Source organism: Paroedura picta, chromosome 5 (assembly GCF_049243985.1).
Source record: "Paroedura picta isolate Pp20150507F chromosome 5, Ppicta_v3.0, whole genome shotgun sequence".
Taxonomy (NCBI): domain Eukaryota; kingdom Metazoa; phylum Chordata; class Lepidosauria; order Squamata; family Gekkonidae; genus Paroedura; species Paroedura picta.
In genome coordinates, this window is record NC_135373.1 from 46,858,733 (window position 1) to 47,002,911 (window position 144,179).

At 43.8% G+C, this 144,179-nt stretch overlaps 1 protein-coding gene, 1 long non-coding RNA gene and 1 pseudogene across 4 annotated transcripts in view; 1 reads left to right on the plus strand and 2 right to left on the minus strand.

Annotated features, from left to right (window-relative positions):
* Window positions 1–11,109: 11,109 nt before the first annotated feature.
* On the minus strand, window positions 11,110–112,432 carry ARID1A (AT-rich interaction domain 1A). 3 transcript variants are annotated; one of them, XM_077337713.1, is made up of 20 exons: window positions 110,630–112,432; window positions 81,823–82,035; window positions 80,955–81,407; window positions 78,568–78,681; window positions 43,472–43,712; window positions 40,485–40,604; window positions 34,014–34,181; window positions 31,727–32,048; window positions 30,204–30,349; window positions 30,005–30,114; window positions 26,858–27,067; window positions 26,134–26,338; window positions 21,551–21,683; window positions 21,240–21,412; window positions 20,917–21,058; window positions 20,161–20,286; window positions 19,938–20,034; window positions 17,604–18,474; window positions 16,495–16,625; window positions 11,110–14,136 (listed from the first exon to the last, which is right to left on the minus strand). In XM_077337713.1, exons 1-20 carry the CDS (start codon window positions 111,815–111,817, stop codon window positions 12,397–12,399), a joined length of 6,903 nt encoding a protein of 2,300 aa, XP_077193828.1. In that variant the 5' UTR covers window positions 111,818–112,432; the 3' UTR covers window positions 11,110–12,396. The 3 variants fall into 3 exon arrangements, with proteins under 3 accessions (XP_077193828.1, XP_077193829.1, XP_077193830.1); XM_077337714.1 differs by having other exon boundaries at window positions 40,515–40,604; window positions 110,630–112,431; XM_077337715.1 differs by lacking the exon at window positions 110,630–112,432 and adding an exon at window positions 95,966–96,107.
* A 2,141-nt stretch (window positions 112,433–114,573) lies between these two features.
* On the plus strand, window positions 114,574–115,967 carry LOC143838872 (tubulin alpha-1B chain pseudogene; annotated as a pseudogene).
* Window positions 115,968–136,839: 20,872 nt separating this feature from the next.
* LOC143839045 (uncharacterized) overlaps window positions 136,840–144,179 on the minus strand; it is a 20,879-nt gene continuing 13,539 nt past the window's right edge. The window contains exons 2-4 of the long non-coding RNA XR_013231555.1: window positions 140,256–140,359; window positions 139,177–139,244; window positions 136,840–136,892 (exon numbers count right to left, since the gene is read on the minus strand). This is a non-coding gene — a long non-coding RNA (uncharacterized LOC143839045). The remainder of the gene's footprint in view (window positions 136,893–139,176; window positions 139,245–140,255; window positions 140,360–144,179) is intronic.

The following is a 144,179-nucleotide window of genomic DNA, read 5'->3' on the forward strand; positions in this document are numbered from 1 at the left end:
CAATGCACAAAACAAATTATCTGGTAAACTATGCTGTAGAGCAGCCCTTCTCAATCTTTTTTGAGCCGTGGCCCTTTTATGAGCTTTTCTCAGGTTCCAGGGCCCCCTGTCAAACACAGAGGCAACACGGTTCGATAGACAGTCATATTGAACGCCAAGAAAACGCGGACATTTTGATACGGGAAAAACTTTTTAAAAGACGGTATGAAATTAAAGTTGACTAAGAGAATCGCATGTGTTTTCCTGAATGCATCCATTCCAGCACAAACAAAGGAACATGAGTTATTTTTCTTTCCCTTGATGAAGGTCAAACTTTCTGGCACTTAATAATGCCATATGTGACAAAAAAATGGTATTTCATCAGTTGTTACCAGCCCAGCCCACCCCCCATAAACCCTTAGGGCTCCCCTTCTCGTATGTTTCATTCTGTTGCCCCTTTTAAATGTGCCAGGGTGTGCTTGGGGGGGGGGGGGGGGAGTATATCATCCCTGTTGAGAATGGCTGCTGTAAAGTTATCAAAGGGAAACAAACAACTAATATGGAAGTAACGCTATACATAATTGATTGATAGACAAAATAAAAGGTCCTCTGGTTGAGTATGTCTCACTCCTATCAAGAAGTAAAAAGCAGTGTGTTGTAGTTTCAGGGGTACTTTTGAAATTGCCTTTCTCAACAGAGCTTTCTCTTCTGTTTGAAAGTGACAGGAAGGGTCTGGTGGGATCAGAGTAGGTGGAGAGTGACCTTGAGTTTTAAGGAACTCTATGGCATAGCCTTTTGACATAGTCAAAACTCAATGGTGCTGACCAATAGTGCAGGAAATATTTTGTACTGGGTGCAGGTTATCAAAAACCCTGCTTGGTAGGGTTAGATGGTTTTGGAAATCGGGGGTCTGGATTTTCCTTTCTGAGAGGGGAATCATCTCTTACAGTGTGCAGCAGGACTATGTGGCTGTTGAGGAGCACTATACAAAGGGCAAACTTAAATGGACTCCGGGGAATGGTAGAGGACAGGAAGGCCTGGAGGATCATTGTCCATGGGGTCGCGATGGGTCGGACACGACTTCGCACGTAACAACAACAACATACAAAGGGCTGGTTTGCAGTATGGTGATGCCCTCTGCTTCTGTAAGAATTAAAAGTATGGCATGGCCTTTGCAGGTTTGGACAGCAGGTATGAGATTTTAGCAATAAATTTATCCCTCCTCATCTTAGTGAAGACTTCGGCGGTTTTGTTACTAAACAGCTGAAGATTTCACTCAGTAGTGATGCAGAACAAAACCAAGTATTATGCTGGAGTGACATCACTGTGACCAGGCTGTGGGCCACACCATTTGCCATGTGGTTGGCCAAGGAGATAGAATCAGATTTGGAAGGGACCTCCAGGATCATCTAGTCCAACCCCCTGCACAATGCAGGAACTCACAACTACCTGCCCACCCACAGTGACCCCAATTTCATTACCTAGTGATCCCCCCCCCCCCCGAAAAAAATATCCAGAATCCAGCCTGGCCTGGAGGAAATTAACCTACCATCACGCATTGGCAATCAGCAATTCCCTGGGTATGCAAGGAAGGGCCACAAGAGACAAACACTGGCACATCCCTTCCTGCCCACCCACTCAGAATCTGCCTAAATTCATACAATCAGCATTTCTGTCAGATTACTACCTAGCCTCTGTTTAAAAACTTCCAAAGGAGAAGTCCTCTAGAACCATGAGTTTGTCAAGTTTGTGCTTTTCCTCTAGCAGGAGTTCCAGATATGGGGTGATACCATAGAACAAATTGATATCTGGCCATTATGCATTGGTAATTAGTAATTTTGAAGGTCAAGGTGGAGGACACATAGATCTTTTAGCCTAACCCTTAAGCTTGCATCCCTCTGTCCACAGAGAGATGCTTTTTTTTAATGCTTTTGTTTATCTCTTGAATCAACAACTGGGGAAGTGGCTGTAGGATGTTGGAATAGAAAAGAACAGCCTTCTAGCTTGGTCCTATATTGGTTTTCAATCCATTACAGAAAAGCTGACTGGGCTCACAGCACTGGGATGCAACACTGGCTCTGTGGCCCTTGTGGGCCTTAAGAGACGTTGATTTCAAATGATTTTGCCATGCAAAATCAACTGTTCATTATAGGACCTAAAGCCCTTACTTGGACAGTTTTGAGGCAAAATCAAAGTAATATTAATTATACACTCATGGGTTGTAGTCATATTGAGACTAAAGTCCAGACCTTGGACTCACTGGAGAATCAGGGTGTTCACCTGGCCCTGTTGGAGGATCCTGGGTGACACTGACTAGATTAGAACTCTCAGGATTGTATGGGTCTTCTGGAAGAGGCCTGAGAGACCGGGGGGGGGGGTGCTGTTAGATCAGACAATTGTGCTGGATCCAACAGACAGAATGATAGAGGTTGACAGAGAAAAAGTGGTCTGAAATTAACAAGTTCACCCTACAATGCTGACAGAGCCGATGTTGGGCCATGGCCTGATGTTGAAAGGTTTGTTGGAATTGGTGGTTTGGCATTCAACTGAGGGCCATGCCAGAACAGTGACTTTAGAAGAAGAAGAGAAAAAGAGTTGGTTCTTATATGCCGCTTTTCCCTACCCGAAGGAGGCTCAAAGCGGCTTACAGTCGCCTTCCCATTCCTCTCCCCACAACAGACACCCTGTGGGGTGGGTGAGGCTGAGAGAGCCCTGATATCACTGCCCGGTCAGAACAGTTTTATCAGTGCCGTGGCGAGCCCAAGGTCACCCAGCTGGCTGCATGTGGGGGAGCGCAGAATCGAACCCGGCATGCCAGATTAGAAGTCTGCACTCCTAACCACTACACCAAACTGGCTCTCACCAAACTGGCTCTCTTTATGATAAAAGGAATACAACTTGGATTGCTTCAACAAGTTTCCCCCCAGCATACTTGTGCCTATTATGAGCCTTTTTAGGAGGCTCTGAAGCACTTCTCCGTGGAAGTTATGGGGAAATAAGCTTTAGGGAAAGGAGCATGGTAGCTGGAACATCTGAAGCTGGTTTCAGATCTGCCTCTCTGGCTTCACTTGCAGCGTCATGATCAGATGATGGTTGGAAGCAGAGCCACACAAGCCTTTCTCCCATAGAGCAGTTTTATACCCTTTTTTCACTACCTAAAGGAATTCTAAAGCAACTTACAAACACCTTTCCTTTCCTCTCCCCACAGCAGACACCCTGTGAGGTAAGTGGGGCTGAGAGAGCTCTGAGATAACCATGACACCCAGCTGGCTGCATGTAGAAGAATGTAGAATCAAATCTGCTGTGGCACTCTATCATGTCCTGCTTGGGATGTAAATTACCTACATACTGGGCACCTTGAGACACCCAGTTCTATTTCCTCATGGACGGCCACCTGGATTCTCCCCCAGAACCATTTGCCAGATGTTTGGAAGCAGTGACAGAATGGTTTGAGCAGAGTCGTCTGAAACTCAACCCCCCCAAGACGGAGGTCCTGTGGTTGGGAGGTAGGGGGCAGGATCAGAAAGTGCACTTACCCACCCTGGCAGGGATGCAACTTACGATCACACCCCAGGCCAGGAATTTGGGTGTGACCATCGACGCCTCATTCACCATGGAGGTACAGCTCAAGAAAGTAGCCGGCCAGGCATTTTTTCCATCTTCACCAGGCTCAACTACTAGCACCCTACCTGTCCCCCAAACACTTGGAGACAGTGATCCATGCGATGGTCACCTCCAAAATAGATTTCTGTAACTTGCTCTATGCAGGCCTACAATTGTCCTTGATCCGGAGACTCCAGCTGGTGCAAAACACAGCTGCTAGGGTCCTCACTGGTACATCTTGGAGGGCCCATATCCAGTCTGTGCTGAAGCAGCGGCATTGGTTGCTAGTTGCTGTTTGGATCCGGTTAAAGGTTTTGGTTTTAACCTTTAAGGCCTTACGCAGGTTGGGACCCATATACCTGAGGGACCGCCTATCGCCCTATACCCCCCACAGGGCTTTACGCTCTGCGGGAGAAACTTACTGGTCATTCCCGGCCCCAGGGAAGTGTGCCTAGCCTCAACCAGGGCCTGGGCCTGTTTGGTCCTGGTCCCAACCTGGTGGAATGAGCTTCTGGGTGAGCTGTGGGCCCTGCAGGAGCTTTCGGTGTTCTGCAGGGCCTGCAAAACGGAGCTCTTCCACCAGGTCTATGGTTGAGGCTGGGGCCAGTGAGGTAAACACCCCCCCCCCCGGGTATGAGCAGTACATAATTTTGACCTCCTTCCTTACCCCTCTAGTAGTGGGGGTTGGGTGGGCGGTTTCTGCCATGTTGGGATTTGTATGTCTTTTAATGGGGGGGGGGGGTTAATGGGGTTTTATGAGACCTGTAACCCACCATGAGCCGGATTCGGAAGTGGCGGAGAATAAATCGAAATAATAATAATAATAATAATAATAATAATAATAATAATAATAATAATAATACTCACTAAGGTATAGAAGAAGAGTTGGTTCTTATATGCACCTTTTTCTCTACCCAAAGGAGTCTCAAAGCGGCTTACAATCACCTTCCTGTTCCTCTCCCCACAACAGACACCCTGTGAGGTGGGTGAGGCTGAGAGAGCCCTGATATTACTGCTCAGTCAGAACGATTTTATCAGTGCTGTGGTGAGCCCAAGGTCACCCAGCTGGCTGCATGTGGAGGAGAAGCAAGAAATTAAACCCAGCTCACCAGATTAGAAGTCCATGCTCCTAAGCACTACACCAAGATGAGACATATGGTTGTTTGTTTGGGTGTCTTTAGCTCCACAAGGTATGCATTTCTTAGGATGAGCTTTTGGAACCATGTTTTTTGATGCCATTCAATCTCAAGTCTTCCTTTAACTATTTTGGCTTTCAACAAAGAAAGGCTTAAAGGTCACAGGCTTTTCCCACATGGAGCTTCAAAGGAAAGGAATTCTTTCCACTGCAGTAGAGAAAGAACTGAGATAAGGGTGCTCCAGTGGAAAAGTAGAGTGTAGAAGAGGAAAGGATTGCCCTCTATAGAACTTCAAAACCTCTCCTAGGCAGGCCTGCACATGTGCAGTAACTTGTGAGGGACTGCTGAGGTACCACGATGACAAAAGATCTCATCCACAAACCTGTTTATCTCCCTCACCTTCTCAAGGCTGGCAACTCTAGCCTTAAGCCAAGAGCTTCATACACTGGATACAAAACCACAATTTCAGCCCAGTGGGCAAGTATCACACATGCAACACTCCCTGCAAAACACTGGATAGCCTCCACACCCCTGCTGGTTTTATAACTGCTTCACGCAATTGTCAACAACCGCCATTCTCATAATATCAGGACTGGCCAGACAGACCACCTGCAATTCTACAGTTATTTCTCTTTTCTTTCCCAGGATTGTATGAGGCTCCCCTGTATTCAAAGTCTCAGGCAGAGCTCTTTCCCTGCTCCGCTTTTTAAAAAACTGGCACTGCCGAGATTTGAACATAGGGCCTTCTGAATGCAAAACATGCACTCTACCACAAAACCTACAGCCCCTCCCAATGTACATACACAGAAATTGCAAAATCTCCATATAACTGATCAGTTCCTGTCAATTCGCAAGCAGCCTCCACAGCTTGGTGCTTCTTAGAGGACATACAAGCAATGGTTTGGAGTAGAGCAGAAGCATCTTCCCTTGCCTCGACCTGTAAGGCACTCTGGATTTGTACCTCGTATATCTCCAAAGAACTGTTTGGACTGCAAACTCTTCTTAAGATTTTTAAGCTTACCAGAAAAACACTTTTGGGGACTTTAACATTTGTTATATCTTACCATTTCTTTGTGTGCCTGTCCCCAGATCTGAGACAATATTGTACTTTGCAAAAGATTAGCCTTTGTTCCTTTCCACTAGGGTTGGTTTTGCAATATGACCCATGGTAGCAACTCCCAAATCAAAGCAGAACATCCCATTCTTCGTACATGATGCTGGTCAAGTTACCTCTGCAAAAAGATTACCTCCAAGTGGGGGGAAAAGTCACGTAGCCATCCCTCTTTTTTAATCTTGCTCTCTCTCCAAGGAACTCAGAGCAGCCTATACGGTACTATACTTCACAACAACCCTTCAAGGTAGATTAGATGAGGAGTGACTGGCCCAAGATTACTCAGTACATTTAACAGCAGGAAGCAGAGATCTAAACCAAGGGCTCAGCAAATCTATGCCAACGTTCAGCTCCCAATTCCATATTGATATGAAATGAGTATCCTATCCACTATGAAAATTCCCTTCTGAATCTTGGCCAGCAAATATATTAAATTGCCTTAAAATCTAGAAGAATATACTATGTTTTTTACATGTTAACCTGGTCCTGTAAAATTGACTGAGCAATCACAGCAACTAATTGACACAAAAACAGTTCAGAACCATTAAAATACCTAGGTGTGTTTATCCTATTATTTATCTGCATAATAGCCACATTTAATGCCACCGGCATTATCTACTTAAGAGTATAGAGACGTTACAGATGTGGGGATATTTGCTTCTACATCGGGCTATCTTTTTGAAGCAAGATCAAAGAAGAGGTTAACACCCGGATAAAAAACTCAATTTTGCTAAGAATCGCATTCATTTCTTTACTATAATGCTTCTTAAAAGATCCACAACATTTCACAAGAGTAGTGTATTCACACCACACCAACAGGCTACTTCAACATAGAGCACTGCAACTGCTAAGGCAGGGGTGGGCAAGCTGTGGCTCTCCAAATGTTCATGGACTACAATTCCCACAAGCCCCAGTTGGCCATCCTTGAAGGGGCTCTTGGGAGCTGTAGTCCACAATACAAAAAGCCACCAGGCATTTGGTTGGGTCAATGACAACATCCATTGAGCCCCCTCCCATTCAGATATGCCCACTCTGGAAGGTTGCAGTCAAAATGCTACCTGCAAATAATGTTCTACAGTTGCTTATGTCATGATAGTTGGTGATGCTTCATTGTTGATGATAGTTATCAATCTATTGTACTTTGTTACAAAATTCATGTTATTTGTGAGCTGCTCTGAGCTGCATGAAATCATCTAGAAAGCCAAAGTTTGGCCACCCCTGAGCTATGGTCTAGGTCAGCCATTTTGGTGCAATCCCAAACTTTGGCTGTTATCTTGTATGCACAGGGTAGGCTGTAATCTTGTATGCTAAGCAAAACATTGTTGCATTAAAAAGGCACCGCACCATTTAGTCCATTATTTATTTCAGTTATCGTTTTTAACATTCATCCCTCAATCCCTTCATTAACAAGATCATACTTTTCCCCAATGGGCATGAAGATTCTGAGCTAGCATGCTAACATGCCATTGCACAAAAAGCCAGTATCATGTAGTATCAGGCTAGGATCTGGGATACCCAGATTTGAATCCTCATGTTGTCATGCAAGCTTGCCAGGTATCCATTCTCCGCTTCCCCTACCACACAGGGTTGTTGGGAGAATAAAATGGAGGAGGGGAGGATAATGGAGTCTCCCTCTGCCCCCTTTGGCAGAAAAGCAGGGCACAAAAGTATAAATACAGCAGCCCTGCTAAAACGAGATGCTGGTTTTGTGTGTCACATAGGTCTGTTTTGCCCGCCAATGACATATTTAAATTGGGCTAGCGATTACAAAGTACATAAACAGGTCCATTCATCAAGGCTTCACTTCTCATGGTATTAATCCTTTTTCTGCCTGAGACCCTGGGAGAGCTACTGCTGATCTAAGTAGCCAATGCTAAACTAGATGGACCCAACATTTGGTTGTGGTCTGAAGCACCTTCATCTGCTAAAGCCCAACACAGTCCCTCTGGCTCTCATGACAACATATACACAAAGGGAAGCAATTCTGAGGAAACTACTAACAAACCAGATCCCAGGCAACAACAAAATAAATGCATTAGTGGGCCTGAAGAAACTGGCTTTGCAGGGCTATACTGAACCTGAACATCAAGAAGTAATCTGTTCACGCCTGAGCTCTCATTTCTAGCCTTCTAGATATTAAAAAAGGAGGGCAAGTAGATTTAAGTGCAGACCAAGGACCAACTTCAACAGACAGTGGTTCAAACTTTAGACCAAAATTATGCAGTGCCAATAAATAAAAAGGCCCACCAGAGTGTAAAACACAAAATTCTTCTCTCCTTCCCATATCTCAAAATTAAGTCTATTCAGAACCCTTTGACCAAATCTTCAATTTAATAATAATAATAAAAAAGGAATTAAAGTGCCACCTAGAGATCAGTGCAGTAGTTTCCATAGCTGATTAGGGATTCATGCTTGGGTTTCCCAGATCCGAAAGCCAGTGCTCTAACTATTTCACCACACTGACAAAAGCCCCTACTCCACTGCAAAGCTAACAGTCTGTCTTGCTAATCCTAACCTCTTTCACAATGTTAGAGAGAAAATGGTGGTGACGGGGTGGGAAAATGGAACCCTACGAGCACTGCCTTGTGCTGACTGAAGGAAAGGTTGCATAAAAATGCAAGGCACAGAGCAATGGGTTTAGCTAGCCTATTGCAGCAAGCTTCCATTCTCCCCTCTTCAAAAGTACCATGTCTTGGCACCAGGCCTCAACTTTGGCACCAGTTTGCTGTAGTTTTTGGCTTCATGAATATACTTGATTTAGGGAGCTGGATGCGGTTTTGATCAAATCAATGCCAGTTCTTTTTTTATTACATTGAATGGCATTTGTGCACATTCTCCTGGCAAGACTTTTTGAACATTTAAAAATTGAGTTTTCCTGTTTTGTGGCCATGCGGTCTAAAGAACTACATTTAATACACGCTGGGACAGGTGCAAACATGGCTAGCTGCTAAGGCTGTGAGTGGAGTGCACTGGAAAGAACCATGATTTGGAAAGCCTTCTAATTCCACGTTTGTTGTGACACTGACCAAATCAGTTTGTTTCCTTTCTACAAACTGGAGTTTTTTTAGAATCCCAGCTTGGGCAGGAGACTTCAAATTTGGCCAGGTGTCTACATTGACATCACAGCAACTTGGAAATGTTATTAAAAGCTTCCCGAACCAGAAAGGTGTCAACTGCACTCCACATGAGGGGAAAAGCTTGATGTCCAAAACATGACAGAACACATGGAAAAATTAAGCGGCACATACCCAGAAGCCAGCATGATACCATAGAGCAGGGGTAGTCAACCTGTGGTCTTCCAGATGTCCATGAACTACAATTCCCATGAGCCCCTGCCAGCAAACACTGGCAGGGGCCCATGGGAATTGTAGTCCATGGACATCTGGAGGACCACAGGTTGACTACCCCTGCCATAGAGCTCTGGGCTACCCAGTGCCTTTTAACTACTGTGCAGGGTTGTTATGGATGGGGGAGCTAATTTTGCTCTTGGAAGAAAAGGCAGTATAGAAATCTGGTAAAGAAAATTAGGCTAAAGGTTTTTAAAAAATGGAACCAGAAGATGACTACAATTTTAGTCTCCACCAAATTGTATTACAAGCCCTCCCCCTCCTTTCTTGGCCTACAAAGTATAACCCTTGAGATTATACTCTTGCTAATGCTGAATCTGTCATGAAGACACAAAAACCAGAGGGTGGACCCAATTTAGTGAGACCTCTTTAAGATGGCTTCCTTAAAAAGAAATGTAAAATCTAGTGTAATTTGGCTGTTTCTTGCTGCTTGCAGTACAAGTTCGATAAAGTCCACACACAGACATTCTACTCATTTTACATACCATCTCACATTCTTGAAACAAGGCTTAAAATCAATATACGGTAGTAAATCTCCAAATAAACAGAAAAGCTAGCTTTGTATTAGGGAAAGAATAGTATCTCTTCTCCCTGTCCCAATTCAGAGGTCTTCATTAAATTGCCATTTCTGTTTCTCATGACTAGTTTACATGTACATGATTTCTCTTCACTTGATGAATTATATCTGAAGGTATGATGCCAATCACAGGAAAAATCCAGGGAACAGCTATTTTTAATTGCAGGTGAGATGTGTACCGTTATGCTTTGGAAGATGCAAACAATTCCAGATGTTGATTATTGATGTTCTAGATTTTGACAGTAATGGGAGGAGGGTAGGGAGTAAAAATTGTTAGATTCAAGGATATCCAGAATTCAGACAGACACTTCAGAGGAAGTGAAATCCTTTTATGGTGAGATTTTGGACAGATATATGGATTTGGAAATACAGTGACAGATGTAGAAATAATTTTCAGCTTCTTCATAAATATGGGAGTTGAGAATATTGTGTTCAACGTTATGTTAATTCTTGTTTGTTGTGTTGTAATTATTAACCATTCTTAATTAAAAGAGGGGAAAACACATTGAGATGAAGCCATAAACATTTTATCTCTGGCAGTGGCTCATTCACACATGCAAATCACTGCAATGCTCCAGTCATTGAGCACATAGATATGTGCCTCAAGCCTTTTTAGAAATATTTCCCTCCAGCTGGTAGTCTTGCCAGGAGAATATTGATTTGGTTTTTATAAACTGTCCTACTTATCAATTCATAAGATTCGTCTACTTCCAACTTTTGCCAGATAAGTACCATTCACTTAAAATAGCATCTCAGCAGTACAAAAGTGTTTTTATGGTACTCCTTGTTGATAGATCACTGCCATTTCCCTATTTGGCCAAAGAAACGGACTCCTTTTTACAGAACTGCTGAGCTGCAGAAAGCCAAAAGAATATAAGGTAAGTCTCTGAACACCCCTAACACACTTTTATATGTACAAACTTAAGCTGAACACCTTTCTAAAAACTGGAAGGCTTTTAGGAACAGAATTTATGTAGAGATTAAAATACCAGACAAGATACTGTAGTCAGCCCATAGGACTGGGGACAAGAGCATAAAGAAAGGTAAGATCAAAGATATCCCAAAACCAAGATAAAATGCTTTTCTCTAATATTCCAAGCAATTTTTTTGTGGATTTAAAAAACAAACAGCACACACCCAGTGAATTACCCCCTTTTGAAATAGGGTCCTCTGTTCCTTCAAAGTGAGTTTTACTGCTCATTGTCAATTTCCTTTTTCCTTCAGAACATGTTACATTTGTCACCCCTGATTACATGACACAGCAGCATGTAGCAGGAACCTGACAAAATAGCGAAGCTCAGCAGCAAGCAAGCAAGCTGTGGCCCGTCAAAATGAAAACCCTCACAAACATCTTACCAAGATTTAATGTACATTTATTCTTAACACGTGGAACATATAGTATAAAGATTTCATACTGAATAAATGATATTCATTAAGCCAAAAAAAGGAAAAAAGGGAGGAATTTACATCAAGTTTTTTTTTTAGCTACATCGTCTGAAATACAAATATGCAGAATTCATCACTGAAAAAATCTCAATTGTGTTTCTTCATCAGGAACTTCAACTGAACCTAGAACTTTTTCACACCTCGATTAGAAAGAAATAAAACAAAAAACCCCAGGAAAAAATAATAAAACTATAAGTTGATTGGCTGCAGAGACAGCAATGACTTTATACACAGAGACCTGTACAGCATCCTCCAGAGAGAGAAAGAGAAAGAGATAGAGATGTCTGGCAAGAGATTAAATAATTGGTGTCTCGTTTTCGCAGGTCATCAACTCGTTTTTTTTTTAACTCGTCATACTATAAAGAGGAGGGGGTGCAAGGAGAAGGGGAACAGAACTGCAAGGAGTTTGAGGGCATGTGCAATGTACAACGTCATATATATATACACACGTGGCAGCGATTCAGCTGCAGCTAAAGGTTAAAACCAGTTCTAAAGAGGTGATCTCAGGGTTATTCATACAATCAAGGAGGAAGAGAGAAAAAGAGGTCAGGGTGTTGTAGGTTCACACATGATACTTTGGGGGAAAAGCCTTTTTTTTCTCCTCAACAATTAAACTAAAAACATTTTTAAAAACTACAGCTTGCTGCTGATCCAGCTTTTTTTCTTCAATGTGAGACATTATTACAGTATGTTTACAGTTTAAGGTGTACAGTACATGAAGTTCTACACTCTACTGCACAGGCCTCCATCTGGACAAGGTCTGTTGAACTGGTAGCTTCTTGGTTCCTGCAAGATTGTGAATGTACAACGATAAACCACACAAGAGTTCAGCAGTCACTTTTTTTGTCCTTCAGAGTTTACCATTAAAAACAGTTATGATACTAGCGCCTGTTGATGCAATAAACAGGACAAAGTTGGTTTTTTTCCCCAAACTCACTGTAAACGACAGTAACTTTGGTTAAAATAAAAAAGTCTTTTTTTTTAAATGTAGGCAGAGCTCTGTCTCCTTGAACAGGGGCTTAGGACAGATCTGAAGGGGAGGGGGGGACATCTTTTCCCCAAGGTAGAAGCAGGACAGCGCAGGGCAGACAGTGGATTCTGAGGTGGTTTTGCATAAATAAAGGGGCAACAATCAGTTTTCTAAAGTCCTCCACTCACACACACACACACAGGGGGGTAATAGGCATCCCACGGCTGTCATGACTGGCCAATTAAAAACAGTACGTCACAAATAACTTGTGAGACCAATGAGTTCATCAAGGGTGACACGGAGATGTCCAAGAGCCGTGACTCATATAACGTGAACTCAGAGTGGTTCTCGTCCACTTTGGCCAAGGCAAGCAGTGCCCGGGCTGCCCGGCGCATCATGTCCACGCTCGTTGGCTCAAAGGGAGGGTTTTGCATGTGCATCAAACTGGCTTGGCTCTGTTGGTACTGAGTAGCTGCCAGGCTGTCCTCCAAAAAGCCTAACAAATTGCCAATGCTGCCCTTCTGCACGGCAATGGCTCTAGCTGCCAAGCTGTCGCCCTGTGCCAAGTTGGCCAGTAGTACCACAGCCATCTCCCGGCAAACCGGGTTCTTTCTGTCACTGAGGAAACGCACCATGGTGCTGTAGAGTTTCTCCAAGCGACTGAAGGGTGGCGTTGCAAGGATCAAATCCACATTGTTGTCCTGGATGCTGAGTTTGCTGAGAGTTTCTAAAACCAGTCTCTGAGGCGAGAGGACAGCATTAGGACCCAGGGTTGGAAAAGGATCTTGGGCTTCTGCAGAAGGACACACAGCCCAGTGGAGGAGTCCATCCAGGATAGGCAAGCAGATGCTCTCTGGGTATGGTGAAAGGTCTAGCTGCCCGGAGATGTTGGCCAGTGTGACCAGCGTGTTCTCACGGAGGATCTCCAAGCAGTCCCACCACCACTCCACTTTGTTGCAGCTCACTCCTTGGTCCTGTTCCTCTTCCTTCTCATAGGTCAGTGGTGCCTGCTTGCGTTCTGGATGCTTATGGTGAAGAAGAATCAGTTTCCCTAGGATCAGCAGCAGACCAGGGTGTTTGGACATCTCAAAGTCATTACCTGGCACAAACGATAAACTCCTGATGATATTAGACACACAGATGCAGCGTTTAGACAGCGAGTCCTGCCAGTCTAGAAGCGTACACAAAGGTGTCTCATCTTTGCTATGAGGCTCATCCTCCAATATTTTTATGTTTCGGTGGCTCTGAGCAGGACTGATGCCAAATGGGAATTTACTGCTCTCCTTGGCCACCTCCACATTCCTGACTTCCTCCTCTTCTGCCAATGCGCCTGGCCGTGCTGAAAGCATGTCATCCATAGTTGCTGTTATCCTTTTCTCCGGAGGACCATCGGATGGAAGGGCCACTCCCTCCTGGGCACCTGGATTGCTCTCAACTACAGAACGTTTTCGCAAAACAGAGCTGCAGGAAGGTCGTTTGTGAGCCAGCGGCAGCTCCATTTTGCTCTCAAAGTGGGTTTGAATGTGTTCAGTGGTGTCTCCCCCACCAATCCGCCAGTGCAGCAGTCCACTTTCAAACTCCTGTACCCGGCCGAGTTTGTCTGAATAATCTACCACAAATGGGTCATTCTTTTGCACTATCTTGACTGGAAGCTTGTCAAACTTACTGACCAGTTTCTCCTCATTGTTCTCTAGAGGTGCTGCAGTTTTATTTGCGAAAGCAGCCTCTTCCTCCCCTTGCTCTTCTTCCTCCTCCTCCTCCTCTTCCTCCTCTTCCTCACGGTTGGGGCTCCGTGACTCCTCTTTCTCCCCGTCTTCAGGTGCAGGAGTTGAAGACTTGCAGAACCTTTCAGGATCCAATAATGTTCTTTGCCCTGGATCGCCCACCTCATACTCTTTCAGGATTCCAAAGATTTCAATCAGGCAACGCCGGAAATATTCCACCAGGAGCTCCAATAATCCTGGCAGCTGCAAGATTTAAGAGGGGAAAAAATACACATGAGAAAGCAGGAAAGAGAGAAAAATAATTCAATGTAGGCAGAAGTACACAGATGTGGATGGGCAGAGTTAGTAGCAAAGTTTCTAAAAAGGTCTATTATGTCATTATTATCAGTGTCTTAGAATACACCTTGCAGTGTTAATTATAAAGGCATTTTTGAAATGTTTCCATCTTTAAGAGAAAAATTCAGTGCCGTTGATTCTATAGACACAGGCATACAAATATTCCTCATTCAATAAAAGACTCACATTGCACTAGTAGCTAGCTGGAGAATGAGAAATGGATTGGCTCTACAGCCGAGCACATTCTCTGCAGGTTCAATCTCCGGCATCTCCACTAACAGGAAATTAGACAGCAGCACTGGGAAAAAACATCTGCCTGAATATCCTGATAGCCATTAATGGTTTCATGGACTGTACTGGGTTAGAGTGACCAATATTCCCACTTAGTACAATGTAATCTTGTTTAAACTTTAAAGTGAACACACAAAACACAACCCAAATAAGAGACAGTTTAATAAACGCCTACTGGTTGAATACCAGCCTAAAGGACATAAAAGTATTTTAAAAGGAAAGGAAAGCAGTTCACCGTTCTGTGACACTCCTCCCCCACCACTGCTGCTACCCAGGTGAAATACAAGAAATTGCAGGTAATTACTCCAGATGACAGCTATGCATGTGATTACCTACATTTTACACACACAATGTATACATGCTCAATGGAAAGTTCTTGAACTTTTGGGCCCAGGGCTACTTCATAGATACTTTAGGCTGATTCTGCATTGAGCAGGGGGTTGGACTAATTTATTTATATATATATTTATATATATTAATGATTCAACTTCTATCCTGCTACTCCCGCAAAACCGAGTCATGGCGGTTAACAGTGTATAAACTCCACATTAAAATTAAAATCCACCATAAAACCATAACCCCATACATCTAAAACACTGCCAATTCCAGACAGCGGTGGCCAACCCTCCCTCTCCCTGCTCAACAGATGGATGATACCATGGAGGGGAGGGGGATGTCAAGGGAGCCACACCAATCAAATTTGCTCAAGGGTGGGAGCCCAGATCTTAGCCAGCCTGGCAACCAAAGAACTCTGTCTTACAGACCCTGCAGAACTTCGAAAGCTCTGTCAGGACCCTTAGCTCACCCAGGAGCTCATTCCACCAGGTCAGGGCCAGGACTGAAAAAGCCCCGGCAAACTTCCCGCGGTCCAGGGATAACTAGTAAGTTAGCTCCCGTAGAGCAAAAGACCCCTGTATGGCCCTTTCAATTCCATGATTCTATTACAGCTATCCCTAGCTTCGTGTAGAGGTTAGAAGCACAGACTCCTAATTTGGCAAGCCTGGTTTGATTTCCCACACCCCCACATGCAGCCAGCTGGGAGACCTTGGGTTCGCCACAGCACTGTGTCGGGGTTTCTCTGACTTCGCTGCTCCTACCCGGGGACTCACCAGCGAGAGGCGTATCACCTGGACCTTTATCCAACCCTGCAGAGTCGGGTCTGGGGGAATCCTCGGCGGGGGGAGTCCTCAACGAGGAGCAGTGTTTGCGCTTGGAGGACCGGGGAGGAGCGAGGAGCGGTCTTGGCCGGGCAAGGAGCCGCCCAAGATTGAAACGACGGATGCAAGACGCCGGAGCTTCTCCTTTAAGGGTTCGGTGGGCGGGGGATGCGAGGGAGGAAAGCTACTTAATGGGAGAGGTCGGCGTCAGTGAGGAGGTGGGGTTCGGGATAGTGCAAGAAACTATCACGAGCCCGGGAGTTTCAGCCTGGGTTTCCCGGTGGACTCCATTCTGAGACGTCGACTATCTGCCTCAAGTGCTATTCCGACCTGCCTTCCCGTCTGCCGACACCGTGGCGGAGCAAAGAAGAGGAGCGAACCCCTCGAACCCTGACACACTGATTAAGTGATTCTGACCTAGCAGTAATATCAGGGCTCTCTCAACCTCACCTACCTCACAGGGTGTCCGTTGTGGGGAGAGGAAAGGGAAGACAGTTGTAAGCCACTTTGAGACTCCTTCAGGTAGAGAAAAGTGGCATATAAGAACCAACTCTTCTTCTTCTAAAAATCTGTACCCCAAAATTTAAGTTCTATATCATATATTCTGCAAATTTTGCATAATATTTTGTTTCTTCTAGTCATACAGAGGGGTAAGAAGTCAGCGGCCACTCAAATCCCCTGGCTCTAGCATTAGCCCTACCTCCGTGGGTCCTAAACAGAAGAACATTGTTCTCTACCTTAATAATACTGCTTACAACTTAGCTTCCCAAGCCTGTTTCCTTGCTCTGAGTCCAATTCCCAGAAGGTGTTCACCCACCTGGCTGAGGTTGAAGGTCATGATGCTGTTGTCATCATAAAGTAGGATGTTGATGGTATCTAAGGCCCATGTGCTTTCAGCCAATAACCCAGACTTCAGAGACATCATCACTCGCCAGGCTTCTGGTGTTCCTGCCGCAAAGACAAAGCACATTTGATTCCCATCAGCTTCCAGAACAAGAACAAAACTAACCCTTTAGTTCTTCTTTCTGAATTGGAAAGGATGCAGGAACCAGCCAGCAAGACATGGAAGACTGTACATGCCTGCCATTATCCTAGCCCACAAGAAAATCTCTACTGTGCTTTCATTTAGTCCTACAACTTTTCCATTATAGAAATTCCCTGTAGATGTAAAATAGCAGTTGACAGGTGAACAGAGCCTGATAAAGCAGTGTTAAAGGACCAATCTCTAATTAAAAGCCTGCACAAACAGAAATATTTTGGCCTGGCACCTGAAAGGGAGCAATGGCAGGCAAGCCTAGTGGAGAAGAGCATCCCGTAAGCAACGTGCCCCCCACTGAAAAAGCCCAGTTCCCAAGCTCCCCCCCTGGGACCAGGCAGGCTTGTTTGGCAGATCATACTTAGCAAGGCTGGACCAATGGAAGGAGGTGGTCCACATACTGAATCATACATGATATATGCAAACGTCCCTAAAATACTACCAGATCATTGCAAACAATCAATTTCTAAATCACACCCTTTTCAACTTTTTTACTGTTGAGAACCCCCTGAAACACTCTTCAGATTTCAAGAAGCCCCAGAAATGGTGTGATCATACAGGATATGTGTACACACCTACTCAGGGCTCCTCCTTTCCCACCCCCTCCAGGCCCGCCACTGGCCATTTAGGGAGTGGGGGAACAGGTTGACATGACCATATGTGGCTTTATCACATGATAAATGTTTAACAAATTTCAAAAGTAGATTAAAAAATAAACTCCCATATATTCATGAAACCCTTTCAGCACCATCAAGAAACCCTGGTTGAGAAAGCCTGTTCTAAATGGTCAGAATGTATGAACCCTTCACCTTGGTGTAATGTTTCAGCAAGACACCAATGGGATGACACTATCCTACCAGCAACACAAGAGATAAGAGCTTAGAAATTACCAATGTCTTTTGTGGTCAGACGCCGCCTTTGCTTCAGCACAGGTTGTGTAGCTTCCACAGACCCAGGTGGGAATGTGATGTCCCGCCGTATCATAGGAGGTTGTACGGCCGTGGGTGTTATATGTGAGGCAGGGACTGGAGGCCCTGCCTTCTGCATTTTCATTCCCGAGTGCAGAAAAGGAGATTTACTTGGAGAGGTGCGGTTTTCCACCGGCCTGGGAAGAGGTGCTGGACTAGATACCTGAGGAATGTGATTCTGCATGCTAGGCGGGGTCTGATAGTTTGGCTGTGGCGGCCTCGTCATGGGGGGCACAGGGGCAGAGGGACCATAAGGAGGTTGACGGTTCCCGTGAGAAGGCCATGGTCCCTCGTGATTAACTCTCTGATCTGGGTGCAGCATTTCATCTGTTCGATTCACTCCATGATACGCAGGCCCTTGTGGGGCAGAGCCTGGACTCTGCCGGTTGGGATAGCCGTAGCCCATCTCGTTACGCCCTTGCCACATGCTGCCCTGCTGAGGGCCCTCGGGAGTGGACTGAACAGGACCACTCATCATCTGAGGTGGAATATTCTGCTGTGTGCTGGAGCCTGGGGGAGCAGAGACCCTATCTCGGCCAAACTGGAATGGGAACTGGTTCTGTGGCCCGCCAGGTCGGCGGTCAGTGGTGGAGTATGTACTTCCGTACTGGTTGAACATTTCCTGCTGTGGAGAAGGCTGAGCAGTTTGCTGCTGGCTTGGTTGTTGGGTCTGTGCCGGAGGCAGCTGCTGCTGGGCTTGGCCCTGGCCTGTGCTATACGATACGCTGTACATCTCCCCTTCATGTCTTTTGGCTGGGGGGCCATAGTTGCCATCCATCGGTCGTTTGTAATTCTAGAAGAGGAAAAAAAGTTGCAGCCATTTGTAATCAGCTCTCTTGTCAGGAGAAAGGGATGAAGGAATTGCTTTTACAAAGCATACAAATCCCAGCAGTTTCCTGTCATCCTCCATAGAAGGGTTCTCTTATGTACTAGGCAGCTTTCGCACGAGTTCTCCTTTTGAACCAAAAATGATCATCAGCAGTATTCTTGTCTATATATGTATATTATGTACATATGACCAGATTGGAAGAGGTCTACAGTACAGCACACTATAAAAAAACTATTTCAAGACTCTTTAGAGACAGATATGGCTTCCATCATGTAGCAGGAGGGTAACTATACAAGCAATGTTTTAGGATTGGGACTAGGAGATGGATCCCAGTTTGGGTGAGTGAGCCATCATGAAGTGAATTCCACTTTTGTTCACAGGTCTTGCAAACTAGGGCTTGCTATGATCACCTCAGAAATAGGAAGCCAGAACCACCTCCATTGACTGCAACATTCGCCTACAGAACACTAACATCCTTGTGATAAAGTGTTCTTTGGCAAGCCAAGTTGGCAGAATTAGGTCACAAAAAAGAAAGGTCCCTCCTGCCACCAAAGGTTTGTAGTTCTTTATTAAACCTTTTGCCCTTCAAGTATCTTTACACCGCTCCAGTGGAGCAGTATAAATAAAAGGCTAAGGGCTAAAGGGGAGGAGAGGGGGCGGGCGCTGTCCATGATAAAAAACTTGGAGGAGGGAATCAGGAGCCGCGAAGGGGCTCCTGATTCACTCCTCCGAGTGGCACACAAGGGCCAAATGGTCAATTCTAGTCTAGTTATAAATGCATTCTTAACATAAAAACTGGGGATAACAAAATGTTGGATTTTTGCCTATAGATCAAGGTTTTACAACTGTAAAGTATGTAGAGAGTAGCTTTGGAAGGCTTAAGGGCAAACTATCCTCTGCAACGTGTACTACGCAGCAATCCTGCACTACTTGTCATTCACAGATTCAAGTGGGTAGCTGTGTTGGTTGGCTACTTTGTTCTGCTACTGCTGCTCAGTAATCCTATAAACATTAAAAAATATTTACTTAGTGTTAACTGATGCTAAAGAAAACTACAGGAAGTTCAGATGTGGTCCTCTCAAAATGTCTTGATAATGAATGTCTGTACAAGCCAGTTCTTCATTAGTTTGAGGGAGGGGAGGCACTGACATCAAAATCATTGTACTAAGATTTAACTTTTCTCATATACATTCATAACGGCAAATATTTTAGAACATTAACTTCTTTTTCAAACAACAGAAAACTACATAGCGCTAAGAATTTTGTTCAAGAGTCAGGCATGAACTAGAAGATCCTGAAAGCCCCCACCACAGCCATATAACCATCAAACCACACAATCTACTAAAAAGTGCCATTCCTCCAGACCACAAATGTCACTTGCCTTCCACAATTTCTGATCATAATCTCTACTACTCTTGGTAGCTCACCTGCTGTTGTGGTTGATAGAGGGTGGTTTGTTGGCTTGGAAAGGGACTGCCAGAAGTTGTACCTTGAGTGGAGAATTGATTGCCATAGGAATCATGTCTGTAGAAAGATCAGACTATTACTTTGCTGCGCAGAGGAACAGAATGCCATAACATTAATCTGTTAAGCGGAGCAGAGCTGCTATAACTGACATTCCTGGAGGGAGAAAGCCAGGTTTGCACTTACCGCTGCTGCTGCTGCTGAGGATAACGGCTGGGAGAGTACATCCCTGAATCAGGAGTGGAAGGCATGATGTTGGGCTGGGGCGTTCCACTTCCTAAGTTGGCTTCGGGTCCCATTCCTGCTTCAGTCCTACAGAAAGAGACACACTTGAAGGTAATAACTTGGAAAAACTCCATACTAACTAGAAAGTTCTTCTTGCTGCATGTCCAGTTTCAATTTAGCATCTTTCTGCCAAGTTTGCTAGACCCATTTTCTAGTTCTTGTCTTGACAAATCTAGGTGCAATTTGCACAAGATTCCTGAATCCAGAGGCTACAGGCCATATTCCTTTCTACCACAGCCTCAAGTTGTACTCCCCAAACATAGAACAAGGAAGAGTCAAAGCAGTTTACAACTGTCTTCCCTTCCTCTCCCCACAACAGACACCCTGTGAGGTAGGTGAGGCTGTGAGAGCTTTGGCAGGACTGTTCTGTAAGAACAGCACTATCAGGACTGTGACTAGCCCAAGGTAATCCAGCTGGCTGCATGAGGAAGAGGAATAGGGAATCAAACCCAGTGCCCCTCTTAACCACTATGCCAAGCTTTCAGTTGACCTGTTACTCAGACCCATCTTCCTTACATCGCTCTGCTCCTCATATCCCCTCCCTCAATTTCAGCACACACAAATCATGGACAAATTAACATTTCAGAATTAAGCAGGCACACTGAGCAACTTTTATGCATAATCTGAAATTTACTTGGGTTCAGCATAGGGACTCACCTCACTCTTTCATATGGGCTATAAGGATAATGTTGCCTTTGCCCCATAGCCATGTTACTCATCCCTGGGCCTGCAGCACGATTATAAGGATCGCCCATGCCACTGTTAGGGCCCTGCCCCGAGGACATAAAGGGATCACTTCCTGAGAGGAGAGAGGAAGAAATGATCAGAAGAGAAACCCCATTGCTCACTTAGCTTCAGAAGTTGACGACTAAGATAGTTCCACTGCTTTACGTAAGCAAAGAGAACTGCCACTTTCATGGGGTCAAAGGACTCAGTAAGCATTAATGGCTGTGTGTGAAAAGTACGCAAGCTGTCATCACCTTTCCTCATACTGCCATATGGATCCTTATTTGGCTCATAGGATATGCGCCCCATCATGTCGGAAGTATTCATGCTGGGCTGGTACCCTGGATTTGGAGTCATAGAATTCCTCTTCTGGAAAGTGGGGTCACTGCCATCGGGAAAGGCATCTTGAAGACCTACTGAGTTACTCCTGATTCAATAACGGGAAGGAGAAAGTATTTTAGTGAAAAAGGCACACAACAACGCAGACACAGACAGACTCACTCAAGATGCTGTGGCTAGGCACAGCTGCTGTTTTGATCAGGAGCAGAAATGGAATGTGCCATACCTGATACTTGGCATAGGGGGCATTTGACTGTGTGGTGTTGATGCGGGAGTTGGGGGCTTCAGATCTCCTCCTTCTGCCATAGAACTACTGGTGGACTGAGGTGTCTGTGGGCCCTGCATGGAGCCAGAACCCGCTGCAAAGAGATAAGAAGTGTCAGCAGCTCCAGGGTAGGTATAAAATTCTAAAGGACTCCAATCTAAACTCAAGGTACAAAAGGCAAGCAAGCCAAGAAGAATAAATCCCATCCCAATTCTACAACTCTCTTCAGGATGGGCATTAAAAAGCTGGTGACATTTTAGGATTAGCAGAATGTTTTCAGTCTGACAGAATGGTCTTTAAAGTCCAGGCTACCCTACCTATATTTGACCACAGACATTCCCAAAAGGCACTGAAAAGGAACTATATTATGCACAAACATGGGTAGAAGCAACATGCTGACGAGTACCCTTTAGAGGCAGAGATGGTGCCTTATTGTGGTCCCTCCTTTATGCAAAGCAAGGAAGGATAACCAGATTCAAGAGTTTCAGGTGGGTAGCTGTGTTAATCTGTAGTAGTAAAACAAAATTCAAGTCTAGTAGACTACCAAAAATTTCAAGGGTATACGTTTTTATGGTTCACTTCATCCAATGCCTGATGCAATATCAAAAAAAATTTGGACCAGAAAAGCTTACACCCTGTAAAATTTGGTTGATCTTTAAGATGCTACTGGACTCAAGATTTGGCCTAGAAGGTAACACTTTAGTGCCTCAAAAGGACACAGCACATGCTATCCCCTACTGCAGCCTTCCCATTTCACTGGAGTCGAACTCCTCCAATACAGGGAACAAACTACTCTTTGGGACCTCTGCTGAAAATTACCATAAGCCAAATGAAGACCAGTGGTTCCTGCTGGCTTTGGTCCCATCCCTCTGGCTGCACATACCCCCTCCGAGTGAAAAATAGCCAAGCTCTTAATTAAGGTGTCCATTAGTTACCAGTTTCAGCAACCAATATCCATCTTCTCAGCCTTGCAAGTTGATGAGTCATTTTAGCTATTCATTAAAATCCTGTAGAGGTCACCTACAGGTCATGTTTGTTTATGCCCCACCTTCCTGGCACCCTCTCTCCCTCGGCTCCACTGCTCCCTCCCAGCCTAGTGACATCTCCGGAGAAGGAAGGGCAGAGGCAAGCCCAGCAGGGCGCTTCATTCATAACCCCCTCCCCCACACCCTTTCCTCCATTCATTAGCCTTTCAGCTCCATTCCGTTCCCCTGGGAATCCAGCAAGCCAAACTCTCTGCTGCATTCTAATACACTGACATCAGCAGGAAGAGGTTTTGAGACATTCCCTGCCGGCGCTGCCATTTGTTGTGCATCCCCACCCCCTGCCGGCCCTCCCCACTCACAAATTTACAAACTGCTGGAGGGGTGCCAATTCCATACAGTGTGAATTCGAGCCTAACTGGCTGCACTTCCCAGGACACATGTTGCAATTCATTTATAACCACCAGTGCAGAAAAAAAAACCCTGAAAGGGGGAAGAGGCGGCGAGGAAGCTCATGCCGTAGTTGGCCAGCAGGCAGCGGCTAACCCACAAGCTTATGTAGTAGTGCTGTAAAAGAGGGCAATCTGGCAGACTCATGGGTTTGTAAACTGAGATCTTATACAAAACGCACACAGCAAGATACTTTCGGTGGTTGACCCTACTTTGGACTTATTCTGCGAACAAGACTTTCCCACCAGCCATGTATTAAGAGCCAGTTTGGTGTAGAAGTTAGGATTGCCAACTTTTAATCTGGCGAGCCAGGTTTCATTCCCCACTCCTCCACATGCAGCCAGCTGGGGTGACCTTGGCTTCGCCACAGCACTGATAAAGCTGTTCTGAGTGAGCAGTAATATCAGGGCCCTCTCAGCCTCACCCACCTCACAGGGAGCCTATTGTGGGGAGAGGAAAGGGAAGCAATTGTAAGCTGCTTTGAGACTCCATCAGGTAGAGAAAAGCCACATATAAGAACCAACTCGTATCTTACTTCCTTCAGAACAAACGCAGAAGTTTACCCCAAGCTACGCTCTGAACATGGGTCAAAGGGAAAGAATCTACTTTCAGCTAATCACAGCTTTTGCCCAGATACACACAGAGATGGCACTGAACCTATAAAGAACAGCCATCTCTACCCACATATATAAACCATGCAATAGAATTTGTGTCAACCTGAAGCAGAACAGAACATCCAAAAAACAAAAATGCCTGCTACCACCGCAGTAAGAGCCAGTTTATGGAAACTTTTTGGCAGCAATGGTGGCATGGAGCCATGTATAGAGCCTAAAGCTGGTTGCAAAACCATCGCCTTATTTGCAAAAGGGGAAGGGGAGAGATTTTGCACATCTTGTTCCAGCACTCCACTTATTCCACACCTCTTCAGAGGAAATTTTACTATGCAGGAGGTAGAATAGCACAGCCTCAGGGGTCAAATGGTGTTGCTGTCCTGCGTCTTCTGAATTAAATTTACCGGGATGTACAACTGCAGCCATACAAAAGAGAGTTGCAGAGAGCAAGTGGAATGAAATCTGTTGGATCAGGCAAGAGATCGGGCAGAACAATTCATGACATACCAAACACAGCCTCCACTGTACCTCAAGCCCAAATCCCCATCACTTTGTTCTTCCAATTCTAAGCTCCAATTAGGTCAGCAGGGACACAGAAAGCACATCGCTACTTGCAAACTGCGACAAACTCTTCTGAGTCCCATTCAATTCATTCAGTAATAGCTTGAAAGATGCAGTGTTCAGGTGCAAATACACTAAGGTTTCAGTTGGATGCCCAACTTTTGAAGCCTCTTCTAAAAGGGCTTGGACAGAGAATTCTGCTACCTGATGGATTCTGTCAGATGCCACCGTCATCTCACAAGTGACCTCAAAATATTTTTTCTCATGCCAATTTTCCTGCACAGTGCTGTTGCCAAACACAATATTTCATACAGTCTTTCATAGCATATAACAGTTGCCATCTCAAAAGTCTCCAATGCTTTGCCATTTCATGAGCGCATTTGGAAAGTACATTTGCTCAGATCTGAAACCCAGAGTTAAGGCTGCTGGGCTAGTGACAGACAGAGACTGATTCCTCAAGAGGAAAACATACAACAATGCAAAAAAGTGTGACTACCACAAGGACTGGCTTTTTCCACACACAATACAGAATGAAGAATTTCAAAAGACTGAGAAAGTCTAGCAGCACAAGGATTAACTAACACTGCCTGAAATGCAAAAACTAAAGCACAACGCCGCAAGAAACCATTTTTATTATTATACGTAAGTGCCAGTTTCATCTTTAATACAGTATTCTAACCCAATGAAAGGTGGGGTACAATCAGCAACAAGACTGATTTGAAAATGGTACTTCTCCTTCCACAAAGAATAGCCATTTTCTGCATACATAGTACTTCTGGTGCAAACCTACCCACTAACTGCAATTAACTTTGCCCTATTTGGTAGCTGCCACAACTCCACCCTGTTAGAAAGGCAGAGCTAAATAGGGAGGGCCACAGGTAACAGGGACATCAAATTTAAGGAGCAAGATTTGACATTTAGTAGATGGGTCATATGCTGCTTATTTGCTGAACATGCTTTGACTACAGTACAGGTTTGCAGCTATCATAGGGTGCTTGCCACATGTTCTAAAAAGGCACCACTGTATCAAAATTTTATATGACAACACTTTATAGGTTCATTCAGACACTGTGCTAAACCACAGTTTAAATCAAGTTGTCACAATAGACACAAATTGAGCTTATGCCGTGCCCTTGTACTGTTCCCTCCCTTCTACAAAGTGCAAAAAAAAAAGAGGAAAAAATCTTGCCCATGATATCTGGCTTAGTATTCTAAAGCAGAACTGAAAGCTAACCTAGAATCCAAAATTGTAGGGAGCCAACTGGAAGTTTGTTTTCCTAATCTGGTGAGGAAAAGCAATGAGAACTTGCACAATGAAAGAAGATGTATTTGTCTTGGGTACAGCAAACTGGAATTTGGATATGGCTTATACGATGACAACTGAATGCCATGTCTCTACATAAGGAATGTCTAATAGAGGTTGAAACCAGATCTGTTAAGTTCTGTGTCATCTTGCCCAACCACCACAATCTTGGCTCAAATATAAAAGCCACAAAGAATCTGGTATAAATCAGCATTAAATTCACCATAAATCCCATTATTCTAGACCAGTAGACATTACATTTCTCGTCTTAAAAGGAAAAAGCAGCATACAGGCAGAAACTGACCATGGAAAGAAAAACCAACACCTGGGTTCATATTTGAATGCCTACCTGTCAGCCTAGCACATTATTATTTTCCCTAAAAAGTGCAGCTTTATCAGGAGATGGCAGAGGTTGTCTCCAGCTTTCATCCATTAGTTTGCAGAATGAAAAAACAGATTATATAGAGACACTCTCAAACTACCTAAAGCGAATACAGTATCCTACTTTTGGGCAGAAATACAAGGTCTTGTTGACCAGTTGCCATCTGTTCAGAGGAGCTGTATAGTCCTTTAGACAATGAAATAACACAGGGCAGGTTAACAACACACCAGGCTACAAAGTCAAACTATACTCACCCGGAGATGGAGGTTGTATTTTGGGCTGTGACTTTTTTGAATCAGTTGCAAAGATGTCTGGAGGAGGGTCCTCACCGCGCTCAATCTTGCACTCAAAGGCGTAAAGACACTGGATGTACTGCTTCTTCAAGGAGCTAGCTGCACTACTAGAAGTGCCCACATTCAAATTGGTGGCTAATTCACGCCATTTTTTGTTTTTGTTAACCTGCACAAAGCCAGAAAAGGCCAGCTTTTAAATCCAAGTCACGTCTTCCATTCCCAAAGGTACTTCCCAATTAGATTTTAGTTAACTAAGGAAGTACTTAAGCAGACATTCAGAGATTTTTCTCCAACCAGTTATTGAAAGAAAAACATTTAAGAAATGTTGTCACCCACCCTAATGTAGAAGTAAATACCAAGCAATAGCAAGTTTGCGACAAACAATAGTACAAACAACAACATGAAAAATAGTAATGTCCCCCAAGCTGCATGAAGTGATATAAATGAATTGCATCTCAGCAGACCACCTCACAAACTGCAATGACCCTCTTTGACATGCCCCCCTAAAAACAAACTTTAAAAAATGGCTTGTGTGTACCTAGGAATATATGGATTAAGATATTGTACTGTTCATCAAATTCTATTTCAGAATCTAATACAGTTGTGTACCATCTTAAGAATGCCACAGAAAAAGACTACAAGCTACATGAATAGAAATGTCCCTCACTTAAGTCTGATCACTTACTTGAGTCAGTCCTCCAATCTCCTTTACTGAGACATAGAGCCGATACAGGTCTAGGGGCTTCCGGCCCACAGCTGGAAGATTGGTCATGCCCATTGCTTTCTCTTCAGTAAAGGACAAATAGCGGTCTACCCACATCTTCCTCTCTGGCTCACCACCCAGCTCATATAATTTAGTAATCTTCTCATTTGTGGTAGTAGAGGAGTTGGACTTCTATAACAAAGGAAAAGGATGCTATAGAATCACAGAGCAATTAAAGCATTATATGCAACTTGTGAATGGCCATGCTTCCAGGATCCTTGCATTAGGCAGAGAAATAATAAAGTGTGGTGGTGGTGATTAAAAGCTTTCATCATCTTACTTTGGTATACACAGTAGCTTCAGTTCAAAGGTATTATGGAAATATGGAAGGATGTCTTAACCTTTATGAGAAGTATCAGTTATACAATAATTAAAAACAGGGTTATGCTTATATATATTCATCTCAATGTATGACTTTGGTTTAAGCATCTTCTTTGGAAATAGATGTGAAATAAGTCTACATCAGAAGATCTGTTCAAACTACTCAGCTTTCCAAATGGTAGAAAACTACTGAAATGGAAGATGACTGAACCGTGAAAGAAGCGTACAATAATGTAAAGGATGATCATTTAGCTCCATGTCCTGTTGATTACTAGTTATGATGGAACAAATGAGTAGCCATAAAGAAATGCTAATGATATTTACAGATGCTGGAACATTTTTTGGAGGGAGGGTTGCTCCATTTTCACCAAATGTAACCTGTTGTATTGTATGCTTAATACAACAAGAGGACAGATCAGTATCCAACTTCTCAAAAATCTTCTATAAATTAGAGACCTCCTAAAGCAATCTATCTTGAAGAGTGGTCAAAACTCTGCTTCATCATAGCAAAAAGAATTTACCAAGAGGAACACCGATACATTAATTAAGCAAGAAAGTAGGTTGGGTAGCAGAATGTATGAACATCCCAGTGGTTTATGTTCCACCTCTGAGCAGAAAAACGATGAGATGAAGGCAAGTGACAATGAAATTCTCTCATAATACAGTCATAAACTTGTTGCTCAGATTCTTCACTGAAACTAAAATCCACCCCATGACATCCTTGTTCACAACAATGCCATTTTTTTTGTTTAGCCCAAATATTAATAGAACGCAAACATTCAGTCAAGTTAGTTTTTAACTGTAACCGCTCCTGCCCGCCACTACCGCTGCCACCCGCCCGCCATTGCGCCCCTCCTGGAGCCAGTGCCCACCTTCTGACCGCTGACGCAGGTAAGCGCCCCCACTAACCCCCCAAACCGACCAACCCTCTGTGCTCTTCCTCCCACCGGCCCCTCGAACTGCCACCGCTCCGCCGCAGTTTCCCCACACCCTACACCCCCACCTGGCCACGATGCCTCCCACCCAACGCGACGCCCCCCCCAAACAACCCCATAAGTCGCCGCTGCCCTCCCCACCTCCGCCATGGATCCCACGCCCCACCCACCCAACTGTCACCATCTTCGGCCCTCCCCCAAAACTCGCCCGCGGCCCCCCACCCCCCCAGGATCCCTCGCCCCACGCACCCACCCGTCCCCATCTTCTGCCCCCCACCCCCCAACACTGGCCCCCGCGCTCCCCCACTCCACCGCGGAACCCCCACTCCACTCACCCATGTCTGGAGGCTTCGGCAGACCCCTGGGACTGCCTCAGTCCTGCAATCTCTGCCACTGTCCGGAGCCTTCTGGCGGGCCCTGGCACAGCCCTGCCGCGTCCTACATGTGCTGGGGCTGTCTCTGGGACCGCCAGAAGGCCAGGGCACCCTTGAGAGCTGGCCACTGCCGCGGCCTGCTGCTATGCCCATGGACAGCCTCGCCGCATCCAGGATGCACTGACGCTGCCTCTAGGCCCGCCAGAGGGCTGCAGGAAACTGTGCTCCTGGCCACAGGCTTCTGCTGGGCCCAGGGGCAGGCTCGCCATGTCATTGTCATGGTGGGGGTGTTCCTGGGCCTGCCAGAAGCCACAACGCGATTGAGTGCCCAGCTGCAGGCTTCTGGCGGGCCCAGAGACAGCCCCGACACGTCGTCACTGCACCGGGGTGGTCCCTGGCCCCTGCAGAAACCCGCAGGAGCCTGCACAGCCACCCAAAGGCCCGCCCTTCTGCCAGGCACAGGGACAGCCTCGCCGCGTCATAGATTCGGCAATGCTGCCCCTGGCCCCAGCAGAAGGCCCCAGGACGCTGTGGAGCTGGCCAGCCACACGCCTCTTTGCCCTGCACCTACCATCAGGTGTCCCCTTTTCCATCACTTCCCATTCCCCCTTCTCCCCTTTGAAAGCCCATTTTTATAAATAGGCTTTGAAACTAGTTATTACATTAAAGCTAAAACTGAAGCTAGGAGATGTGAATTGAGGATATGCAGGCCTTGTTACACCATGGTCTGTTGGCACAGCTGTTGCCTCCAAACCAACTAGAGCAAGCTACCAGATAGAAAGAGGCATGTCACTAAGGAAGGGCTTTGTTTGCCTTTAAAGTTAATAGGAGAAGACACTGGGAATAACCATCACTGGGAAGCCCAGTACAAGTTCCCCCCACGTTCACTCGATCTAATGGGGAGGAAAAGCAGGCACGAGCACACTGGTTGTGCTCAACACAATTGCCAAGTGTATGGATCCTGCACATATGTCATTGACACTTGTTTTGCAACACTACTGATCATGGAGCAGAGAGTGTACGGGCAGGCACTTCCTCCGTGCAGACCACTTAGCGATCATGTTGAGAGGGGCTAATGTGCTCATGCCTGCCTTCCCTCCCCACATAATAAGTTAACACGTATGTGTGTGTGTGTGTGTGTGTGTGTGGGGGGGGGTCATCCCTACCAGCCTCAGCTCCTAGTCAAATCTAATTATTTGGAGTTCAGAACCAGCTCTAACAAGCCTTGGAATTGTGCAAAGTTGACGGTACAGCTCTTTACAAGGCAATGACATTTTCAGTAATAATGAAGGAAGAAGAGTAGACAATAATGAATAAGGGGGGGGGGACCCTCACTGCATAGCCCAACCACACAAACAAATAATACAGTATGAGAAATTCATGCTAACAATTAAAAAACCAATAATGCATGGTAATAACTTCACACTTTTTCCCTTTACCTTTGACTTAGATTCAGCTTTTGGTGTTCCATCTGCTTTATTGTTCATTTTAGCTGCAGGTGTGAGTTTGACATCACCCAGTCCCATCATCTCAGGACTTGCAGCCATCCCTTGAAGAATCAAAACCACAATTATTAGAATGTTTTCCGATATGTGCTATGCAAACCAAGGAGCTTGGTGGAGGCCTGGCCGAACTTACCTGCAGAATTGTTGGCCATATTTCCACCCATTGAATATGGTGGGCCCTGGGGATTTAGCATGCCAGCCATGCTGTTGATTCCTTGGCTGTATGGAGGTCCAGTGCCCATCAATCCACCTTGGCTTATATTGGGGTAACCAGATGGCCTAAGAACAACAGGGCCATTAGCAATATCAAAATCCAGACTGTTTATCCTGCTAAAGCAATTCTGTGGCTTTTCTTCTGAACATAGCTTCCTGATGAAGCAAACACTCCCACCCCACCTAGATTATAGCTCCCTGCAGATACCGTTAAGACTAGATGGAACATCCTTCTACAAATATGACGTTTATTGTATTCCTGATTTGCTGTCCCCACTACATGGAGTTAGGAAAAGTCAGTGTCCCTATACTGTGTAAATAGCTTTTTCAGCATTAGGCATTAATTCAAACACTTATAACCTTTGTAGGTCAAGGTACAATTCCAGATTTTAAAAGCATATGAGGTACACTAAAACCCAGTCATGCCCCTCTACACCCCATTAACAGTCCTAGCAAATAAAACGTCTGTGTAAAACTTCGATGGCACTCCCCAAACCGCCAAAGAGACCATTCCATATGGAGCTAAAATCAAACGGCACAGGTTCTGGTAGATGCCAGATAGGCTACCTTAAATTGGGGAAATAACCCATACATGGCAAGCTGAAGAACATAGCTGGCACATGGAGACATATGGAGGAAAGATGGTCTTTTAGATCTCAGGATCTTAGGCCACGAAGGGCTTTAACAGTTACAATCAATGCCTTCATGTGAACTCAGAACTGCTGCATTATGAACCAGCTGCAGTTCCCAGGTAATGGGGCCATCTTCAAGGGTAATCCAAAGTAGTGTGTGGTGCAGTAATCCAGAATAAACTATAGTAAGTGCTACTACTGAAAATAAATCTCCTTGCTCACTCCACAGGAGACAAGCAAAACAATCAAAACATTTCTTATTTCATTGGTTCTTCTAGATAAAATTTGTCAGCTGAGCTAGGGTAGAAAGAATGATAATAAAAAATTTAACAAGGCAGAGAGCAAGCAGAAAAGATCATCCAACAAACCTCTCCAACCCAAATAAATAAGTCAAATTTCTCCAAATAGCAGGTGCTAAGAATTACTTAGCAAGATACCCTGAGAGGTCAATGGTCAGGAGGGCCAAAATTTCCTCCATTTACCTTGTCACACATCATTCAAGACCAACTGCACTAGCCCCCATGATAAATGGGAAGTGCTGAAGGCTCGCCAGCCTCAAAATCTGAAATATTCTTGCATGCTTGGATCCTAAAAGACCATCTTTCTTTCTGTTCTTCTCTTTTTCATACTGTAGATGATAATGAGGCTGACTAACTCTTTCATCTCCTCCCTATTTCAAATAGGGAAGCTGACCAGTTTTAATCAGAACTTTGGGAGATTTGATATGAAATATTTCAACCACAGACAAGTGTTTTTTTTTGGGGGGGGGCTAATAATAATCTAGAAACGGCATACAGAACAGTATGCTTACCTATTCTGGATTGAGTTGGTGGCAGCAGCATGCATAGCGGCGGCGGCAGCAGCTTGTTGTGCTTTTGGATTCATGCCACCGGGAGGAGGACACATTCCAGTCCCTACCTGGGGAGGCATGTTTGCCATGTTGGGTCCATAGGGCCTGTTACCCATGGCAGCGTGGCTCATTCTTCCTGGAGGAAGTCCAGGATAGGGAGGGACACCAGTCTGACCATGGATCTGGCTCCCTGCTCCCATTGGGTTCATGCTTCCCCCCATTCCTGGACTGGGATAATTTGCATTGGGCATAGCATTGTAGTTTGGCTGCCTAGGATAGCCACCTACAAAGAAAAAGTGATAAGATGTAAGCAAGACTGAAGGATGTTTCGGCAGCACATGCATTTAGAGGTTCAGTCCGTGTGTTAAGAAACACAAAGGAGATAAGGAAGAACTTTTGCCTCCCCTCCAATAAAAGTCATAATGTTAATAATATCTATGCTGGCTCACTCTCGCTGCAACTCAGATATGGAACAATGTAGCACAGAGCTGAATTTTATGCTGCATCATTTCATCATGATTGAACAGATAATTACCATTGTCAGGGAATCTCTCAATAACAAAGCTTTAACAATTTGGAAGAACACAGGCAAAGACAGAAGTTCTTACCACAGTGGCTAGGGTAAGCAAGACCGAAGTCAAAACTGAAAACTACCTATCACAAGAGGCACAGGGTGCTCTGTGGGGCATATAAACTCCTGTTTAACAATCTATGGTTTCTACATTTTAAAGAGATGCTTCCTCAAACATTTAAAAACTTTTGCCACACATTTAATGTTCCCCAGAGGGCATTAAGATCTAGCCAGCAGAATATGCTAAGAATCCTTGGCCAAAATGGCCTCAACCAGGGCCAGTGCCTTTTTGGCACCGGCTCTGGCCTGGTGGAATGCTCTGCCAACTGAGTTCAGAGCCCTATGGGACCTCAAACAATTCCACAGGGCTGGTAAGAGAGAGCTATTCCATCAGGCTTACGGTTGAGGCCTAAAACCATCTGACCTTCTGACCTTCCAATGACCAATCTCAATGAATTATCTTCATAAGCCCCCTCTTTCTCCCCCATGATGGGAGATCAGACAACTATTCAATAGCTGTTTTAATATTATAATTGAGTGTATTTATTTAAATTTATATTTTTATATTAATTTTATACCTTGTGTGCCATACTGTATAAAGGTAAAGGTAAAGGAATCCCCTGTGCAAGCACCGAGTCATGTCTGACCCTTGGGGTGACGCTCCCTAGCGTTTTCATGGCAGACTCAATACGGGGTGGTTTGCCAGTGCCTTCCCCAGTCATTACCGTTTACCCCCCAGCAAGCTGGGTACTCATTTTACCGACCTCGGAAGGATGGAAGGCTAAGTCAACCTTGAGCCGGCTGCTGGGATTGAACTCCCAGCCTCATGGGCAAAGCTTTCAGACGGCTGCCTTACCACTCTGCGCCACAAGAGGCTCATGCCATACTGTATACCCTATTATAAACCATCATAAGTCTCACAACATGGGGAAGTTTAGCCAAGATAATGTTTGGTTGGTATGCAGACAATGCACATCCTACCAGATTGGCCCTCAGTGGGGAATATGACCCCAATATGGAGTGGGCACTTTCCCATTGAGGGCCAATTGCAGGTTTTCCAAACTACCGTCTTCCTCTTTACTGCCCCTTCTGGGCACTCGTGAGAAGATGACTCAGCAGCAGATAAGCTAGGGAGGACCACTGACTATGCTGGTGGCCCAGACTCCATGGTTGGGCCACCTCACTCCCAGGCCTCTTACCTGCTGACAAGCAGGCGAGGCCAGGTGGCTACGTGCTGCGGCACAACAGACACAGTGGCTGCCCTGGAGGCTCAGTCTCTGTGGTTCAGCCGCCACATTCTGAGACATATTGCTTGGCAGCTCGCCAGCTGGTCCAACATATTCTGCTGGCGCTCACTTGCTTGTCACCCCTTTCAAAGCCTGTTTTTAAACCAGCCTCTGATACAGTAAATAAATAAATATTTATTATTGTTATTATTAACATCAATGATCATCATCATCATCTTAAATTAAGAACAGCTTCAGCAGAAACTATGTGGCACTTCTAGTTTCCTCTACTTAAACCTCACACATGGGTAAGAAAAGAAAAGTGTACACCTTCCAGGCTAGAAAACAAACTTTTTACATTCTCATGTGTGCAGATACTTTCCTCCCAAATACAGGTGTAAGATATGTTTGCTGCTCACATGTATTAGTAACAGAAGTTTAATACCCTCACCTTGTGGCCCATATTGACCTCCCTGAGGTCCGTAACTGCCCATGGAATTTTGTTGATAAGGTCCCATTCCAGCATGCATCTGTCCTCCAGAAGACTGACGTGGAGATAAGGCAGACCCAGGCTGAGGGGAATTATATTGGGGCATCTGTGGATTCCTCTGAATGTAACCTGATGGAATAGTAATTTCAAATGGTATTATTATCAAAGTTATACAAAAATGAGGTCTGTATTTAAATAGCAAATAAACACACAGAGAGAGCACTCCAAAAGCTATAAGTTCTATACATTCATGATAGGTGCTCGATGTCATGCTCGATGACATTCTCAATGAAAGCTTTCAACATATGGCCATTTGCTGCTCACACTTAAAAAACCGACAGAAATGTGGCCATGTCACAACTGTATTTTTGCTGTTGCTACCCCACACACCAGCATCCACTGAACACAAGAGAGGCAATAATTAGCTCCCTCTCAGTAACTTTCCCATACTTCAGAAAGAACATCAGAGGTCTTCCATATTTTACAAAGAGCACTATTTGGAATTCAATTATCAAGATAAAGTGCACTCTCTAAAACAGTGGTTCTCAACCTGGGGGTGGGACCACTTTGGGGGTCGAATGACCCCTTCACAGGGGTCGCAGCAGGGCAAGCAGCTTGGCTGGTGGGGGGGCGCCATCCACACAACAGCCTTGTGGGGTAGATCAAGATAGAGGATTTATCTGTCTTAAACAGCGGAAAAGAGAGAGATTGTCATGGTGGGACAAGAGGCAGAACTGATCTGAGAAACCCTGGAAAAAACAACAATTTATATACAATCATGAACAATGGATCTTCAACACCATTGGTCAATATAGGTTTAATTTCTGTGTCCAGTAGCAGCTTTAAGACCAACAAGGATTTATTCAAGGCGTAAGCTTTCAAGTGCAAGCTGTGAAAGAACACTTGCATAATTTTATGGTTGGGAGTCACCACAACATGAAGAACTGTATAAAAGGGTCGCAGCATTAGGAAGGTTGAGAACCACTGCTCTAAAACATTTCATGTTTTCTGTCCATACAAAACACTTTGCCCAACACCCCATGAGAACAGGCAAACCAACAGGAACAGCTTGGACTCTATCGTTAGAATAAATAAAAGAGGTGACCGGGATAGCCCTGGTATGCTGCTTTTTGTTTCTGTTAGACCATTTCTAACAGAAATACCAGAGGATTTGCGCCGGGCTGCAGGCTGCAGTTTGAGCTGGGGCAGATTTCCTTGCTTCTTCCTGCTCCTGCAGGGGAGCATTTGGCCCTGTGCATCTCATCTGCCCTGGATTTGTGCTCCCACACAGGAGCTGGGGTAGTGAAGTTCTCAGTGTGGAAACAGTCTTAGTTTTCCATTTATTAAAAACTTTGCTTGTTGTTTTTTTTTAGTATATACAAAAAATTTTGTAATCTTCATTCAATAAAGAGATAGGTCTGTATGACTGTGGTAGCCTTGAATCACTGCCTTCTTTATAAATTAATGTTATATATGCCTCTTGCCATATCAGAGTTATTGTCTTTCCTTCTTGAATCTCATTCATAATTTTTACAACACCATTAAGACTTCTTCTAATCTTTGCAATGCATTGCTATCTCCCCTCCAGGTCTGGCCCAGTGTCCTTTTTCACATTTTTAATTGCTTGGGAAAGTTCTTGAATTGTTTAGATTTAAAATGCTTCTATGTCCTGGCATAAACTTCGTTATTGGGATACCTTTTAAATATTATTCCATTTTCTGAAACAGACTTCTTTTTACAGAGTCCTGAGAGACCACTGGTAAATTTGTATTTCCTTTTCTGCACATGCAATTTGATATCCTTACTTTATACATGCTATTCTTTTTTCTTTCTTCCTAAGACAGTATGCTCAATAACTGGCAGGTTTATCAAAATGCGTTTTTTTTAAAAATGTATTCTTTCTATACTTAGCATATTTAATTGATTTTAATTCTCTAATTTCTACTGGTATAGCGTTGTCAGAATTTAATGCTCTTGTTCCAATCTCTGGATTTTTTCTACCAGCAGCTTGGTTTCTTTTCTTTTTTCTTCCTTTCAGCAGCTGCTAGTTAGAATCCTATAATGAAAGTTTTACTTGGTCCCCAAATTGTAGCTAAGGACATTCCTTCTGTATTATTTATTTTTAAAAACGTTTCCAGAGCATTATTTACTTTCCATCTTCCTCTTGGTTCTCCGCCATCACCAGACTATTGCTATGTGGTTATGATCTGTGAATATTTTCAGTCAAATCTGATTTACTGATAATGATACCTTTATTGGCATAAAACAAGTGAGAGACAGATGCAACCAGAGTGAATTAAAAAAATTAATTTAAAATATCTTGGATCTAGCTTGATATTCAGTGAATGCACAGTGTGATCTCCGCAGAATGGGGTCCAATCTGGCTGTGACATCAGCCACTCCACTAATTGCCAGTGGTTGATTTGGAGGGACTGGCTGGCTGGGTAGGTGTCCACTGCCTCCCCTGCCATACTATGTGCATCACTCTTGAAGCTGCGTGCTTGGTTGAGGACGACTGTCCTGGATGGAAGGAGTATACCCATTCTTCTGTCTCAGATTTATTTTTGTTAGATTTTTTTATACCGAATGCATGTCTATTTCTGTCTATCAGAAAAAAATGTGAAACCATGGATGTTTAATCCTCAAGGCATCTCCTAATTTCAACGTTTCCAAATATTGGCATACATTTTTCAGTAATTTCCCATTTTAAGTGTTTCTAGTTCTAGCCTTCTTTTGGATCTAAAACTCTAAAAAAAACATTATATATTCATTTTGAAATTCTATCATAGTTTGAAAAAAATTCCCAGAAAAAATTGGCTTTGTTTGGTACATACACTTTGCTTTCTGGAAGTCACATTTTTAAAATTAAATATCTCCCCTCTGGATCTCTTAATTCTATTACTTCTAATTGTGGTTTATTTGTGTAAATGGCTGCTCTACACTTTTTGTTTTGGACCCAAGGAAGATATACTTTTCCTATTTTTTATTATTTAAAATATGTTCCTGTCTCTTCTTTATGTGGGTTTCCTGCGGGCATAAAATATCTGTCTTTTGCTATTTAAGTTGGTTGAACATTTTTGCATTTTTTATAGGAGAGTTCAGTCGATTAATATTTACTGATACTATTTACTGATACTATCCATTTATCCCAATGTTGATACCACAACCATTTCTTCTTCTGAACTCTTAGGTGAACTTTGCTTTGTGTTGTTCTCCCAGATAGGGCTTCATGAAACACTATGTTAAACTTTTATTGAGTGACATAACTGTATATGGTCATACTAACCCATCCTCCCTTCCCAAAATGGCCAATGATGGCCTGGAGGGGATGGGAAGGAGAGGACCACGGGTAACAGTGTACGCAGCTATACTTCCCAACCATATTCAATAAACCCTATTTCATGGGGGTTTTTTTGAAGCCTAGGATTGTTTCAGGGGTTTCTCAATCATAAAAAAGTTGAGAAAGGCTGCTCTATGTGTATTATCTGCTGCAGTTCTTCAGCCAATAGCTTTGCTTGTTTGTCTGTTTTGATTACTTTCTTTATCATTTTCTTTGGCTTCTTTTTAATAATTAAACTTTCTTATGTTTGGTCTTGCATTTTTGCATTAATCTATGCGAGTCCAGCAGTTTATTATTGACAGGCTTCTTGAATATTCTTCTGTATTCTTCCTTCAGATTCTTGGGTACTTTTCTGGATAATTTGAATATTCTTCTGAGTGCTTTCCTCATACTGTTGCATTTGATTCATCAATACTTGCAATAGTGTTTCCATCAATTCTTCATAGGTTTCTTGTGTCTTCATCCGGTTTTTTACTTTTCTGTTATCTTTTTGATGTGATCCAGTTGCCATTATTCTTTTTTACCCTTCTGTTTAAAAAATATTTTACAAAATTTCCATATACTATTTCCACATACCTTTTAATGCAGATATAGAATTTTACAATTATCAGAATTTATATTCTTTAGCACATTTAATATTCAACTATCACATTTTATATATTGTATCTGTTATAATAGGGAGGGATGTCATAAATCGCTAGCTATAAAGATTAGACAAGACACAATGATCAAAGGAATAAAAGTGAATGATAGAGAATTTTAAAGTTATGCAAACGATGTGGTTTTAACAGTTTGGGATCCATGAAAAACCTTACAGTTCATATTGTAAAGGAACATATTGAAAAATGTGTGTCCTTTTCAGGATATAAAATTAACAGGAAGAAGACAATAATGCAATAACAAGAAGAAATTATAAATGGTATATAATGCAAAGTAGCTACCAATTTTATTAAGTATCTGAGGACAGGTGTGACTGGACAAAACTATAATCTTTTCAAAAATATTTTTCAGAAGACATGGAAACTGATACAAGCATACTTTCAGCAATAAAGTGAATGTATTGATAAAATTATTTTTTTATTCCAAATGTTACCTATATATATATATATAGAAGAAAGAACATTGACAGAGTGGCAAAGACAAATAAATTTGGAATAGCAAAACCCCAAGATGAGAAAAAGCATTAGCAATTCCAAATATAAAATGGTATTATCAAGCGGCAAGTTTGGTCTGAATTGGAGAGTGGATTAAAAATCCAAGATCAGTGGAACTAGATGAAGATTTGCACAATGGATAAAGAAATTAACAAAATGAGTCATATTAATTAGAGATGGACTTTTAAGAATATGGTTTCCATGCTGGAACATATGGAGTCCTTCAAATTATCTCCTCATATCCCCAAGAAAAGTTTATCATTATAAGAATACATGAAGTAAAAGCTGATTTAAATATACAGCAATATGGTATATACTCAAGGGAAATTCAAGTCCTGGCAAAATATTAAGAGACAAAGGAATCAACATTCAATGGCTACTATATTACTAATCAGTTTAAAGAAGAAGATTATCAAAATGGAATATGGACCTTTAAGAGAGACAACTGAGTTTGAACAGTTTCTTACACAATAAAAGATCATTTATTACTTCAATTAGAAATAGAAGAACAAGTGAAAAAATGTATGATTAAATGGATGCAGAATTTTAGAAGGCAAATACCTATGCACAAACAAGAAGACATTTGAAGGAAATACATGAGAAAATGAAGAATATATTAAAATTTAAATTCCTTATGGAAGCTAAGAATATGCTTTTGGGAATACTGCCCAACAAATTACCAGACATTTTGGAAGAGATATAGGAGTATATGGTGACAGTAGCTAGAATCATCTACACAGCTATATGGAATTTAGATGTATTTACAAGAATGGGAACATAAACTTGCCATGTATGTATGTATGTATGTATGTATGTATGTAGGTATGTATGTATGTATGTATGTATGTATGTATGTATGTATGTATGTATGTATGTATGTATGTATGTATGTATGTATGTATGGGCTGCTACTATTGCACCAGGCATCTCAGGATAGCTTACAACAGTAATTAACTTATTTGATAAACAGATCAATCTCAAAATCTGAGAAGAGATGGGGTGAATATTACATAACCAAGATACAAACTTAGAATGAGAAATAGTTAAAAACATGTATATATATGCATTGCAATGAATATATAAACATATTACAATGCAGAAGAAGAATGAGAATAAATTTTGAATATAAAGATATAAATAAGGAAGTGGATTTTGAACAAAAATATTTTTATTGTGAGAAATATAATAGACTTTCTTTGGGAAAGAATAATAGAAATATAATAGACTTTATTTTGAACGGATATATTGGAAGTCGTGGCTAGCATGTAGAAATGATGAAATAAGTAGTAATGAAATTAATAAGATAGTTGCAAAATACTTAAGTTATAAAATCTGAAATTTAAAATGTCTGAAGTAAAGACTATTGTATTTGGTAGTGAATGTTTTGAGGATTCTAATGAAAAGGATGTTGGGGAGAAATATTAACAGTTCTATACCCAGTAGTGTATAATGATTTTTGACATACGTGATTTGTTATGTAGTCCCTCTTTTTGTTTTGTGCCCTTTAGCAGTATTCTTTGTTTTTAAAAATCAAAATACATATATTTTTTTAAAGGAACGGCTTGGACTCAAGTTCCAGGTTTTGCTCTGGGGCTTCTACAGAAAAAAGTAACCTTTGAGTTAACCCTTTCCTCATCCCTACTGCCATTAGTCTGAAAGAGTTGGCAATCTGTTATCTAGTGTAATTTGGAAAAAGGTGAAAGCTGTCCCCACATAAGGACAGTATGTCTCCCTCCTCCCTCAATGTCACACGAGATGTGTTTTCAGAGGGCACATTCCACATTAAGCATGGACCTAGTTTAAAATTCTGTGATTTATGCACTTATCAGTATTTTACATGGAAGAGAATCTTACAAAGCCTACACCCAACTTTGGTAACATAACAGTGCTTTGTTTTTTGTTGTTGTTTAAAATATACTTATATTTAAAAAGTCATACCAAATGGCATAACCTTCATGGCACACACACCTCTATCTGGGGTTATGGTTGACTGGTTCAAGGAAGGATGTAAGATACTGTCCGATTGGCCACTGGGCGGTCGAGATGGCATCTGGTTGCCTGCATCACAAGTGAGAAACAAAGTTTGCCATAAGAATACACTTTCCACATAAGTAGTCCTATATCACACCATCACCTCTGTGATATAAGAAACGAAAATAGAAACCTACTGCAGTAAAATTACACTTTAATTTTGATCTATACCTATAATTTTTATTATATCAAAGTTTATTCCCAAGGTTGAGGACAAGGAACAAAATTTTACTGAGGCACATAGCACAATGTGGGGTAAGCTGCTATTGGACCCGCGGGGCCCTGCCAGCTATCGCCCACAGGACCCTGCCAGCTACCACCCAGTGTCACATTTGGCGTTCCTGGGTAAAGTGGTGGAAAGGGCCGCGGCGGACCAGCTCCTGATGTTCTTGGAAGAAACTTCAGCACTTGATCCATATCAGTCTGGCTTCCATCCTGGCCACAGGGTAGAAACAGTGTCGGTTGCCCTGTTGGATGACCTCTGTCGCCAGCTGGATAGAGACGAGTCAGCTGTGCTGGTTATTTTGGACCTGTTGGTGGCTTTTGACATCGTGGACCATGAACTATTGGTCCACTGTCTTGCCGGCACGGGGATAGGGGACACAGCCTTGCGCTGGATATGCTCCTTTCTCCAGAACCGGACCCAGAGTGTGGCAGTGGGGAATGAGTTCTCGCGTCCCTATAGACTCCCTTGAGGAGTTCCACAGGGCGTGGTTCTCTCCCCCACATTGTTTAACATATTTATGCACCCTCTGGCCCAGCTGGTACGACTTTGGGCTGCCTTGCCATCAGTACGCTGAGGTCACCCAGCTCTATCTCCTTATGGATGGCCATCTGGACTCTCCCCCAGAACCATTTGCCAGATGTTTGGAAGTGGTGACTGAATGGTTTGAGCAGAGTCGCCTGAAACTCAACCCCTCCAAGACAGAGGTCCTGTGGCTGGGAGGTAGGGGGCAGGATCATGAAGCATGCTTACCTATCCTGGCAGGGGCGCAACTTACCATCACATCCCAGGCTAGGAATCTGGGTGTGACCACTGATGCCTCCCTGACTATGGAGGCACAGGTCAGGAGAGTAGCGGGCCAGGCATTTTTCCATCTTCGTCAGGCTCGGCTACTGGTGCCCTACCTGTCCCCCAATCACTTGGCCTCAGTGATCCATGCGACGGTCACCTCCTACTGTAACTCGCTCTACGCGGGCCTACCCTTGTCCTTGGTCCGGAAATGTCAGCTAGTGTAAAATACAGCTGCTAGGCACACCTTAGAGGGCCTATATCCAGCCTGTGCTGAGTTAGCTACATTGGTTGCCAATTGCTGCCCAGATCCTGTTCATGGTTTTGGTTTTAACCTTTAAGGCAGGGGTAGTCAACCTGTGGTCCTCCAGATGTTCATGGACTACAATTCCCATGAGCCCGTCAGCAATTCATGGGAATTTTAGTCCAAGGACATCTGGAGGACCACAGGTTGACTACCCCTACTTTAAGGCCTTACGCGTGTTGGGACCCACATACCTGAGGGACCACTTATCGCCCTATATCCCCCGCACGACCTTACGCTCTGTGGGGGAAAACCTATTGGTCGTTCCTGGCCTCAGGGAAGCACGCCTAGCCTCAACCAGGGCCAGGGCTTTTTCTGTCCTGGCCCCTACCTGGCGAGCTCTCAGGTAAGCTGTGGGCCTGGCAGGATTTGGTAACATTCAACAGGGCCTGTAAAATGGAACTCTTCCACCAGGTCTATGGTTGAGGTTGGGGGTCGGTGAAGTAGATCTATTGCCCCCCCTGGGGCTTGAAGTGTATATTGCTCCTGCTCCATTTTTCTGTCACCTCGGCAGTAGGGGTGGGAGTGGGATATTTTTTCCACCATGTTGGGAGTTTTGGAATGTTTTAATGGGTGTTTTTAATGGGATTTTTAAGACTGTTGTTCCAGGAATAAAAAATCCCATTAAATAAATCTAATAATAATAATAATAATAATAATAATAATAATAATAATAATAATAATAATAATAATAATAATAAGTAGTAGTAGTAGTAGTAGTAGTAGTAGTAGTAGTAGTAGTAGTAGTAGTAGTAGTAGTAGTATTATAGGTTCCTCTTTACAAAAATAAAAGAAACAAGGGTGACAGGGGTAAACGACAGCAGGCAGTAGCCTACCATCTGAATGTGGAGAGCGCACCATTTTTGCACGTCTCCCTTAATCACTTGAGATAGCCAGTGTGTTATAGTGATAAGTGTTGGACTAGTATCTAGGATACCTGTATTTATACCCCCACTTTTCATGGTAGCTTGCTGAGTGAATGTGGATCAGTCAGAAACTTTCCACCAAACCTACCTCATAGTGTAGTGAGAATAAAATGGGAGATGAGGATGATGGTCAGCACTGGTAAGAAGATGGAGAATAAGTTTAAAATCACTGCAACTCCCTTTGATCCTTGAAAGGGTCACTCCAAGGGTCATAAGATCTACATAGAGGATTGGTAGGCTGGAAAAAAGGAGGGGCCAGGTAAAGCTGCCTTCTCCCCTCAGTGGAGTTGCACTTGTGGAAGAGAAAAGTGAAATAAACTCATTGACTCTCCACATTCCCAAACCTACACGGCCATTCCTCTATGTAGGTCCTGGCACCCCAACTATGCTCCCTCCAGGTGTCAGAAAATGGCGCAACAAAGAAAAGAAGCATGGAAGAATTAACTGAAACTTTCACACACAGCATGGTAGGATGCTACTTATTAACTTGTCCAAGACCACACCAGTAAAAAGAAGTCAAAAAACAGATCTGAAACCCTGTATCCCCTGTATCATATGCCATCCCAATATTTCTAACTCCCTAAAAGAAGCGGCTAGTTTCAACCAAAGAGAGTCAAAGTCACAGAAGAGATGTTTTAAAAGAAATCTGAACCTGGCACTGCAGCGGGGGAAAGTGGGCCAGAGCGTGACTGAGCAACACTCGCAGGAGACCCGACAGGCGATGGTGAAGGTCCTCTGATGCCTGGCAAGTGAGGAGAGGTATGTGGAGAGAAAGGAGACTGAGCTGGGTTGCTCTGCTCTCCCTGACTGCTGGAAATCCCTGATGTGCTGACGCCAGGACTCAGTGCTCCTTCTGTACCCATGGGCAGATCGTCTATTGAACCAGACAGATCCTACAGAAAATACAAGAGGGATGCATCAGAAGCAGAAGATAAATGAGAACACTCATACTCAGTATAGCAGTTTAACATATTGTTCTAGTCAGACTTCTAAAATATTAACTTATTGTTCATGTACATATTTAAGACAAAATAGTATTTAAGAGAATGCATTTTTGCAGAGACATGTCAGCATGCATGAAAATCCAATTGCATAAATCCAAGGGTTTACATGTGGTAGGCTGGTAGTTTTCATTCATTGTTCTTCTAGGATTTGAGCATGTAACTCATGATGCTGTCAACCAAAAAAGCTACAAGTTCAGAGGTACAAGTCACCACTACAGATCCTTAAAGATCCTTGTAATGTCATCTATGAAACTTTTATGGAAGTCCCAGTTAGCTGGCAAGTGACAGAACATCCAGTGTCCTGTTGCTCCAATCCCCCACTTGCCAAATTTTATTAAGAATAAAAATGAAATAAATCCTTTAAAAAGAACAATTTCCAAAGTGGATCTATAAATACTTTTATTATAACCTGAAGTGACAAAATGCTAAAGTCACAGATTGACTTAATCTTGTAATTAGGGACTAAGAAACTACTTAAAATAAACTGAAGAAACCCCCTGAGGTATTATAACAGCCTCACTTTAGCAAGATTTACTCTTCATCACAGAACAAACAAATCTGTTTCATAGTTTCCATCTTCGTGAATTTGGCTGGCCTTCCTTTAGTCACCTCTGACATTTTTACAGTGAAAGAAGCCTAGAATAAGTAAGTATTATATAGATTTCCAAATGGTTCCATCTGCCATCAGTCTGCCAGTTTGCAATGATTACACACTGATTTTTACAATGTCAATGTGACACCCCATGAATTTAAACAGTCTATCAGATTCTGCCCACTCCTAGTTCTTATAATACATTGTTCCTTGCATGCCTTTCTGTTATACAGAACCAGTAGTGCTCCTTAAGATAAAAAACATGCTTCGATTCTCCTCTTGATCCTGCAGGAGGCATTCTATAAAGTAAGCCATGACAATTCCATTTGTTTTTTTAGTACTATGCAATGTCCCTGCTATGATGGACTAACCAGAATAACACACAATATTTGAATATGCCTCAGGATTCAGTACCATCCTTTCAAAAATATCTCTGCAGCACACTGTAGTTACACCCAGGCTCCCTTGCTGGAACACTGTAGCATAGAGGAAAAGTTCACAAAACAGCATGGAGTTAGAGCAGTCTTTTCCAACCTTTTAATCACGGAGGAAACCCTGAAATAATTTTCAGGCTTCAAAGAGCCCTGGAAGTGATACCAGCTTGCCTCGCCTCCATCACCGGAAGTGACATCACACCCACACCTTTAGCCCCTCTTTTCTTTTCTCCCCCTGCCTTTACTACTACTAGAGGGCTCTGCCTCATGTAGAATGGAAAGGGCAGGAACTGAGAAGACAACCCAGATCTCCCCCAATAATGCAGAACACCTGCCTCCCCCTACTTTTATTTTTACAACCATGGCCTACTCATGGAGCTCTCTGGTCAAAGTCAACCATGGCAGGAGCTAGAGTCAGGAAGGCCACGGGAGGTAGGGAAGCCTTCTGCTAGTACTGCCTCAACTAGGCTGGAGTGCCCCAGCTCCCTCCCTATGCATTGCTACCACCTAACAGAGGTTGCAGCTTTCTTAGCCACAAGGCCAGGCTGCACATACCCTGGGAGGGGGGGAGGGAGAGGCAGGGCCCTGTCAATGCAGCTGTTACAGGCCAGGCTGAGGGCTGCCACTTCTTTCTCTCCCCACCTCAGTCAACCTCCCCATCTGAGTTCAGACCTCCCTTCCCAACTGTCGGAACTCACCAACTTTTAAAGTAGGAAAGGATCATCCTCCCAAGGAACATGAATATTAGGAGGCTCCCCTTCCAGGCATGGAAATCATGACAGAATTCATACTTGGGGGGACAAGGGGAGCAATGGAAGTGGCAGGTTCCCTAGCTTGTGGCTGAGTCCATTAAGGAAAGAGGGGAAAGGCTTTGGACCTCCTCTAGAGCTTCTACGGACCTCTGGTTGGGAATCCTTGGGTTAGAGAAAACTCCTGAGATATCCCACAACACTACTGTTGTTGTTGTTGTTGCTAGATGTGAAGTTGTGTCCGACCCATTGCAACCCCATGGACAATGATCCTCCAGGCCTTCCTATCCTCTACCATTCCCCGGAGTCCATTTAAGTTTGCATCGACTGCTTCAGTGACTCCATCCAGCCACCTCATTCTCTGTCGTCCCCTTTTTCTTTTACAACATTATTATCCATAGTTTATTACAAGATTCTGATCTGCTGATGCTTTAGGAGTAGAAGCTAGTCATAGACAACTGAAAGAGATATTATGGATTCATGGATTCAAGGGAACTCAGTCTAACTATGCTTTCAATTCGTTCCAAACACAAAAGGAAATTTCTTCACAGATTATACAGGTCATATTAGTATGAACACTCATCTTATTAGCAGTGCAACTTTAAGAACACTTTTTTGGGAGTAAACCCAATCGAACAGACTTTAGTAGGATTCTGGGTAGATTTGCTTAGGACTGCTAAATCTCCAAAACTATATTAGCATCTACCAGTCATCAAGAAATGCCCTGTTTGGCAAATATAACGAGGGCTTTGCTCTAAGGTATGAGAGAGGGAATTGGTGAAAAGTAATGGCTCTAACAAGATATTCAGCTTCTGTTTTTAAGAGGAGGGGAATCATGACTGAAGAATACACGTGATTGGAGGGAATCATGTCAGAACAAAGCACTATTCTGCTCTACAATTCAACTCACTTAGGCAGTATGCAATGCACATTTTTGTTGTTGAAAGTCAGCTGACCACTTTCTACAAGGCTATGAATGTTAGTTCTTCAAAGGAAAATGCTTGCAAAGAAAGATGGGATTGTGCTTTTTAAAAAAAAATCCAATAAACAGAATTTTTACAAGACTCTGTAATATAGTTCTAATATTTTAACTGTGAGTTTATAAATGATGTACATGTGACACATGATGTAAAGTAACCCAAGCAGTTGTTTAATAACAACATTTTCCCTAGGAGCACATAAGTCAGAAAACAATGCTCTCAGTCTAAACGAAATCTAAATCCTCTTTCATTAAAAAGCTGTGCCTGAAGGCAATACTTAGCATAGCCCTCACCTCTCTGTGTCACTGACATCCAAAATATTAGCCCAAATGCATCAATTTTACAGTTTATGGCATGTCTTCATAGTACAAGCATCGTGAAAAATTCTTGGTACACAAAAATTACATTTCTGCTAGCCACTGTAAGAGACCTAAATCCTTCTGCTTACATCTTTGCCTCACTGTCTACTGGATAGAAGTTGGATTTGCCAAAGGAAACCTTTAAATGTTACTCTAGCACAGGGGTAGTCAAACTGCGGCCCTCCAGATGTCCATGGACTACAATTCCCAGAAGCCCCTGCCAGCGAATGTTGGCAGGGGGCTCCTGGGAATTGTAGTCCATGGACATCTGGAGGGCCGCAGTTTGACTACCCCTGCTCTAGCACAAGGAATATACTTTTCCAAAAGCAGCCTGAATGGCATGGATAACATTTAAGTGCCTCAACATGAAGGCGGTTTCCTATGGAAATCTGTACTACCGCCCCAGCAGAAGAGTCATGCAAACATCTGTGTTTGGGTCACTTAAACATAATCACAGCCAAAAGGGAGCAGCTGATGAAAAAGCCGTTCACACCACAGCTAAGGCCCTTTGTCACTGCAGACTTATGACCTATCATGATCCTCTCACACAAAATATTCACTGAGCTATATGGGGTTACCAACACAAGAACTGCACAAGAGAATGTGCCAATGCCACTAGCTCAATTTGTGCCAAAAGGAGATTTGTCATAGCACCTGAGTTCAAGCTGTACAAAAAGTAAATAACATCTGTATATTACACAGTTAATGGGACTATGTAGAGTAATAGCTAAAAACTAACCAATATTTTCCGCACGGAGGGGTAAAATGCAAGTGGCTTCCTGCCTGGAAACGCGGGATGGTAAATCTCACATTTGCAGCCTTCCCGCGTTATCCTTCTGTCCCATTGCGGGTTTTTGCCTCCTGTCCAGGCTGCAACGGAAAGCTAAGCGAACTTCTCCCCCCCTCCTGGGCTTGTCAATTATAGGAAGCCACCAATCACAGCATAGCAGGTCTCTCATGGACCGAAACTTTTCTCTCCCCCCCCAGCCCTGAAATTTATATATATATTTTTTTAAAGGCACTTCTGCATTGTTATATGGTAATGTCACAACACAGATGCATTTTTAATATAAATCAACAATGGCACGTTCCTATGTGCGGTAGGCAGGGACCTACTAATTAATCAATTAACTCCTTTAAACTATTTCAGCACTGAATCAGAGGGATGTCGAGTCTTGCTGCACTCCCTCTCGAGGCAGGAGAAAGACTGAAGCAAGGGGGCGTTTCTCATGGGGACAGGAAGTATGTAACTTGACCTGCCTCCTTCAAAGAGAGGTGGGAAACACCTACCAGGATGTCCCGACCTCTGGGAGAACGATACAGCATCACCCCCCATTCTGCTCCTGTCTTGCCCCTTGTTGCTTACTAATGGGACATGCGATTGAGGTTGGTAAATCCAGTTTTGCCGATTTCCCTCATTGCGAGTTAAAAAATGCCCCAAACTCAACCCAGCTTCTTGACAGCCTCTTTTTAAAAATCCAGCCTTTTCAAGGTACATGATACAACAAAACAAAAATAGTACTGAGCTGGTCTGTTTGGAAAAGAATAGTACAAGTCCAACTATCAGGAAAGTAGAGAAGGTCCAAGCAAATTATGGTTCCACATACAACCTACTATCTGATTGACTCCTAAAATGTTTGGATCATATCAGCATAAGGTAATTTGTTAAAAGCTTTGTAAGAGAAATGACTCTCCCATATACACTTATGGTTCATCCAGAAGAGGACACTTATAATGCATCATTTTGAGCAATGATGCTGTACACAGAACATCACAAAGTTTAGGTTATAGGGGTGCTTCCACTCACAAACAAGAATGTTACACAGGCAATCACAGTACATACACAATAAATAATCTCTTCCTACCTTGAGAGATCTATAGATGGCCTATTGTCAGCCTGGCACACTTGCTTTTGAAAAGCAAAACCAGTATTTTGGCACTTGCCACAAGAAGCACACTGCCCTCTCTTTGCTACAAATACCACAAGCTGCCAGACTACATCACAAAATATTCTGGAGTTGACAACCAGCTCTACAAAGGCAAGAATCTTTACTTAATGTAAAGCACTGAGCAAGATCAAATACTGTTTGGTGCCTGGCTAGAAGTTGGTTTTCCGAACGTGGCTCCTCATTTATAATGGAATAAACACAAAGAATCCCAAGTAAACTATACAGTCTGGATTGTTGCAAAAAATACCCTTCTCTCCCTTCAATGCAATATCTGAAATATGAATAGCTTCCTTCTCGTTGACACGAAGCAAGAAGTATGCTTTCAAATCCAGTTCAAGATTAAAATGTTGAATAGGAAAGCTTATTTGGCCTGCACTTGTTTGAAAAACAGCAACAACCTCCCCCTAACTTCTGAATACTATAAGTTAGGCAACAGAAGCCACTGTAGCCAGAAAGCCAGTTCACTATTACCCTGCTGACATGAGGGCTTCTCATCTCCCCATTCACACAAATGCCAAGATGTAGGATTAGCCTTTGTATAATTTGACACTATATGGTTAGTGTTGACTGCACCTTCACAGGAGAAGATATGGCGGAGGGGCTTAAGAGACAGTACCGTGGTGAGGTTACCGCTGGCTGTAACAATTTGGGGTGCTCCTTTACGCGACTAAACTCCTTGTACATAAAAGTATCCGTATATTTTAGGATCCTTATGCTGAATGGGTCCGGAATTGCATGTGAAAATCAGTTTCAAAAGGAAATTAGAAAAGTAAGAAACTATATGATTTCCCCTGACACCTGGCATCTCTTATGAATATTATCCACACTGTGGATTCTGGAGATGTTTCTAGCAAAGGAAAGAAGTATTAAAATACTGGTTTTTAAGACTAATGGACAAAAGAAGGTAGGTGAAAAGAACAAAAGAAAGGAAGGTTAAAGAACAAATGGGTCAATGAATTCTCTCTCATTTTAAGGTCATTTTTGCAAGCTAAATGTACCTGATAACCAAGACTGCAGAGTCACTGGAGTGTCTATGATGTATATGCCACTGGTGCCTTTGGGAGGGCACAACTGATTAAAGTGCCTCACATCACAAGTAATAAAAAGTGCAAGTCTGTACTTAAGTGTCCACAGGATTCCTGTTTAAAAACACACCGCCAAAGGATCAAACTGGCAGGGCAGTTTAAAGGTCGCCCTCTTCTTTTAAAAACAGAGGACTTTACAACTTCAGCCAAACAAAGCTCCCTTTTCCCTCCAAGCAGCCAATTGTTGCAACTGAAGACAGGAGGTGCAAATCAACAGCAGTAACGCTGACAGCATGAAGGAAGCATCTTGGTCTGGAGAATTTCCTCACGTGTTTCCAATGTGTTTTTATGCATTTTATTGCTCATCTGCCATGCAGATTAAAAAAAAAATAGTTGGAGGGATTCCAAGTATTTCACACAGAAATCTCACACTCCAGGCTGGCTGCAACCCCAAAGCCTTCATTTCTTCACTTGAAATACTGCCCAGTGTTATTTTGGGATGTGACCTGATAGCGGAAGCCCACAGGGACTCCGAAGCTATAACTGTTCCAGCTGTGATTGGTTGCCCAATCCAGCCTTGTGCCAGCAGGAGTTTGCTCATGCTGCTGGTGGAGAGGGAATCGGCTGCTAACGCCACCTTTTTACACCACAACAAAACCATGCCTGAAATCAAACAGCTCCCAAAAGGGAGGGGGAGACAAGGCTGCCTCCAAGACAAAACTGGAATTCAAAACGCAGCCAGAAGAAAAGGAAGCTGAAGGATTGTGTGTTAAGAATACATTGCCAGAAACGAGCACTGTCACCCAACCTCACCAGCCTTTTAATAAAGGTAACTGAAACTTTGCTGACCCCAGCATTTCCTATCCTTGAATAAAAGGTATCTGATTCAGTTAAATTTATAAGACCAAGTAACGTGTTTTAACATTATGGCCTAAGCTGCTCTCACATTAGAAAGCAGTGCTACGGTGCACTCACACACAAAATGCTATTTTGTTGTACCTGTGTCTTTGGGCTCCACAAAAATGATTTCTTGTATTGGAGAGGGGTGAGTACATAAGAGGCCTGTCTGACAATGCAACAAGGTCAACTCCAAATGGACACCAAAACTTGTGTTTTAAAGGACAATTAAGGCAGCAAAATGGAAGAGGGTGGAGGAGCAGCTATCTCATTTCTCGCTAATGTATTAAGAAACTTGTTAATCACCATTCTTCACAAAACTGAGGATTCCAGGTAGAGGCTTAGCTTGCTCCAGAGCAGTCTCACCATCCTATTCTGCTTCTTCTACTGTGAATGATAGGACTGCTCTGGAACAAACTGGACCCAAGCCAAGGAGTGCTGGCAGTGCCACTTGGGTCATGGCAATAATGACAACAGGTACCTTGCTGAAGGCTAATTGAAAATAGGGGGATTGGTCCCATCTGGTGCTGCCAGAGGGAGTCTAACATAGCTAGGGCAAACCAACACTTTTGTCTCCAAGGCACTGAGGTGTACTCCAGGTCTGAAGAGCATGCCTTATATCAGGGGTAGTCAACGTGTGGTCCTCCAGATGTTCATGGACTACAATTCCCATAAGCCCCTGCCACCAAACACTGGCAGAAGCTCATGGGAATTGTAGTCCATGAACATCTGGAGGACCTCACGTTGACTATCCCTGCCTTATATGACCAACTGTAGTGAAAAAGATTCTGTTGTTTAAAGCAGTGGTCCCCAACCTGCGGGCCGCGGCCCAGTGCCGGGCCGCGAAGGCCATGGCGCCGGGCCGCTGCTCCCTCTCCCCGCCCCCCCCCCGCAGTAAAAAACTTTCCAGGCCGCAAGCTGACTGCAAGAGGGGGGGGAAGAGGGAATCAGGGCCGCGCCCGCGCATTGCGCAAGTGCCGCTCATGCGCAATTTCGGCCGTGCATGGCACATGTGCGCATGAGCGGCCTGGCACGTGGGCGGCATGCGCGGGCGGGCAGTTGCCCTGCCGGTCCCCAGCCTCAAAAAGGTTGGGGACCACTGGTTTAAAGCATAACACCACAGCTGCACCAGTGGCCATCCAGGAGATGCACGTCTGGGGAGCCTTGGCATCTTCACTGCCTTTGACATCTAGGAAGCTCTGGACAGAACAGAAGCTGCTGAAGACTGATGACAGTGCTCCTCGCTACAGAGCTGTAGAGCCATGTTCAGCAGCTGTACCACACCTATAGAAAGACAGGCCTGGGCATAGCCAACTGCACTTGGGAGTGCAGACTGCCTGAATAGCTGCCTGGCATGGGTTGAGATCTACCTGGCAGGTTTAAGCAGACCAATGCAGGGGCCCTTATTGCAACACTGCATGCACACATTGCTTTTAACTACTGGTGTAACTGCACTCTCTCCGCTCTCTTTTGGGGGGGGGGGCGGAGGGGAGGGGAGGTATATTTCTGCCAATAGAACGTCCTATAGTCCTGGGTGTACTTACGAATGGGTATTTTACCAATGCTTTGCTACTTGGCTACTGGATATATGTGGTTTGTAATGAAAGAAGTATTAACGCAAAGCACTATCCTCCTTCTTCCCCAAACCAACATACTACGTTTCTATAATAATCCCTAGCTCTATTGCCGGATGATATACTTGTTATCCGTTCCGAATAAACTCTCTGCTGAAAAGGAGAACTAAGAACTATCGTGTAGCTGATGTGTCATATTATGCAAGTGCTTTGTTTTATCAGTCAAAACTGTTTTAAGATTTCATGGCTGGGACGCAAATGGCACCACCGCTAAAAAGTAAGAAATCAGACAGAACAGAAAAAGACAGACACATCTGAGTTAAACACAATTCTTCAAGCCCATATATTAAGGTCTTCCTCTATGAGCAATTTTCATCCTCAAAAGGTGAAAGATTTCCAAATCAGAACACACAAATGCACCTAACAAGTTCAGCTTGACATCTGGGTTCATGGAGTTATATAAAGTTAGAAATTAACACTGGCTCAAGTCTGCCTCAGCTGTCAATGCAATCCTGAACACATCTATACACTTTACTAGAGTATCTCTGAGACCGCACTCCTGTGTGTTCCAGTATTCCCCCTGTCCCGCTCTGAATACTTGAGCAACACCAACCTGTACCTTTGCAGCTCCCACCACAAAGGCCTCATTTCCCACTACGCTTTGCATCTCTTTGTGTTTCCTTGTTTTGTTGTTGATGACACTCTCTCATCGTAGCAGTTTCTCTTCCCACTGTATAGTCATGTATTTATCATTTTCTTTTTAAACATGTACAAATGGTCTCAAGTAAAGCTTCTGAATCCAGATCTCTCATCTGAAAGAAGAAACGGTCTGCTCCTCATTCCCTCTCAATAGGAGTTTAAGCTTTTCCACAGTATCTCTGTTCTTCAGGATGGAAATCGGGTTTTCTTGCTGGAAAAGGAAGCAAAAGCCTCTTCTTCCAGTCAGGGTTTAGACAAAACTGGTAGAAACTGCTTGCTGTATCTGCAGTGCAGGGAAGAAGGGCTTGGAACGGAGGCTCTGGAGGAGGAGCCTGGTGCGTGTCACATGAGGAATTTCACTCTAATTGCAAAAAATAACCCATCTCAGCAAGTTAGTGATGGGGGGGGGGGGGGGAAGAGAAAGAGAAAGGGACTCTCTCTAGCTGTTTTGGAGAAACTGAGTAGAGAAAAAGGGGAAGAGCTGCTGGTTTTACCACACTCCTTCCACTAGAGACCTTGGGGGAAAAACAAGAGAGGGAAAAAGCAAGCCCTGCTACTGCAGCAGCCATTGATTTTTCGACAGAGGTCGATACTCCACTCCCACAGAACTGCTCAGCAGGCGCGTTAATCACATCCACTGCTTCTGCTCAACGACGTTCCACCTTTTCTTTCCCCATCCCCCTTTCCAGTTTCTTTTAAAGAAATACCTATGGGGGGTTCATATTCTCAAAGCACCAATAGTGAAAAGAAGGCAGTTGTGCCTTGCCTTGTTTCTTCCTTTTAAATGGGAATGCAAAAGACTTGGGGTTGAAGAAGCGAGGAGGGAAAAAAGAACCAGGATTCATGTTCTCATCACAACGTTGCTGAAGGAAAAAGCCACACAAGGCAAGAGAGCCAGAATTCTCCTCCTCCTCCTCCTCCACCATCTCCTTGGGGAAAGCTGGATATGGATCTCTCCTGCAAGCAACCACCCTTCCACAGAGCTAGCTTCTAGTTAACCCTTTAAAGGGACCCTACATCTTAAAAAGCTTAAATTGCAAAATATCAGTAACAGAAGAAATTTAAAAGAGAATGTTGAAATGCTAAGGACTTGGGACTGTCCTGCCTACAGCATCATTTAAGCCAATTGGCCTCTTGTGACCTGCTAACAAAACCTCAAGCCTTGAGTCACTCCCACACCCTGCTGCTGGGGGGGGGGAGAATCATGCCCCCAGCCACAAAAGAAGGAGAGGAGGCTTGGATCAATCTGAGCATCTGCCCCAAATTCCAGCACCACAACTCCCTCTCCGAGATGAACTAGGAAACAATTCATCTGTGAGGGACAGATGAAAAGCAAAAGGACCACCACTACCCCCACTGCACTAAGCATCTCTGCCCCCTATAACCAAACATGGATATGATTGGGGATAGAAAAGGGACACATGGGACCTGAAAGAACTGTTGTTTTTTTTTTTTGTAACTCACTTTTTACTACCTGGGGGAGTCTCAAAGTGGCTTCCAATCATCTTCCCTTCCTCTTTCCACAACAGGAACCCTGTGAGGTAGATGGGGCTGAGAAAGCTCTGAGAGAACTGTGACTGGTCCAAGGTCACCCAGATGGCTGCATGTGAAAGAATGGGGAGCCAAATCCAGTTCTCCAGATTTCAAGTCACTAGCCAAAATAACCAGGCAGACTCAGTGAAAAAGGGACAGCAGAGGCAGATTAAGTACTTTCACTGCCATGTGTGCATCACGACCCTATCTGTGTCACTGTTCACCAGAACATTTGGAATTTTGTCACTTTTGATACATGCATCTAAGTAAGGTTTCGATTCCATTCAGAAGGAATCACTTGCAGAACTACATTCTGGAGTGGCCAATTCTTGTCTCCATTTTCTGTTTCATGGGACACAGAGAAAACAGCACATTCAGATCCTCTCTGCATTATGCCCCTGAATATTCAACACCACAGAGCACATTCCGTGTCTCATATCCCCATGGTTTGTCATTGTCCCGAAGTATTCAGGGAACTTAAAGAGGAATTCAGAGCAAAAAGCAACATATGAAAGGGTACTCATGATGATGGGGAACAGTCTCGCTTTACGTTCTAAGCACACCTGCAGGAGAAAAACTCCACCAGGGTGCCTGATTTTTAAGAGAGCCCAGAGAAAAGTAAAAAAAGAAAGCTATTTTAAAATTATCTTCTGCCCAATCTGTATTTTCTTCTGTCAAAAAAATTTCCTAAAAATAAATAAATACAGATTCTCACTAGCATAGTCAAAGCACTGATCTTTTCAAAGCTGCTTGAATGAAACAACAGGAAGCCAGCCTCTTTCCCTAAGGGTACAAGCGTCTCTAGTTCTGCCAACCCATTTTTCTTTTCATGAACTGCAAGATATACTCGACCTATAACAGTTTAGATCACTGACAGCCTACATCAGCTGTGTATTATGCTGAAAATACTGACTGTGGACAGGTGGTGGATGTGTGGAGGCAGAATATGGCACAGGATCTAGCCCTTTGGGTACAAGAACTAAGCCACTATGTACTTCCTTCCCAAGGCAATATTACAATTCCCCCTAAAAAAATTCAGGAATATACAACACGCAACCTAATCTTTAGAATTCAGGATCACTAAAAACCAGTTTGGGGGAACACAAATACCATTCCAACACTTCAGGGGGAAACAGCTGAGAATTCAATTACTCTGCCCTGCTCAGCAGATAGTAGTACCTTCTAGAAACACAACACATGACAAATATGCACAGATCCCAATAAAGGTGAAGTTGAGTGAGCCTCAAACCATGTAGTAGAAGCTACTACAGAGCACACACATGTACAGGTAGTTGTTGATTTTTCCCATCTGATGCACCTGCAGAAAGCCCTGCTCTCATGAGCAAAGCTGTTGCAGTGGAATATAGGGAGAAGAGATTGTAAGAAGTTGAACTGTATTATAACGTTGGGATTTAAAGCTTCTCAAGTCCTCCTGTCCACTGTGTGCTGCATCGTTTCACATATATCCGACTAAAACCCCTTTAAAACCTGTCAAAACCCCATTAAAGGGACTATAACAACAACAATAATCATCAACAACAGGTAAGATGGCGGTGCCTTCACCCCCCCCCCCATTCATCTATTAGAGGGAGGAGAGAGGAGAAACACATCATATGGTGCCTGTTGTTGGAAAACAGGGGGACCCCAAGTGTTCTTCCTACACTAACCTGGCCTCAACCATAGACCTGGCGGAAGAGCTCCGTTTTGCAGGCCCTGCAGAAAGCAGCAAGGGCCCACAGGGCCCACAGCTCACCCGAGAGCTCATTCCACCAGGTTGGGGCCAGGACCGAAAAGGCCCCAGCCCTGGTCGAGGCCAGGCGTGCCTCTCTTTGGCCGGGAATGACCAGCAAATTCTCACCTGCAGAGCATAAAGCCCTGCGGGGGGCATATTGGTTGCTTCATGAAAACGGTTATTTTAATATATAGCTAATAGAGAAATGTTCCAGAGCAATTACAGGACACAGCTGTTAGGGACCCATTACATCTTAGAGAATGCCTGAGTGCAGGCTAAGCAGCTATGACAGAACCAAAAAGAACCTATATTCCTCTGCTGCTACCACACTTGTCAATTGCCATTCAGGCAAAGATGTTAAATGGTAAAACGACTTCCTTCAGCCATAGTTATTAAACCTTAAGAATTCCACAGCAACAAATTCATAAGGAATTTCTTGTATAAAACTGCTCACAGCTGTTTTGGTTATGGGGTAACAGTTGACATAGTGCAGTTCTGCAGGTAAACCACTTTTTGCTGTCCAATTAGTTCAGTTCTGTTTTTACTATGGCTGTACGGTAGAGTGCGCCAAGATCCCTGAGAAATGGTTTCAACCTGTGACCCTTTCTTGGTTGACAAAAGCTAGTGGGGAGATAATGGGACCAATTTCACTCACCATTATTAGTAAAATTTTTCTGTAAAAAAAAAGTTTGGCTTTTGTTCAGACCATGCAGGCCTGTGTCACCAACTGCTGGCTCTCCATCCTGAGTCTGACGAGCATTTGGCTGCTGAATTGGCTAGGCAGGGCTCGATGCCATCCTCAGAAATGTCCCCAGACAACACAGTGGGAGATCCCAACCCAGTACCTTCGAATGAAGACCCTAGACTTTACACAGGGGAGAGGCTGTGAATGGCAAAATCATTAAGTGTTGGAGGTCACCTTGAACAATACAAAACAATGTGACAAGATTTTGGGAAGACTCTACAGGGAAACTCCTAAGTGTACCAGTGTTTCCCACTTAAGAACGCATTGATGGGATTCCCAATGCTTCGTGGCAGAAACTAGCCAGTATGGTAGCTACATCTAAAAGATGCAAGAGAGCGTATGTAATGTGCAACCTGAAGGTCGCTCTTATTTATTCTGCCATCTCAGTGCCTTCCCTAGTAGCAGAAGTGATGCAAGCTAGACAACATTCTGGTGCTCAAGTCTTCACCTGCAGACGAAGAAGGATGCAAGACTGACACACTGAGTAGAAAAGTCCACTCTTCTGCCTTTCTCAACATGTATACTGCAAATCATAACTCCACCCGGGGGGGGGGTACCAATTCTTCTTATGGAAAAGATGGCTTCCTACATAGAATTTCTACCAGAAATGAAGATTGCAGGAAAAGACATTGAAGAACTACACGCTGCTGTTTCTGTTTGATTCTTTTTTGCATTATGTTTTATATATTTTGCCAAATATTTTGTCAATAAAATAATTGCTAATACACAACAATGGCGGATAATAAGGCTGTACCATGCCCTGACCTTATTTGTATAATGGATCTCTGCATGACTTGACTGCATGTATTTTGGCCTTCTTTTCTTTGGTTGCAGCATTATATAGTCCAATGAACACTTTATGCTGCTGTGTAAAAGCCACAGCTGATGAGAAGCCACAGATCTGGTTTAGGTAGTAGATCAAACAACTGAGGAAAGAAACCTTGGATACTCACAGTGAGGGTTCCCTCTACTATGAGATTAGGAGGGCACATTGGAATGGGATTTCCAATAGCTGTGACCCAGTGATAGGTGGGAATTGATGACTTTCCATGATATTCTGCAGCATTCTATGGTTAAAGGTAACATCAGCTGAGGCGAAGGAATTAAGTTTGTAGTAGTATCTGACAAGGGTCAAGACTTAAGACCATGTTGTCACCTTGCATATTTCCTCCACTGAGACTTGATGTTTGAAGGCTGTGGTGATGGCTGTACTTCTCACTAAACAGACTGTGATTCCTGCTGAAAGCAGAATGTTGTTTACCTTGCAGGCATGGGAGATTTACTGTCAACTACCGTAGCTGACCGTTGGGTATCATCCTCCCTTATTTGGAGCTGTTAATGTAATTAAAAGATAGTCCACCTTTCTGAGGGATTCTGTACATTGGGGGTAGATTCTGAGAGCCCTCCAGAGGTCTGATAAGTGCCACTCTTCTTGGGGTGGCAAGGGCGCAGGCAGAAGAAAGGGAAATTCCTAAGAAAAACTGAATTCACTTAGCTATGAAGGTGGGATCTGGCCTGAGCACCACCTTGTCCTTATGGAAGAGACAGAGGCCTTCTCTCTCTGACAACACTCCCAGTTTCAGCATCCTTCTAGCCAAAATCACTGCTGTGTGATAGAGCAAGCTATTTTAGAAGGAACCACAATTTTAAACTCAAAAGGAAGATTGAGAACCAAGAGAACTATATATAGTCTCCATGAAAAGCAATTGCTGGGCCAAAGCAGAGTTGATCTGTGTGATCCCTTGGAGGAAGTAGAAGGTATTTGGTTAAAGGATGCCAGCTACATAAAATAGGATTATGATGACAGATACTACCTGGCAAGGAAAGACAGGCATTTATAGCTCTTGATGATGAATGCCCAAGCCAGAGTTGAGGGGTTGATATAATTGTATTGGCACCAACCCCAAGAAGGGTCTTTCTCATGTGATATTGTAGGTGCCTCTTGTGGAAGCCTTCCTAGACACCATGATGATCTTGCAACCTCTGAAGAGTGGCTAGTGTTCAGGAGCCCATTTCTGACAAAAACCCCAGTCACATGGAGTGACTGGAACCAGGTGCCAAATCAGCCTCTGCTGCAATGTCCGGGGCTCATGGACTGTGAGTTTCACAAAGCTAGAAAACAATTTGGAGCCATAAAAATCTCCTCCGTCCCCACTTCCACAGAACTTGGGACCACTGGGAGAGGTGTACAGTAGGCTCTTAGACCAAGGAGAGGTGAAAGCACCCAATTATACTGAACAAAGGAGATGATATCTGGGGAAATAAATTGGTACCTGATGACTGGATCATGATGCAGACAGATACACTTCCAGTACTCTAATTTACCTGCAAGTATGGAAGATCTTCCATTTGATGGACCATTTGTTTTAATCAATTGCTTCTTTGCTGAGCAAGTTTGCATGTGCATTCACTTGTCCTTGTATGTATTCTGCTGAGATGAACCAGAAAAGGAATGAATTGGGCCTTTACGTGTAGGGAATGACCTGAACTCCCTCCTCCACTTGATATGGGTCTTGGCTGAAAAGTTGTCCTAGAGGCCTTGTCTTGGGGGGATGTGGGGGGGGGGAGAGAATATTTTGGTGTGTGTCTAAGACCATGCTGAAGTGCTATAGCCCCTGCAATGGGGCAAGACATTTTCCTTGTTTAAAGAGAAGCCATGGAGTTGAATGGTTCTGAAGATGTCCCTAATCACTAGCTTCTGTACAGTCAGAGATAAGGATGTCTTTGGATTCTTCGCTAGTGAATCAGGGTTACTAGAAGTACAAGGATCTTGGATAAGACTTATGAAGCTGATGGTAGGTCAAAGCATCCCAGAGCCCTGAACTGGAAGCAAACCAGAGAAACCTGCAATGTCCTGGGAGGATGGGAATGTGTTAAGTAGCCTTCTGTGAGGTAGATGGAGCTCTCATGGATCATAAAGTCATCATGCAGAAGTGATCTGTTATTTACTTCAGGTTGAGAATGGGTTTCCAGTACCCGTTTGCTCTATGAAGGAGGCGTCCTGGAAAAATGAAGTGTTACTTACGGACTGGCAATGGTGGTCTCAGGTTGGAGTACTTGGACCCAAGCCTGGATGGGATAGGAGCTCTCCCACATCCTTTATAACTCTTATCTCATGGCTGTCTTTAAAAGATTCTATAATCTCAGATAATCAAGGATTCTACCCACCCACAACCTTGAAGAGGGGGACAGGACAGCACTTTACCCCCTGAAGATCCACTCTGGTGATCAACTTCGATTATGAAATTTGACGAGAGATGGAATGTGTATTATGCAAACAGGAGACAAATTTAGAATGAGAAACAGTTCAATAATTGTATATAAACGTATTGCAATACAGAAGCAGAATGAGAACAAGTTTTAAAAGTAACACCTTGAATTTAAAGCTGATAAGGATTTTGAGCAGAAACATCTTTCATTTTTCTTATGAGATATAATAAACTTCCTTTGTACTTATATTAGCCATCTGTTAGAAAGTTATAGAGTGCAGAAGTGGCAAAATATACAATACTGAATATGCACGACAGTAGTTGCAAAATAGCCCAGCAGTTTACTTTGCAGGATCTGTAATTACATAAAAGGGACAAATTTATCTCTGAAAATATGGAGACCCTCTTCTTCATTCTGTCTCTTGTGAACAGAGCTCCCCCATTCAGTCTACCCTGGAGTGGCCTAGGAAGACTGCATTGGCTCAGAACAAAAGCATTTAGAAAAGCACCATACAAAGGTGTTAAAATAGTGCCTCAGGTGCAAATGTTTTTCTTGGCTGCCAGTTCAGCATTGAACACCCCCCTTCTTTTCACTGCCAATTCAGCCCCTGAGAGCTACGATGGCATGCCAGGCTCCCACATTGGATGCCTCCCCATGGCTCTCTCATCTGCCAGTTCATCCCCCGGGAGGCTACAATGATATGCCAGACCCCTTTTGGATCCTCCCTGAACCAGAGGAGCTTCTTGATAATTGCCGTGGATCTCTTTTCTTTCTTTTCTTGCTTTCTTACATTTTTTAATTTTAGAAAACAAAGTAATAGTATAGTGGGGATGCTAAAAGGAAAAGAGGGATTATTTAACATAATCATCTTTATCAAGAATAATTATACATTAGAGTGCATAAAACAAAATATTTCTCCTCAACATCCTCTTCATAATTTTTAAGACATTATAGTATACAATGGCCCTTACTTCTGTTGAGATACATTTATATGCAATGGTTTAAATTTCAGATTTCATAACTGATCTATTCCATGTTCCTCCAAGGAAAGAGGGGGAGGGAGAGAAGAGAAAAAATCATGAAGGCAAGGAGCAGCAGAGCCAAAAGGAGATGTAAAAGAAGTTTGAAGAAAGAGACAGGCTGGAAAGGTTAGGAAACTCTCCCTCATGTATGCAACTGCTCTAGGAGAAAGGCAAGTAAAAAAGGGGAAAGGACCTTTGCTCCAAAGCTGCACTCCTTAACCAGGCAGGAAGCAAACTGAGCCAGGAAAACTCCCACCTAAGAAGCAGGAAGTTGTCTTGCCTCCCTGGGCAATTGATGGGAATCACACCAAGATGTCATCCTCCTCAGAGTAAGAACAGTAATCAGCTACTTCAATTAAAAAATTCTGAACCTGTTTCTACTGTTTTCCATTATAAAATATTTCACCATAGAGATGTGCCACCAAGCCTCCATAGATGATAATCAATGGCAGTTTTCAACTGAATAGTGGAAATTCAGGTCTTGTGCAATTCTGGTCTTTTTTCCCATAAGTAGCACTGAAAGTTTACTCAGGCCGCTTCCCATCCATTCAGCCAGCTTTTAACTATGAGTTATTGACAAGAATGTTCTTCCAGTCTCTAGCACAAAGTCTCGTGCACTCAAAGGGACAAGAATTATTAAAACTTGGGTTAGGTCAGTGTCTTTTTGAATTATGACCCTTAAAGAGTCAGTTATCACCTGAGGCTACACACGAAATACACACAAAAATATTGTACTTATAAACTGATTTTAAAATATAGCTGATGTGAGTATCACTTATTTTGAGGACACAACAGGACTGGGGCCTTCAAAGTAAATGAAAGGGAGATAACAGTTATGTGGCAAGCTCTGATGAGGGCTTTTTTAGCGATCCAAGAAAATTTTCAAATCAAACAGATATCCCAGGTTACTAAATCATCACTTTTAAGTTCTGCTGTTTAAAATGTATTATAAGAAAAATGGGGTTTTCCAACATCCATTACTACTAATCTTCTCACAGTTCCCTGGAAAAGATAAATCTGGCACTGCTACTGCCCTTTCCCCACAATGTAGAGTTTTAGAGCACACTGTAATATTCAGATAATATCACAGGATGGTCCATGCAAAGCAAGAAGAGATATAAGAGTGGACGTACTACAGCCTACTTTTAAACTGCTCTCCATGGTAAGACAGGAGCAGAGCTAAAGTGCAGGTGATTCTCACAGCAAATAGGAAGGAGAAATGAGTTGTTCCCGTCTTCCTGAGTGGATAGTGGGAATCAGCTCCCAAGATGTTGTCCACCTTGCAGGAAGAAAAGCTACTCAAAATCTATTGCAGTTATGTAAAATTCTGTGGCAAATGGCTCGAGCTGGATGGCTCAAGCAAAGTCTGAAATTCAACCCCTCTAAGACGGGAGGCCATATGGCTGGGAAGGAAGGTGGTAGGACAGGAAGTGCGTTTACCCATTTCTGGCAGGGTCACAACTTAACACTGCAATCCAAGCCAGAAAATTGGGGGTGATTCTGGATACCTGCCTGACTATGGATGCTCAGGTCATGATGGGAGCCCACCGGGCGTTTCACCACCTTCGTCAAGTGATGCTACTAGAGCCCTATCTGTCATCAGAGCACCCTGCTATGGTGATCCACGCGACTGTCACCTCCAGAATGGATTTCTCTAACTTTCTCTATGTGGGCCTGCCCTTGTCTCTGACTCAGAAATTGCAGTTGGTACAAAAGGCAGCTGCTATGGTCCTCACAGGAACACCCTGGAGGGGCCACATCCAGCCAGTGCTGAGACAGCTACATTGGTTACTGGCTGTGGCCCGGATCAGGTTCAAGATTCTGGTTTTGACTTTCACGGCCCTTCAGTGCCTGGAACCCACATCTGAAGGAAGGTCTGTTGCCCCCTGCAGAGCTTTACTTTCTGCAGGTTCCAACTTATTTGTCATCCCCAGCCCCAGGGAGGTTTGCCTGGCCTCGACCAGGGCTAGGGCCTTTTCGGTCCTCACCCCAACCTGGTGGAATGAAATCCCAGAAGACCTGAGGGCCCTGTGGGAACTTTCTGTATTCCGCAGGGCCTGCAAGATAGAGTTCTTCCACCAGGTTTATGGTTGAGGCTAGGGCACAGAAGGTTGGACAGGCCCCCCTGGAAGATACTGCCACAACATTTTAAACCATCATCAGTGGCTGTAGGCTGGAAGAGTCTCCCTGGCACACCAAGAGGCAACCACATGGGCTGAAACGGGGTGGTAGTTTTGCTACCAGAAGTAAACTGATGTAACTGTTTTAATGGATGTTTTAGTGGGGAATTATTTATTATTTGTTATGTGGTGTTTATCACATAACCCGCCATGAGACACTGGTACATCCCTGCAAGTGGCGGGATATAAATCTAATAGGTAAATAAATAAATAAATAAATATAATGGTCAATGTAGAAATGGTTAAATATGTACAAAGTACTTTTATTGAATCAGAAAATTGTATGTGATACACTGCTAATTTAATACAAGGCTTTGTACCCACCCATGCATATTGGCTCAGTGCCTGAGATGATTAACAAAGTTAACAGTTCACCTGCCCCAAATTTTTATTTTTATTGTAAAACATCTACAGTTTTGATGTGTATATCCACACATAAAGGAAACCGCGCAAGATTATTTATTTCAAAATGAAGGGCTGGTGCTCTTTTGATAGCAGTATGAGTCCTCCAGAAATATGTAGAGATTGCACAGCATTACACGACTGAGTAGGATTGCAAACACACCCATGCGCGCACTTGATAGTAGTAGCTCCAGTTTGTACATTTGCAATAGCTCAAGGGGTACTACCACAATCACTGAAATTAAACTTGCCCTTTCTTATTACTAAGGATCCATATAAAACAGAAACATTTCATACAAGCATTTCCTTAACTCAAAGCCTTTTACATACAAGCATTACTTAATAGCACTACCAGGCTAATTCTACTGGAGACCAATAATGGCTCCATACACTCAAGCCCCCCCCCCCCCCCCAATACACATCAACTGTAAGCTTCCCAAACAAGGCCCCTCTCATGGGATCTACTCCTCAACTGTGAGCTGAGCAGACAGAACAAATGGTAGATAAGGATGTAATAGTGTTGCGGGAGGGGTTGTGTGAGAAGGACAGCAATCTCATGAATATTTGTAATTTGAGAAAATTATAGCTGTGAGCAAAATGCAGAACTAGGATCAGGAGAGGGGCAAAAATGCAGAGCCATTAAGGCAGCCTCTGTGGATTAACATGGTAAAAGACAAGAAATCAGGGGCTGGATTCCAAGGCCTCTAAATTATTTACTTTCCAATTCAATCAAAAACCACAAAAATAAATCCAGTATCTGAACTCAAATTAGATTTCACACACACCATGTACATATAATTTTTTAACTAGAGTAGTCTTTAGCCAACTGTGCTTATTTGAGGTCATCCCAAGAAGGAGTCACAGATTACATATAGCTCTCAGCTCAAGACAGTTCAACACATCATCAGTGACTTGCAACCTCTACTGGATAATGACAGTTCTCTTTCCCAAGCACTGGGGGGTAAACCTTTTCTTTCACACAGACAGCCTTCCAATATCAAATGTTCTCTACATAGGGCAAACAGGTCAAACCCTCCGCCAAAGGATTAATTTGACATCAAAAACCACAGAACTGAAAAAAACATAGGGGAACAACCTTCCAGGATATTCAGTAAGGGACATGAAAGTAGCTGTTTTATTACAAAGGAACTTCAAGAACAGGCTAGAAAGTGAGATTGCAGAAATGCAAGTTATTACAACACTCAAAACAATGACATACCCTGGACTCAATAAAGACATAGGTTTTTTATCTCACTATGCATGCTAACCTTGTTTAACTCATGTATTCCTCACAATCATTCCTCACAATTTATTTTATTTGGGACAGTGTGACTGTAAGGTGTAATGTAATTTTGAATTTAACTCTCTGGTCTCAGGACAAGATAGTTGCCAACACAGCTTTTCACTTGCAGAAATGTTTCACACTTGGGGAAGAGAGGGAGGGGGCAAGCAACAAATGGTAAAGTGAAAGCCGTTAATCACTAACAGACAGTTTTATTTCTCCTATGTTTTTGTGAACTATAACTGAATTTGAGGGAACTGATTGGCTGTTTTAGGATGTTTTGACACAATTTACCAAAATTAACTTTTGCTTTATATTCCCACCGTCACGATGGTCAGTTCATAGTCTGAGGAAGAGTGCTTGCACTTGAAAGCTCACGCCTTGAATAAATCTTTGTTGGTCTTAAAGGTGCTACTGGACTCTGATTTTGTTTTGAGTGTTGTTAAATTCAGGAAAAAAATTGACTTTGACACAAGAGCTTCAGACCAACTAATGGTGTACTTTTAAGATTTCATGTTAACTGTAAACATCCAGTGTTGAAAACTTCAGCGTTGAAAACAACATTGTGTTTGGTTGCAATTGTTGATTATTGATGTATATGTTTTACAGACTGTTTTATGTAAGGTTCTTTGTTATAATGTAAACTGCCCTGAGCCTCCGGGGAGGGCGGTATAGAAGTATGATTGATAAATAAATAAACAAACAAATAAATAAATAAACAAATAAATAAATAAACAAACAAACAAACATATTCCCTTCCCTTCTCAGCCTCCCCAGATCTAGCTATTCTTGTGTTCTACAATCCACAGACACAATGCACTGACTTGTTTTTTTTGTACAGGCTGAGCAACACTGCCATTTTGGCTCTTCCAATTCAGTGGTTACACAAGATTAAGAAACCACCACGTCTGGGAATCCAAGATCAGATTTGGGAATCCTCCGGCAATTTCCTTGTTAAAAACTGGCCTGCCTTACTCACTGGAGCTGGGCTCAAGGCAGAACAAGAGACAAAAAACAACAGCCCCATTTGGAGTGCACGTGCCTGTTGTCTAATCTGCTCCTTTCCAAGTCACAGCTGTCTTCATATTTCAGTTAATTTTCTAACCGTAACTGTTCCTAAGAAAACAAAAGCTCCCACCAGGGGAATCTGTAAGGTATACAGGCAGGAAGCAGTGCTGAGCCACCAATGACTAGAATAGAAACAGGAAACAAGCCCTGGATTGAGCATAGAGCGATCTGCTGCAAACACAGCCTCCTACACGAAGCAGAGGGACAGCAAGCTGCATCAGTGGCTCAGAGCAGCATGATTTATAAGGCAAGCACCGATTGGCTGCCCCTTCAGAGGGAATTGAGCACACAGCATTCTCTGCTGCTCAAGAACAGCCATGACGGACAAGTCGATGGGGGGTGGGGAATTTCCTCCTGAGCACCAGGTTAGACTCGCTCTGTTAGGAGCTAATAGGAGTACCACATGGTTAAATATCAGGCAAAACCGAAACAACAGATCTGAACTAGAAACCACAGCACTAGAGCGACTCACAAGTCTGGTCAGTGGTATTAATCAAGTTCAAACATAAAAGACACTTCAAAAATTTTCAGAAAGGATTTGAGCTCCAGGGAAACAGAAAGAAAAAACTGGACAGCCACATGCATAGCAAAAATAAAAATTCTTGTCCTCTCCCTGCAAATGAGTGAAGTTAGTCAACAGACAAGCTTTATGGGAGTATTCCTGCCAGAACAATTTGGGAGGCACTGATCCTTCAAATGCCATATGGATCTCTGGCAGAGTCTGCTCTGAGAATTTACAGCAATGCCTAGACAAATTATAATTAGTAGGCAAATCTTACTTTCCCATGAATTTACAAATTAGTAGGCCCAGTTCCATGCCATGAATAGAAGAAAGAGGAACCACAAGCACAGAAAGGAACAAATTGAGCATATATAAGGCCTATCATGCAGGGCCCATTTCAGAAGCTCCAATTACAAACTCTAAGACATATGCAGTTCCTCTCATGGCGTTTCAACTTCTGAAGACCCTTACAGCTTAACTTCTTGGGGGTTTTCTCCTTCCTACCCATCCAAAAGAATTTCTGCCCAAGACAGATAACCTAAATAACCCACATGCTTCAGAGCATGAATCAGTTTATAGGTCTAGAAAGAGCATTTCACTTATGCGAACTAGCATGCACGTGTGTGATCTTTCCCCAATCAGCCTTCACGAAAACTCTGTCCCACAGGAGGCGTTTTGAGGCTTTTCCCTGAAGAGTACAAAACATGAAATGCTTTGGAACCAACTGATTTTCTCTGGACTCAAGTTTACTATTGTTGAAATGTTTGGTACCAATCCATCGGTGGATCTGCAAAATGGGAACTAAAAAATGGAGCCAATGATCACTCAGGTATGGCAATGCTACAGCATAAGACTTACTCTTTGGGTGTCAAGAATAGCCTAGTCCAGGTTCCCTTTGCCTGGGTCTGCTCCACTGTTTAACAGAACTGTTTTTGTGTAAACATTTTGCCGTTATGGCAAGAGACAAATTTGAAAGCACTTTTTAAACTTAAAATAATCTGATGTCCCAATGCTCTTGGACAACACAAATTGTACTAATGCCACCTTCTAATTCCAGCCCCATGTTGAAACTGCTGCAGCCAAAAGTTCTGCCAGTGTGCGAATTATGCCAAAGCCAGGGACAGTTAGCAAAAAATCCAGAGAAACAGAAGCGCCAGAGACAATCACTGGTTGAATCCAGATATCTCTCATAGGGGTCACCCAACATGCTATCAAAGACATAAGCCAACATTTCAATTACACCAGATCCACAAGGACAGTCTGTCTGAATAAGCTACTCCTTGGAATCTACCCAGCAAAACAGTGGAACCAAAAGCAATTAACCCAGCCAAAAAAAAAAAAAAGCCTTCTGATATTTAGGGACAGTCAACTGAAGTTTAGAAGGAAGCACAATACCAAAAAATAATGTGCAGCACACTATGAACCCTAGCAAGGAACTTGAAAGGACCTGAGCAATGCATGGGGAAATCTCACTACTGAGAACAAAAGCACCTCAGCCTGCCAATGAGGAGGGAGGAGGAATTAGGAACTTCAGTGTCCTGCATGGTTATTTGTTCTTCCCTGTGTCTCACAGAAGCAGAATTACGCAAGCAAGCAAAGTTATGCAAATATGCCTGCTCACATAGTTTCTGCAGGCCACAGCCCTATGTACTTCACAATACTTGGAGGAGAGGAAAACGCTGTTGTATGCAGCTTTGAGTCTTGAGAAAAGCGGGGCATAAATACTAAATAAATAAATGTTGCAAACTACAGGTTGGACCGCAGGTTGGGGACCACTGTTCTAAAGGATGCCCAACAGACTTAGATTGGTGTCTTTGTGTTTGGGATAATTCAGGCCATTCCCAGTCAAGTGCTCTATGACAGAGGTAGTCAACCTGTGGTCCTCCAGATGTCCATGGACTACAATTCCCATGAGCCCCTGCCAGCGTTTGTAGTCCATGAACATCTGGAGGACCACAGGTTGACTATCCCTGCTCTATGACACCTTCATCACAGCCTCCTGAGCCCAAAGTTTGAGACGGCTCATAGGAAAAATCTGTACATATTCCCATGGAGGGGGTCAAGAAGTTACTTTGATGCCTGGAAAGGATGAATAGCAAGTTTAATTTGCTGACAACAGCATCCAAACACAGAGTCCAATAAGCAACATGGTTACACAAAATTTCTATGAGAAGCCCTTGCTGTTTTGTGATGCAGGGTTCCAGGGTGCAGACAGCACAACATATACTGCAAGAAGTAAACTAAGATACTGAGCAGATACTCCCACATCCCATTCCAACTCTGGGGAGCAATGCCACCTAAACTATACCTGGGACCACAATGTGGTATTAAGCAGTAATGGGGACAAACCCTTTACATGTTGTCATCACATTAGGAATGACTTAATACATGATAAGTAGCTTATGTTGGTACAATGGCAGCCATACTAAAACTGATCAAGCAGACTTGTATTAAGAATATACTTACATCTTATGCCTCCAACACTGAAAGAACCACCCTAGCTGTTCCACTAGCGAATAGTCCCTCAAGGTGTTGTGTGTCTATCAGCCATGTTGTGGATTTCAGCTTTCAAATTTGAGAGGTTACAAAGACTTCTCAGTACCTAAGCTCGAGTGGAGACATGATTGCTCTCTTTAAGTATTTGAAAGGTTGTCAACTTGGAGGAAGGCAAGGAATGTTTCCTGTTGGCAGCACAGGAGAGGACCCACGATAATAGTTTTAAACTACATGTAGAACGGTATCAGCTAGATAACTGGAAATTTTTCACAGTCACATTAGTTCAGTAGTGGAATTGGCTGCTTAAGGAAGCAATGAGCTTCTCCCTCACTGATCGTCTTGAAGCAGCAGCTGGACTTATCATGAATGCTTTCAGCTGATCCTACAAGGAGCAGGGAGTTGGACTAAATGGCCTGTATGGCCCCTTCCAACTCTATGACTCTATGAACAATTATTATTAGATTAGATAGACACTATTTTAACATTCTTCGCAGAAATTTGTCTTTTTAGTTCAACAGGTTTGATTAGCTTATCTGCACACACACATCACTAAACGACCTCTAACCTGCATATTGCATTGTGTAATTCTGATGTGAATGAATTTGAGGGACGGGACTGGATCCAACCTAAATTTTCTAATGGCAGAACAGAACTTGCTTTCCTTTCCCTCTCAGCAGCCGACTCATCTAATCTAATTTATAATATCTAATCCTTATCCATTATTGTTCCTCTATATATTTATGAAACAGCCTAGGGGGTGGGACGTGTCTGGCTGTCCAAGTTGGAGTAGGGCCAATCAGGGTGCTGCCAGCTTTGCCGTGATTGGCCCTGCCCCTGCAGCTCCCACCCTCCTCCCTGGACTCTAGTCTCTTTGCTCTCAGACGCCTCAGTGCCTGGAGCCAGCAGGAGGTAAAGGGAGAGTCCCTGGGCAAAGGATCGTGGTGGAGGGCTTGCTAACGAGGGCCTCTTAGCCTGCTAGGCTGGGCCTGCTGACGAGAGCATCTCGTTAAGGATTGCTAAGGAGCTGACTAGCTGACTGCTAAGGAGCTCTGTCCCGGCCCTGCTAACGAGCTGCTCAGCCCCCACCTGCCCCACTTGATCTGGCTGTGAGCTGCCACCCAAGGCCACCTTAAGCTGCCTAACTGGGGGCCAGGGGAGGAGACCCTTTCAAGGCCCATTCACGGATCCAGCCATGAGTTTTTAGATTACAACACTGCAAACTGTTACCTATCAGGATACAATGATGGTTTAAACAGTACTTGTGACAGAGTCTGCAGGCAATTTATTCAAACATAGACCTATTAATATTTGAGAATACAGAGAAAATGTGGGGTTAGCTGGATGGTTGCACTGTGAATACAGTTAAGTTCCAAATGCTACAACAAAACCAAACAGTAGACCATATGCTTTCTGGTGATTTGGTGCATCATGGTACACAGTAGCTCAGTCAACTTTTATACCTCCAGCACTAACTTCATTAGCAAATTAACAGAAAATCTGTTCAAAAGGTACATGACGGACATTAATCTCAATAAATCTGAATTTGGATGAGGGTTGGAATGATGTTAACAGGCAAACTGGCTATTATTTAGCATGATTTTAATGGTTCAGGTAGACACATTAGCTTTGAACCTATTATGTACACATAAATAAAAGGAATAGATATTTTTAAACACTCTGCTGCTGGTTTGAGCTGCTTCTAGAATTGCAAAATAAGAGCTAAATTACTGCTCATTCTTATCAGAAGATGTTTGGTCTCCTGGTTATTTGACTCAGTTTGGACTATGTCAGGTTCCTGGTCCAATATTTCTGCCATCATGTGCTTACAGCTGTTAGTGCAACAAGTATTAAATATTTGATTAATGCCATGTACAGAAGCAATTACTTAACTTTGGTTGAATAACTGGGAATGGAATGCAGAACCATAGCCTATCTCTGTGCCAAGCCCCTAATGAGTGTGACTTCCCAGCCCCTACCCCCAGCTCCTCCCCACAGCTGAACACTGCATCACCAAGACAGTTTGTTAGACACTATGCCACACCGTGTCTAACAGACTGAGGCATAAATCAGATTAGAAAGAATTATCTAAAACAGAAATTCTAGATGGGTAGCCACTAGGCTAAAGCAGCAAAAACAAGAGCCTGATGGCACTTTGCAAACTAAGGGAATTTATTCCAGCATAAGCTTTCAAAGGTCATTTCAGATGCTGTGACTCACAACATTGGAATAAATCCTGTAATTCTCCAAAATGCCACTGTACTCCTGTTTTGAAAGAAATAGCAGACAATGAACACAGTATACAGTGGCCAGTCCTCCGAAAGAACAATAATCTAGCACAGCGGTCCGCAACCTTTCCGTGGCTGCGACCACTGCCACGGGGGGGGGGGAGGCGACCCAGGACTTGCCGCACATGCGCACCTGCGTCCGGTGGGAGCGCAAATGTGCATGTGCAGCAGCACTACGCGTGCATGCACAAAACTGCCACGAATGCGCGTTTTGCGCCGCCAACATGCAGGTGGTTGCGGGTCCCCCCCCTTGAACCAAGAAGCTTGTCGGGCCGCAAGCTAATCAGCCGCTTCAGCCGCCGATTTGCTTGCGGCCTGGCAAGCTTCTCGCTGTGGGGGGAGGGGAGGGAGCTGAGGCCTTCGTGGCCTGGCACCAGGCCATGGCCCGGGGGTTGGGGACCACTGATCTAGTATCTGAAGAAGTTTGTTTCAAAACCTCTTATTTATTCATTCAGTTTATATACCACCCCTCACTATGATGACTTTAAACAGTAATCACACTTCACCTTGACTGCACGTAACACTAGCACCTGTGCAACATTTCACCAAGATGAAGACCAGAAAATAAAATTCACATAAACTCCCAGTTCCATAATCCACTTCGAGCAGTCTAACATAGCACTGTTAAATGTATATAGGTCCTTAACACAAAAGCATTCTTAAGAGTAACAGGAATAATGTTGCCTGAAATGGTACACAATCCAACAGGTCAATTATAGTAATTAGTTTACTGTTACAACATTAAAAAAATGGTCAAGTCCGTGATGCCATAACTTTGGGGGGAAATGCCCTGTCACTGAGCCTGTCACTTCCATGTGCCCACAATGCATTCCTCATATGCCATTCTGTATTACTGTAATGAAGTGACTTTAAACAGTAAAGGAAATATAACAACTAGTAAAGAAAATTTTACACTCCCATGCCAAAAGCTCTGACAAGCACCCTGGGTGCCAAGTTATATTACAGCAATACTAAACAAATGCTATTCTGGCTTGTGCATCAGATAACTTATATTAAAATCATTCATTCCAACATCCCAACTGGGAGAATGTTCCTCATTCCTTGTGTGATCAACATCTCCACCACATTTTCAAGCTTTGGCGAAAACGTCCCTATTTAGTGAAACCGGGGCACCAGCTGTCACAGTTCCCAACATTTTGCTGTTACCTTTATACAGCTTTCACTGTATTCATATTTGGCTAAGGGCTAAGTGGGCAGAGAGTGGGTGAAGCCAGTCCGGGTGAGGGGCCAATCAGAAGACACGAAGCACCTTCCGACTGGCCCCTCACCATGACAGACAGCAGTTCTAGCCAATTGGGTGAGGCACAATCTAGGCCCTCACCAGCACAGGCCAGAAAGTCTTCTAGGCCTTCACCAGGACAGGCTTTGATGCCCTCACCAAGAAAGGCCAGAAAGCCATGGGGAAGCCATGGGGAAGTGTGAGTAAAGATGGAGGCCTTCCCCTCGGGCCTAGAAGCACATCCGTGGCTTGGAAGAGGCCCAGGGTGTGCTTCTAGGCCCGAAGGGAAGGCTGCACCGACGCCAGAGGGGAGGGGGGAAGCAGGCCTAGAAGCACACGGGGGGGGGGGGGGCTTTCAAATCCCGTTCTCACGAATGGGCTTTGAATCTAAAGATAAAGTTAAAGGTATCCCCTGTGCAAGCACCGGGTCATGTCTGACCCTTGGGGTGACGCCCTCTAGTGTTTTCTTGGCAGACTCAATACGGGGTGGTTTGCCAGTGGCTTCCCCAGTCATTACCATTTACCCCCCAGCAAGCTGGGTACTCATTTTACCGACCTCGGAAGGATGGAAGGCTGAGTCAACCTTGAGCCGGCTGCTGGGATTGAACTCCCATCCTCATGGGCAAAGCTTTCAGACGGCTGCCTTACCACTCTGCGCCACAAGAGGCTCTTTGCGCCACAAGAGGCTCTTAACAAGAGTTAAGAGCACCGACGCCAGAGGGGAGGGGGGAAGCAGGCCTTCCCCTCAGGCCTAGAAGCACACGGGGGGGGGGGGGCTTTCAAATTCCGTTCTCACAAATGGGCTTTGAATCTAGTATCTGATAATAATGAGTCCTGGACCTTGTGAAGGTAACAAACAAGTGTTGGGTACAGAGGTCACATAAGTGTTTTCATACCCAGCAGAAAAAAGTTCCCCTGTAAGATAAGGTGCCCATCCATCCCGCTTCTGGTGGGACTGCCCCGCCTCCAGGCCACTTGCCCCACGACCTGCCATGTTGCTTAAATAGTCCTGCGATGGCACCCAGCCCATCGTAAGGCGAGGCGGCGCAGGGAGAGGCAGTGCAGGGAGAGGCGAGGCGGCCAGCCCTATTGAGTTGGAGCGGGGAGAGGCGGAGCCGCACAGCGGGCCAGCCCTGGCTTCGCGGAGGCAGTTTGCCGTGGGGCCTGGTATGGCCTCCACCCACCCTTTCCCAAAGCCACTAGCCAGCACGTAAACAAGCTGGGAGTGGAGGGAACAGGAGGAGAGCACCCCCGCCACAGCCACCGAGCAGGAGCAGCTGCCCCCCCCCACCACCAAAGAGCAGAAACCGCCACCCGCCACCGAGCAGGAGCCGCTGCCCCCCCCTGGTGTCCCGCCTTAGGTCCCTCACAATCTGGTCACCTTATCGTAAGATCCCCATATTTTGGGTACTACCCAAACAAGAGGGCTTGCATATACACAGGACTTATGGCAAAACTCGATGCCAGTGTCTCACCACCAGACAGAGATTGCAAGGAAACTAAAATGGCAACTTGTTGGGTTCCCTTACTACAATGAAATTCAGTTGGAACTTGGTGAACACTGCCACTGCAGGGCCTCACACTGTTCAGTGGGTCAGCAACTGGACTAAATCCCAAACCTTTGCAAAATGCTAATGTTATGATGAAGAGGTACAGAGAAAGCAGCACTTAGGGCAACAGCAAGTGCGCCCAATCACCTCTTCATTTTTAACCCCAGTGGTCAGTTCACCAGTAGCTGACTAATGACCTAGCTACAAAAAAGAGTAAAAACCAAACAATTAAAAAAACTGAAAAGGAACAAAAACAACAAAGGAAACCAGACAAAGGCTTTGTATGGTTAGCCCAAAATAAGCCAAATGGTCAGTTTTAATACAGTTGCATAGCTGTGAATAATTCAAGCCCTAGCTCAGGTGGATTTTCTGACCCTCTAGTCTAGACCAAGATCTTCCCAAAAGCAAAATGCCTTGTTCACTTGTTCAGAAAATCATTTGTTCAGAAACATTCCTTAGTTTTAACTATAGTAACAGTAATTCTGCTCACATTTTAAGCATATCTAGCTTATGCCTGCAAACCCAATTAGACAGGCCTAAATATCAACAACAGACATGACACATCTCACCGCAACTGAATGTATCAAAAATGGCTGTGGAGAGGGTGAAAGAGCACAAGCCAAAGTAAGCAGGTGACATTTTCCAAGGATGTTCACCCTGCAAAAAATGGCTTGGCAGGGAAAACAGGTGAAAACATTCCAGTGAGTTAAAGGCAGTCTAGGAGCGAGTGTGGGTGAGGCTGTGACTCTGATGGAACATTCACTTGGTAAACAGAAGTCTCAGATTCAATCCCTGACATCTCCAGTTTTTTAAACTGCTCAAGGATCAGACAGGAGACAGTGAGAAAGACCTGGGGAAGCCACTACCAGTAAGACAAAGCAAACAGTACAGACCTCATGCCTCCCAAAGGCCAGCAATGAAGCCTATAATGAAAGCTATTCACACACCAAATTCGATTTGAGTCAATCAAATGTCCATTCAAATATGATGTTGTTGTTAGTTGCGAAGTCTTGTCCGACCCATCGCGACCCCATGGACAATGATCCTCCAGGCCTTCCTGTCCTCTACCATTCAAATATAGATACACCTTAAAACACTTCTCAAAGACACTTTTCTGTGGATGGGAGCTCCTAACTGGGAGACATCTAGAACAGTGGTCCCCAACCCCCAGTCTACGGCCCGGTGCCGGGCAGAAAACGCCTCGGTACCGGGCTGCGGCGGCCACACTTACCCCCCCCCTGCAACAGCAAGAAGCTCGCAGCCCAGCTAACTTATCGCTGTGGGGGGGGGGCATGCTGGCGGACACAAATGCACATGCATGGTAGCTCAGCGCATGCATGTTGGCGTGGAGCTGCCATGCGTGCGTGTTTGCACCTGCCGGGGGGCGCAAACATGCATGCTCAGCAGTTCTGCGCATGCGCATTTGCACAGCACTGCCGCACATGCGTGGTGCCTGGGCCGCCGGCTCTCTCACACCCCCGGAAGCAGTCCTCAACTTGGAAAGGGTTGGGGATCGCTGATCTAGAAGACATCTTGAACAACTGATCAGGCTTTCCAACAGCCATGCTCTGATGGGCTAGGGGCAAGCAGTAATCGTTGGCAGGTTAGAAGACATGTGGTTCTGTTCCCTTCTCTAAGACTGCCAACACAACACAAATTGCTAACAGGAATATGCAGAAAGGAAGGTCAGTAGCAATTTTGTGGGTCGATGTCCTCCAACAGGTGCACTGGAAAACTGCTGAGATGTTGAGATTTTAAAATTTTGATTTATTTTAGTCTTTTAAAAGTTTGAATACCCATGTTTTATTAATGGAAATGTATATTGTATATTGCCCTGCCCTGGGAGAGTGGTATATAAATTAAATTAATAATAAATATAATAACTTTTCCAAGACTTATTTGCAAGTCTGACTCTGAATGTCTCATTATGGGGACACTCAGAAATCAGGAGGCAACACTGACCCTCCACCCCGCTATCAGACTGTTTTATCATGAATTCCACCCCCGCAAAATCAAATGTCATTTTAATAATGTACTTTTTGCCTGTGCCATCTATTGTTGGAACATGCAATTAACGTTACTTCTTATAAACTGACACTGGGAGGGGACAAGAAATATTGATTTCATGTGCAGACTAAAACTGCAACTAGAAGTTGAATTCCAGAAATGAGCAACATGGAGATAACCCATGATGCGCTTTTATACCAAAATCAAGCAACATTTCCAGCCAAATGCAGAGGCCTCAAGAGTTCTTGTAGGTCTGCAAAACAGCCTTATGCATAAGCAGCCACTGGATATGAACCTGGCTAAAACATAGGATTTCTTATCTAACCTGCATTTCTAATATTTCGTGACTGAGATTCAAACTACACAGAACTCATAACAAATGCAGTACCATTTGCTTTTCAAGATTAAATGTTAAAAAGATGGAAGAAGACTGCAAAAGGACAGATACACACACAAAAAACCTAAAAGTGGTCTCATGTTGCATTTGGGGCACCATGTCATCTTTGAGGATGCTGTGGCTCATTGTGAGAGCACCTGCTTCACATGTGGAAGATCTGCACTTCAGTCCCTGGAAAGTCTAGGGTTTTGCTGGTTTGTATTTTAAAGAAATCAGGTAGCAAGTCATGTGAAAATTCTCCAAGAACCATTGTCTGTCAGAATAGACAATACTGATCTTGACAGACCAATAATGTAAGGCACCTTCACCTGCCTTAGTAGAGGTTAAATACTTAGAAGCAAGCAGCTGCCGAGCTTGGTCAGATAAGCCAGCTGGATGGTTAATCTAGAACCCATGAAAGCACCAGAACTGCCAAAGAGGCAACATTCTTCAAGAGAAAAACAGATGGAACACATAATTCCTGATGAGCAATATTTTGAGCACTCAAACATTTTCATCTCTCCAAGCCTGTTACCTGTTTTAAAAAGCCCATCTAGCATGCTCTATAGTAAAATAGCTTTTTTGTTAATAGAGCTCTTGAACTCATTACTTAGTTCACTTTAACTTTAAAAAGGAGCAATTAATTCTGACAACCGAGAATTCAGTGGAAGTACTGGTGGAGATGGCAGCAGCTACTGAACCCAGGTGCCAGGCCCTATCACCAATCAGAACCAGAGCAATTTCTTCCATCTGTTATTTTTAAAAAAGCTAAGGAAGCCCATAAAATACAAGACGATGTGAATGAGGACGGCTTTTAAAGAATAGAGCATATCTTGAGCAGTAAAAGGGGTTAAGAGAGAATAGACTGAAGTTGATGTGACACATATATCCATGATTAAACAATTTTCGTAGCATTTCTACAGATGTGATTTGCTTCTGCAATCCCTGAAATGGAGGGCAATTGCATTTTGTACTGCTTAAAATCAGTAGGGTTCGCTACTAACAGCTGGTCCCCTTTAGAAACCTTGTAAATATATAAAAAGTGCAGGTTCCACCTTCCACTAAACTTCTTCTTTTTTAACTCATGCAGCTGCAGTTTTGGGAGGCCTCACTACTCAGAGAGCTGAGAAAACTGCTCAAGCAGCCATGAGTGGAAACAACCAATTCTAGGTCAGCAGCGCAAACTCCCTTTTGAGCCTTCTGGGGGCAATCTCTCGAGGAGAGTCTTGGCACTGGACCAAGGCACTAAAAAGCTTTCCCAAGCACACTACAAAAAGGCTGTCCTTTCAGGAACAGCAAAGAATATACATTTGAAGTCATTAACCTACTAATTATTCTCATGAAACACACACACACACACAAACACGAGTTAGCAGTAGCCATGAAGGGGTAAATGTAGATGTGATCCACAACATCCACTACTGCACACTGATGGTTCTTCAGCAATGGATGATCACCATGCAAATTCCCATAGCTTCAGCAGCTAAAACTGACATTAAAGAGAGCATTAACCAATATCTGCAAAGCAAATAAATACAATGGCCAGAACGTATTCGAGGCTCAGAGGACACTATACAATAGGATTTTTCATGCCTTCAGACACAGGGGCATTATGCATGGCAAATAGGGGTGTTATTCACATTATAGAATAGGTAGGATGGATTTCCAAACGCTTCACATTATTTTTCAACACATTCAACTCTTTCCCAGTAGGAACCCCCAAAATTGTTGACCCGTATAAATACACAAACACCCTTTCTTATTTTCTTCCAGAAACACCCAATGCCCTGTAAGCATCCCACTGTGTCTCCAATCTTTTAACCCAAGCCATTTTAAAACCAGGATGCTTGACTTACCGGCAAGCTAGATGGCCGTGATTGAAGATTCAAATTTACATCTTCTTGCCCTTTACTGGAAGCCATTGAGGCAGCAGACGATGCTTGGGACCCAAATGAGTCTTGTGAGATCTCCTGAAATATAAGAGACTAGGCCATTGAAATCAAGAGTGAAATTGTATAATTTTCATCTGAGCTTGCAGCACAGCCCACAACAACCTTGTTCCACTCAAGCCCTTCTACTGGTGGATGTAATGTCAATGGCATCAACACTACTGTTCAAGTCATGTGTACATGTATGTGTGCTGACACCACTGAAACTACATCCACCAGTTAGAGAGCAATTATGCCCCATACACAGCAGTCTTTTTATAAGCATTCCCAGGTTTTCTTAGATGATGATGAAGAAGAAGAGTTGGTTCTTATATGCCACTGTACTCTACCCCAAAGGAGTCTCAAAGTGGCTTACAATCCCCTTCCCTTTTCTCTCCCCACAACAAACACCCTGTGAGGTGGGTGAGGCTGAGAGAGCCCTGATATTACTGCTCAGTCAAAGCAGCTTTATCAGTGCTGTGGTGAGCCCAAGATCACCCAGCTGGCTGCATGTGGGGGAGCGCGGAATCAAACCCAGCTTGCCAGATTAGAGGTCCACACTCCTAATCACTACACCAAGCTGGCTCTCCATTTCCTGTTGATATCCATTTCCCATTGTTACTAGAGTTCTGCAAACAACTCAAGTGAAAGCCCAAGGGGTAAGCTACCACAGTTGAACCTGATCAAAGCACTGGATCAACAGGCAGGACTACGGGGGCAAGTGACCAACACCCCTTTAAGTAAAACACCCCTTTTAATTGAGAGGGATTAAGACTAGACAGCCTCCAGCACCCTGCCATTTTTGACAGCTTTGAAATTCGGTACATACCAAGATAGCTGGCTGCATGGCTCTTCCCACCCTATTCAATTTCTTAAGGTGTCAAATGGAGGCAACCACATCATCTAAATCTAGCTATTCCTTCTGGCACAGAGAATCCTGAGCAAGACCATTATCCTAGCACTGTACCATCAAGGAAAGGGCAGCACTATGCTTGCTCAGCTCTTGCTATACATTCTGAGATTTGAAAGCAAACAGGAAGGACTATGCACCACTCTGGCTTACAAGAGATATAGACACTGTGGAGACATGTTCTTTAATGTTTGGGCCCTATCCTGTTTTATAAATTCTCTTTTGAAGTGTTTAATGAATACTGGGCCAAGTTATATTAGCATGGTGTAGTATCTATTAATCTACACAAGAAAATCGTGCTGTCATGAGGAGGTATTTAAAAAAAACAGAGCAATCGGGAGAATTACAAAACAACCTGTAGGGAAAGCAACTGTTTACGATATAAAATTGAGAATTTGTATAAGGTTTCATAAGGTGAAGGGCTGGTGCAGAATTCTACATACTATTAAAGACAAATCTTGAAAACAAAAAAGTATGAATTTCAGGGGTCAAAAAAAAAATGTGAAACTCTGCTCCATCAGAATCCCTATAAAAATATAGAAATAGTTATAAAGTTATTAATTGAGAATTTATAATAACCATGCTCTACCAGTTGATCCAGATTTGGCTGACCCAAATTCTCCAAAGGCACTTTTTTCAGTTTTCTTTAACACAGGTTTACATTTGAAAGATGGGGCAATAATTTTCCTATTATCACTCCTCTAAGAAGCAAATTCTAGTTTTCATCCATCTTTGCATGTATATAATCCATAGTCATATGTAAATCCAGCCAAGGCAACCTGTGTGGGAATGCAGCACTCTAATCTCCTAAAATAAGGATTCTCATATATTTCTCACCATTGTACATCCTGTGGTTTTTGCAACCCCTGGCAAGCTGCAAAGGTGTATTTTTTCTTCTTCTAGAGCAGTGGTTCTCAACCTTGAGGTCCCAACCCCAAATCACCTGGCTCCTTCCGTGCGGTTGCTGCGGGGTGACGGCAGGCGAGCCATGGCAGTGGCTGCCTCCACGCTGCCTCCAGATTGTTGTGTGCCCACCGCCACTACGCTTGTGTGCCCGCTGACGCTGCAGTTGGCGTCCTGGCGTTATGGCGGTTGAGAACCATTGTTCTTAGGGGGTATCTATACATGATTACAAATTGCTTGGTACAAGATAAATAAGCCTGATCTAAATTGTATGTGTCAACTAGAAACAGTAACAGTCTTGTCATTCTTTTCAACCCCATTTTCTTGTATTAACCCCACTTTCTGTACTAGAGCAGAGAGAAGAGAGCACCTACACATTTAAGGCAGGTTGCCTCAAGGAAATCTGGTTGCACAACTGTGCTGCTTTTCCAAAAATGAAAGGGAAATTTTATTTCCGTGCTTGCCCAACAGATGACAAGGTAACATGTGAGAGAAGTCCTACCTGTGGAGGTGGGAAGCGCTGCTGAGAATATGTCGACTGCTGCTGTGACTGAGACTGAGGGTAAGATGCCGTTTGTTGAGAAAGCGCAGAGGTAACAGACTGCTGAGTTTGCTGCTGCTGGTAAGGTGACTGAGACTGCTGCTGCGAATAGGCTGGCTGACTCTGTGGATGCTGCTGGGCAGAGGATTGCTGCTGAGGATATGGAGACGGTGACTGCTGATGGGGTGGCTGTGACGGTTGCTGTGAGTATGGGGGCTGAGAGGACTGGAGCTGTGGGGGCTGAGACTGAGTTTGTTGCTGCTGATAAGAAGGCTGAGAGTGAGGGGTCTGAGATGGGGGCTGCTGAGCATATGAAGGCTGCTGCTGCTGGGGATGAGGACTCTGCTGGTTGTAATAGGGAGTCTGGGTCTGTTGCCCATATCCACTAGGTCCCTGCTGTCCATAAGGAGGAATCTATACAATGGAAGAAAAGAGGGGGAGGGGGAGAGAATCAAACTAGAGATATCAAAGTCACTGAACAAAGAACTGGAGTTCAGAAAGAAATGACTGACATCTGAGAAGCCAATGCCACTTGGATAATTTATGTCTTGTTCCACCCACCAAAACAACTACTACCCAATCATGACTTATGGAATTACGGCAACAACAAATCATGACAACACAATTCTTGGTTCGATATCAAGCGACACTACTTCCCAATACAGAGACTTTATATGCCTTTGACCATTGCTTTAAGGATTTGGCCACTTATTTCCTTTTAGCTCGCTGAAACAGCAACTGTGCTCATCTTTTAAGCACTAATTCTTTAAAAGAACCTGAAATGTAATCAGCACCGTTTTCAGGAACTGAAGTACTTGCTCCTGTTTACCTGCTGTGCATAAGACACAGTGCCCATCGCACTCTGCGTCCTGCTCTGTATTCCCATTGGGTATCGCTGAGGAGTCTGTGGCCCATATGGCTGCCCTGGATATCCATGACCTTGCTGTTGCCCTGACTGAGGTCCCTGCTGCTGTGCGTATGGGTTGTTTCCTCCATAAGGCTGAGGTCTCATCTTCCCCATCTGATCCATTGGGCTGGATGGCTAGGAAAGAAAGGGCACAATATTTGTTACAAGATCATTCCATTGCACACCAAATTACCCAAGTTTAAAAAGACTCCCTTGCTCCTCATCCACAAGAGCAAAATGTAAATGCTGTAATGGAAGAACTTTCTCTACCAAAAGAAGCTGCCAACCAGTCAAAATTGATAGTGCTATAGAAGGGCCAAACTTAAAAGATCAATTCTTTGGCACTCAAAATAGCAAGCCTTGTATCAATAGCTGAAAATTTAGGATTATAATTATTATTTCTAGTTAAATAAATAAGCATTCCTTAATTTTCATCCTCTGTAAGCCTAGGAACTCCCAAGACCCTGAAAGCAGCTGCAGCCCAAACAGAAAAAGACAGTGGACCAAAGAACAACCTAATTAAATTGCTTTTGTTGGAAAGGCCCATATCAAGTCATTCTGTATATGCAAAGCATTTTGCTTTTCTCATCTTCCCCAACTTACAATTGCTACAAGTCTCAAATAACTGCAATACTCAAGTATCCACTACTGCATTCACACTGGCTGACAGGCTCACCGCCTGTGGAGAACTCACCTGCTTCCACTCAGTTTATAGTAAGAACATTAAAATGTGCATTAAGCAGAATCAGAGACATATGTAAGAAGTTTGTACAACAGTCCAAATCTAACTAAAAACCTAATTCAAACAGGTTGGGTCCAAGATCCCATAATCAGATACTACCTATTCCTCTAAGGCTCCTGTACTGCCACTGATCTCCCCTCAAGCTGCTGCTGAGAGTCAAAGGACCCTTTGGAACAATGTATCATGCAACACACCAAGGAAGATGGGGGAAGACAAAAACACCCCCCCCCTTTGTTCTAGAACAAGAGGGCAGGGGGAGAGAATAGATGCATTTGGTCTTAAACGCCCTGCAGAAAAAATAAAAATATAGCTCACTAAATATACATGGGAGTTTATCAAAGGTTTTTAACAGAAATACTCCCATTAAATCAAGAGATTATTTGCTAGGGTTGTCTGGAGTACAATGTCCTGTGCCTTTCATAAAGGCTTAATGTGCATAAATCAGCAGGTAAAGGCTTTTGGGGCAAGGAGGTAAATAACATCCCATTAAACCTACATGACCCCCTTCAAGGATCGCTGCCTTGTTGTGGCAAGGGGGCTTGCGTAGTTCAGTGAAGCTATGAGCTATACCGTGCAGGGCCACCCAAGACGGACAGGTCATAGCTGAGAGCTCTGACAAAAGGTGATCCACTGGAGAAGGAAATGGCAAACCACTCCAGTATCTTTGCCATGAAAACTCTATGGACAGTTCCAATAGGCATAACGATATGACGCCGGAAGATGAGCCCCTCAGGTCGGAAGGTGTCCAATATGCTATTGGGGATGAGCAGACGGCTAGTACGAGTAGTGCCAGAATGAATGAAGCGACTGGGCCAAAGCCGAAAGGACGCTCAGTTGTGGAAGTAACTGGTGGCGAAAAGACAGTCCGATGCTGTAAAGATTTTTATTCCATAGGAACCTGGAACGTCAGATCCATGAATCAAGGCAAGCTGGACGTGGTCAAACAAGAAATGACAAGACTGAACATCGACATTTTAGGAATCAGTGAACTAAAATGGACAGGAATGGGTGAATTTAATTCAGATGACCATCAGGTATACTACTGTGGACAAGAATCTCGCAGAAGAAATGGAGTAGCCTTCATAATCAATAAGAGAGTAGGAAAAGCAGTCTTGGGATACAATCCCCAAAATGACAGAATGATCTCAGTTCGAATCCAAGGCAAACCATTCAACATCACAGTGATCCAGGTCTATGCCCCAACCACTGCTGCTGAAGAGGATGAAGTTGATCAGTTCTATGAAGCCCTACAACACCTTCTAGAAGCAACGCCAAAAAATGATGTGCTTATCATCATGGGGGATTGGAATGCTAAAGTAGGAAGCCAAAAGATAACCGGGATAACAGGCAAGTTTGGCCTTGGAGTACAAAATGAAGCAGGGCACAGGCTGGTAGAATTTTGTCAAGAGAATACAATGGTCATAGCAAACACTCTTTTCCAACAACCCAAGAGACGACTCTACACATGGACACCACCAGACGGTCAACACAGAAATCAGATTGCCTGAAGAACTATGGACGGAGGTTCGCAACATTGTACAAGAGGTAGCAACTAAAACCATCCCAAAGAAAAAGAAATGCAAGAAATCAAAATGGCTGTCTGAGGAAGCTTTACAAATAGCTAAGGAGAGAAGGGAAGTGAAAGACAAGGGAGAAAGAGAAAGATACACCCAACTGAATGCAGAATTCCAGAGAAAAGCTAGAAGAGATAAGAATGCCTTCTTGAATGAACAGTGCAAACAAATAGAAGAAAACAATAGAATGGGGAGGACAAGAGATCTTTTCAAGAAAATTGGAGATATGAAGAAAACGTTTCATGCAAAGTTGGGTATGATAAGGGACCAAAATGGTAGGGACCTCACAGAAGCAGAAGAGATTAAACAAAGGTGACAAAATTATACAGAACAACTATACAAGAGCGAGCTTAACATCCCTGATGACCACAGTGGGGTAGTTACTGACCTGGAGCCAGACATCCTGGAATGTGAAGTCAAATGGGCCTTAGGAAATCTGAGCAACAATAAAGCTAGTGGTGGTGACAGCATTCCAGTTGAACTATTCAAAATCTTAAAGGACGATGCAGTAAAAGTGCTACACTCAATATGCCAGCAAATTTGGAAAACTCAACAATGGCCACAGGATTGGAAAAGGTCAGTTTACATTCCAATCCCAAAGAAGGGCAATGCCAAAGAATGTTCAAACTACCGCACCATTGCACTAATTTCTCATGCTAGCAAAGTTATGCTCAAAATCCTACAAGCTAGGCTCCAGCAATATGTGGACCGAGAACTTCCAGAAGTACAGGCAGGATTTCGAAGAGGCAGAGGAACTAGAGATCAAATTGCCAACATACGCTGGATCATGGAGAAAGCTAGGGAGTACCAGAAGAATGTCTACTTCTGCTTCATTAACTATGCTAAAGCCTTTGATTGTGTGGAGCACAACAAATTGTGGCAAGTTCTTAAAGAGATGGGAATACCAGAGCATCTTATTTGTCTCTTGAGAAATTTATATGCAGGTCAAAAAGCAACAGTGAGAACTGAACATGGAATCACTGACTGGTTCAAAATTGAGAAAGGAGTTCGGCAAGGCTGTATACTGTCGCCTTGCCTATTTAACTTGTATGCAGAGCACATCATGAGAAATGCGGGATTAGAGGAGTCACAAATTGGGATCAAGATTGCAGGGAGAAATATCAACAACCTCAGATATGCAGATGATACCACTCTAATGGCAGAAAGTGAAGAGGAACTAAAGAGCCTGTTGATGCGGGTGAAGGAGGAGAGTGCAAAAGTTGGCTTGAAACTCAACATCAAGAAAACAAAGATCATGGCATCCGGCCCTCTCAATTCCTGGCAAATAGATGGGGAAGAAATGGAGATAGTGACAGATTTTATTTTCCTGGGCTCCAAGATCACTGCAGATGGGGACTGCAGCAAAGAAATTAAAAGACGCTTGCTCCTGGGGAGGAAAGCTATGGCAAATCCTAAAAAGCAGAGACATCACCCTGCCAACAAAAGTGTGTTTAGTCAAGGCTATGGTCTTACCAGTTGCAATGTATGGCTGCAAAAGTTGGACCATAAGGAAGGCCAAGCGTCAAAGAATTGAGGCTTTTGAACTCTGGTGCTGGAGAAGACTCTTGCGAGTCCCTTGGACTGCAAGGCGAACAAACAGGTCAGTCCTAGAGGAGATCAACCCTGACTGCTCTTTAGAAGGCCAGATCCTGAAGATGAAACTCAAATACTTTGGCCACCTCATGAGAAGGAAGGACTCCCTGGAGAAGAGCCTAATGCTGGGAGCGATCGAGGGCAAAAGAAGAAGGGAACGACAGAGAATGAGGTGGCTGGATGGAGTCACTGAAGCAGTAGGTGCAAACTTAAATGGACTCCGGGGAATGGTAGAGGACAGGAAGGCCTGGAGGATCATTGTCCATGGGGTCGCAATGGGTCGGACACGACTTCGCACATAACAACAAACCTACATGAAAGGGACATAGCAGTTTTTCCCCAGGTAGTTGGCAACTCTAGTTTTCAACAGCTTTTTGCTGGAAACAAATGTGAGGTGCATACGTTTGGATAATTCACAGAACTTAATTTCCAGGCTGACCAAAAGACACCCATTATTTATAAAATACCAGGGAATTCGTTATTTCCACAAAAACCCAGTCTACAAAGCATAAGGCCAGCAGCTCTGAATAACTTGGGAGCCCTGCCCATTAATTCAGCCATAAGCTGCCTCTTCCTCACATTACACCCAATCATTCATTTACATCAGCAGACCAAAATCTCCCTATTATCAAAAGTCCCACTCCTTTAAAAAAAAATCACAACTAAGTTTGAACTCCACATTTATCATTAAGTGCTAAAATGAGAAATAGCTGCCAGAGAGCAGAATGTAGTTATTGCAGATATTTTACAAGAGACAGAAGTTGTTATTGGGAAGGGGAAAGTGATACTACCTCATTTGCAAGAATGTTTCAGGATAAATAAAGAAATGCACAGTCCTTACTGCAAAGCACTGGAGCTCTTCTCTGGACTGACACAGGGGGAATCCATTCAAAAGGAATCCACATGAATAGATTGCCATGATTACACTTCAAAAGCAAAAGGCCTTCCACAGAAACATATTACAGAAGCTCCATGATCATTGAAATTAACCCCCCTGCTGACAACTTACCCATATTCACTGACAGAAGCAAATCACAGTACTACCAATTCAACAACCCCAATCCAAACAAAGTGAAAGTCCATTTTATGCCAATCTTCAAGATCAAAGTTAACCAACTGGCGCGACACCTCCCAAACAATCAGTGATCTCAACTGTCCCGATAGGTCAAAACTGGCACCTGGGTTACAGCAACAGGATTTTGTCCCATAGCAATTGAGACAAAAGGGTATTTAATTACCAAGGCAATAGTGTGTAGACACTATCGCCTATAAAATACTAGTTTACATGTAGACATGAGGAGCAGTGTTATCCCTACTGGGGAAGCACAGTGAGCTTACCAAGACTGGAGGCACAGTGCTCCCAACGCCATTTGGCAGCTCTAAATGAGCATGGGTTGTTTAAAGAACATAAACTCCTCCATGTAATCCTTCAAGCCAACCAGCATGAACATCAAACACTCTAAAGCAGCCTTCGGAAAACAGTCTTTAAATCAACCAATAGATTTATTCCGTCCTTGGAATCAGTGCTTTCACTCACAAGCTTTTTTGGGTGGGGAGAGTCACTCACCTAAGTATTTTAATCAATCTTAAGCATGGATTAGCAGTGGCATTGTAAGAGAGAAATTCTAGTACACAAGCGCTGCACAGGTCAGCCTTCAGTCCCAGAAAAACCTGCAAACTCCAAGTACAGAAGCACCCTCCTCCTCATATTATAAGGGTAGTCCCAGCCTGCATGTGTATTTTAGCCATTAAATTACCAGCAATTTGGCCAGGATTGATAGAGAAGCTCTAGGGAACCTTCCAACACCATTTTCCCCCTGGACAACAAAGCTCGCTCTGACATACCAAGAATGAAAGCAAAGAGAAGCTACTATGAAGCACTTAATATTGCCTGAGGTTATATTACATACTACATTTAACTGCAGAAGGGGGCAGAACAAGGATTTTGAAGCATTTGAAAATGGCTGCACCTTTTAAGTTAAAAACAGAATCAGGTTCCCTCGTTACATAGCAAACAAAAGCCTCCCTCATTCTTGGATCAAGAATGTAGTCTTGGCCAGTTTTGTCATCTGATTTATAACCAAAAAAAAAAATTAAAAATTTAAAAGAACCTTGCTGGCTCTTTAACAGAGAGAAGCCCTAATTGATTCCCACAGTAATTAACCTGCATTTTACCTCAGAGTGTGCTAGTTAAGGAAGTCAGCACAGCTATTTATAACTCATCTCAAATTGAGGGCAGACTGCCTAAAATCTAACACATCCCAGCTGTACTCCTGTTTGAACCAGGGCCAAGGGAATTTTTTAAAGCAATCTTGGCACTGAATGAATGACACCAACACTATGAGAGCATGAGCGGTTGTGTTGTGGTGACGTAGCAGTGGAGGTGGAATGGGAAGGGGGGCAAGCACACTGTAATCCCTCCCTGGCATGCGCTCAGTTCATAGGCCCCAACCCTACTGCCCCTGTATAGTAAAGCCAGGAACCACCCACTGAGAGCTAAACACAGGAAATATCTTTTCCTCCAAACGCCTTGAAGCACATGGCTAATCTGCATAAAGAGCAAAGCCACACCACCCCTGCCAGGAAGGTTAGCAAACATAATCTCTGACTAGGAGGGCTGGCTGCCTACAAGGACTTGGACTTGCGCCGGATAACCCAGAAAGCAGAGAGAACAGATGGGTAAGAACCCCAGCAGCAAACAGCAAAAAACGGTCGCCCACGTGACTCTCCACGTGGCCCTGAATGCCGAAAACTATTGTTTGGCGGCTGGGCGGCTGTACAAAGGCAGCAAAGGCCGCTTCCTATGCAATTTAGGGGAGGAGAAGCAGCAGCTGTTAGGGCAGCTCCATCGCTTCTGGCCCTGCTAGTGCTCACGCTTGGTCAAGAGGAGAGAGACCACTGAACCCCTGGGACCAAAAAGCCACTGAAAAGATGAAAGTGCTCACCAACAAACAAAACCCCAGAAAAACACCAGACAGATTTAATGCAGCTTGGCAAACACACAGATGCAGCTTCTATCATCAGCTGAACTCAGATGGGATCAGAGACAAATGGAAGGGAGAAATTAAATTCCTATTAAAAAAGGAAGCAGCTATTTTCTCAATATACAAATTTTAAGTACGACATTATTTTAGTTCCCCTTCCAAAAAAAAAAAAAAAAACTTTTTAAGGTTTGCTCTGCCAGATTATAAAATATTGATACAAGGAGGGATTTCATACCTAGAGCTGCTACCTACTTGCTTTTAACAGAAAGAATTTCAAGGGTTTCTGCCTCTTATCTTATAGAAGGCACTACAACTCACGCACCCAAAAGAAGAGTGAAACAAACCATTCCAACCTCTCATTCCAGATTCAGAATGGAGCATTTCAATTTAGCTGTTAGCACCCTTGCATACTAAGGTAACTCCCCCTGTCTTGCCCTCATACAATAGCAAAAGGATCTTCTATTTTCAAAATAAAACAATGGAAGAAGTATCCAAGACAAAAAAACACAAATCTCACTTGTTTCTATACCCCTGCTTACCATGCAAGCTGTTAGCATCCTCTTCAGCTGCCAATTCCTGAGGTTGGATCTAGACTAAATTGCCCATTTCCATGATTTCCCTTTCTGCTATAAACCTCATGCCATTTTGTCACAGTTCCCTATCCCTTGGGAGCAGCATTTTCATGGAGCTGCTATGGGAGGCAGAAGAATTTCATTCCAATGATGAAAAAACAGTCCAGATCCAACCCACAATATCCACAGTAATGGAAGATACCAAAACTTAACCCCATTCCACAGGTAATCTTTTATACATACAACCTAATGAAGTAAAAGTTTTCAGGAAAAGGTTTTCATGGAACTAATCAATTTTTCTATTACACTATCTAGTTAAAACCCATTTATACCCCAGCCTTTTCTTCCAAATGTGGATCCCAAGCAGTTTATTTCATTCTTCATTCTTCCATTTTACTCTCTCAACAACCCTGAGGGGAAGGTTAGATTGAGTGGGAGACTAGAGCCAAGGGCACTTGGCAAGCTTCCATGGCAAAGGAGGGATTTCACCCTGGGTCACCAAGATCTTAGACCAACCTTCTAATCCAGAGATTTCCAACCAGTGTGCTGCTGAAGACCCAAGGTGTGCCATGGAATAGGGAAGGATTTTTAATTTTTAATTTATTTTTTAAAATTCCCCTTATGTGGACAGATTGGCCCACCCCCTCCCAAAGTGGCAAATGATGGGTTGCAGCCGGGAGCTAGGCCAGTTTGGGCTGCAGCTGGGCAGGTGCTGGGCCACAGAAGGCTCCTAGTGAGCTCCAGGACTTGGGGGGTGGGAGAGGGGCCTGATGCAGTCTAGTCCCTGGACACAGCTGAGCGCTAGGCCGACCAAGGCCCTGGCAAGATCCAGGGCTTTCAGGGCTGCAGACAAAAATAACACTGTTACAATGCCAACACAATTTTGCTTTATATATATTTTATATTTGCTTTACTCCTGTGATGTGGCAGTGGGAGTAGCCTGGTCACATCTAGTAGAAGCGTCTGGATAATGTCACTTCTGGTGACATGGCAAGGCAGGGAGGAATGGCAAGCTGGCATCATTCCCAGTGTGCCTGGAACAACGAAAACTTTTTCATGGGTGCCTCCACAGTCAAAAAGTTGAAAATGGCTGCTCTAACCACCACACCACACTGGGTAAGAGAGCCACCTTGGTATAGTGGTTAAGAACAATGGCCTCTAATCTGGCGAGTCAGGTTTGATTCCCCACGTCTCCACATGCAGCCTTGGGCTCATCAGCAATTCTGTCAGATCTCTCCCTGCCTCACCTACCACACAGGGTGTCTGTTGCGGGACGAGGAGGAAACAGCTATTGTAAACTGCTTTGAGACTTCTTTGGACAGTGAAAAAGCAGGGTATAAAAGCCAACTCTTCTTCGTATTTGACATCTTGCAGAAATATATGGGAAATAATACTATTAGCATTGTGTTGGCATCAATAGCATGCATTTTAGAAGCATGAAGTTCAGCTTTCTCCAATGATCTTCCTGTCAAACCATTTTACTTGCTTACGATTGGTATGGTCAGATCATGTTCATGTTTAAACATCAACATTAGAGCACTTCTGCTATAGATCCACTGTGTTTTAACCACATTCCTCATTTCAGGAACACTCAACATAGCAGTCTGTTGCACATAATGCAGAGATTTTTTTCAAGAAAATAACAAAACCTCTTTGCCCTACATCAAATAACTTTTGAAGCTCCCCTGGTTCAAAATTGTCTTGTTGAGCACAGAAGGAACTGCTCTTATGAAAAGAGTAACCAAAAACCCTGCTGTGTTGCAAGCCCACCAACAGGCTCTCTGAATCATGACAAGTGAAAACCTTTGAATATACTTCATATGGGTAGTTTTTATCTGCATAGTTGTTCAGCAGAGAAAAGGGAGCTCTACTCTCTGCACATTTAAAAAAGCCTTCTCAGTTACTGCATTTAGACATGCATGCACATGTCTTGCAAAGAGCATAGCTGAGAAGCTTCCAAACCTTGCCCAGTACCATTTGTCTATTACACTAAGTTCAGCCATTGGAAACAGCCTATACCACAAGATGGGCAAGATTTGATTCACAATGAGATAGCAATGAAAAAAAAATCCAATCAATATTCTTTTCTATGCTGTCATTTAGGTATAGACAGCAATCACCAAAATACCTGTGTAAAGGAAAAAAGAGGATATCTATGGCTGCCTTTAAATCAGGAAATTGCCTGAACCCCTTACGCTGGCTTGCCCATTTAGCTTTTACCCCCTACCAAAATAGTCTATGTACTCACACAAAGGGTGGATCTGCAAGATCTAATATACAGGGAAAGGAGTCTTCCTCTGGCACAAGCAACATATTGTGTCAAGGGAAAGCTCCCACTGCTAGAAAGGAGCACCTCTCCTAGAGAAACAGATCACCTATTCCCTTTCACCTTTTTCTTCATCCCGTCTCTTGAACTCCTCCTGTTTAAAATTTTAGAATGTCAACTGCTTAGGTTGACCAATATTTTTGTAGTTACTCTGCAACAATGCAACAATAATATGATGTAAACTAGAAAAAAAGCCTGTTGTACTTAAAAAAAATGAGAGCCTCTTGTGGCGCAGAGTGGTAAGGCAGCTGTCTGAAAACTTTGCCCATGAGGCTGGGAGTTCAATCCCAGCAGCCGGCTCAAGGTTGACTCAGCCTTCCATCCTTCCGAGGTCGGTAAAATGAGTACCCAGCTTGCTGGGGGGTAAACGGTAATGACTGGGGAAGGCACTGGCAAACCACCCCATATTGATTCTGCCATGAAAACGCTGGAGGGCGTCACCCCAAGGGTCAGACATGACTCGGTGCTTGCACAGGGGATACCTTTACTTAAAAATACAATGGGCACTAGGCTCCCCCCTCTCCACCCCGGGCAGGCCAGCCGACCTCTGGAAAGGCCACAGTTGGCCTTCTCAGGGCAGGGAGAAATGCTGGCATTGGCTCCCTTCCCTGCACCATCCCTGGGGCAGGCCCGCTGAGACTTGGAGAGGCTTCAGCAGACCTTTTCAGTATGTATGGGGGAGGAAGAGTGCTGGCAGGGACTCCACTCCTTTCTCCCCCCCCCCCCCCCGCCCTGAAAAAAACCACTGAGGCCTCTCCAGGCCTCAGTGGGCCTGTCCAGGGCAAGGGAGCACTGACGGGGACTCCTTTCCTTTCTCTCCCCTGCCCTGAAAAGGGCCATCGGGGCCTCTTCAGGCCTCGGAGGGCCTGTCCATGGTGGAGAGAAGCGCTGGCTGGGACTCTGTTCCTCCCACCCACCCCTTCACCACTCTGGGAAACCCTGCCGAAGCCTGGCAAGGCCGCGGTTGGAGCTGCTCAGGGAGGCAGGAGTGCTGGTGAGGGCTCACCCCCCCGCCCCAGGCCCTCCGTCTTCCCTCCCAGCTCCCACTTACCAGACTGGCACTTCTTCCATATGTAAGAAGTTAGAGGAGGATGCAGCCAAGGGCAGGATATCCTTCCTGATTGGCCGTTCATTGAATGGATGGCCAATCAAGGATGGAACAGCTGGGACACCCTACCTCAGCGGTTCTGAACCACCGTAAAGCCGCGATCACAACTATTTTAGAGGTAGCGGCAGCGGCCAGGGGCACCCTAGTCGGGCACTCGGGATGTGGGCAGACACCAGCAGAAGCCCCGCAGGAGGACTCAGGTGGCAGAAGCGCCTACTTGGGCACGCTCACCATCAACAAACAGAACCTGCTGGTGCACTTCAAGAGCAGCCTTGGCAGCCCCATGCCACCCAAGCCCCCCAGCGCTGTCGCAGAGTCCTCCGCGTCTCACGCTGCCGTCTACTCGTGCCCAGAGCCCCGCTGCACAGAGACCTTCTCCCAGCAAGCTGCTGCTGCACCACCTGTTGTATGCCCGCCTCTGCCATCACCCACCGATCTGGCGATCCCAAGGAAGGGGCCAGGTGACCCCAATTTGGGTCTTGACCCGAAGGTTGAAAACCACTGCCCTACCTGATTGGTGGTTAGGCAATGAGTCCCAACTCCCCCCAGCACCCCCTTACCGTTTTATTTAAATGTTCAGATCAGATATACTTGCTTGGGAGGGAATGTTGCCTGAACAGGAAAATGTTGCCTATTTACCTGAGGTAAGCCATACCAGTCATAGTTCATCAGATTTGTTATGCAAAGCCCCATCCACAGAAAACTTTTTCACAAATGGATAGGCTTTTCTCCAAAACTAGAGGCTCTCTAGAAGGTATACGAAGCCATTACAACATCTCAAGCCACCACCTACCACCTCATTTTCTAGAAGCAGTAGTAGAAGCAGCAAAGGTGGTGCTTTAAAAAAAAAAACATTCAAGTGATGTTTGTCATTGCCTGCCACTGCATAGGAGAATTAATAAAGCTGTATGATTAGTTACTGAAGAGAAGCCCCCCCCCCCCCGGCTGCTCAGTGAAAGAGCGCCAGCTTTCCCCAAAGAAGGTCCCACTTTAATCTCTGCCTTTTTCACATCCCAGGAGATCTGCTGCCAGTCTGAGTAGACAATAAAGACACTTGTTTATTTTATTATGGGATTTATATTCCACCCTGTCTTCAGAAACTCATTAATAGATCAAGGGTGTGATTCAGTATAAGGCAACCTCTTGTGCTTATGCAGGGGTTTACAGGATCCCAAGGTGTTCCAGATATAGAATAGGGGTGGGGCTCTCTCTGTAAAGCACTATACAGTCCACAACTTAACATTAAAGAAGTCTTATTTGTACTGTTTTAAACCAATTAAATCTGCATAATAAAACAATTGCTCTGAAGTACTCCCTGTTTTATATTGCTGAACGATTCCTTCCTTCTGGACTGGAAACGATTAATACCTTTTCTAAGATGGCAATTTTCACTAATGGTTTTTGTTAAGTTACAAAATATGATGTAAGCATTTTGTTTTTAAATGGCTGCCCAACTGCTTTTGAAGTAATCTGATTTTTAAATAGTGATCCTAATTAATCTGACAGACTAAATACTTGTGCAGAAGGACACTTTTCTTCATGGTTAATGTAAGCTTCTAGAGAAACAAAGATCACAACAGATGCCTCTATTCGATGATAAACTATTGCACAAGTTAGTACCAGAAGAAACACCATACCAGAATATTTGACTGAACAAATCATTCTTTTCTAGTGATAGTATAATGTTATCCTATATACCACAATAGTTGCAATTGCTCCTTTCATCTCTCATCCTTGCTTCCAAAATGCAAGTGTACACTACCTATGGGATAAAGTAGTAGGCTTACCAGCTTACACCTTAACCCAGTTCAGGGAGTCTGTTCATAGAATGTGCAAACTTCTTTGTCTCTTTCTTCTCCAGCTAAAGTTGAATTCTAACCAGATGTTAAAGGAGGAAATTCAACACAAGACATCAGTTCAATCTACTCTTTCTGCCTCAGCAAATTAAGCCATAAACTTACCAGTTACATGACATCATGTTTTCCAAGTTCACTTATCTCAAACTCAAAATTCTGAAAGCTTCCAATCATGCCTATACGAACAATGCAATCATTCCAGAACTTTAATGAACCCTCAGATACCAAACTAAGTCCCTCAAGACCTTTGGGTCAGGAAAGGAAGTAGAGAAACGACTCGTCATAAAACTGAAATTACCAAAAGGTAAAGGTGGGGGGAGGGGAGCTTAGTACAGCTTTTTTTTTAAGGTAACAAAGAAGCATCAATTATTTGGAGAGTGACATTGCATCAGGATTTCAGAGTCATGTTAAGGAAACAGAAAAAAAATGCATGGATTGAAAAATGGTAAGTTATGGTTGACTGCACCTATTTCCTGCAGAGGCACTCAGCACAACAGCAGGAGCAGAGATGTTGCTGAAGGGATGTAAACCAGTGGTGGATGCGTTTGTAGAATGATTACATCAAGGGTTAGAGCCTAGAAAAGCTAGAGGCAGCCAATTTGGGGGGAGGGGGAGTGGGCAGTGGCAGAGGAAATTGGGTCTAAAGGAGAATATTTTAAGGGAGCCACGAAGAGGTTACAAAAACAACGTGATCTCAAGACAGAAGATCTACAGCATGCAGGTTAGTTAATAAATTCCTACAGAAGATGAGATCACACTTGCCAGCATCAATAGGTAAGGAGACAATCCAAAAAGAGGTAGGTAGGCAGGACAGAGAGGTTGTCACAGCTTAGATACTGAAGTCTTCAAGAGGCAAAGTGGGAATATTTCAGACCAAATAACCAATACAAAGATTGAGAGGGTAAATATGAGAGAAGCAGCAGTCAGAAAAGGTTTCAAGCTAGCAGGATTTGGCCAATGCAAACATGCTTACCACAGTAATCTGCATGAGACCATGTAGACAGAAAAAGGCCCTGAAAGAGCAAAGAGCCAACAGAAGAGCTAGTGTGAGGAAACTGGTACATTCACCTTACTAGTCGCTGTTTGCTTTGAATGTATCTATCTTGGTAGAAGGGTAAAATAGTAAACAAACAAAATACTTCATAGGCGAGGCCATTCCATGGGGGAAATTCAGACAAATACTAGCTGGGAAAAAGGATGGGTAGTAGCCATAGAGAACAACAGGGAATGGAGCTTGTTTCTGTATGCAAGCCACCTTAAGGGCTACTTCTTTCATTGTACAGAAGAAACTGAGCAAGGGACTAGCCTACCTGGCAGCTCAGAGGCAACAGCAGCTACTGCTCTTTCTCCATCTTCTAGTAACAATTGTTCTTTATACATCAATGTTTTAAACAGCAATTGAAAATCACATATCCTGCTTAGTGTTTGTCAGTGTCAAGTGTGCCTTGAATAGTCAAGCAGGGTTATGTGATGCATACTAGCCTAAGCCCTACAATTTGCATGTTACCTGGACACTAGTGGCAACTCACAATTGGCCTATGATGGTCAGGTTGCTATCCAGCTCAGACCAAATCAGACTGTACCAATAGCCCTTGAAGAAGAAGGGCATGAACAACCCAATGTATACTACTTTTGGAAAGCCCCACACAAACAGTCTCTTGCAATGACACAAAGGACTAGGAATTTTGTGTACTTTTGAAATGGCACAGTATAGCAGGAGCTTGTCTGTGCCTACTTGTTTACACCAGACATCTACATATTAGTTCAGGTGGACTGCTTATAAAAGCAGTGTTAGCAATGCCAAGAGTTGTTCAGCAAGTTAGGGAGGAAACAAGCAAAAAAGAAGAGAGATAGATCCTGGATGCAGATCAGCAGATACTGAAATTCATTTGCCCGTGCCAGAGGGAGAGGAGGAACAACATACGGAACAAAAACCTTTCAGTGATTTAAGAACAAGTATAGCAAGAAGCCATAACACTATCAGGCATGGCCAATTTTACTTTTACAGGGTTGTCAAGTCTTAAAAGACAGCTTCTCCCACTGATTTGCAATCACAGTAAATGGTACTTATCAACAACATTTTTAAAGGATAGCATGCATTGTCAAACAAAGGCAACTTCTTCAGGTAGCTGTTGCGCCAGAGAGCTTTTGCCGTAATTTTGTGGATAGTAATCTAAGATTTAAGTGCTTCAACATTTATTAGTTGGGTATTCTTTGCAACAGCCACACAAGGTATGTCAATTTCCCATAGGAACAGCAGGAGATGAGCTAGGGCCACAGACCTCCCATTGAGTTCAAGCCTATGGTGCAAATTTAAACTAAGGCCTCTAATTCATAACTTTCTCAATTGCCACCATAAGCAGTTGCAATGTGGATATGAATTCAATATAGGATATTTTAATGCAGAAGTTTAAAATGTAACTGTATTAACCTCTTATTGTGTTAATCTTCTGAGGTGTTTGAACATGTATCATTTACAATCTTTGTACTGACTGGCAGGATGGAAAATAGAAACTTAAAAGATAAATTGTCAAATTCTGGTCACATGCTCCTCAAGAATGAACAATGCCATATAGCCAACTACATAGTTCCTCCAGTGGACCACCATTTGCAGAAGAGCAGGACAGTAAGTTCTGCCAATTCCCCTGGAAACCACTGACCTCCAGAACCAACATTTCAGAGGCCTGTGGCCTGCAGCAGCTGGGGGAAATGGAAGAGTCCTGCTCCAGAGTCCAGGCTAGATATATGCCTGTGGACATGGAATGCTAATTGTTACATTTTTCTAGGAATTCAAATTCACATTTCTTTCTTTTATTCTCAGTTAAATAGTGAATAAAGTGTGATTTCATGACATCCACACAGACACACACACATTCAAGGCCCGTTATAATTTATTTATTGTATACTTCCATTTCTAGTCCACCCCTTCCCGCAAGCTGGCTCAGAGAAGCTCACCACATGTATTAACACTGAAGTCATAAAACATTTTAAAATTTAGCATTTTGCCGTTCCACAACCACCACTATGTCTTGCTGGCCATTCTGTTTCCATGGTGGGATGTTTTCCAAAAGTCTAGGGAAGGAGACCTGTGTAGAGAGAGGAGCATGCAGAGGGGAGGTGGAAAGAGGCCCAAAGCTTACACAAAACTATGCCAGTGCATTTAAAAAAATCAATTGCATTTTTCTGCTTTAGCCATATGCAACAAGTCACTAGACAAAGCAGCCAAAAACTTGTACCTTCACCCTCACCTTCTCCACAGAACTCGGATAATGCAATTAGCATTGTGTGCTCTGGTGCTCACTGAAGTCCGAAGCAGCCAGAGCCACAGCACAGAAAGAGGAGGGGAGCCAACTGGCACACCGGCGGCAGCACTGCCCTCCCCTCTGCGCCACTGGCCGCTTCGGGCTTCAGTGATCGCCGAAGCGGCCAAAGCATGCCAGAGCGCAAAACCCTAAATGCAATCCAGGAGCTTCAGGTTTAGACGTATCTTTCAAATAAAATTTTCTTTTAAGCCGAAAGTGACAAGAACTAAGTGATGAAATATACTAATAAAATTGGCACAACAAAAATAGTTTTCTTGTAGTAACCAATGAATATTAACTGGCCCTGCCAGAGGAGGCGTGATCTCATTTGTCTTATTATGACAGTGCCACTGATGTTGTCATTATCATACCTATGGGGAGAAAACAGCCTATCAAAATCATTCAATTTTCACTGCAGTAGGGTTTGAGAGTTTAGTTCACCATCACTTTGTTCATCAAGATGCACTGGCTCAGAGGAAATAAGGATTTGGACTAGGGCTGCAGTTATGTTGTCATCTGAGTGATCATACAAGGAACTCACTCCCTGACTTTTTAGAAGTGGCCTTACGGGCTGGTTGTGAAGACAGACACTGGTCAAACATGGCTCATGCCACAATGGATAGCCCTTTAACATAGTGAGGCATGACCCAAACACTATATTGTTACATACCACCATCTAGCCAGCACCAAGAGGCGAATGGAAGTATCTGCCATATTAACTGTTTCAAAAGCACCACCATTAGAAAGTAAGGCCCTATTTCTGGTTTAGTTCCTGTTCTAGGAAAAGACAAGTCTTTTAACAGGCCACTGTTAAACTTGGCATTCGTGTTTAATCATTTACATCAAGTTAATAAACACCCATTTTCCTTTTAAAGCCACTCAGAGTGCATGTTCTCAAATCTATCTGAACTAAAATTCAACCATCATTCATGAACTAGTACGCAAAGTATGGAGATATGAACATCGCAGAGCAAGTGGCTGAGACTTTCCAACATGCAATGCGAGCAAGTAAAGAAAGCAGAGAGTTCCTCAAACAGCATTTTAATGTATGTTTCATGCGTGTTTATGAGTTGGGCTCTGCTTTTCAGACTGAAAGGCTTCATGCATGCTAGTACATGGATTGATCAGGATGCTGCAGGGTAGAAAATTTTCCACAGTATTTTCCAATATTCTATTCTTCTATGGAAAATTTTCCACCTCATGCATATAAATATAGTCTGTTTAGCTGTGTGTGTCAGGGCTGTTGTGCAGCAAAAAAATCATGATAAAGGAACACGGACAAGCCCCAATGATAGTAAATAGTCCAAGCTTGTACACAATGTACCTGACTGCTTATTGATAATATTAAATTCTTAACATTTAAATTATTTAAATTAGAATATTCTCCAGAAAATTTTCCAATTCAGGTTTTTCCAGAAAATCCTTCTCACTGCTGACTAGAAGAAGAATTGGTTCTTATCTGCCACTTTTCTCTACCAGGAGTCTCAAAGCAGCTTACAATTGCCTTCCCTTTCCTCTCCGTGTAACAGACACCCTGTGAGGTAGATGAGGCTGAGAGGGCCTGATATTACTGCTCATGCAGAATAGCTTTATCAGTGCTGTCGCAAGCCCAATGTCACCCAACTGGCTGCATGTGGGGGAATAAAATTCAGCTTGCCAGATTAGAAGTCTGCACTCCTAACCACTACACTGGCTAGGGAGTATCTTCTAACAGCAATACCCAGAACCACCTCAAAGTAGGCTACATGCTACAAGTAGGCAACATGCTACAACACACACCCCTTCATGTTTCATGTTGCATTCTGCAACAGACCTTGCAAGACATCCTTCTCCAACTCAATCAGGAGTAAGCAAATATTTTTTTTCAAGTTAAATATTATAAATATGGCACATCTTATATTACTACAGGTTGGATACTGGGGCCAGACACTCTGATCTAGCTTTCAGCTCTTCCCCCAGAAACTCTACTAAGCCTATGATCTTCTTTTTGTTTTATAAATCCTGCCCTTACTCTGTAAATTTCTCCACTCGTCGTTAGTTAGGATACTTACTTCCTAACTGATTCAGTAGCAGAGCACCTGTTTTGTGAGAAGGTCCAAGGTTCAATCTTTGGCATCTCCAGTTCCAAAGATTAAGCAGTAAGGCTGCAGTAAGACCTCAGTATCTAAGACCCTGGAGAACTGCTGCCAGCCTAACAGACAATACTGAACTTGGTAGATAAAATGGTCTGACTCAGCAGAAAGCTTAACCTGTTTGAATAAGCAGTTTTGTTCAGAATTTATGACGTGTGAAGAGACTCAACAAAATTCCATGTTTTGCAATAAAATACATGTTGTGTAATTTCCAAATTGCGAGTATAGCCTGACAAATCAGGAAGAATGCTTAGGCAATGTATCTTTCTTTGGAGAGGGGGTTAAAATATTGTTTTGTATGGATTCAAGAAAGGATACTTTCCTAGAAAGTACAGCATCTATACTTAATTGTATGTTGTTATTTAGCAGTATCTAGCAATTAATATGCATTCTTCTTTAAGAAATAAGTGTGAAAATGGGTAACTCTTCATAAATCATTGTTCTCTCTTGACAGTTTAAATCATATGGCTTCAGAGACATTCCACCCTGACAGAGAAGTTACAAGGGTTAAACCTCAGTCAGCTTTCACTGTGTGGAAAGTCTGAAGCACTTTCTTTATTTTTCCAAGATAGGGTTTACTCCTTGGTGGCCCTACAGAATGTACTCAGCTTAATTATTCATTCCTTCCAATCCATGAACCTAAGAGAGTCAATGTTAAAAGCCCCTTAAAAGAGGCAACGGGTACAAAGTAAAGGTTGAAGAACCCTGAGCCAAGAGAAAAGGCAAAATATAAATAAAATTTTAATACATAAAGAAATGTAATAAATTGTATTGCCAAACATAATATATGTCAGATTAGGATGAAAGACCTAGGTTACCTTAGCGGGTAACCTTGGGGAAGTCACATTCTCTCAACAACCTACCTCACATGGTTGCTATGAGAATAAAATGAAAGAAGGGAGAATGCTGTAAGTCAGTGGTCCCCAACCTTTCTGAGGCTGGGGACCGGCAGGGCATCGGGCCGCACCTGCGCGGACCACGGCCGCGCTGCGGACCACGCCCGTGGGCCACGCCCGCGCATCGGGCCGTGCCCGCACGGGCCACGCATGCGTGATGCGTGACCTGGCCCTGATTCCCTCTCCCTGCCCTCCCGCAGTAAGAAGCTTCCCGGGCCGCAAGCTTGCGGCCTGGGAAGTTTTTTACTGCGGGGGGGGGCGGGGAGAGGGAGCCGCGGCCCGGCGCCATGGCCCACAGGTTGGGGACCACTGCTGTAAATCACTTTGGGTTCCCATTTAGAAGAAAAGCATAAATGAAATCTATGTCTCTAATAGGGACATGTGGCCCCAATCTGTGGACACTGATGCTGAACAGATTTTTCTGCAAGCTTGGTTTCCAGAAAAACCTGAAGAAACTTGTTTTAAAAATTGGGGTTCAAACTCTATCCAAATTACCACAGTGGCCACAGCAGGGGCCAGGAGAGGCTTTGGGCCTGGGTTTGGAAGCAGAGGATGCCAGAAACTGACCCAGGTTTAAAAGTGGCTCCCAGGCACTGTTGCTGGGCTTGAGGTGGGTGCTGGAGCCTGGAGTCACACCAGGCTCAGCAACAGCCGGGGGGGGGGGGGATACTTAACAAAGGGGGAATCAGGCAAGGACTGCAGGAGTCTCTCCCCTGCCCCAATGAGCCAGAATGAATGATCTGGATGTCCTCACTGCTCCCCACTAAGCAAGCAAGCCTGCTTGCACACTAAGCTTTAAGGAGGAACTGGGGGGGGGCTTATTGTCACCCAAGCCAGTAACCCCCCTTGCCTTATCAGCAATCAAGGGAACTGTGCAGCAAGGGTATGCAAGTCCTTGCTCCCTGCCCCCACTAGCAGCCAGAAAGTCATGAGGGGCAGTGAGGTACAGCAGTCCTCACCCCACACACCCTGGAAATGAGGGAGCTAGTAGATAGTGGCAGTGATTGGGGCGGGGGGCTCAGAGATGCAGGGGTAACAGTAGCAAGGGAAAGGACTCCCCCCCCCAAAAAAAGTATCATTCATCTCCCAAATTGTAAACAGTATAATCATCAAGAAGCAATATAGTTGGAAACCCCCAAGAAATGAGCTGAGGTACCACTGAATTTGGTGAACATCTCACCCAAAGATGCATTTGTACAAAGTAGCAAGAATCAAACCAAGTTTCAGCATGTGAACACTAATTATGATCACCTGAAATGAGCCTCAAATTCTGGTGCCCCCTTCTCTCTCTTACCTACTATGATTCCTTCTTGGTACCTGCTACCATCCAAAATTTATTCCATGGCTGTCATTCCCAGTACTGGTCTGAATGCAAATCCTAGCTTGCCTAATTTGGATATAATCATAAAACATCATTTGCTAAGGACTAAGGAAGGGAGAAGAGATACCAGGCTTGTTCATGCAATTCCAAACCATGGTTGGCACTGGAAGTGAACTGAGCCAAAGGCAACGGACTCTGGCTCAATATAGCATTGACTCTACAGACCACTAGCAAACAACTTTTGTACTTAATTAGGCTTAACAATTATTTTAATTCTTTTAGAGATATAAAGACGTTACACCTAGTACTGAAACACTAACCTACTTTTATTGGGTAATTCTAAATAATTTTAAATTTTAGTGAACATTTTCTAAGCATTAGATTTAGGAACTCTGATTTATTTCCAAAAAGTTGTTTCATTAGGTATACTGAACTGCAGGTTCTTTGTATGAGAAACAGCATACTGCCTCACGTGGATGTGAGAAGATGAAAGCACATTTTAAATTCACTGTGGGAGGGCAGGTTCATACATTGGGTTATACCTTTTAGTATATTTCTAGAAAAGGCAGGGGCATTTGGTTCTTCTCTAGAAGCAGAGGTTTTTTGCCAAAGTTACATTGCTAAACTGCTGAATAATGCCAAGACCTGCAAGTTCAGGACTCCAGGTGCACAGAGAAATATGAAACCCTCCTCAAACCATACCTAATTATATCACATGGGCAGATCACTATACTGTTCTGTAACAAGCAATTCATTAATCCTAAGAGAAGTAGTTCTTCCTGTTTCAGTCTTGTTGGTGCTTATTCTTCCCTCAGCTTGCCTCACAAGGCAAGTTTGGACACTCTTTCTTTAAACACACAGCAAACAAAGACAGAAGCAACTGCTGCATTAGAGAGGTGGAAGAATGACCTTGTAAATCAAGGTACAGAAAAACTAGAAACCAAAGACTTAAGGTCTTGTTCTTAGCTATTGTATAGACTCAAACTATCACGTCACTAAAACTTGAGGTTTCCAGTGTTCGTTTAAGCAGTATACTAGGTGTTCGGGCATTTATTTTTAACTAACAGGTAATCCAAAATGAGCCTCACAGGCAGAGAACTATAAACTAAATCTGATGACTTAACTTTCTGAAAGAATGCATACATTTTCCAACTTTACACCTGGTTCAACAGCATGGATGGAAAACTGGCGAGTGAGAATGCGGCAGCTAAGTCTGCCAAAATATCTAAGGTTGCTTTACCACTGCCCAGCACCCATGAACAAACAAGGAACTTAAAAGGTCACTTTCTTGCTTGTCACATCTACCTGTTTCTGGATGATGACATACAACTGTATCGTGAGTGAAAGCCAGTTGCTGTGTTAGTGAGTTGCAGCATTTCTGAACTGCTGCTCTACTTGTAACAATTTATACAAATGGGCTGATGAGTTTTTTAGATAAGTTTTAGATAAGTTTTTTATCTAAGTAAACTTCATGTTACATTAGCTGCTACTGTTTCCAATGCAGATTTTAAAGGGAGAAAGAGAAAAGTTTTACCCTCCTGCCCTAACCAGTGGTATCTATTATCCCTTTGTCATTTTCATAGCCACAATTTCCTCCCAATATACACGCACTTGGAGACGCCCTCTAAAGCACAGCATAAACAAAACCCCGCCCCATCAAGTCATGCTTCCTTCCTTACACTGAATCAACCATAACTTTCTCTTTCCCACCATCTCATTTTACTACATCAGGCCAAAGTGCAGGAGCACACACATTGATTCAGAATGCAATTTCTCAAGGACCCTGTACAGTTTATCCTCAGAATCTGGTGGTGGGTTGCCCTTTGTTATTGCTAGAAGACCCTGATGAGCAGAATAAACCCACTAATTCTTTTAAGTTTTTGTTTGTTAATCGCCATCAAAGTATCATGTAACAATGGATTTCCTAGAAAGAGGACCCATTCTATTCTATAGATAAAGACACTGTTCTTAACATTATGGCAAATATTATGGTTTGAAACTTTCCAGTCATTGTACTTTTCCATTTTCTAATATTTATGTGTTGCGGATGTGGACCTTGGGATTCTGTGCTAAGATAATTGAGGTTTGAATTCATGATGCATTGGAAGTTCTGTGTTTTCATCCAGTTTGTTAGGAATTCCCAACCTATTTTCATGTAAACAATTTTTATGGTTCAGTGACTATTTACAAGCTGGTTTTGTTACATAGATCTTAAAAACTGTCTGCTATTTGTTTTAAGCAGGAAAACTTGCAGCTCCATCTCACTCCAACCAGAAAATACAACAGTAAAGACAATATATTGTCTCAGAATAGATGCAAGGTTTCCTAATTGTAGCTAGGAATCCCTCCACCTGCACAAAAATCCCCCACCTTCCTCATATTTTCTGTGCCAGCCATAGTGTATACACAGAGTAGTATTTGCACTGGTGTTGACTAACCATGGCTCAAGACAGAATTTAAAGCAAACTCTAGTGAAAAATGGGATGGACAACATTGCAGACTCTAGGCTGCACTGGTGAGCTCCAAAAGGGAACCATGGTTAGACGATCAAGAATGTTAAGCTTGTATTAGTCACTGACTATCTGAACAAACACACTTTGCCAAGCATTCAGAAGTACAGCATTGAGAAGATTCATATCCTTGAGTAAAAATAATGTGAGTTTTAGGAGTGAAAAGGGGCAGGAAGCTCACACCTTGCTTTTTTGTTGATTAGTATCCTCATAGCCAACAAATCTCTAACAGTTGCCTCTTCAGCTTGAGGACTGTGTGCTAAAGCTCTAAAATCAGTCTAACTGAAAAAAAAGAGTACCTTAAACATTTCAGAGGGCTTTCCTCCTTTTATCCACTACATATAAAAGCTTCTGATGCCAGGGAGATCTCTCCCTGCAGGGCACAATTTGTGAATGAACTGTTTCAGTATAACACTGAACATTACACATAAAAAGGGGGAAAGATGAGCTGACAGTGAAAGAGGCTGATTAGTTCCAAAACTGGCAAGAGATTCTGACCAGAAATGGTTCATAAAGTAACAATGTGACTTACTCTGTAGGATATAACTCAACTAAAAGCCTTGGGATGTCATTAGTATAAAAACAACTGTACGTAAAAAGCCAAAACCAGAGATGCTCAGCCATTCCCAGTGGCAAATTCGGCACCTCCAAGACAGTAACTGAGCCTTCCTTGCCTTTAAAAACATAATGTTTTAATTCAGGGTGAGCAACATGGCACCTGCAGACTTGCATGCATATCAAGAAGCCAGACAATTAGAAAAATAAAAACAAACCCAGGAGTGCCTGATTCCCATAGCTGCTAAAGGCATACTAAGGGCCTTATTTTTTCAGCAGTAGTGTTTCCCCATCTTGATGCACTAATCCAAGGAATGACCTCTGAGACACAGAAGCACCTGATGGCTTTGAGGACATTAGAGATCTCTTGACCTTAACATATCTCCCAACCAGTCATCAATAGGAGCTAATATATGGGAAACCCCTCTGGGGAAGGCTTCTTTGAGGAACTTAGGGTCAAAAAGCTTGCTATATTTTTCACAGGGCAAGCTCCAACCTCATATGCACAAAGGGTTGGCTTAGACAAAAGTTTCATCTGACATTGTGAAGTTCTCTGTACACTCCACCTCTCCCTTGATCGATGGTAGAAAGTGCTATCAACTTGGGTGCTGACTTATGGCAACTTCATAGGATTTTCAAGGCAAGAAACAAACAAGAGGTGGTTTGCCATTGCCTGGCCCAGTACTTCTTTGGTGGTCACCCATCTGAGGGCTAAGCAGGGCAGATCCCACTGCAAAGACCTGATGAGATCAGGCAAGCCAGGCCCATATACATCAGCCCCCTCTAATGCTTCTAATTAAGTCCAAACTATACACTGCCACTACTTGCTAACTACCATTTGTGCTTCACTTCAAACTATGGCTTGAATCCAGGTATGCATAGGAAATACAAACCATACTTTGCAGTTTAAGACTGTAGTTTGCCTCTGTTTGCATGCTGAACAATGCATACCTCGTTGATTTTTATTTAATTAATTTATTTGAGAATTTCTATACACTCCCTTGTGACTAAGCTCAGAGTGGTTTACAGCCATTTTTTAAACAGTGCATATAGCCAGGTATAGCAGTAAAAATGTGAAAACATTAAAATGATTAAAATTTTATTTCTACTTAAAACCACTAGCCCTATGGGGACGGGGGGGGGGAAGGGGGGTAGAGGGAGGTAAGATCTTCAGTCAGTTTTTCCATTGCCTTCAATGTTAAGCTGGGCGGAAGAGCTCCATTTCACAGACCCTGAGGAACTCTGTGAGTTCCAATAGGGCCCTGATCTCTCCCAGGAGCTCATTCCACCAAGTGGAAGCCAGGTTGAGGCCAAGCATACTTTTCTTTGGGGCCAGGAAACCCAAGCAGTTGGTATTAGCTGATTGAAGAACTCTCAGAATTCAGATAACCATTCCTCAGATATGCAGGGTCCAGAATCTTGAATTTGATCTAGAATTCAACTGGCCATTCTGAACATGCAATGGGAAGAACAAGGAAAATTGGAATGTCATACTCACCTAGTTTGGCATTTCCACCAGAATCAGAATGTTACTTCAGTTTGAGAAGCTCTACTCTACAGAGCAGATTATTTGCATAATGCTATGGATGGGGAAGTAAAAATCCAATATCAAAGTTAGGGATTTTAAAAAACTCTAATATTTTATGACACAGTTTGTGATTCCAAGGTATTACAGCAGATTGGTATCTAAAAAACAAATACCTAGCACTAATATAACTCAATACCTGTATTTTTAAACACCTCCATGGTTCACTTACTATTTCAGTTATAAGTTAAGTCTCAACTTCGCATGTCAGGATGAAAAAATATCTCACAAGAACATAGCTAAGTGGAAGCCTGCCAAAAGATGAATGTTTAAGTAAGGCTTAAAATGGTTAAATGAAAATCCAAAGCTTGCTTCAGAAGATCAACTAACCTTCTTCCACATAGTAAAATAAATTAAGCAAAAAAGGGGTTTTATACAAGAACTGTAACATTCACAAATCAACCTTACAAAATCTTTCCCATTTTCCCTAGAAGCGTCAGAGTCTATGCTAACCACTCAAAATTGATCAGGAGCTCTCTAGATTTCCACTCTATACTTCAAGACAGAAAATCTGTTCTCTTTACTCACTTTGATGTTTCCAGGTCAGAAGTGCCATATTATGCAGAAAGTCTGTATCTATCCTAGCAGCAGCCACACATTCATAGCCATAGGAATGCAATATTATGAAGACAATCATTCTGTAATGATTTTTTAATTTTATTTTACTCCATACAGGTTATATTTTCAGAGTTCTCTTGGCTGCTTTAAATACGTTGTGACATTCTACCTGAGGTGCTGAGCAACAGATAACAGAAATAGTTAAGTATTGCAAAGACATCTACACAACTGAGACCTATCTCACTTTGCTGAAAGCTGGGATTTGGTCACACTACAGAGGTGAACTACAGAGACTTCTGGATCAGTTATAGCAAGGGACATGGAGCCATGCAATATAAACAAAGATTTTATGTATTTTATTTTTACTTTTTCATGCCTATACACTACCCCCAAAACATACCTGTACTATAGTCCCAAAAAGACCAATACTCAATCCAAAATTTGTACTGCTGAGAAATTTTTCTATGTCCACTCCACCCTCCTGTGTTCACCTTTTGCCTTGAGAACCCTAAGGGGTAGCAATAAAAAGGCTGCAACATGATGGCACTTCCCACCAGCAAGGCATCAGGAAACTCCCTACTAACTCCAGACAGAACTAAAAGGAACTTAAAAGATGGTGCTTGCCTCACTCAGTGAGGCCAACTCATGCATCAATAAGCAGTTTGATTGCACAACAATTATTTTTGTTTATGCACTGTAACAATTCCAGATGTTAATGCATTACCCCTATACATGCATCCTTGCAAAGCTCTAACCAATTCTAATCACGAACTGGACACAAATGCTAAAAACGAACCAGAATGTATCTGATGTAAGATATACACACACCTAAAATAGTGGATGCTGGTTCAAATCTCTCATCTGGCCATGGTATTCAGCAGGTATCCTTGGGCCTAACTGACCTCACAGGGCTGTTGTAAGGATACATGGGGTAGGGGTAGCCATGCATGTCACACTCAACTCTTGAAGAAATAAAATGTAGTACGTATAGGCAATGCATACAGTCTATTCCTTGCCAACATCAAGGGCCTCTTCACGTGTTTCATTTTCTTAAGAGTATAGATGTTTTCTGTGCACTTTTAAAAATTCTAAAAGCGTGATTGTAAACTCTGCATCCATGTACGGTTGCAGCAGCCCCCTTGCCTAGTACATATTCAACAGCAAACCTTGCTCTGCTGATCCATAATGTGTGAAATAACTCAATCTCACAACTAATACCCATGTTAAGACATTTGGTGAGATTTTAAAATCCTGCTTCAGTTCAAGAGCAGCTACTCAACATATAGAAATAGAAATTCAAAAGATTATATGAATGGCATAAGAATAAAAATAGCTGAAGTAGCTGAAGCTATCACTAAGTAAAGAACACAAGGGAGTCAGGCTTTTTTAAAAAGTGCAATGCTTAAACTCTACAAATCACAATGTAAGATCTCATCATTCAACGTCAAAGCTAAAAACTGTAGGAGTCCAGCAGGGGAATGAGACCACAGATGACCATCTCTTATCTGCTTAAGTAAGCCCACTGCACAGAAAGAACCAATAAGCAACTTACTACATGTAAGTTCCTTATTTAAGTTTAAAAAAAATATCCAAAGCCATTTTCACAAATGCAATACACTTAAGATGCTAGTTATAAATGAGTTTATATATTTCCAGCATACAAATACCAACTATTCTCATACTCTTTATTCTTGAGCCCAAATTGGTACAGCAATCCAAACTCCTACTTTAAAAACAAAAATCCCAGTCTTCCCCCTTGTCAAGAACATCAAAAAGGAGGTGCTCAGGCTATAATAGTTTGAAGGAGGCACAACCGTTGTAATTCACTATTTGATTCTGCAACTTATTAAGTGTTTAAGACAACTTCTGAAAAGGATGAAGTCCTGAAGCACACAGATAAATCCTTATGGACCCACAAACTCTCTGGGGAAATCACATAATGGGGAAAAAACAAGCAACAAATTTGTTGCTTCGGTCCCGCAGAATCTATTCCAGGCTGAATAGGAATCAACAAGCAAATGGGGGGGGGGGGGACTACAAAAAGATACAAACAAAATGCCATCGCCTTCCTCTTTGTTTCAGACATAATACAATGAGGGCAGCCTGTCTGTGGATCTGCTTCTGCTGAGCCTCCTCAAGGTCACAGCCAATTTCAGCTGTGGAATAAAAAAAAAGCAAAAAGTGGCAGTGATGCTCTAGGTTATGGCTGGTAGAAAAAGCAGAGTGTAAAAGTTTATGAGCTCATCAGGATTGTTGTACCATTACATCAGAGGCAATTATAAATGGCCAAGAGCAGGAGATGGGGAGCCAATCAGATCACAGATAGGATGTCAACCTAAGACCAACTGTCTCCTGGCTTTGACAGAAGGATTTTACCTCCATAATTCAAATCCCAAACCAAAGCAATCTGCACTTACTACTCCAATCACTGAACTGTTTACCAGCACTTCCCAGCAGAAGCTCAAGACATCAGGACTGGCAGAAAAAGGCCAGCTAAGAAAATGGCTACAGCTTGCCTGGGCAAGGGGAAAGATGTCAGCGAGGGTCACTTGCCCTCTCCTTAGCCCCTGAAAGCGCCATGGGGACCTGCCTGTGACCCACAAGTCAAGAAGGAAAGCTGTGTGAGGGGGGAGGAAAGAGTGGGGCATACCAGAGCTTCAAACAGCAGCAATCTTGCCTAAGCACACCCTCTTTTTTCCCTCCCCCAGCCCAGCAACATAGAGCTATTTTTGCCACCCCAACCAGAGTGGCAAGCCTTGTCCCCCCACCCCACCCCAGGACCCTCTTTGAGGAGCACAGTGAAGAAAGAACAGGGAAAAGAGAAGGAAAGGAGAAGGGAATCTCGCCGAAACAGCTCACACAAAAGGCTGGGAAGAGAGGAAGAGACGGCAGAGAGGCAGCCATTTTAGAGAAAGACAAGAGAGGAACGAGAAAGGGAGAGACAATGGCAGCTCCCCAGTAATGTGGGCCTGGAGAAAGGCAGCCCAGGCAGAAAAGCCCGGCCACGCCAGGGGAGACCCTCTCCCCCCACCCCTCTCCCCAGCCGCCCACCTGCCCCATGTGCGCCGCTCCCCCCAATCCTTTTCTTTTTTAAAAAACAAAAACTTATGCTTACCTGCTGGCTTCTGGCGAGCGGTTGTCCCCCTCCAGCGCCGCTGCTACCCGGGCTCATAGGCGCGTGGTGGCTCCTTTGTTGGCCTCCTCCTCCGGCGGCGGCTGCCACCCAGCCCTGCCCGGCGGTGGCGCCGCTGTACTGCGAGGCAATGTCCGCGGCGGCTGCCGCCGGGGCCTTGCTTGCGGCTCCCCCGCTGCCGTCTTGGGGCCCACTCCCGTAGTCCGCCCCGGGGTAGGCTTGGTACCCCCGGGCCGAGCTCGGGGAGGTGAGGAGCTGGTTGAGAGTGGGGGTCGAGGTGGGCTGCGGGGTAGCGCCTCCGCCCGGCCCGCCGCCGCCGCCCCCGGCCGCCGAAGGCCCCATGGCCCCGAAACGTTGCTGCTGCTGCTGGAAAGCCGCCGACGGAGGCTTGGGCCCGGCTTGAGCGGGGCTCTGCGCGTTCCCCCGAGGCGAGCTGAGGGCGTAGGCCTGAGGGGGAGGCGGATAGGCGCCCGCGCTGCGCCCGGCCGCCGGGTAGTAGGAGTTGTACTGGTGGTTGGCGAAGCCGTGCTCCGTCGCCGCCGGGCCGGTCGCGGGGCCGCCGTGCGAGTTCTGAGGAGGGGCCCCGGCGGGCCCCGGGTACGGCTGCTCCAGGCTCCCACTCTGCAGCGCTGCCATGCCAGGGCTTTGTTGTCCGCCATGTTGGTGGAAGGCAACGGCCGCCGCAGCTTGGGCGCCCCGGCCATAAGCCTGCCCGAAGCCGTACGCCGGCGGTGCCAAGGCAGCCGGGTGAGGAGTGGGGATGGGCGGCTGCTGAGGCGGCGGCGGCGGTGGCTGCTGCTGCTGCTGAGGCGTCCCCACCCCGTCGCTGCTGTTGCTCCCACCGCCGGGCGGCTCCGGCAGGTTATTGTTCAGCGAAGAGGCGCCGCCGCCGCCAGGCCTGGGACCGGGGTTCCCGTTGGAGCTCTTCAGGTCGGCCTCGGCCCCCGCGCCCCCGCCATTGCTCTCGGCCCCGTCCTGCAGCTCCTTGCCCGGGGGACCATCGCTTTCCGACGGCGGCGGCGGCGGCTGCTGCTGCTTCTCCGCCGCCGCCGCCTCGCCCCCAGTCTCCTCCGACGAACAATCCCGCGGCGGCTCGGCTTTCTTCAGGTCCGACGGAGCCGGGGCGCCCAGGCTACTGGCGGCCGCGGCGGGGGCCACCTGAGCGGCCATGATCCCCCCTCCCCACCCGGCCAGCCCCCCTCCTCCTCCTTCCTCCGCCTTGCCCGATCTACTCCCTGCCTGGCCGGCCGGCCGGCACAAGGCCTCACCGCTCTCCTCCTCCTCCTCCTCCTCCTCTGGGCGTCCTCTCCCCGGCTCAGGCGGCGGCCTCCTGGCTGCAACGGCGTCTCATTCCTCCCGCGGCCACCAGGCCGAAGAAGCGGGCGGACGGGCAGAGGGGCGCGGAAAGAGAGCTGGGACGGCCGCGCGCGGGGCCTGGCCCCACTCTTTTGCCTGCCTCTCTCGCTCAGTTACAGCCGGCGAAGAAAGGGGGGAGGAGGAGGAGGAGGAGAGGGAGAGGGGCAGGACGGGGCTCTCCCGGTGTGGGAGAGGAAGGAAGGGGGGAGAGAGAGAAGGGGGAGGGGGGCGCGGCGGGCGGCGGAGAGACGGACGGGGCCCCCCCTCTTCCGTCCTCCGAGCCGGAGAGGCGAGACTTGAGCGAGGGGAGCCGGGCGGCGTCGGCGGCAGTTTGTGACTCTGGTCCGCCGAGTCCTGCTCACTCCGACACGAGGCTCAGCACTGCCATTTTACCCAGCGCCGCGGCAAGCTTCCAAACCCGGACTGGAACATGCGCCCGGATCGGGAGCCCTTCTCCTGCTTCCCTCCTCCCTCCCTCATAAAAGGAGGAGCTGCCAGGCCCCTTTGGACGCTTTCAAAACTGAAGCGACTAGCTGAGAGACAGGCAGAGGACGCTCGCAAAACCCGACACGGAGCCCGCGGAGAACGGCTGGGCTGCTAAGCCTCTCTGGAAGACCCACAAAAGGAAGCTTCTTGGGCTGGTAAACGAGGCGCAGCCGAGAAAGAGCTGTTCGCGCCACAAGGCCGACGGCCCATCCCATGCTTGTCCCAAGGCACAGAAGGAGTTCTGGTCCCTAGTTGGGGCCAAAACTCCTGCCTGACAAAACAAGAATCCAGTGGCACCTTGGAGACTAACAACATTTATTGTGGTGCAAGTTGTTGTCTGTTAGAGCTCACTCCCCCAGCTGTGCTTAATGTCATGTTGGACACCCTTTTTGTTTCTACAGACCAAGGCAGTTACTCCCTGGGAATGATCAACCTTGAGGAAAGGGCACTCAAGCAGCACAATCCTGTGTAGAATGATTGGATCATTCCAATCTTGTAAACTAAGCAGCATTGGGGCCCTGGTCAGTATCTGGAAGGAAGACCACCAAAAAATGCCAAGTGTCATGGTAGGCAATGGCAAACCACCTCTGAATATCTTTTGCCTTGAAAAACCCAATCAGTTGCCATAAATCAGCTGTGACTTGAGACAAAGAAAGAAGGATGTATGACCTTAACCTGGAGGACCCAAGTTAGCACATCTGGTCAGGTCTCTGAAGTTATACAGGCTTGGCCCTGGTTCATAATTGGATGGAGGGATGCCAGCCTCCAAATAGGACCTGGGGATCTCCTGGATTTACAACTCATATTCCAATGACAGAGATAGGGTCCCATGAAGAAAATGGATGCTTTGGAGGGTGGACTCTATGACACAGTCACCCCAGTGAGGTCCCTATCATCCTCAGGCTCCATTCCCAAATCTCCATGAGTTTCCCACCCTGGATCTGGCAACCCTACCTCCATTCCCCTCTGGTGACCAGGACGGACCTGGCAATCCTATTTGAAAGGGAGACAATTTTGGAAGTCCTGGGTTGCCCCACAGAGACAGGCAATGGCAAATAATCTGTCTCTTGCCTTGAAAACCCCGTGGGGTCACCCTGTGGCTGCAACTTGACAGCACTTTCTACCAACAAGTTATGGGAACATATAAAGTGCCCAGGGCAGATGGACTCCATATTATGTTAAGTGTATGTAGCAAAGCATTACCAAAAATTTAGTAGAAAATGTAATCTTTTTTTGTACTTAGAGGCCCCAGGTAATCTGAGATCCTAAACTGTAGTTTACTTACTTGTGTATAAATCCACTTTTGGAGTTACCCTCCTTGCTTAGATCAATGGTCCATCTAGTCTAGCACCCTGTTTGACACAGCATGACACACTTGCCCTGAGGGCCAACCAATAGAGATATAGAGACTTACTGCCAATTGAGGAGCATTGTTTTCAATGGGCTTAAGGTGGAGTAACTCTGCACAGGATTGCATTGATAAACTTCCAGGAAAGAAGCATACAGCAGAGCACATGAAGACCTCAGATTATTAGCACCAAAAGGCCATTATATAATGGTTATGTTTGTGGCTCTGCCGAGGACCAAGCTTGAGGCCCAAGGCAGGATTGAAGCAGGCAGTGTAATTGACCAATGCGCTGCTAGATCCCCTCTGCAGGATCCTCAGTTTAAACTGAAACTGATCAATGGCGTGCACTGGTAGGAAGATCTATTGTTTGCTATTGTATATAAATTGGAGTTTCTCGGTTCAGTTTTGCCTCTTGTAGCATCATGCTGAGATCCTAATAAAGAGCTGATTTAACTCCCAGTAATCCTGACTTCCTCCAAACCCACAGGTTTAACAAAAAAAAATGGATGTAGACCACTTGGATGCTTTTAATTTAATAAAGCAATTATAGTCAAATGATTCTTAAAATAATGACCACCTCTACAATTCTAAGCATGCTTTTAGTATACATTTCACTCCAGGACAGAGTAGAATATACTTACGGTTGTGCTATAAGAAAGACGTTACAGCACATGGATGACCCCACTTACCTTATTCCATTAGTGATTCTGTGACATGTCAAATATAACAATTCAAGGAGTAAACCAACTCCCATTCTGTTACTTACAATGACTTAGCCCATTGGGAGAAGTAACCTCAAAAGTTTGTTTTTTTCATCTTTAATTTCTTTCTTGCAATTCTTCCTTATCAGCATCATGTGTGAGTGTATCTTCCATGTGGGCCAGGCTGATGTCCAGACTGGCAATGCCAGTTGGGAGGTCTACTGTCTTGAACATGGCATGGTGGAGGAGATGACTCCTTCAACACATTCATTAGTGAGACAGGTGCTAGTAAGTATGTCCTCAGTGATTCGTGAAGTGCACACTGGAACCTACCACCAGCTCTTCCATCCTGAACAGCTTATTGCTGGCAAGGAAAATGCTGCTAACAACTATGCCCAGGGCCACTACACCATTGGTAAAGATATCATTTACTTGGTTCTGGATAGGAGCAGGAAGCTGGATGATCAATAAACAGGTCTCCAGGGCTTCCTGGTCTTCCACAGCTTTGGTGGTGGCACTGGCTCTGGCTTTCCTTCTTTGCAGATGCAGCAGTTGTCCACTCACTATGGCAAGAAGTCCGAGCTGGAGTTCTCCATCTACCCAGCTCCTCAGGTCTCCACCACTGTCACTGAGTCCTACAATTCCATCCTGACCACCCACACAATATTCTGACTGAGACTTCATGGTAAACAGTGAGGCCATCTATGACATCTGCTGCAGGACCCTTGACATCAAATGCCCCACATATACCAACTTCAACCACCTGATTAGCAAAATCATCTCTCACTGTGATTTGAAGGTACCCTGAATGTAAATCTGACAGAATTCCAGACCAATTTTGTGTCTTATCCTGACATTCATTTCCTTCCAGCCACCTATGCCCCAGTCATCTCTGCTGAGAGAACTTATCACAAACAGCTCTCTGCAGCAGAAATCACTAACGGTTGCTTTGAGCCAGCCAACCAGATGGTGAAATGCAACCCTTGCCACAGTAAATACATGGCCTGTTGCCTGTTGTACTGAAGTGATGTTCCCAAATATGTCAGTGCTGCTATTTCCACCATCAAGATCAAGTACATCATCCAGTTTGTAGACTGGTGCCCGACTAGCTTCAAAGTTAATATCAACTACCAGACTCCCACATTTTTCTTTGGGGTGACCCGGCCATACTAACTGCATGCTGAGCAACAGCATGGCCATCACTGAGGCCTGGGCTCCCCTGGACCACAAGTTTGAATTGATATATGCCAAGTGTGCCTTTGTCCACTGGTACATAGGGGAACGGATGGAGGAAGGAGAATTCTCAGAAGCTCAAAAGGACATTCCTGCAAACGGAGCTCTACCGCTAGATCTATGGTTGAGGCGAGCATGGCAAGGAAGATCTGATGGGCCCCCCCCCAGCGATAAGAGCGTAGCAGTTGCAATGTGATCTGTGCTCCCTCCTCCCACTTCTATATTAGATTTTTGAGGGCCTAGCAGGTTAGTGACCACCATGGTTTTTAACTATTTTAGGAGTCGTTTTTTAGGAATCTGTCTTAATGTATTTCCAGAGGGGTTTTAATGGGGTTTGGACTGTTGTAACCCTCCACTAGCCTATAATGAGAATGGCGGGCAATAAGTCAAATAAATAAATATATATATATATATATATATATATATATATATATATATATATATATATATATATATATATATATATATATATATATATATATATATACACACACACACACACACACACTTCCTGGCCACAGTACTCAGATAATATCATTTTGTAATGGTTGAATTGATCAACTGCATACCAGGTGCATTTTGAGCGCTCTCACATACACATGTTCAATGGTGTATGCTCACCTGCCCTTTTTAATACTTTACCCCCTTTCAAGGATCTAGTGCCAGATTTAAGTGACCCCTACCAGAGATATTTTCCACTGCATGGTTTTAGGACTGGACCTTGCACTCTTCATAAGGCAAAGGACTTATTCAAAGCAACTGTATGAGAATTTTGAGCCTCCATTATAAGGCTGAGCTGTGCCATATGGATATTTGAAGGTATGTTTCATTTATAAATATATGGAATGTATAGATTCTCCGGTTTGAATTTATGGAACTTTTGCATTGCAGAACCCGATTAATTTTTGAAAGAATGGAAGTGTACTCATCTGAAGCATTATTTAGGTACTAGCTTTAAAGCCTGTTCCTAAGAACGGGCCTTGAAAGAGCCCCCTCCCCTGGCTTCTGGCCAGGCAGCTTAAGTTGGCTTTGGGCTGCAGCTCGCAGATGGATCAAGTGGGGCGGGCGGGGGCTGGGCAGCTCGTTATCAGAGCCGGAACAGAGCTCCTTAGCAAGCAGTCAGCAGGCCCAGCCTAGCAGGCCTCGTTAGGAGGCCCTCCACCATGACCCTTTGCCTAGGGCCTCTCCCCTTACCTGGTGCTGGCTCCAGGCATTGAGGTGCATCTGAGAGCAAAGAGGCTAGAGTTCAGGGATGGAGGGTGGGAGCTGCAGGGGCAGGGCCAATCAGGGCAAAGCTGACTGCACCCTGATTGGCCCTATTCTAACTTGGACAGCCGGACACATCCCACCCCTTAGGCTGTTTCATAAATATATAGAGGAACAACAATGGACAAGGATGTGAGACTACTTCTCTCTAATATTCTTGAAATGACCTGTTATGCATGTATTATAAATTGGGAAAATTGTATTTTTAGAAGATTTGTCAATGATGAAAAAGAATTGACTATTGAAAATTAGAGTAAAGCACTGGACCTCATTCTGACGAAGCCCTAATGTTTATTTATTTACATAAAGAGAGACGTTTTCAATACTGAGACTTTGTAAAGTTCTTTATTTAGACAGCCGTCCTCCTTCCTTTCTCTTCTTCCAATTTGTGGGTTTGACTGGTATTCTTCCCCCAACCTCCAGGTGGCACCTTGGAATCTCCCACTATTATATCTGATATATGACAAACAAGATCAGTTCCCCTGGAGAAAATGGCAGCTTTGGATGGCAGACTCTATGGCATTATATCTTGCTGATATGAGGTTCCTTCCTGGCCACCCCTGGCTCCACCCCCAAGTCTCCATGTATTTCCAAACCCAAAGCTGGCTACCCTAACTTCAGTTCAAGAAGTGATAGGTCCATGTCAAGGATTTTTAGTTAGAGTTTTGTTTCCTTCCACCAGGACTGAATTGTGTAGGCACAAAATTTAACTGTAGAGAGACTTGAGGCTTGTCGCCCATGAGAAGCTCTTTAGTCTAATTTGTTTCTATTTGGTGTAAACTCCCTTCCAAAAGGGGGTTAATTAGCTTGTTATAAGCTGTAGTGTACAGAGGGGAATGAAAAAGATATGTTCCATTGTTTCTACCTCCATTAATGGACACGTACACAATCTCTCTGAGACTGGCCTCCATAATCAAAACTAACTGGTCTTCATACTGAACACCTTCTGAGCCATCTTTGGTCTTCCCATTCAAGAAATGGCTTCACAGTCTCCACAAATTCTCCACATTTTGCACCCACCACCATTTCAGTAGTTACAAATCCCTTAATCCAAGCCCAGTTTGGGTCCAGGAGATAGGCAACTCATAGTCTTCCTGCCAAACAACAGTACACCAGAATATTTTGGTCGATGCATGGGGTTGATTCTTCACCAAAAGCATAGAGACCCCCTGATGCATGGGCAATGCTCCTGAGGTTAACTGTGCTTTCAGAGCATCCAGGTAAATACAACCCATGACTCCCTCTTATGTTTGTAAGCACATCTCATTTGCATAAGTAAATATTGTGTATTTTGTGGCTTTGGGGCCAAAAATATCACCAATGCTTTAAACCCCCCAGGATACAAAAGTTCTGTTTTGGTATTCAGTGGACTGTATCAAACCATATTTTGTTTAATCTTCACCAATTCTCCTGTTTATTATAGCTCCCATTCCAAGTGGTTTTTGTTTACACAGATCCCATGATCCCAAATATAGCCTTTGGGGGGATGTCAAAGGAGATCCCTGCTTCTGTCACCAGCAAAAAAAAAACCCTGGATGGATCAAACTCAGTATATACTATCATGTAATTAAATTTTACACTGATTTAAAATTTTGCATAATTCGCCCAAGAGTTGTGAGCTAAATCAGGGATGGCCACAGCTAGTACTTAGATGGCAGATAACCAAGGAAAACTCAGGTTGGTACATGAAGAAAGGCAATGGTGAGCTTCCTCTGCTGATCTTTTGCCTGGCATGCCCTATGGAAAGAATCACCATTAAGAAAAAGAGCTGGGTATTTTTGTAACCTACTTTTTACTACCTGAAGGAGTCTCAAAGCAGCTTACAATCGCCCATCCTTCCTCTCCCCACAACAGACACCATGTGAGGTACATGGGGCTGAGAGAGCTCCGAGAGAACCATGACTGGCCCAAGATCACTCAAAGTGGCCTTCCCTTCCTCTCCTTACAACAGACATCCTGTGAGGGAGGTGAGGCTGCTAGAGTTCTGAAAGAACTGTGAATGGTCCAAGGTCATCCAATAGGTGCATGTGGAGGAGTGGAGAATCAAACCCAGTTCCCCAGATTAGAGGCCCCTGCTTTCAACCACTACCCCAAGCTGGCTGCAAGGATAACAACAACTACTACTTCATCTTCTTCTCCTTTAGCATTCAGGAAACAGTATGAACAACTAATTTTTAAATAATACCTGGCATTTTTACATATTATTGGGGCATTTCTCTTACTGGGAAATTTCCTGGCCAGTGCTCTGGAAGGCCCCCAGAAAACAGAAGCAAGTGGGGTCAAGCACCAGTAACTGTGCCAGTGCTGCAGAGGCTAATTGGCTTGGGCCCTTCGGCAGCACCATTGACTGTTATTAGTTCATTTGACGCCAGCCATTTTGCAATAATAGACAATGGGTGAGACCATTGTTATAGCTGCAGGAGCTGGTCAGGTCAGGTGAGTCTGTGGCTCAGTGGGAAAACATCTGCTTTGTTTGTGGAAAGTCCTAAATTCAATCCCTAGCATCTCTGGTTAAAAAGGACCAGGCAGTAGGTGATGTGCCTGAGTCTCTGGAGAGCCACCACCCATCAGAGTAGACAATACTGACTTTGATGGACCAAGGGTCTAATCCATTCTAAGGCAGCTTCATATAATCACTCCTGAGCCATGTTGCCTTCCCAGTCTTACCCCAACATATCATCTTTTTATCTGAAAAAGTGTGCATATACACAAAAGCTTATACCCAGAATAAAACTTAACTGACCTTAAAGGTGCCACTGGACTCAAACTTCATTCTGCTCCTTCAGACCAGCAGGGCTACCCACTTGACTATATTATTTTTTTGTAATCCCTACCAAAAATGCTTTCAGATACCGCCATTATTAGCCCCATACTGCAGATAAGGAGGACTGGGCCTTGAAGAAAGAGCAGTTTGCCAAAGGCCACCTAACAATTTCATGGCAGATCCAAGACCCCAACTGGAGACTTTCAGCTTTAGCAGCACAATTACTTTACTGCTGGTATAGCATACCACTTCTCAGCATGCAAATGCTGCCAATTCCAAACAATTTACCTGAATCTGATTTTTTACAAGTTCAGAATGTTAAATGCGAACAGTAAGCAGTGAATGACAATAGTCATCTAAATGGGATTGTCAGCATTCGTTTGGGTATGTCTAAAGAGGGGGAGGCTGTATATGTGGATGTATGCACACACATAATTGGGGTAGCATTCACAAATCAATCTGAGTTGGTTAACATGACTATTAACACATCAGACATCCAGACATAATTATATTCATTACACATATCTGAACTCTCCATCAGAGCAAATGTTTGTCAATAAAAAATACTTACTAAAATATACAATAAGCACAACAACAAAACTGGGAACCACAGGTAGAATTCAAGATACAAATATAGCCCCAAACGAACTTGCTTAAATAATTGGTAAAAAACCGCCCAAGAAAGAAGGGCGGTTTTTGTACCCCGCTTTTTACTACCCCAAAGAGTCTCAAAGTGTCGTACAATTACCCTCCCTTCCTCTCCCCACAACAGACACCATGTGAGGTAGATGAGGCTGAAAGAACTGGAACTGGATCAAGGTCACCCAGCTGGCTAAGTGTGGAGGAATATTGGAGAATCAAACACAACTCTCCAGATTAGAGAATACTGCTCTTAACCAAGAAAGCCTCAATCTCCTTCCTGAGCCATAAAAAGAATAACAAACAGTAGATTTTAATGGGGTTGATCCCACAACAGAAAAAGCTTGGCTTCTTGAAGCAACAGAACACACCAGTCGTATTGAATGTGGACCACCATTGGGTGCAATGCGCTTAATGCAATCTGTGCTCCGGATCCAACGCTTTGGAATGCCACTCACAAGCATAAGAACCCTGCTGTATCAGATCAATGGTCCATCTAATTCAGCATCCTTTGTCACATAGACTGTTTACACACTGGAGGTTTCATGCCAGGCTGCAGGCTGGAGTTTTAGTCGTGGCAGGTTGCCCCACCTCTTCCTGCACCCACATGGGGGAGCATTTGGCCCGGTGCACTTCATCCACCCCCTATTTGTGCTCCTGCATGGGAGTTAGGGCAGTGAAGTTCCCAGTGCATAAATGGTCATAGTGGCTAAAGCCTTACTGATGTCACCTCCTTGCACTTCCTAGTATTCAGAGACTGTCTGTGGAAATTCCCTTTAAGCACTTTGGTTAGTAGCCATTGATGGTCCATGAATTTTGACAAATCTGTCTTTTTGCATTTGTCACACCATCAAAGTCAGGCCAACAGCTCCTCAAGAGTCTCTTCATGTAGGCCTCTTGCTAGAGAGGGGAAGGTATTAACACCCTAGATCAGCCTTTCTCAGCATTTTTTACTGTTGAAAAAACCTCTGAAACATTCCTCAGGCTTTGAGAAACCCCAGAAGTGGCAGGGTCATGCAGAATATGGTTGGGAAGCATAGCTGTGTACACACCCATCCCAGCCTCTCCCATTACCACCCCCTCCAGGCCCATCACTGGCCTTGGGGAGGGTTTTTTTTTTTACATGATCATATATGGTTATATCACTCAATAAATATTTGACAGATTTAAAATACATTTTAAAAAATGAATTACCAACTCTCGCCCATTCAATAATCCCTTCCAAGGCCATCAAGAAAGGCTGCCCTAGATCTTCCTCCTCTCTTTCTACTAACCTCACTTGTAGCTAGTTAGTTGGCAGCAAGTCTTGCATTTCTTCCCAGGCCTGAGTCCCTGGCTCTTAGGAGAGAGACTCATGCCCACTCCTTTCTCCTCCAGCTATCCTGAGGGCTGCCTCACCTCCCTGGGTTGATTGACAGTAGCTATTGCCAATCAAGTATGATTGGGCCAGGCTGACTTATTCAGATTCAGGGCTGCAATATGCAGCAACTGGTCCCTCCTTGCCTGCTCTTGCTGGGTCAGATATACTGCAGACCTCTTGAGCAGGCCAGGTTTTGATGCCCCCCTCAGACTCCCTTGCTGTGTTGGTCAGTAGGGTGGAGCTGAATACTGCTGTATGCACACCATGGCCCGCTCCCTGCCTCTAGTAAGTGCAGAGGCAACTCCTCCCCCCTTTAAGCCATCCATGATTGTAGTCTAAATCCACTGGCAGTGAATTCCACCACTGCTGAATCTATTGTCTATCATCTTTACCATATGCTCCCAGGTATTATGGCAGAGGGATAAAAGATCCCATCTACAGTTGCCAACTCCAGCTTGAGAAATTCCTGGAGACATGGGGACTCAAGCAGGTATGTGTTGCCCAAGGGTACACCCCCCAAAGCTGTCATTTCCTCTGAAAGGGCTAATCGCCTTAGTCTTGAGATCGGTTGTGTAATTCCATAAGAACACCAGGTCCTGTCTGGAGGTTGGTCACCCTGGCTCATGTCTTCCCTGCGTTGCCTTGTTTTCAAAAGTGTAAAGGCCCAGGTCGCTTTTTCTCATAGGAAACGGATTCCAGCATCTCAAACTAGCATAGCACAGAAAAGGAGGCAAGGAAAAGTTTGTATCACCCGGGCACGAGATCTATCACTACCACTCTTCAGGGATTAGGAAATAGAATATTTTGAAAATATAATAAAGAGGCGCTTCAGTGTGGGTGGAGGAGATCTCTGGCTTTTCCGCACACGAGCAGCCCGGATCCTAGCTAACGCGATCGGTTCTCTCCCTCGCTCCGTATTTCTGGCCCTCGAGCACATGGCCTCCCCTAGACCTGCCAGCTCCGACCTGCTTTGCTTCCCCACGGTTTGAGCAACTTCAAGTTTCCCCGATGACAATACAAGCCACGGCCGCTAGGCTGGCTGCTTTCGGGAGCAGAGTTGCCTGGAAAAGTGGTCCTGCCAGCAGCCCAAGGCAACATCGGAAAACCTGGTCTAGATTAGGGGGGGGGGGAGGGCGGAATAGGCTTTCGATCCTCAAAACTGGTTTTGCCAAGTGCGCGATGGCAAACGCGGACTGAATCGTTGACATGGAAACGGGATTGGGACACGCTCTCTCGCTCTCCCCCACATGCAGTGCGCATACACACATCCCTTATCATTATTCCCTTGCCTCCAAGCAGTTTGCAAACGCGGCATGGAGTTTTCTTTCCAGTTCAGAAAGGGAAACAGCATTTCAGCAAGAAATTGCTTCCAAGGTTGAAAGCGAGAACAGAGCGCGGGGAAAGAAAGAAAGAAAGAAAGAAAGAAAGAAAGAAAGAAAGAAAGAAAGAAAGAAAGAAAGAAAGAAAAAGCCAGCGTTCTTGTCTTCGACTCAGTCGCACCAGCACCCGGAGATACCACAGGACTAAGAACAGGAGAGCCATCTATTATTTATAATTAATAGAGCACAGTGCAAAACGTGGTACGGATTTTAGGGCCGGGCCGGCACACTTTCAGAATAGCCAAACACTTAGATTGGGGGTGTTTTTTAAAGATACATTATAAAATATGGAAAACCTAGTCATAGCCCGAACATGTGATTATTCTCTTTGCACATCCTTCTATTATTGATCATATATATAAGTATTTGTGTCGCCAGCCGATTAGTTTCTTCAATGTGTGTCAAATGTGTCATCTGTGTATCCTGCTCCTTTCATCAGGTTTGTGGAGGTCAAAAAGATCCCCCAAGAACATGGATTGTTTTTGAGCAAGTCCAGAGGACAAAAGCAAATCAGCCAGTGCTTCTTGTTGATATTATTATTACTATATTACTATTCTGGAAGAACGGGGGCGATCTGTCCCCGTCCTTCTCTGCCCCCCTCCCCAGCACTGACACAATTGCAGAGTGAGAAATCGTTACAGTGAAAACTGATGTGGAGTTTGGAGCACAAGGCGAAAGGTAACTGTCCATTTGCTGAGTGCAAGGCTTGCAACGTTCAAAGAGTGGCATGGATTTTTCCAACATCTGACTCGTGTGCTCTTTGGCTAAAGTGAGCAGCAGGCTTTGGGGGAAATGGAATCATGTGAAGGCTTGGTAAAATAAACAGATAATAATAAATCAACAATTTGCATCCAACAAGGATTTTACACACAGTTCCAAAACTTTAGGGCTGCATATATTCAAAGACAAGAAAGTGGACCCCAGTCTGAGTCAAGGAAAGCCATTATTTCACCAGTCCTAGCCACGGTAAACTACGAAGTGGATCTCTGTAGAGGCATATGGAATGGAGCCTGCGGCACATTCAGTTCCTGTAATATAATTCCCGACCTGCAGGGGCTCGAAAGGGGAGTGCAAACTGAAGGAGCTAGGAAAGTAAGGCAGACGGCGGGCCAAGTGTAGAAGTCATTTCTGTTATTGTTGTAGCCTTTAAGACGCTTGTGTTGTGACCTCTAGACACTCCTGATGTTAATACTTTAGAACAATAAAAGCAGAACAGCGTCTGCAGTACTTCAACAGCTAGACTGACAATGAACTCGAATAAAAACAAAGGGCAATTCTGTCTTATTTTACAGGACGGAAAACTCGGGTTAGAAGTGTAAACATGGAAACCCAGGTATGATTTGTAAAAACTGCAAATTTTAAACAGCATCCACATCATTCTCAAATTAAAGATTCTCTCCCAGAAGAGGGGAGACAGCCACACAAAACAATCACAACCCATAGATCAGGGTTTCTCTACCAGTTTCATGATACCCTAGGGTTTCTTGACAGCCCTGGAAGGTTTCCTGAATGGGTGGGACTTAATTAACTTTTAATATACATTTTAAATTTGTTAAATATCAGGTGATATGACCATATATGGCCAATGTTAAACCTGCCCCCCCTCCCCAAATGGCCCCAAATGGCCAATGATGGGCCTGAAGGTGGTGAGAAGGCAAGGGCCCCTGGTTGGGCATGTACCCAGCTATGCTTCCCAACCATCTTCTGCATGCTTGTGCCAGTTTTGAGGTTTCTCAAAACCTGAAGAATGTTTCAGGGGTATCTCAGTGGTAAAATAAGTTGAGAAAGGCTGCCATAGATCCAAATCTCTTACTGTTGATGCCAGTAGCAATCCCCTCCAAAGGGCCAGATTGGCACATTTATTTCAAGGGGCTGTGTTAGAGTATCAGATTAGGTTCTGGGGAACCCAGGTTCAAATCCCAAATTCAATCTGCTTTACAAGGTGAGGGTAGAATGGAGGAGGGGGAAATTATGTTGTGATCCCGTTTGGGTCCCCAACAGGGACAAAAGTGGGATATAAACGTTTCAGAATTTTAAAAAACTTAATGTCTTTAGGTACCTCCCCTATCAAATGGACTTGGGCAGACAGGATTTTATGAAGAGAAACTCTAGGGCAGCTGATAGGGTCAGTGCAAAAGGGACATTACATAACACTTAAGATGGTTGGAGCCCTAGGTGTGTTGGTTTAGGGGCTTAATCCCAAGGGAACATAATTAAAAGGGTACAATCAAAACTGTTGGCAGACGTTAAATATGCAAAGGGGAGCAGAGCATCAGGCTGCATCAACAAATAATCTTCTCTCATTGTGAAGGGAAACAAACTTTCTATAGGAGGAGAGAGAGACCTAACTGTCTAACTGTTCTACTGACTTGTTTCTGTCTGTTCTGGAGACAAGCATGGAGAAAATGTGTTCAAAGAAGCCGCCGAGCCAATCAAGACACAGGCAGGGATTCTGTGAAAAACACCAGGAAGTTCCTAATCTAAATATGCTTACTACATATCTCCCCCAATGTCCCCTGTAGGATAATTTTCATATGCCACTGAATCATGTACACTACAGCAGTGGTCCCCAACCCCCGGTCCGGAGACTGGTCCTGGTCCATAGATCAGTTGGTACCAGGCCGTGGCTCCTACTCGTCCTCCTCCCCGGGGGCTGCCCTGCCACTCTGCCGCAGACTCACCTTTGGTGCTTTCCAGCCATGTCTGGGGCTTTCCCCTCGGCATGGCACTGCGCATCTGCTGCTGGCAGCACCCCCCAGCGGGCGGTGAGAAGTCAGGGGCGCTGGCGGGAAAGCAGGGGCTCAGGCAGCGCCCTTCGGGAAAAGGCTACCCTCCCAGGCCTCAGTAAAATTGTCAAGCGTTGACCGGTCCCTGTTGGTAAAAAGGTTGGGGACCACTGCACTACAGAACATGCATATTCCTACAAAAACTATAGGTAATCCCAATAAAACTAGCCAACATTACCTTCATCTTTTATGTAACTACCTCCTATGTTGGTGTTCACCTTCACATTCCCTTACCCCCACCCAAGAAGATGGAAATCCACAAACACCACCTGGCTCCCAATTCCAATAACAAGCAACAGCAAACAAAGAGCTCGTTCACAATTGCCACCAAGCATTCCATGGCAGTGGAGTTCTCCCTGGTTGATTCACCTGTTCCTGAAGGCAGAGTAGGTGGTTCCATGTGTAATTTCACCTGGAACCAAAAACAATTCAGAACCATACTGGATTAGAGACAATGCCTCATTTGGGCCCTGCTAAGCCATAAACCAAATCAAGCCACAGCCAGCAAACCACGTAAGAGAAAAGTTAAACTAAAGCAAAGGCTTATTGCCTATGGGATCGTATTACAGTAACTACACAACAAAGGAACAACACTAAATTAAAAGCTCCCCATAATGTAACACCATGGATTGACAACTTCCAGGTAGGCCTTGGATATTTCCTAGAATTACAACTGACCTTCAGACTACAGAGATCCACTGCTTGGAGTAAATGCCAACCTTATTGTGGCAAACTTTATGGTATACCATAGATTCTAGGTGAAATCTTTCCTATATTACCCCCATCACTGGCAACCCCCCAAATCTTCATAAATTTCCCAGGCCAGAGTTGGCAGCCCTAGATTGCCTCTGAGGTATCATCTTTGCAGCTACTCGGAGTTGCCTTTTGAATACAACTCTCTGTCACAGGGGAATGCCTGGCTTGGAACTCTATCATTTTGTGGAACCTCCCAATATTTTGACTGGTTCAGGTTTAGTAGTAGCCGTTTTGGGATTGGCCTTTTTCCATGGCACCTGTTGTGTCTGTAGTTCTGCCTAGGACCAAGCTTGAGGTCCAAGGCAGGATCGCAATCCTGCACTGTAATCAGCCAATGTGCAACTAGATCCCAACTGCTGGATCCACTCAGTTTAAAGTTAAAATTACAAATAGCACGCATCGCCAGGAAGATCTATTGTGCTATACTGTATATCATTTGAGGTTTCATGGGATCTCCCTAGTTCAGTTTGATTCTCTGTACCATAATGCACCCCAAGGGTCAGACATGACCCGGTGCTTGCACAGGGGATACCTTTACCTTTACCATCATGCTGGGGTCACAATAAAAAGCTGAAATGAACTTCCAGTGTCCTGGTCTCTGAACCCACAGATTTAACAGCAGCCATTTTGTGTTGACACCTACTTCTTTCTCTCAAAATGACAATTTTCCAGAGGCTAACTAAAGTTGGGAAGTTCTGCGTTAGAAGGTAAAAGTTGGATTGCCAGCCTTTTACATCTTATCTCCAAAAAACTGATCTCCAATTCACCTGGAGAGAATGGCTGCTTTGGAAGCTGGACTCTTTGTCATTATATCTAATTGAAGTCTCTCCCCTCCCCAAACTCCATCCACTCCAGGACCCCCATAGTCCCCAGGTATTTCCCAACCCAGAGCTGGAAGCCCTAGTTAAAAGTCTGGTTTAGCTGATAACTTGAGATACACTTCAACCCGCAAATTGACAACTGAAGTCTGCAATAATGACAGACTTGTGACTTAAAAAGACTTAAAGATCAACTAATTGTGGCATCTTGTCAGCCTGTCATGAAGATTCATGAAGACCTCTGTTGGCAGCGATATTACTGCATCCTCATTTACTACAATTTATTTGTTAGCAGCTACAGAACATTGCTTGAACCCTCAAAAACAGCCTCCTTAGACATGCAAATTTCTCCTAGATTTATATTCATAGCTATCAGAGCAGACATTACCACTTTATCCACAAATATGTGCTCAAAATCCATTTTTGTAAGACTTGTCATTGCCTTTCAACTGCCCATCAGGTCTTTCCCCCTATTGTTTCTGGTATTCTACAGAAACCCTGTAGGCTTCACTAAAGCCCTCTTCAGTATGTTGTTCTAGTGTTCCTATGGCTGAAAAGGGCAATATGAATATGTAGATTCAGTATGCACAACATAAAATTTAGATTCTTAGTACTACATGGGGACGTACATTTAGCAAGACATATTCTGCCTTTTCCCCTGTAACAGGGACCCAATTCAGCTTACAACATTGTTTCCCCTCCATTTTATCATCAAAACATCACCCCTGTGAGGTACATTAAGCTGACAATGTGACTGGTCACCCAGCAAGCTTCCACAGCAGATTGGAGACCTGAATCTAGGTCATCCAGATTCAAGTCCAATGTTCTAACCCACTGCACTATCCTGGCACTACAGTGCAACACCACATTGTACTGAGGCTGTAAAATGCTTGTATTGCCCTTTTCATACAAAACAGTGGTCACATGTACAGAGATGACCGTGCACTGCCTGCACTCTCAGTATATAGGATAGAAACCCCAGAAAAGGCATGCCTGAAATAAGGCTTAGCATTCTAAAATGTGTAGGCTATTTTGGGGAGGAGGATTAGGATGGGAGGGCCCTATAAGTACAAGAGCAGGGAATTCCATGGTGTGAAAACAGGAGAACTTTGAAAAGGGGTACAGAATCACCTAATCAGAATATTGTTTTTCTGCCACTGAGAACAAAATAGGAAGTTTCCTGCAATAAGAGATCTGGAATTATAGTTGCCAACTCCAGCCTAGAAAATTCTTGGAGATTTGGGCCAAGCTATTTGAAAGGGGACTTTGGGGAAGGATATCATCTAGATGTACTATAGAACTTGTCCTCTGAAGCTGCCATTTTCTTCAGGGAATCTAATCTATGTTGCCTGGAAATCACTTAAAATTCTGGGATTGCTCCAGGGCCACACCTGAAGGTTGACAATTAATGTTCTCCCAGAATTACAACTATCTCCACATAACAGATCAGTTCCCCTGGAGAAAAACAGCTGCTTTGGAGGGTGGACTCTATGACATTACACCCCACCAAGGTCCCTTCCCCTTCCCAATCCCTGACCTCTGTATGCTCCACCCATAATTCTCCAGGAATTCCCCAAACCAGAGTTGGCAGCCTTATTTGGAATTGTATCCTTTGTTCAAAGCAAACCATTAGACTGTTGTACTAAGATAAGAAAACGAGAAGTAAAACAGTATCGTGAAGGTCATCTCTCAGAACGTAGTATGGTCAGGAGACTTAAGGATATTATTAATATTCAGGCGGAGAGGCTGGTTGCTCCAAGCATTTTTTATTTCTTGCCAGATCTGGACAAATTTACTAACAGGAGGATCTTCTTGCAGATTAGGTATTCTTGCCTTGGTCCATGGTCCAAATTTAAATGCCACCCACCTGCCCAGGGCACCAAAGAGGTAATTAGGGGTCCTCCTCTTACAGCCTTCAGAATGACATCAGATAATGTAGTTTATTTAAATCCATAAATACCAACGTAATAACAATCATGTAGTAACCATTAGCACCTTTAAGATTAATGAAGTTTTATTTAAGCTCATACTTTGAATAAAACTTTGTTGATCTTAAAGGTGCTACTGGTCTAAACATTTGTTCTGCTGCTTCAGACCAACATGGCTACCTGCTTGCATATTATAACCATGAAAGCCAATTCACTAGAAAAGCAAATAAGCTTCCTATTGGCCCTGTAATCCATTACTCTGAAGTTAGAGGGACTTTGTGTTTACACCAGTCTTAAGAACATAACAATCACCATGCTGAATCAGACCAATGGTCTATCTCAGGGGTATTATTATTATTATTATTATTATTATTATTATTATTATTATTATTATCCTTTAATTTATATCCCGCCTCCCCCTGGAGGCTCAAGGCGGGTCACACAGAATCAATCCCCTAAAAACAGTAATAAGAACAATAAAACTTAATACATTAATCACAACAAGGCAAGACAAGAATGGTGGCCAGGTTCATGCAACTAACCCAAGTTCCATAACCCCACTAAAAGGAAGAAAAAAAACCCCAAAACTGCGGCCCTCCAGATGTCCATGGACTACAATTCCCATGAGCCCCTGCCAGCAAATGCTGGCAGGGGCTCGTGGGAATTGTAGTCCATGGACATCTGGAGGGCTACAGTTTGACTACCCCTGGTCTATCAAGTCCAGCATTCTCTCACACTGTGACCAACCCGCTCCTCTGATGCTCCAATAACAAAGCAGAGATGCCAAGGCCTTCTCTTGATGTTGCCTCCTGGTGCTAGTATTTAGAGATTTCCCTTCAGTAACCATGGCTAGTAGCCACTGATAGATATATCCTACATTAATCTATCTTATCTCCTTTTTAAGCAATCCACTATTAAAGGAAACCACTATTAATTTGTAAAAAGAGTTATTCATCTGCTGAAGCTTGTTTGAATGCTAGACCATGCTGTTTAGAACCATTGTTTGTTTATCCCAAATTTATACAGAAATCACCTCTAGGTAGCAAAAACACTCTACACGTGCTCAGAGACATATCCGTCAGGCATTTGGTTGAGGCTAATTGACTCGACAACAACTATTGAGCCTCAAAACCCTCCTCCCACAGCTACGCCTACCAAGTATACCATGGGGGCAAACTTGCATTGACCAATCTGCAGGGTTGCAGTCAATATCTTAACAGTTCAGTTATTAGTTATTAGTGATGTTGTTATTGCTGTTATCACTATTATTATTTATTGATGCAGTTATCAAACTTATATCTATCTTACTATTTTCATGTTCTCTGCAAACCTTCCTGAGCCACAGGGGGAGGGCTGTGTATAAATATATATTTTAATTAAATAAATATCACATTAGGAAGCAGAATTATTTCAGTCTGAGATTCTGAACCTTTCAACATTCTTGTATCTTCCAGATGACCTGTCAGCAGCCTTTTAAGCTAACATACAAGAGGGGCTTACATCCTAGACTGACAGGTTGCACTGACATAGGGAATATAGATTGAAAATCTAAAGGTTCAGAACAGAGGATGGGAAAACTGCAAGAATTTTCTATACACTTAGTCTGCAGTTCCAGCTTTCATGAACAAGTTCAGCATGCCGCTTTTAGGCCATGGCATGGCATAGATGAGAAAGAAAAATTTCTGAACTCAATGACTAATAAAATTGTGGAATTTTTTGGGGCCTATGTGAGATCAGAAAGGCAGAATATGAATTTTGTAAAATAAATTAACTGCTAGTGGATATAGTGATGGCCATGAACACTGATGGGTTTAAAGGGGGATTCTATGGTTTTATAGGGGAAGTGTTGTTCGTCAGGGGTGGCTAAAGGGTATCTCCAGACCCTGAGACAGTCACCCTGAGACAATGCTAGGAGATTAACATCAGCAGAGCCCATGGCCATTATGCCCTGGTTTTTTGCCCTTAATGGCAACTGGTTAGCTGTTGTGTGAAGCAGGGTGCTGAATGGGGTGGGCTACTGGTGTGATGCACCAGGGCTCTTCTTGTGTTATTGACAGGTGCTCATAATCATGAATGTTTAGCATTACATTCTAAATTGTACTCCAAATCAGATGAGCATTTCTAAAGTAACCTCATCAGAGATTAATTTCTTTGAAAAACATGTCTGGATCCTGTACAATAAATGAACCACAGTATATTCCTTGCATTCATTCATTCATTCATTCATTCATTCATTCATTCATTCATTCATTCATTCATTCATTCATTCATTCTATATTTATATACCGCCCTCCCGAGGCTCAGGGTGGTTTACATGGAACTGGGGGAGAAACAGTACTAGTAACATACATTGAACAATACAATAACAAGAGAACAATAACATAATGGAACAAACATGTTGAGAACATCCATTTTAACTATAACATACTGATGGCTCCATGGGATGGACATATCAGTGGTGGTTTTCATGGGGGGGGGGTGCTCAGGGGCCAATAGGATTGAATTCAGGTTGACTTCAACCAAAAGCCTGGTGGAAGAGCTCCCTTTTGCAGGCCTTGCCTAATGGCCTAATTACAAACACACACAGTGCTTAGAAATGTTCAAAGCATTTGACATTACACTCATGTTCTAACATAGGATACTTCTCCAGTGTTGAGCTCAGGACTGAAATCCCAGTTTGTGGATGAAAAATTAATGCCAGTTCACCCGGGCACCTGTCCTTGTATAAATGAGTCAACTGAGCCAGCTGGACTGGGAGGCAGAACACAGGAGTGAGCTGCTTAGAAGGTGAGTGTTTTTTTTGTTTGTTTTGTCTTTTCTAAACTGCTAAACTATTGAGAAGCATTTACTGAAGTTGCTTTGAGAGGATAGAGTTTGAGGATGAATAGGGTATTTTTAGCCTGCTGGAGAGTGGTGTTGCCTGTTCTGTTTGGGTTTTGTACCTGGCCTGTTGCTCATTGAGCATGATCAATTTGCTTAGGGCTGATTGCAGGCACCACCTTTTGGTGTTCCTGCTGGGAGATGGAGCTATGGACTGCATGAACTCCAAACTGAGGTGACCAGATATGAAGTTCTAGACCAATTGGGGAAATTAAAAACCATTATGTCTCCAGGTCCTGATGGCAATCACCTAAGAGTTCTTAAGGAACTCAGATGTGAGATAATTGATCTAAAATTTTGCGGGGCTGCCCGTCCCGCGTCTCCAGAAAAAAACACAGGAGCACCTGGCTCCCAAGTTAACACGAACAGCATGAAAAAAAGTAAATCCTCAGTATTGCCATTTGGAAAGTACATGTGTAGATGGCCAGGCACAAAAGCAAAGCTGATCTCTAGAGGCCAATACGAAGGAGACCCGGGGAAAACGGACAACTGCAGAAACAGCCCTTCTAAATTACCAGTACTTTTATGGCCTTGTAATGATATTTCGGCTATTTGCAGTAATCTCTACCCTACACCCTTCTAAATCCACTCAACTATGGATTTTAGCGTCTCTAAGTCTGGCTTGGGAAATGCCTGGTGACTAGCGGATGGTGCTGGCGGAAGGTGCTCAGATGAGATGTGATGCCACAGAATCTGCTGCTCAAAGTTGCCATTTCCTCCAGAGGAACTGATCTCTGTAGTCTGGAGATCAGTTGTAATTCTGGGAAACTCCAGTTTCCACTTGGGAAGTGGTAACCCTAATGGATTTGGAAGGATCGCAGTGTTAGACACTGGGGGGGGATGGATCCCTGGATGCCTTCATCATGACTTTGTTCTGTGATGTATGCTGAAATGCTACCACAGCTAAGGACTACAAAAATGATGTTGCTAAGTATGATAGGAAAAGCCCATGAAGCATGAAATAGGAATTTTCTGTCTCTGCTACAGTTTTATCAGTACCTTCTACTTGGCAGCTGATCAATTAACTGTATGTGCAACAAGAACTTTTAAAGCGTCTTCTTTAAATTTTTCTCTTATGTTTGAATGGTCATCCTTTAAGCCCATTTACCCAACAACTTTATGCTCATAAGATCTCGTCTAGTACTTTGAACTTATTCCCCAATGAGGCTGAAGACGAGTGCATGCAAACAGGATAGCCCAATGGTTATTCAATGCCTTGGGTTGTTTTGTTTTTATATTGATTTTTTAAATTATTTTATGGCACTGTTTTTACCTGTAAGTCACCTGAAGCAGAACTATGGAGAGAAAGCATGTAAACAAACAAACAAATAAATAAGGCTTTTTTTTTACCCATGAGGCTTGCCAGTGCAATCTTAAACAGTTATACCCTTCTACGTCCATTGGATGTCAACAGGTTTAACAAAGTATAACACTATTTAGTAGTACTATGAAGTCTGAGTCCAATGGCACATTTAAGACCAACCAACTTTTATTCAAGATTTAAGCCTTGGCTTGCAAGATACAGATACATACAGAAGCAGCACATCCTGGCAACTAAGCAATCCCCTCCCCCCTTTCCTATATATAATGGTTATGGAAATTGTTTAAATGTATCTGAAGAAACTTATACCTTGAATAAAACTTTGTTAATTTTAACGGTGCCACTGGACTCCAACTTTATTATGCTGTTTCAGACCATCATCATCATCAATTTATTAACTGCCACTCCCGAGAGGCTCATGGCGATTTACAAAAGTCCGACTAAAAACCCATTAAAACCCCATTAAAACGGACAATCACAACATCAGAAAAACATAATGGCAAAACATGGCAGAGCCCTAACCCCCCCCCCCTTACCCATCTATGAGAGGGAGGAGAAGGGAGAGACAAAATCAGAGATGTCATTTGTTGTTTAACATCAGGGGAACCCCAATTGCTCTTCCTGCACTATCCCGGCCTCAACCATAGACTTGGCGGAAGAGCTCCATTTTACAGGCCCTGCAGCTACATGGCTACCCACCTGAATCTGCTTAGTACTGCCCCAGTAGTCTAGTTTACCATATAAATGTAAACCATATATAGGAGATGAAAATTCCAGACTCAAGATGGTTCACATCCCCTTTTTGCTCTGCATTGCCACGTTTCACACGTGGCCCCAACAGCACAAGAAGGGCCCCACGCAACATTTTAGCACATCCCACTGGTTCTGCCTGAAGTGACATACAGCAGGACAGCTACATGAACAAACCCATTTACTTAACAAGTATAAAAACATCCCAGTCCAGATAATGTTTCATTACACCATAACGTGTTGCATATCTTATTTTGGAGCTTAAAATGTTTTAGATTTCAGGCATGAAAACATATACAGAATTTTCTGCTTAGAAGCTTAAGAAAAACAGAGCCCAGATGCTGATGGTCAGGATTAAGGTTACACCAAACACATTCTACAGTGCCATTTTCTAAACAAAATGAGGCAGTCTGAAAATATGGAAAGAGAATTTATAGGAATGGATTCCTCCAAAGTAGAGAAGTTCTGCTTGATTGCACCAAGGTCCATCTTAACTAGGAAGAAATTGGCATTGAACACAGCAAGACTTGCTTGTCAATAATCATGGTCTGTAAAAGAAAGAACTTGGGTTCAAGGAAAAGTCCAGCCATGGATTTAACACAAATGTCATTGTGGTATTACACTTGTTCTCTTACCTTCCTCTCTTTCCTGTAGAGCTCTGGCCGAATGTAAAGCTAACTTATAGATCTGCCACGCTTTCAGTTTTAAAGCTCAAGACTGGGAGGCAGGAAAGTGTGTTATAAAACCCACAGTGTATACACCAGCCTTAAGTGGCCGAAATTCAGCACGTGCCCAAAATTAAAGTAACAAGGTGTGTGGGCGATGATACTAAGAAGGCTTACCTCAAAATACTTTTATTCTGAAACACCTTTGCTGAGAGTAATATAAATGTGAAAGTGCATGTGTGTCTGTGGGGGGACGGATTTGTAGAAGAGTAATTGGCAGACAGCATAGGGCTGCCAACAGGCCAGGAGAGAAATTTATAGAGACTTCATGTGTCGAATGGGTAGCTGAATTTTATCAGGTCATGGGAGGTTAAAAAAAGATCCCATTAAGCTTGAATTAAAAGGACAAGGCATTTTTCTTCAGGGCTGCTTGCAGCCACAGGAACAGGATATATGTTAAGTATTACCCAAGTTGTTCAACTTCAAGAGACAGGCAGGAAATAAATACATTTGTTCCAGCAAATGTCCCCCAGAATCTTCCCCTGCTCCCGAAAATGAGGCTTACTTCTGTAAGCATATAGAAAAAGACCCCAAAAGGGCCTGAGGGGAATTAACAGTACAAAATCACAATAGCAGAATGGGAATGTTTAAACTTCCCTTTCTACCCACAAATATTCCACCTTCAAATGTTCCCAGCTCACATGACAGAAGTACTCTCAGAGACCATCCATTAATATCAGCCTTAATATTAAATACTGAGGCCACAGCAACAGAATTTGGGTACCATTAAAGGGTGGCTTCCTCGTCTGCACCTTTATGCCATGTGCAATGTGATGATTTGTGGTTACAAAACTGATCTGGGGTATGTTAAGCTGATGGCATTTCTGTGCACAACTGGTATCGCTGGGGAAATGCCGATTTGATACAGTTGAAGAGAGGCTGAGTTTGGATTTTCCACCTAAGAAACCAAAAGCCTTGATAGACACAGATTAGAAATAATTTAAATTTATATTTTGACTAATCTGATATCTACTGAAAACTGTAAGTTCTACCCTTGCTGCTTGATTCATTCCTTGAAGTGTATTACATTTTCAGTTGCAAATAAGTAGGTAAGTGGGGGGGGGGGAGAATATGTGGGATGATTTTGCTTAGTCTATAATGATGCTACTTGAAACATTAGGTTTTACTAAATCTATGATCAAAATATTTTATCTTTCAGAGACATTGTGTTTGAACATTTACAGCTTTGTACTAGCAGTGGCGCATAGCTATGTCAGAATTTCCCATAGAGGAAAAATATTTATAACAGCACGAGGAAAAAATAGGGGAAACAAGAAAAACTGGAATGTTCTATGTACATTATTAGCTGATCGCCATATGGGAAAACTTCAATATGTCATTGGACTGGGGTGTGTGGCATATTTATCAATCTGATCTTGTTCCTATGCTTCAGGATTGTCCATCTATGGTTTTACTGCAGACCAGCACAGAGTTGAACCAACAACTGAAATGCAGGGTTCATATTCTAACCACTGGGATATGAATATTGGCGTTGGCTGTATCGGCATGGTACAAGAGTATAGCACAACACAGAAATGTGTGGGCTGGAAATATTAGCCTGGCTTCACACTTTCTCCACATATTATGACAGGGGCATTTCAGCGACCTGATGGATAGAACTAGAATAAAAGCATTGGACAACTTTCCTTTCACCAACTGTAAAAACATTCCTGCATCATTTCCCCAACATACTTACCTGCTTCATTTATAACCTGCCTTTCTTGCTGAGACTGAAGGCAGATCACACAACTAAAACGACAGGAACAATACACAACAATAGAATAAAAGCATACCAACAGACAATGCTGTAAAAGCTATATAAACCATACCAACAAAGCAGGACTACAAAACAGAAGAAAACCACAATGCAAAACAGTATCATATCTACAATAAGCACAGCAAATAAAAGCTATCTAAAGGCAGACAACAGCAACACCCACCAAAGTGACCTCTTTTGCCAATTGCTAAAATGCAAAAGACTGGCTATCCTTGATCTATGATGCCAGACAAGAAGGGGCATGGTTTGGTGGTACTACACCTGCTTCACAAGCAGAGAATTCAGGGCTCAGCTAGGGAAAATGCAGAATGCAGGCTCATGGAGTTTATAGAGAAGGGAAAGGGGAGGAGGAGTTAACCCTTCAACCTCTAGTTGGTTTGGTATTAAAAACTGGGCTATCTAGTAAGTTGTTAGCACTTTAAAGGACATATATGTTCTAATCTAAAGGACATGTTCTTTCTTTTGTAAAATGCTGACAAAGCAAGTAACCTAATTTCAAAAGGTGAAGGCAAGAGTTACATCTCCTCTTCCTTTCCATTCCTGAGACAAATTTGAGCTGCAATTTATGGATGGGACCAGATAGCAAATCTTCCTATTGACTGTTTAAACTTGCAGCAGGTATTGGGACAGATCTTTATTTGCCTGAGATCTTGGAGAGCTGCTGCCAATCAGAATAGAAAATACAGAGCTAGATGATCCAATGCTTCTGTAATAATCTTCTTATCCTTTGCTTTAAAGCTACTGCTCTCCTCTTTCTCTTTCAGGCCAATGAGAAGGAGCCACTTTTGCTATGGATGGGAAAACACTGACACCCAGCCCCTCTCCCAGTCCTGTTCCTTCACACATGCATCTTGCTCTGGACAGGAAAGGAATGTACCATGACCTCTTTCCCCCTGCATTAAAGCTGCTGTTTGTCTCTTCCAGGGCAAAGAGAAACTGTACATTTTTTCACATTGAATCTTAAGAGGAGTTTCCCCCTTCCAAATGCATTGACTTCAATGGCCTTAGAAGGCTGTAAGCCTGTTTAGGACTGCACTGCAAATTAGGTCAGGCTTTAAGTTTATGACTGGTCCAGGGTCACCCAGCAAGCTTCCATGGCAGAGTGGTAATTTTAATCAGGGTTTCTTAGATCCTAACCCAGTGCTTTAACCACTATACCATACTGGTCCTCATGAATGTATATGTATGAATACTCTCAGCTGAATACAGCAGTCAGCATACATAAAATCAGACAACTATGAACTATGGCAATATAGGTTATATACATATAAAATATGCAGTCCTAGAAAGAAACCCAGGAGCTTTATAGCTATAAACAGGAGATTCACAGACTCTGGGATTTGGAATCCTGATTTCAGAAAACACATTATTAGCATCTCCCTGCTAAATATCAGAGCTTTCTAATTATTAATATCTGATGTATATCCATCAATTGCCTAAGCAGTTCCAGCAATGATGTGGTTGACCTCTCTAACACTTCATGGCAATGTTCATTTACTAGGAATGTATTCAACTATAATACAATTGAATTCCTCTGCATAGTCAAGGTGCATCTAGAAGTAGCAAAAAAGCTACCAAATACAACAATGGCTTTCTTTGTAGATCAACATATTTTAATTGTTTTAGCTGCCAAAGAGAATCTGATTAAGAATTTAAATTAATCCATTCCTTAGCAAACCATCATCAATACAAAGTAACATTAAAAAAAAGAAACCACTACCAAAGTATAAATGCATCCCTCCCTCCCTGTAAAACCCAACCAGGTCACAAGAGTGTAAAGAAGCAGAAAATACACAGAATGAGTAGTAGCTAGCTCGCCTGACCTAGTCCTGGAATACAAGCATGCTCAGCAAATTCTCTGTGTCAGACAGTACTTGGAGAACAGTGATCCTTCCTTTAGAAAAATCTTAGCTTTGGCAGTCACTGCAGCAGTTCAGAAACCCAAGAATTTTTCAGGCAACAACAGTATACACTCAGTGTAATGTTATGCATGGTGTTTTTTCTTCTCCTTCTATACAGGATGGGTTTATTCTAAATATCCACATGCTTTTCTCCCCATAAGCTTCCATGTAGAAAATGGGCCCATGATTATTCTGCACCAAGATCCAGCGTGGTACCAAGAAACAGCCTGGTCTACCTCACAGGATTGTTGTTGTAAGAACAGGGGAGGGGGAGAATAAAGTTCTAAGCCACTTTCAGTCCAACTGAGGAGAAAAGTGGGGTATAAGTAAAGAAATACAAAATGCATATTTTTACCTTTTGACCAACCAGCTGGCTCCTTCAGAGATTTCCGATCTGTCTGATATAGGCTACCACCTTTACTTCTATAGGGATCATCAGAGATGATTAAGGAAAACGTAAGTTCAAAAATTAAAACAACATTGAAGTCAACCACTCCCTGTCATACAATCCATGTTTCAGCAATCTGGTATCTATTTATTATATTTATATATACCACCCTCCCCAGAACCCCTGCTGAACAAGAGGCTGCGTGTTCTTTAAACCCATCTCCCATTAAATTGCCTAACTTTTTATTTAGTTCAAAAAGTGTGGTGCAGGTTGTGTTATTTAGTGAGAAAAGATATTTATTTTGTTCAAGCAATAGGAAGGATTCTTATGTCTTCTGGCAGGCCCTGCTGCTGTGCTCAGTTGCTAGGTCCCCTCTGGCCACTGGTGGGAGATGAGGGGGCAGGGTTGCCAGATCAGAATTGGGAAACTCCTGGAGATTCGGATTGGAGCCTGGGAAGGACAGGGACCTCAGTGGGGGACAATGTCACAAAGGCCACCCTCCAAAGCCTCCGTTTTCTCCTGGGAAACTGATATCAATACTCTGGAAATGAGCTGTAATACTTGGGGATCTCCGAATACCACCTGGAGGCTGACATCCCTCTCAGTTGCTGCCTGGTAGGAGGGAGACTGCCCTCCAAGCAGTGTATCCCCACTTGGGCCTGGCTCATCAGGCTGCTACAGCCTTCTCTCAAGGTGCCCCACCCTGTCCTGGAGCAGCTGCTGCCTGGAGCTAAGTAGGTGAGGCCTCCACTGCTGCTTTAGTGCTCCAACCCCTTTTAATAACACCCATATAAATGGTTTTGTTTTAGAGCTGCAGAAGCGCAATGCATAGTTTTCAAAGGACAAAATAAAAAGTCTCCAGTAAATCAGTGGTTTTCAGCCTTTTCAAAGCTAGGACTCCCTTTTAACCCTAGAAGGCAGCATGGGACCCATAGAACTTCTTCCACCATGTGGTAGGAAGTCATGTGATATGTGTCATGTGACAGGAAGAGCAAGAACCAGAGTGCCTTACTGCTTATGTAGCCCCACAGCTGGAAAGTACTTACAAAAGCCTAGTAATCTATCTGAAGATCTTCCTGATCCATAGGATTTTGACCAGTCTATTAGGATATCCTCTCAGAGAATGCTATCACCTCACTAGTATCTGTAACTTAATAAGAAATGCTAGAATTATGGTTTCAGAATGACACCGTTGGCTTGTTCAAACATAATATATACACGCTTTCTATACTTTAATCAGGATACACACACACACATACTCTTTACATTTCCCATTTTCTGTTACTTTTTTTCATACGTTTCCCCCCCCACACACACTTATTTTCCCCATGTACTGGGGTCAGTCTTCCTCTAAACCAGGGTTTCCCAACCAGGGGTCCATGGACTCCTGAGGGTTTGCAGGAGCCCCAGAGGGGTTCTGTGGCCTTTCCCCTCCTGTCTTAATGGACTTGGCCACAAGCTAGGGAACTGGCCGCCTCGACAGATGACTCGATGGGTAGGCTGTGGGTGTAAAGATCAGGGGGGGAGTTAGCTGGATTGTGGTATGGTGGAGTCTAGGGGAAGTAGCAAAAGGGATGTGAGTGGTGATGTCACTTCTGGTGAATGGCATTTCTGGGGTTTGTGGCCAGGAGGCGTGGCCAGCTGACATCACTTCCGGGGGTCCTCAAAGCCTGAAAATTTATTTCAGGGGCTCCTGCACGGTCAAAAGGTTGGAAAAGGCTGCTCTAAACAATTCAAAACAACCAAACATATGCATGGTTTACATTTTCTGTTTCTCTGCTACTTTTATTTCCTTAGCCCAGAGGTGTCAACCTAATTTTGTTATGGGGGCCAGATCTGATATAAATGTCACTTAATTGGGCCAGGAAATAAAATGGAATGCTAGGTACCAGAGATATAAACTTTGTGAATAACATCGGCAAACCTCAATAATATTTTTTTTTACTCAAAATACAAACAAAACAAATTAATTCCCAGGATTGAAAGCAATTGATTTACTGGGAAGCCCACAAAAGCCCCAAAAGACCAACTTACCTGAGGGACTGCCTTATGCCTTATGGCCCCTGCTGGGCATTATTGTTGGTGGTTCCCGGCCCAAGGGAGATTTGCCTGGCCTTGGCCCCAACCTGGTGAAATTAGCTCCTGGAAGAGCTGAGGGCTCTGCAGGAACTTGCACGGTTCCACAGGGCCTGTAAGATGGAGCTCTTCCATCAGGTCTTTGGCTGAAGCCCAGACACGGAAGATTAGGGGCCCCTCCACACTGAACACCATTTGTATTGGAATGTCAGCACCTCCAAATGTTATGCCCCCTGAGGCGCTGGGGAAGGAAGGGAGTAGACAGGGATTTTATTGTTGCTGGAATGTATTTTTGTTTTTTATGTACTAGGATTTTATTGTTTTATTGTAACCCGCCAAGAGACGTGCGGTAGCAGCAGATAATAAATCTAAATAATAATAACAGCAACAGCAACCCCCTGTTACAAAAATCATATACAATGTTAGAGACTATGATATATATTTATTTGTATAAGCAACCAATGTCATATTGTTTATTGTAAATCAATGTTTTATTGAAATAGTTTTTATTGATTGTACTGGTTTTTATGGTTGTCAGTGGCTGCAAGCCGGCAGCAGTACAATAGAAGTTAAACAAACAAACAAACAAACACCTTCTCTTGCTCTTTGTTTCCCCTGTCTGACCTCTGAGGATCTCAAGGAGATACACTAGACATCCCTCTCCATTGCCCCATTCCCAGCAACAACAACCCTGAGTGACTGGCCCGGAGTGACCCAGACAATAGGTTCCTTGCTGGGGAGGAGGTGAACCTGGTTCTCCCAGATCCCCCAACCCCCAGTTCTCATTCCTCCTGTATTTCCCACATGAGCAGCAGAGATGAGGGGAAGGTCTGGTGTGGAGGATGTTTCTGAAGGAGTGCTTTTTGTCCTCCTATAACCCTTTTCTTTCATGGGTGGAGAACAGATGCGAAGGAGAAAGGAAGTCATTCTCTCACACTCTCCTTGAAACTCACTGCCTCCATGATTGTTCAGACATGCAGTAGCAACAACTGAGTCCCTTTGCTTCTCCACTCACTTCTGAGGTCAGGACATCTTTACCATTAGAGCAGCATGCACAAGGCAGCCCAGTTGCCTCCTGGTCCACATGTCTACCCTCCGCCTGTAGCGCAAGAGCCAGTGTAAGAATTTGTGGGGCCTTAGAGAACACAACTGGCACTGTTGCTGAACAAGTAACAATTGTTAGAGATGAGATAGCCTGTCTTTTCTTTGGGGGCAATATACCAGCACTCGCCAGATGCAGAATATTCTACCTTCTTCCTTTATGTAGCAGAGTCTGAATATATATACAGCACAGGTATCTATAACTGAGAAAGCTGACATTGAGTTTAATAATTATTTACATGTAGATTTCTTCACGTTAATCTTATAACAATAAAAGCAATCACCACAAGAGAGAGAAGAACAGTTAACTGCACTCGCACACACACAAAGGGAAGAGGCAGATTCTGGAGCAAAGTCTTCAAACCCACTCCCTCCCAGAATCATAGGGGCTCAAATTAGGCTACAGAGATTTCCCTACAACAATGCCCACCCGCCCCCATGGGGATAGTTGGAACTTTGGAAGCAACTGACAGCTTAACTTTGCCGAAAACAATTTTCAAACCTTGGTGGGACGTGCAAGTGCAATGCCCCAATATCTAAGGGGAACTATATGCTTATGTGGCTTGCTGTCTGCACACATACTCAATGAGCTGTGCACATGCTCGGTTACTGAGGATGCATATCATCTTGTTTCAATCTTACAGTCCACAAGCTGCATAAGTATAAAGACCCCCTAATAGTCACAGTATGATCCCTGTCTCAAACAGGGTCAGGGCCTTTTCAGTCCTGGACCTGACCTGGGTGGAATAAGTTCCCAGAAGAGCTGTGTGCCCTCAAGTTTTGAAGGGGCTGCAAGATGGAGCTCTTCCGCCAAGCATTTGGTTTGGGCCAATAAACATTATGATAGGCTGAGAATACACCGATGGGCTCCATCAGTATGGATACCCCCTGAAACCGTAAATCGAATGAAGTAATGTATGTTGATGAATCACCTGGTAGGATTGATATTAAGGTTTTAGTATCTTCATATAATGTTAATTTATAGATAGATTGTATTGTATAGCTATATGTGATTTTAAAATGATGGAAGCCACCCTGAGCCGGCCTACTGGGAGGCTGATATCCTATCTCAATAGAAAATAAAATGTAAATAAAAATGTAATCTCCCCCAAATCTGCAAAACATCTGTGATATATATGCTTCGTGCTGATAAACTTTTATTGAAGAATGTTGTCTGGTGTGGATACCTCCAGAAACAGTACTGCTGAACAGCTGCATGGTCAAACAGCCTCTGGGGTAAAAGCCTTGACAACCAGACTGTGAATAAAATAATAGATATATGTCAGATGATGCTGATCTCCCATAGATAGTGGATAAAATATCCCCTTCTTTTGTGAATGGTTATCACTGAAAGATGAGTCAAAATACCCAGACAAGAAATGGAGGTGACAGAAGTACGGCATAAGCAAGGATCACATGGCAAAGACCAGATGGTCAGATGTACCAGCACAATTCTGCATTTACATCAGAACTGCCAATGTATTTCTAAATCTAATATCAAAACCATACAGCCACTGCAGAATCAATAAGCAATTGGAAAAGGCTTGCTTCACCATAGATCTGACAAAAGAATATTAGAAAATTGCTCACTGTTGCACCAGGGGCAATTTCTACCCTTTGGCATCCTTTTATTTTGAACTATGTGCTTAATTTTTTTTCCTGTGGAGCTTATATAACCTTTTGGAAGGTAAATGGGAAGATGCTAGAATTATTACACCACAAATATATGGTTATACATCCTGAACAGACACCGACACACTTAAAAAATGACTAAGGTCATGGAGAACGCCATG

What these genes read in the sequence shown, in the direction of transcription:
- ARID1A (XM_077337713.1), bottom strand. Translation starts at nt 111,817, where the DNA reads ATGGCCGCTCAGGTGGCCCCCGCCGCGGCCGCCAGTAGCCTGGGCGCC. An exon ending in AGCGCTTCCCACCTCCACAG is followed by an intron (nt 78,682 to 80,954) that starts GTAGGACTTCTC and finishes CTTATATTTCAG; the next exon opens with GAGATCTCACAAGACTCATT. An exon ending in AGCCCATATGAAAGAGTGAG is followed by an intron (nt 20,287 to 20,916) that starts GTGAGTCCCTAT and finishes CTCTTTCTGTAG; the next exon opens with GACTGAAGCAGGAATGGGAC.